Source organism: Xyrauchen texanus, chromosome 20, assembly GCF_025860055.1.
Source record: "Xyrauchen texanus isolate HMW12.3.18 chromosome 20, RBS_HiC_50CHRs, whole genome shotgun sequence".
Lineage (NCBI taxonomy): Eukaryota > Metazoa > Chordata > Actinopteri > Cypriniformes > Catostomidae > Xyrauchen > Xyrauchen texanus.
Genome location: NC_068295.1, coordinates 17,416,338 through 17,560,516, shown reverse-complemented (window position 1 = coordinate 17,560,516; position 144,179 = coordinate 17,416,338). Strand labels below are relative to the sequence as shown.

The 144,179-nt window shown below is 39.1% G+C and overlaps 1 protein-coding gene, 1 long non-coding RNA gene and 1 pseudogene across 9 annotated transcripts; 1 reads left to right on the top strand and 2 right to left on the bottom strand.

Annotated features, from left to right (window-relative positions):
- Window positions 1-50,197: 50,197 nt before the first annotated feature.
- LOC127660331 (uncharacterized) lies at window positions 50,198-52,991 on the bottom strand (annotated as a pseudogene).
- Window positions 52,992-71,321: 18,330 nt separating this feature from the next.
- On the bottom strand, window positions 71,322-103,193 carry LOC127660515 (uncharacterized). Its single transcript, XR_007972653.1, has 7 exons — window positions 103,074-103,193; window positions 96,503-96,579; window positions 90,150-90,270; window positions 78,419-78,483; window positions 77,981-78,170; window positions 75,330-75,433; window positions 71,322-72,113 (listed from the first exon to the last, which is right to left on the bottom strand). It is a non-coding gene; the product is annotated as an uncharacterized LOC127660515 (long non-coding RNA).
- On the top strand, window positions 101,825-135,584 carry pax2a (paired box 2a). Of its 8 annotated transcripts, XM_052150770.1 has the most exons (13): window positions 101,825-101,864; window positions 103,294-103,451; window positions 109,581-109,746; window positions 110,458-110,655; window positions 114,000-114,082; window positions 114,229-114,348; window positions 115,208-115,252; window positions 121,194-121,369; window positions 124,573-124,693; window positions 129,979-130,188; window positions 132,238-132,339; window positions 134,841-134,927; window positions 135,343-135,584. In XM_052150770.1, exons 2-13 carry the CDS (start codon window positions 103,427-103,429, stop codon window positions 135,417-135,419), a joined length of 1,410 nt encoding a protein of 469 aa, XP_052006730.1. In that variant the 5' UTR covers window positions 101,825-101,864; window positions 103,294-103,426; the 3' UTR covers window positions 135,420-135,584. The 8 variants fall into 8 exon arrangements, with proteins under 8 accessions (XP_052006730.1, XP_052006729.1, XP_052006731.1 ...); XM_052150769.1 differs by lacking the exons at window positions 101,825-101,864; window positions 103,294-103,451 and adding an exon at window positions 106,609-108,051; XM_052150771.1 differs by lacking the exons at window positions 101,825-101,864; window positions 103,294-103,451; window positions 115,208-115,252 and adding an exon at window positions 106,609-108,051.
- The last annotated feature ends 8,595 nt before the right edge of the window (window positions 135,585-144,179 follow it).

Genomic DNA, 144,179 nt, shown 5'->3' with positions numbered 1-144,179 from the left:
ATCCTCCGGCTCTGCCTCTACCATAGAGGGCGTGTTGGGATTTAGGAGTTCTTCAAAGTGTTCCTTCCACCGCCCAATAACCTCCTCAGTTGAGGTCAACAGCGTCCCATCTTTGCTGTATACAGCTTGAATGGTTCCCCGTTTCCCCCTCCTAAGGTGGCAGACGGTTTTCTAGAAGCACATTGGTGCGGACCGAAAGTCCTTCTCCATGGCTTCTCCGAACTTTTCCCACACCCACTGCTTTGCCTCCCTCACGGCCGAGGCCGCAGCCCTTCGGGCCTGTCGGTACCTTGCAACTGCCTCCGGAGACCTCCGGGACAACAAATCCCGGAAGGCCTCTTTCTTCAGTCGGACGGCTTCCCTGACCACCAGTGTCCACCATGGTGTTCGAGGGTTACCACCCCTTGCGGCACCTAAAACCTTGAGGCCGCAGCTCTCCACCGCGGCTTCGGCAATGGAAGCTTTGAACACTGCCCACTCCGGTTCAATGTCCCCAACCTCCGCAGGGATGCCTGAAAAGCTCCGCCGGAGGTGTGAGTTGAAGATCTCGTGGACAGGGACCTCCTCCAAACGTTCCCAGTTCACCCGCACTACTCGCTTGGGCTTCCCAGGTCTGTCCAGAGTCTTTCCCCACCCCTGACCCAACTCACCACCAGATGGTGATCGGTTGACAGCTCTGCCCCTCTCTTTACCCGAGTGTCCAAAACATATGGCCTCAGATCCGACGACACGATTACAAAATCGATCATCGACCTTCGGCCTAGGGTGCTCTGGTACCACGTACACTTATGAGCATCCTTATGTTCGAACATGGTGTTTGTTATAGATAATTCATGACTAGCACAGAAATCCAATAACAAAAATCCACTTGAGTTCAGATCAGGGAGGCCGTTCCTCCCAATCACGCCTTTCCAGGTGTCCCTGTCATTTCCCACGTGTGCGTTGAAGTCACCCAGCATCACTATGGAGTCTCCTACTGGGGCCCTATTCAGGACTCCATTCAGGGTCTCCAAGAAGGCCGAATACTCTGAACTGCTGTTCGGTGCATATGCACAGACAACAGTCAGAGTTTTCCCCCCACAACCTGTAGGCGTAGGGAGACGACCCTCTCGTCCACCGGGGTAAACTCCAACGTAGTGGTGCTCAGCCGGGTACTCGTGAGTATCCCCACACCCGCCCGTCGCCTCACACCCTGGGAAACTTCAGAGAAGAATAGAGTCCATCCCCTATCCAGGAGTACGGATCCAGAGCCAAAACTGTGCGTCGATGTAAGCCCCACCAGATCCAACTGGTAACGCTCCACCTCCCTCACTAGTTCCGGCTCCTTCCCCCCCAGTGAGGTGACATTCCACGTCCCCAGAGCAAGCCTTTGCTGCCCGGGTCTGGTCCGTCGAGGCCCACGGCCTTCACTGCCGCCCATATGTCAGCGCACCCGACTCCTGCAGTTCCTCCAATGGGTGGTGGGCCCAAGAGATGTAGAGGGGGGTTCCACGTTGCTTCTTCGGGCTGTGCCCGGCCGGGCTCCGTGACAAGCCCGGCCACCAGGCGCTCGCCGACGAGCCCTCCATCTGGGCCTGGCTCCAGACAGGGGCCCCGGGCTTCCTCCGGGCAGGGTAACTCCTCCTCTTGCCGTTTTATCCATGAGTCATTTTGAACCATTCTTAGTCTGGCCCCTCACCTGAGACCACTTTGCCTTGGGAGACCCTACCAGGAGCACATGGCTCCAGACAACACAACCCTCAGGATCATAAGGGCACACAAACCTCTCCACCACGATAAGGTGCTGGTTCCCGGAGAGGCATTAAATTCTATTCCATTCTATTTTATTATATGTGAAGTGTTTCTCTTAATATCCCCAATCCTACTTTAAGGGAATATTTAACCCAAAAATAAAGCTTGTTCACAGTGACTCGCAAGTTCAAGTAAGAATTTGAGTCTCGAATGAAGATGCGTGCCACTGTAAACAAGTTTCTCTCTAAAGATCTTGAACACGCAACGGATATAAAGATGTTCACAGAACAATGATTTTGGGATGTTTCTCACCAAAACCTATCCTAAGTCTTCAGAAGATTAGAATATGACATACGAGTTGTATCGACAAATTGTTTTTTTAATACTTTTTGGACATTTTTTAAGCTTTAGTGAGGCACTATACATTTTATCATAAAGACGGCCAGCAATAATCATTAAAACATCTGATATGTTCCACATAAGGAGATTGAACGACATAAGGGTTAGTATGACAGAATTTTCATTTTTAGGTAAAAATTATTTCCCTTCAAATCCATCATTTTTACTTTTCAGTAAGCAAACATGTACAGACTCTTCTACATCTTAGTTCCCATTAGAGAAATGGCTATTTAAATTAACTGAGCATTGACAAGTCTTCTGGGGAAAGAGGATGGATCGTGTTGAGCAAACAGGCCCCAGAGCTCAAACCTTGTCCCTGGAGTCTGCGTTACACCCTGAGGCAAGGCAATGCAATTGTTTCAGCACGGCTTTATTCCTCAAAACATATTGTCTTTGTTATGCCAGAGAAAAACATTTTAATTTGAGGGACAGTGAATGTATTGGCATGTGTGAATATACTCTATGTGTGCAATAGAGTACAGGGTGGTTGGGGAGCATTTGATTTTTCATATCTTCATGGGCTCTGGATGGTGAAAATACTTTTCCACTTCTGCTTTTTCACTGTGACTGATAATCTTTACTAATCCTTTCCTCCACTTCAAGGGTCCTTTTGGCAAAATCTGCACCACCAAAGCAAACACTGGAATGACCCTCTACCGAAAGACATTCACAATAGACAAGTGAAAGAGCTGCAAATCCAGGGAAATGAGCCAACATTCTAATACAATGTATTCATCTGTTTTAACCATATGCATTTTTCTCCCTCTGTTACATTAAAAATTTCCGCTTCAAGGATGGTATTAATGTTCAGCCATGCCCACAGGGACCAGGCAGCATGTTGCACTGGGACATATTCAAGATTTGAGCATCCCCAGCATGTCGTTTGATGGTGTCACAAGGTTAGATAGGCAACGCTGTGGGCACAGATTTAAGCTGTATTCCAGTGACTGCTTAAATGCCGACCCCCAGTTCTTTTTGACTTAACCTTTTTTGGAAAGCACTGGACAAAAGCCATCGTTTCCTCTGAGATTTCCTGTTAAAGCTATTCTGAAGCCGGCCGACCGTGGGTCTCCCTCAAAGAGAGAGCTAACATTATTCAGCTTCGTCCTTCTGATCCTCAGCCTACAACAAACCATGTAATCCACAGCTCAGTGGCCAAAGAGAAAGAGTGGGCACAGAATGTCCCTGCTGCAGATGGGACAGGCTAAGGCACAGGGACAAGGAGAAACAGGGAAAGTTGCAGAGTGAACAAATTCTCCTCCACAGGTTTAAGTTTAGGTGTGTGGCTGATTTTTCAAATGTTTAAAATCAGTTGCTTTTATTCGGCTGTATATAATCAGGGTTCAAAATGAACTTTTTGCCACAGTTGCCAAAGGCTAGTGAATTGAGAAAGTTTACCGGCCATAAATATGTCTTACAAGCCATAAAACTGCCTTTTTGCATAGTTTTTGTTAAAAATTTTGTTTAATCCCTATAACAATTAAATTATTTAGCAGTCACGACAGGCGTTTTCTTTAGTAGGGCTTTTTTGTATGTCTTTGAATTACTTGCATCACTTAGAAGAGATTCAGTGAGATTCATACTATCATTTATGCAATTTGATTTAAACCATGTATTATGCTAATTGGCATTTTATTTACTTGCCAAAGCCAAATCTTACTGGGTTTGGCACTAGACGAGTGTTTACTTTAGACAATGTTTATTTGTTAAAGGAATATTACGGGTTCAATACAAGTTAAGCTCACTCTACAGAATTTGTGGCATAATGTTGATTCATCTTGAATCATCTTGACTCAAATCGAGATTAGTTTGGCACTTACAATGGAAGTGAATGGGGCCATTTTTTGGATGGTTTAAAGGCAGAAATGTGAAGTTTATAATTTTATTAAAGCACTTAAATGAATTATTCTTTTCAAACCCATGTATTATTTTGAGCTGAAAAGTTGCTTAAATTGTAATTTTTACATCAATTCTTACATCATAATGGCAATATTGGATGTAAATTTACACAGGTTAGTAAGGGACTTTATCACACTAAAATCATGAATAAACACATATTGTGGTAAAACTTTACAATAAAGTTCAATTTGTTACCATTAGCTAATGCATTAGGTATCATGAACAAACAATAAACTAAATATTTTTTACATCATTTATTAATCTTTGTTAATGTTGTTTAATAAAAATGCTGTTGTTCAATGTTAATTAATGTTAGTTGAAAGTGCATTAACCCTTTCACACGTACCATCACACTGGAATTTTAAATTTGCTACATTGTAAAATAACTGCCGAAACAAAATTCACGCTGGGGGGATCAGTTAAATCATTTAGAATTTAAGTGCGAACGGGTTAACCAATGTTAACAAATACAACTTTTGATTTTAAAAAATTTATTACTTTTTGGTGAAATTAGCATTAACCAAGATTAATAAAACAATTAAGTATTGTTGATTATTAGTTCATGCTAACTAATAAATTGAACCTTATTGTGACCCATATTGTTTATGTCTTGTTGCTATAATTTGAATTAGTTAGTATTTTACTGATTGGTCCCATTCATTTCCATTGTAAGTGCCACACTGGAACCTAGATTTTTGCATATTTTAAAGAAAAGGAAGGGCAAGTAAAAATAAATGTTTGTGGTAATTACTATTATGCCACACATGCAGTCGAATGAACTTAACTTGTATTGAACCCAGAATATTCCTTACATTTCATGTTAAAGTTCTGTAATGCTTTCTAGCAAAAAAAATTATCAATCTAAATAAAAATAAAATTGTTCCCTATCTGTCACTCATGTAAACGCATGTGTCGATGAGTTGACACTAGGGGTCAACCTTGGGAACCTAGACATCTCTGATATTTGAGAAAAGGCCAATGGAAATTGGAATGTTGGATTTGCATGCCACTCCCCTGGACATACACATAAAAGGAGTGCCGCTGCAAACACACATTTAGATTTCTTCTTCGGAGCTGAGCAGACACATTCACTGAGCTGAATTCTTCCTGCCGTTCCATTCATCTCTCCTCTGCTGGAAGCTGCTGGTTCTACGGCACATTTCAGCGGTTCTCCCTCTCACACACTACGGTTATGTAGAGTAACACCCCTGGGCACTTCGGCAGTACAGCAGGGCCCTTCCTTATATTTATATACACGTATATATACATATAAAAAAAATCACTAAAAGAGTTTATATTTCTCTAAGAGAGTGGAACAAATGAAAGCGTCTTTTTCAAGATGCCCTTTCGTTTGTGTGTAATTCCTGGTTGCGGTAGATATCTCCGCTTCTGACGGCCACGATCGCTGAGTCAGCATTCGTGGATGTTCATGCCCTCATTGTGAGGACATGACCATGGCTACGTTGCGGTCATGGCTCACCTTCGTAGGAGGGCAAGCTACTCCCCAACTCGGTCCTTCTACCTACGGGTATGAGGTGGGGTCGGTCAGCACTGGGGAGATATGGAGACATCAATGGGACCCTCTCCGCCGGGTATTCCCCCTCGGACCTCCCATTCCCCATCACGCTCATATGCTCTGACCGAAATCTGCAGCGAGTTTGCTGGAGATTGCCACCCTTCTACGGAATGATGCGATAGACACTCATGTCCAGGGCCACCTCAACAGCACACCGCACGTGGTGTCGTGACAGGTTATGCTCAGGGGAGAGTGGAGACTCCACTTTCAGGTGGTCCAGATGATCTAGAGTCGAATCAGTCAAGCACAGGTAGACCTGTTTGCTTCCCAAGAATCCTCCCACTGCCCGCTTTGGTACTCTCTGACCGCGGCTCCCCTCGACACATATCCCCTGGCACACAGCTGGCCCCTGGGGCTACGCAAGTATGCGTTCCCCCCAGTGAGCCTACTTGCACAGAAGGCCGCTATATCGGCGCATCACGACGCAGTGGACAGTAAGTATTTGGGGAAGCACAATTTGATCATCAGGTTCCTGAGAGGTGCGATGAGGTTAAATCCCCCCAGGCCGCACCTCGTTCCCTCATGGAACCTCTCTGTGGTCCTTCAGGGCCTTTGGGGAGCTCCCTTCGAGCCCCTTGAGTCAACTGAGCTAAAGGCGCTCTCTTTGAAGACCGCCCTCCTGATGGCGCTCACCTCCATCAAGAGGGAATGGGACCATCAGGCGTTCTCTATCAGAGAACTGTGCCTAGATTTTGGTCCGGACTACTCTCACGTTATCCTGAGACCCCGACCGCTACGTGGGCTACGTGCCAAGGTTCACACAACCCCTTTCAGGGATCCGGTATTGAACCTGCAAGCCCTGCCCCTGGAGGATGCAGACCCAACCTTGGCGTTGCTGTGTCCGGTGCGTGCTCTTCACATCTACTTGGATCGCACACAGAGCTTTAGAAGCTCCAAGCAGCTCTTTGTCTGCTTCGGTGGACAGCAGAAAAGAAGCGCTATCTCCAAACAGAGGATCGCTCACTGGGTTATCGATGCCATCACCATGGCATACCATGCCCAGCATGTGCCGCCCCCTGCTGGCCTGTGAGCCCACTCTATCAGGGGTGTTGCAGCTTCTTGGGCGTTGTCCCACGGCACATTTCAAGCGGACATCTGTAGAGCTGCAGGATGGGCAACACCTAATACCTTTGCAAGGTTTTTTTTACCTCAGGGTTGAGCCAGTTTAGTCCCTTGTGTTATCAGGTGACACAAACAGGTAAGTTCAACCAGCTGGCTGGGTGTACTGCTTGCGCATAGCACTTTTCCCCTCCCTTGAGAATTTTTGAACCCTGTTCTTCATCCTTTGCTCAGTGGCCGACACGTATTCGGAGAGGCTTGCCGCCGCCCCAGTACGTGCATCACTTAGGCCCCCATACAGTGGTAAGTACTCAACATGTGCTGGTTGTCTCCTTAGGTAACACTGTGTGATGTATATTTTGCAAAATAGTTTCCCCTCCTTGGGTAGGACCTACCCCGGTGCTGCTCTGCACGAAGTGCTTCCGCTCTGACCCGGTAAGACCATGTGTTCAAGCCCCCAGCTGAACAATTTGTTCCTTTTTCTTGGGGAGAATAATAGAGAGAAGACTATGGCTGGGCCAGCCAGTCCTTAAACTTCTGAGCAGTTAGCCACTCCCCGGGGTGTAGGGGACCACTTCATGCATGCCAGTGTGTTGGGGGTAGTTACGCGATGGCTTGCTGCGCGGCTACGAGGCACACAGTGTTCTGCCCGTCTCGCACTGCCAGTCTGCGTAACCCGGTTCAGCTCTTGTGGCGTTTTCCATTGGAACCCCTTGTGTCAACTCATCGACACAAAGTAGAGTGAGTGACATATAGGGATCGTCTTGGTTACTGATGTAACCTCCGTTCCCTGATGGAGGGAACGAGACGTTGTGTCCCTCTTGCCACAACACTGAACCAACCGCTGAAATGCCCGAGTCTTTGGCTCGGCTCCTCAGTGTGAAACCTGAATGTGTGTTTGCAGCGGCACTAGTTTTATACCCGTATGTCTGGGGGAGTGGTATGCAAATCCCACACGTCAATTTCCATTGGCTTTTTCTCAAAGATCAGAGATGTCACCCAAGGGTGACCCCTATTGTCAACTCATCGACACAACGTCTCGGTCCCTCCATCAGGTAACAGAGGTTATTTAGGACGTTTTTTATTAAGACTTTCCCATGTATCCTTTTCCACAAGATATGGAAATTCATCAAACATCTCATTGGAACCACACAACCATCCCACCTACTGACAGTCTTTAGCTCTGTTTTGCACCTAAAAATGAGAAAGGTCTTTGTTTGCTGTGATCCATTGGGATGGAGCCCCACAGACACAACATAGGGCCTGCATTAGCAGCAGCCTGAAACAGGCTGGTCTGAGCCCTCAGCATAATTAATGCCCTAAATGTTTTATTAAATGGAATTGCCATCAATGTAGATAGTGACTAACCTAAAGAAAGAGGGAGAAGAAAATTCAAAATGCATATCTCAGGGGCAAACATGATAGGATTACAAAATGAGCAGCTTGCAAACTGTCTTGGCTTTGATGAAGAAAACATTTAATTATCCCCCAGTGAAAGAGATCCCCTATTGTTTAAAGCTAATTTGTCCCTTATGGCTACTTCCTTGGCCCAAAGGCCTGTCAGTCTCATATTTCTATTCTGCTCCTGCTCTCTCGCTCTTACTGCGATCCTGCCATTATACTGTTTTAACTGCTAAAAGAGCCTTATTCAACAAATCCATTTTAGAAGAAAATAATTTGACCTAAACACTATTAATGACAAAGAATGCCTCTGTTTCATTCTAAATGAAGAAGCACAGCAGGATAAAAATTAAACTCAGGGCTAATTTCTGTGATTACACTCATGACAGGGGCATCATTTCATTTGTTTAAGTGCTACTCCAAGATCATGGACCTCAAGAGGAGATGAAAGAGACAGCGCCAATCCCCCAAAAGGGATCAAGCATGTCAATTTCCCTTCACTTTGTCCTAGCCAAGGGTTTGGATTCCCTCCTCTACAAAGGCCACCATTGGGCTGGACTATATGGGCTAAGCCACTGAGAGTTAGCCCATTTCTTGACCACTTGATATCTTTGAATAATAGAAGGTAATAAGTGTCCTCAATGCATGCCTCCCTTTTCAGAGAGAAACAAGAGCAAACACTCCCTTAACTGACAAAAGAGAATCCAAACAGAAATGGATAGAGACCCCTCCATCTATCAACAGAAATCAACACCAAACACACTTACCAGAGGAAGAATTTTCTGCCTGTGTATTAAAACAAGATTAGGAGTTAGGGAGAGCTGTTGAGATTGCCCAGGACTAAGATCCGAAAAAGCCACTCTTCCTAGAATTTAAATCACTTAAGTTTCTAGACTTTCCCAACACCTATAGTACAGAGACTGGTCCATCCTTAACAGATTAAATAGCCCATATATTTGGTCTATGAGCACATCCTGCTCTTTGCTCCTCATAAATACGCTCCTTCTTTTTCTATCATTTCTCATCACGATTTAACAATATATTCACATTATTCTTGACAGTGAGCTCAGTTCACATTTAAATGCAGTTTAAAAGAGGCACATATTTGCATAGTGAATTAAAATTAAGAGCTAATTATGCAAATAAATTATGGAGAGGAGCAAGGGGTTGGTTTGCACTTCAGTTTTTATCCCAATTTGGCAAACAATAGTCACTTGATAGTCCGGACGACATCATACACATTTTGCTAGAGACCCAAACAATGGTGTTAAATATTCAAGTGGTATTTAATTACAAAAAATTAGAAGCTTACAATTTACAAGGGAGCTTCTTAAATACAACAAGACAAACTCCCTCCCAGAGAACTAAGGTTTTGTTCATACATTTACCCCCTGATTCATTTTGCATGAACTTATAAAGGGAGTCCTATTGCAAAAGGATAACTGTGGAATACACACAGAAAATAGGGTTTCTCTGATCCAATAAAGCCAGGGAAAGACAATGAATAACCAAAAGGCAATTATTTGTCCATGTTAGAGTGAATTTCAAAAGGACTACACTGTAAATACTAATAGTTATCTTCAAAAAAGTAAACTCAACTCAACTTAAACTTAATTATTTACTATTCTAACTAGTTTTAATTAAGTTACCATTACTCTTTAAACTTGTCATTAATAAAAACATTTAAGTGGTCCTAATTAAACAGAACTTCAAATGTCACATTTTAGAATAACAACTCAAATATATACGTTCTTTAAATGTTGGATTCAAGGACTACTAACACAAAAATATCAAGTACAATATTGTGGCTGTGTGGAAATACCCATAAGTCCTTGCGCTTGAAAAAAATATGTATGTTTGTTCAAAACAAGGGAACTTATGTAGAAAAATAGCAATTATTATTTAAAAATGTATATAGTTTTAATTCTTATAACTATTGTTGTTGTTTTGTTGTAGCTCATTGATAGTTGTGATTTGTGTGAAATCACTAATAGTGGAGATTAGTGTTACCTCTGGTGAACTTGTGGCCTGTTAAATTTAAGCCATTCTTCTTTACACAGTTGTCACTTACAAAAGTGCAGATTTATGCACAATAAGAAGCACTGAGGAGGATACAATGTGCCATATAGCAAACTGAAATTCCAGTCATACTTTCCCTTACACTGTACAAGATGTGCAATAACTCAATTAAAATAATAAAATAAAAATAATTATATTTCAACCACAGATGAGTTAAGTTTACTTGTAAGTAGTTAAGGTTACTTAAAAAAATAAGTTCAGTTTACCTGAGCCAAATAAGTACGTTTATTTAGAAAAAGCATGCAAACTCATTGCTTTAAAACATCTAAGGTCAACTAATTCGATTTTACAGTGTAATATGAGAAGTTATCGATTTGAACTTTATTTAAAAAACATTTTTAAAAAGTATTTCGATTTTTTTATCCATCATAAAGGTTTTAAAAAAAGTGTTACACTGTTAGCTGGTTCTACAGTACCAGTGAAACAAGACTCCACAGACTCAACAAAAGGAAGCTCTGTGAACGCTTTGAAACTTTGCATCACTACACCTGACCATACTGATAAAATAACATTTTAAGCTTAAAAAATAAATACAATGACTTAAACCAACATGGTAAAATGTCAAAATGAGTGGCTTTTTTTGTCATTATACAACATGCATAACAAGAGGTTATGTATATTGACTAATCTGCATGTACTCCAGTGCTGGGTGATTTAAATCAAGACTACATTGATCATCCTAGCTATGACTGTGGCCTTACAAATATGATTATGTATTGGTTTGTTTGATGTATTTGTATTGTAATTTACTGTCTTACTGCTCACCTCATCAATTTACAGATGACAGCAATTATTCAGATAACCATCAGCCCAAACCAGGAGCAAATGCCATCATGTCTGTAAATTAACACTCATGAATTAGAGGACGATGTTCAAATATCTGCTGCTCTAAAAACCTATCACATTCTTGAGATATCAAGACATATAAATTATGTTCTTTTTTAGATTTCACAAGCCTTTAAAATACTGTGCAAAAAGGAGAATACACTTGCTGTCCAAACGCAATACAATTCAAGAGACCAAATGAGATAAAAGAAATGTTCTGCCTCCAGTAGGGGTCCTCCCTCCAACAGCGAGCAGAAGAAGTGCCTGCTTTCCAACAGAGCTAAGAGCAGTAAAGTCTCCATGTTTGTGCCATGTATGACTTCATATTGTACATTTCCTCTAAATAATTAGTAGAAATTTAACACCATGCCATTAGGAGGCAGGAACCATGGATTCTGAGCTGGTAGATGACTTTTATGTCTGAAAGGTCTGTAGGCACAAGGGTATAATTGAAAATCATATATTTAAGGATATGTGCCGCCAAAGAGAGGGAGACAGAGATGAGTTAAATTTAAATTAGGCGATTTGTGCTGATCTGAAAGCAGCTAAAGAATAACTACATTTCAGAGAACTCATGATATATAACGATAAGAAACAAAATACAAATAAGGCATATATTTGGTGCTATATATACTCTATGTTCAGATTTACATCTTTGCAGGAATTGTGTGTTTACTAGCCAGCTGGCTAAAATGAATTTGATTTATTTTTTGTTTCCTGCAATACACTTGCTGCAAAAAGCCAATGAAACAGTTGAATTTCGAATCACAAACATCTTTACTATTCATATGGTAATTGACTATGGTCTGATGGAAAAGCTCCACAAACTTGATAAATGAATACTATTGTATGGTTTTGTGGGGCGGTGATTCTTCGGTATCTTGCTTTATTTCCACCTTTAGTGTGATCTATGTGCTGTCAAAAAGCTCTTATTATAAACATCTTTGCTCTGCATCATTGTTAACATGGCTCGTTCCTTGGCTAATTTCATAGGTTTACTTTCAGAAATGAATCCTCTTAATCAAACTCCCTCGTCCTAACTCTATCAAAGAGAAATGTTTCCGTTTATGAAACAAATTGCCTGATAATGAGGATAATCTTGCAAATAAAAAAAGGGAAAGTGGGGGAAAAGAAAGCTCGGGCTGTTCTGCCACAATGGTTGAGTTAATTTAAAACATTTATAGAAGGAAATGAGCGTCTCCATCAGACAGCCTTCCCCATTTACATCTCTTGCATATAAGTCAATTTGTGAGTGCCCTGTATCATAAATCAATGCCAACAAATTGTTGTGTTTATACCAACAGACACTGATGCTTTGCTACCTGGGAAACGCTGATCAAATGCATAATTTAGAAATGAATCATTACAAATGTTGCATGTATGTATGTGCCAGAGAGTAATTATACAGGACCCATGCCATGACCCTGGAAGTATTTGAACTGAGCAGTATCATTTTGAAAAGAAGGTGTAAGTAGAGTTACAGTAAACAAGTGTTCCCTTTGTTGAAGTACACCCTGTAGACACAGCAGGTGCAATGTGGTCATGAGAGAGCGAACACAAACACAGCACCTCACACTGGGAAGAGGAACATAATTTGCGGCCTTAGTCATAGGATAGAAAAGTGCTGCAGGCTTTCTCTGTCAATTCAAATCCTTTGGGTCAAACAAACAGCCCTCCAAGAGCCTGTTCAAAGGCTAGTGTCTGGTCAGCCAAGCTGAAAATGTCTGTTGTCCTGTGCTGCAATGTAGTATTTCATCTACCAGCTGTTTGCTCTTTGTCAGTGATAAAGAGTAGTAGTATGAGGAAGCATCATATTTATTGAGCAGATAACCCTAGTGTTCTCACAGGCCTTTCATCTTGCCACAACAGAGTGGCTTTGTTACTTTTTCATCAATTCAGATTCAGAGGGGGGACGAAAAATGTATGTCTTGTGAGCAGTGAACCAAAGCTTCGTTTTCTAAGTATTTAAGTGGGAAAAAGAAAACTCTTGAGGCTCTTCTGTGACCTCAAGGCCAATTAAAGTTTTCTGTTTGGGAGCTTTGTCAGTTGCTTTTAGTACAATATAACTCTCCTAGTCGGATGTTCTTGAATGTGACTAGTTAAGCCACAGCAGAGCTTTACCTAAAAAGCCTTGCTTTCACACATTCAAATGCACACGCTGGGATTAAGAGGGTGAACTTCAGTTTGATGAAGGGACAAATGGTGTTACTCCAATAAACGAAAAAGGTAAAAGGGACACAAATGGATCTTAAAAATGTCCAAAAAAGGACATTGTGCCAACAGACTATTTTTTTTCCTGTTTGTGCAAAGCTAACATTTCCTCCATGGAATGGATATTTGGGTCAAAATTTAGGTATATAATTACATGTATGTTCTTTGTAACATTACATGTTTTGCCATAAATTAGATTGTGTTTGTACGAAACATCAGGTTGCTCAATGAGGACTGTCACTGAAAAAACAAAAACACTTGGTTGATTCAATTTTGATCTGAACTAGGAGTAATAATATAAATACAATATATAAATAATGTATTTATTCATTTTATTTCATTTTTAAATAACAATAAAGAAATGCAAAGAAAATTTTACTTATATAACATGATCAAAGAGACCTAATTTAAGGCATTCCTGCACTGTAAAAAAGCTGTGGTTGCCAAAAATGTACAGTTAAAAATACAGTAACCATGTTTGAGGTATTGCGGGAGGTCATTTTGATGCCCATATATTTTACGGTTCAATTCTGTTTACATTATTAAATTATATTTAATAATAAGGAGCAATAATTAATATAGATTTACAGACATAAAAACACAGTGTTACCCACACAAACAAAAAACATAATTGGTGTACACATGTGAAACTAAAAGAATGCAATAAACATTAACTACATATGATATAACACTCAATAGACTTAACTGATATAAAAATATCCATAATTATTAAAAACAACCAAATTTTAAGCTAATTTAATGTAATATGTAACGCAGGGACTTCTGGGAAGGCCCAATTACAGTTTTTCACTGAGTACTGTAAAAGTACATGTTTTCTCTTGTTAAACATAATATACATTTTTACTGTTAATTGCATGGTAAAATCATACTTTTTACATTTAAAAAATGTATCGTATATGTTAAGGTAACTAACTACCCGTTAACCAATATACTTTTTATTTATTTATTCATTTTTAGCATTTTTACTTTTGCTATTAAAATTATGGATTTTTTACAGTGTGGAATGTCAGATGACAACTTCATGTGTAAAATATAGTAAAAATAAAATAAAAAAATAAATAAATAATGTAAAAACATTTCCGATGCATATGTGGGTAAAAAAAAATAAAATTCTAAACATTTTACAGATAGAAATTTCTAAGAACTAAATTCATGAAATGCATATCTGTATATTTCTAATGATCTGTAAACATAACAACTAACTTATAATATTGAAATATTACCAAGACTCATCAATTAAACATAATTACAAAATGAATGTCAGATTATTTTACAATTAAAATAAAATCCAATGTCTTGTGTAGCACAGGCAATGCAAAAATAATAAGTGTATAAAGATAAAAAATGTGTTTGGTACATTAAGTTCAGCACATCTCCAATGTCGCAATAAATTAGTCTCAAATGACAGCATAGCTTAATAAGTAAACACAAAAAAAGTTTTTTTTTAATTATTATTTGACCTTCCAATTTCCAATTTATCAGGTTTGCATCTTAAAGCACATCATAACTTAATGTCTTAGGTTAGCTTAAATGTTTTTAATTACATCTGATATTTTTGATGTGCGCGAAAACATGAAGGGTGGGCTTATTGTGTGATCCTGCTACTTAGTTAACATTATCAAACTGACACTCTTGATGTTACCTGGCAATACATTTTTCCATTAACAGTAAATTATATGGCAGCCATGCAAATAGTGGCGGACAATACAAGAACTTCAACAAAGAGAAAATTAGAGTGATCGTCTGCTAATGACAGATTATAAATCATATTATCTTTCAGGCAGGACAACGTGGTTAATTAAAACAGCCATGATGAAATCATATGCATATTTGCAAATGCAGCACATTTTTTATGATTATACATTTACATAATATAATGGACATCTTAAAAATATGTTTAGTTCCATTAGTCAATAGGGCTGATGTAAGTTCTTGATTGAGATGATGCCTCAAGGGTGACCCCCCTGATATTCAAAGTTTTAACTTTTTTTTAAGGACCAGCATTAAAAAGGTATCGTTAATAAGACCCACGTCCCCAAATTGCACTAGCACCTATAATACTCCAGCCACATAGAGAGCTCGGCAGTACAACACTGTAGATGTTGTTGTACTTTGTATGACAAATTGCTTGCTCTGTTCCTCATTTGTAAGTCGCCTTGGATAAAAGCATCTGCTAAATGACTAAATGTAAATGTAAATGGGAAAAATGTCCCATTGAAAACAGGGCATTTTGTGAATTAGAAGTTATAAGAAAAATGATGCATAATGCACTATTAGTTGGATTTAACATCACTGAAAATACCAGTGTTGGGTGTAATGCATTACTGTAATTAAATTACTTTGAAAAAAGTTAAGGATTACTATACATTTTTCAGTAATTTAATTACAATTACTTCTGATGTAATTGCATTAAATACATTATAGACTATAGAACAATTCTATATAAAACAATACTGAATTTAAAATCTAATTTAAGGTCCAAAGTTAAAATATAACGCTGCCCCCCTTAAATTCTTTGGCCAATTCATTAATAATTTATTTGATTAAATATTATTTATTTGAAAGACTTAAAAGAACAGTTTCATGTCTTACCTTGTATTTTTCATATGGTCGAGGTTGATAAAGGTTTTAGAAAGTAATTAGTCATAAGTAATGCAATTACATTCCAGACAGAGTAATTAGTACAGTAATCTAATTACACTAGATGTAATTAATAGTTAGTAATTCATTACTTTGTAGAGTAATCTACTCAACACTAAAAACTACTCACTGAAAAAAAAGAAAACTAAGCAAGAAAGGTAGAATACATAGTGAGAAATACATGTACAGTTTTTAAGAGTGAGTATGCTGTATTCCTACCTTATAGCACAAAATGAGGTTGGCTTTCCCTTTCAATGGGGTATGGGGGGGTGCCACGTGCTGAAAGCCCCCCAGCTCAGAGAGCAGCATGTCCCCCAGGCCATAGGCTTGCCTCCAGGGGCTATGAGAGAAAAAGTGAAACCAATAGTTTATCCTCTAGCAGCAGGGCCTGCAGCACGCTCCAAGGGGGGGCATTGTAGCACATTACCAAGACAATGCTGCCATATGGGGAACAGAAGGAACTCCAACTTGCACCCCACCAAAAGCAAGGCAAACAACCCAGCCAGATATGCAGAGAGTGGTCATTTTGGGTTAGCTGTTTTTAGCATAACAACAGAATGAAACAGAGGAGTCATTTTGTTGCCATTAAGACTTATTATCTGGGGGGGTCACAAATTCATAGGCTTCAACCATATGACTGAGGAAAAGGTTAGGGGCCCAGACTGTGTAAATGACAATAGAGCTTTGGTTACATTGGGCTTTAAATCCTATCTTAAATCCTATTTAGAGAAGACACTTCTCTCCTTTTCATCCTCTGTGAAAATGGGCTTAAAAGGGTACAATGAGGAGGAAATGAATACATGTGATATTGTCTGATTTAATGGGACACATTTCTTCAATTTAAATCTTAGAATCACCAGCATTGTACAGTGCTGTGATGAAACGGATGGAGAGGAGAAAGGACACAGTAAATTAAGATTGTTGTGCAAATGCAAAAATTATTTTATTTAAACAAAAAAGAGGATTTGTAATATAATAATAAAAACAATTTAATAGCATTAACAAAAACATGGGGAAAATATTCAGAATGAATATGCTCAGAAAAACAGTGAAGTAATAGCTCACCTATTAAAAAGGAGCAGCTGTAAATGATTGTTATGTTCAATAAAAACAAACAAAATGAAAGGTGAATTTATTAGATAATAATTTTGTTAATTATTTGCTATTTTCAAGGAAACCGTGTTTATTCATTACAGTTGTGCAGCAGGTTAAAAGGGGGTTAAATCATTTGTTTCCAAGCTGTCAATATTAATTGGTCCATCTGTAAACCAAAAAATGTCTCTCCTAATAATCCCCCTCATGATGGTTTAAAAATGCTACAGAGTTCAGTAAAGAACAGCAGAACTTATTGATCCTTAAGACAAATGCTCCTTAGAATGTTTACAGTCTAATTTGCTTTAATGATTTCCTTCCCTCCAAAAGGATCATCCAGGGTCTAGTATGTCAGACTGAGAACAAGTAAATAATAGCAATCATTGAGCAGTCTAGATGACTCCAAGCTACAAAAGCCAAAAAAAGAAAAATGTGAATGTATTTTCAATATGAACAATTGCCTTTTAAATTAACATTAATGGCTTTCTTTTCTATCTCAAAAAGAAAAGAATGTTCTAAAGATTTATGTTCACTTTTAGAGTATGTGTGAATGCCCAAAAGTAGCCCTCTTGATCTATCTAAAAATCGATGCACCTGTTTAACATCTCTCCCTGTTATGTGCCAACATCTTCTGTTGACAAACAGCTGAGGTGCAGCCTGAATCCATGTTCTTTTTACTCGCAATTCTTACTTTTTATCATTGAAAGCAATGAGCCAATCTGCAATTTATGACAGCCCGAGCAGTATGAGTGTATTCAGAACCTGGTCACACAGCCAATCTCCTGCTAAGGAGCAGCGATAATGTAATAATGCCTCACTGATGTGCGGCCAGTAATGGAGCTGAACACCTCGCATTCATCTAACACTACCTGATCATTACTTGAACAGAATAACACATTACCCCGGCAAATAACTCAGAGAATGCAACTCCATCTCCTAAAAGCACACTTTTTTATTGTGAGGTGAAGGAATGTCTCTCTCTCTCTCTCTCTCTCTCTCTCTCTCTCGTGTGTGTGTGTGTGTGTGTGTGTGTGTGTGTGTGTGTGTGTGTGTGTGTGTGTGTGTGTGTGTGTGTGTCTGCACTCAGTATGTAAGAGATAAATTGAAAGAGATGTTAAGCATTTAGTATTTACTGTCTGCTGTAAGATTTATTCCAATCTATGTTTAAATTTGCACTACACAATGCGCCTATTCCCATTATTTAAAATCTACTATATTAAGAAAGTACTTCAAAAGTACTTAATTGTTAAGAAGTGAAGTCAAGAAACTAACTAAACCATGCAAACATCCCAACCACTTCTAAAGTAAAAAACAAAACAAAATAAAAATCAATTAAAAATGCAACACAAACAATCTACATGACACTCACTTGTACTGTGGCTTTCTAAAGGACTGTCTAAATGATATAATATATGGAAAAACTTTAACATCTGGAGGTTTAAGTGGGCATTAAAATACTGATGTTGTTTACATTTTTGTGAAAGTAAGTGACAATGAAAATTGTATTTTACGGTAAGGTTTTCAAATCATAAACAATAAGACATAATTAGAAAACACTATAATAATGATAATAATAATAACAACAATAATAAAGTAATAAGCTATAAAGCACTGGTAAAATCACTGTAATGCACAGGCTTACTGTGCTTTTATCAAACTGCTGCAACATTAATATGAGAAGACATCAATATTAAAAAAATATTTAAAGTTTTATTATTTTTCATAATTATCAGTATAATTAATTATTCAACAAATACAGTTCATTAGCCAAAATGTAGGCGGTTTACAGTTGCCAAGCAATCTAGCATGTTGATGTGCATTTATAGTAATTTTACAATGGCTTTGAATATAACTCTTCCAATCATAATTTAGAGTTCTAACTATCTGTTGTATAAGCAGGTTTTTTATTAATCTTACATTTTATACATTTTCCCAGTACACGTATTTTACATTTGATAAATAAATAAAAAAATCAAGCATAACACTGAAAACTTTTATCTGTTGGATTTACTTAAAATATATACAGCATTTTTGCACCATGCTTTTTAAGTAAACTCAACTTATAGTCATTTTATGTCAGCATAACTAGAAAACCTTTATTAGATATACAAAAATGTATCAGGTCTTTCAACTTTATTTACTTAAAAAGGCATGGCACACAAATAAGATTTAACAACTAAGAGTGAATTGTTTCAAATTAACTTTAAAATTATTGTTCCTACCTAATTTAACTGCCTCAAAATAATAACAAAGTTCAGTCATTAAACAATTGATTCCTCAAAGGAGTGCACTTAAAGCTGCACTAAGGCTACACACTTTCATATGCACAAGGAAAAATTGAAAAGGATCTACCTTCAATAATACTAAAAAGAGCTACAATCTCTATGAATTCTTAATAACAACAAATTAAATGCCCCAATAAGTTCCTTTTGACCAACAAATTAAATTAAATTAAAGTCCAAGGGCATAAGGGTATTCCCCACAACCTCAGTTCTGTACTTGATCATTTGAGTTTGCAATATTTAAGCCAAAGACGTTCAAGGAACTATATAACAATTATTCTCTTACTTTATGTATCACTCTAAGTTCACCTTATAATTAATATTTTGTGCTGTACACATTCATGCTAATTAAATAAAGCTAAAAATGTTATAAATATGTACAATTCGGAGTAGAAGTGATTTTTCTTTCCTTACGTTATGGTTGTTGAGCAAACTAATAATTATTTTTTTCAGTAAAGGCCAGAGGGTCACAACACCTGAAATATAAGATGGATTAGCCATTAACCGTATTTCCTAGTGACAGCCAACCAAACCTCAAAGCAGACACAAGCTACCAGCACAAGACATCAGCTCATGAAACAAAAAACGAGAGGGTTTATTTAGTCTCTCTATTGCTCTGCATTTAACCCACATCATACAATATCGCAAAGTGCAAACAGTTTTTAATAACCAGAGGGTGTCAGCCTGCATCAGGAGGGCAGTCGAGTGCTGCAGCATAACCAAATGTTACTGAGGAAAACAGCATTTCACAGTGCCGTTTGACATGGTGAAATGAGATTAGATGGAATTCATTTCTAAGTGGAGAAAATTACAGGCCTACTCGTGCTGCCTGCACTCTGGCCCACCCCCCTCGCCCCACAACGGAGCCAGTCAGGCATGAAAGCTGACATGCTCGCAGAATGACCTGACCGCTACTGCCACTACCGTGACTATGGGTGTAAACTGTATTGTTTTAAGCTTTGTAAGATGTAATTCTGGTCTGGCAGATACTGTGAATGCTTGCATTAAGGTATTGTTCCTTCAAAACTAGGATAAATACTATTATAAAAAGCATTTTTAAAATATGTCATAATGGGTCTGACTGGCTGAAGCATCATGCAAGTGTATTAAAGGGATAGTTTATCCAAAAATGAAAATTCTGACATAATTTACCTCACTATGTTGTTCCAAACCCATATGACTTTTTTCTTCCTTGGAACATAAAAGGAGATGTTGACAGTCTTCGTTACACTTTAATTGCGGCATCAACATTCTTCACAATTTACTCTCATGTTCCAGTCCACACAAGACAGAAAGTCATACAAGTTCGTAATGACATGAGGGTGAGTAAATTGCAACTCTTTTAATTTCAACTCTTTAATTATATAAAATAATAATAATAATAATAATAATATGCATTTAAATTTTATTTTATTAATATTTTGGGGCTGTGCCTCTAAATTTAGATTCTCCTGAGGAGACCTTCACCTCCTTGGAATTTAAACTCATGTCTCAATAATGCTGAAGCATTAGAATGACACCTTATGAAAGGACCCCAAGTCTTGTCCGAACCAAGAAAAAAAGTAGTGTCAGTCTCCCATGGGAAGGGGTCTGCTTGAAGGTGACAAGGTTAGCAAGTCTTCTTGGCCACACAGATCTTGGCCTTGGTGAGGCTGCCATAATGAATGCTAATTATACAGCCATCTGCTAGGTGGGCTTTGTTTTGTAGACACCTGTTCATTAAGATGAGGAATCTTTCTTCTGCTTTCTTCTTTACTTTGCACAGAAGCTTAAAAGAGAACTATGAATGTCAAGAGCTATTGTGTACTTAAATCCATCTTCTGACCACATAAAAATACAAAATCCTCACTGGACATAATTTCCCCTTTTCTTTTATTTATTTATTTATTTATTTATTTATTTATTTATTTTTAATACAGAACTGTGACATCACTATAGCTTGCATTATCTGGCAGTACCACAACTAGAATAAACACAACACAACAAGTCTGACTGATGTCCTCATTTAAACGATTCATCCTAAAACAGAACTTGCCCGGACAGCAGGTGATTGATTTTATTTCTGTAATACCTTTAAAACTTGTGGGCCTCATTGGGCTAACCATATTAGGTGGAGGAGTTGAGGAGGAAGCCAATAAAATCCTCATGGATGTTTGCGCACCAGGATTGGAGTCTGTCAATTGACTGCCCCTAAGAGGTGATTTGCCATTACTGAGCCATAGGAAACAAATGAGGCCATTTCCTCTGCCAGTTTCCCATCTGAGCTGTCAATACACACTCACACATGGCAAGATGCTGGGAGAAAACCTTTCCATCGCAGTCAAAGGTGGACTACATTGGCTTTTCTACAAGATCAATGAGAAAAATGAGAGTTAAAAATAAAAGTTTCACTAAACAACCGTATTTCAAATGCATGATGTTTACTAGAAAAAAGAAAAGAAAAAAAAAAACCACTGGCTTTCAAATGATTAGGTTATTTTTTAAATCTAAATCCTCACTATATACACACATTTAATCAAACCAAAATAAAGCCATAATATTAAATATAATAATTACAAACTTAAATAATGTGTCAGTAAACTACAAAAGCATTTATATTTGTAATTGTATTATTTATTACTATCATTAATATTATTAGGTACGCTTTAGATTACAGACCGCAATTTATAGTATAAATACACCGAATTTACAGCGGATATTTTTGTAATAATAGTGTACCTATAAATGACTTACGTGTAGATATAAGGGAACAATATGCAAAGTTCCCTTCTATCTATCTATCTATCTATCTATCTATCTATCTATCTATCTATCTATCTATCTATCTATCTATCTATCTATCTATCTATCTATCTATCTATCCATCCATCCATCCATCCATCCATCCATCCATCCATCCATCCATCCATCCATCCATCCAGGTCTAGTTATTTTTATTTTATAACCATGGGGTACATATTCTACGATTACAGGCTACATTATGGAGATTACTGAACAACAAAACTTAAAATACAGGAAAATTAGTTAATGAGTTTCTGCTATGATTTTATTTAGAATTTTCAATGTAGGCTACTACCTTATGAAACTGTATTGAATACAGTCCATCTCAGCTGTGAGTCATGCCAGCAAACTAGGCAAGGCAACTAGGGAAAACAGGGCAATCAAAATTAGAACTATTACAAAAAAAAAACATTCTGTGTAAATATACCATTGTTCCGTGTTGTTACAGTGTAAGTCTAACTTATTACCCCCTTTTTACATGTAGTTATAGGGTAAGTGCAACATTTGCAGGCTATAAATTGAAATGGTGCTTGTTACTCCCTTGTTCCATGTAGTTACAGGTAACTCATGTATCCTGTAATAATAGATTATGTACCCAGTATGTACTACAGTAGCCTATGGTATATGTGTAGGTACACTATTATTACAAAAAGGTATGGTGTATGTTCTTGCTTAATTGTGCTCAAAGTAAGATTGTTGTTTAGCCTAGTATAAGGTCATAAACCACATAATATTAGAATAGTTACCCCTTATTTATAAAATACTTTAAAATAAATTATTTGTAATTTTCCAGGTTGTTACCCCTTTATTCATCAAACTTTGCATATTGTTCTCTTATACCTACACACTATTAATACAAAAAAGGTACGCTGTAAATTCGGTGTACATACACTGTAAATTGTGGGCTGTAATCTAAAGCGTTACCATATATTAGTATTTGTAAGTCCTTATTATGCACTCTGCATCAGAAAAAGGTACTGTAAGCAGTATTAAGTGGTTAAATCTCTAAATCAGTAGGATATGCACAGCTAAAGGGATAATCTTTTCAACTAAAGTGGTACAACTTTTCTATGCATCAGTGTTAAAAACATCTCCAGTATACAGTCAGCTCCAACTGGATAGAATAAACTAAATTAACTGAAGGCATGAAAAATAAGCATTTAGCTTTAAATCCAGTTGATTTTCAGATGCATTTATCTGTCTTAATGCTTTCATCTTAGATTTAAGAGGCTGAAGATGCCTAAATGTCACATAATTCAAGATGTTGTCTTATGACTGCTCAGTTTCAAATTACCCCAGCATGTGATTCAAAATAGAAAACATGTTAAAGCAGCCCAATTACAGCACTGATTTATTGATTTTACAGAGTGAGATGAGGTTAAGTTGATGCCAGGCTCTTTGACATATCTGTGCTGCACTTCGAATTAAATACTAATGGTCTATATTTCAAAACGACCACGTGTACTGATTACTAATATTGATTCCACCAATTTTAAAAGGGCTTTGAAAATAGCACCTCAGCTTAAAATGACAAGAGATAAAGTAACACCTGACTGATAAAACTGTATAAATAATTTGACCTTAATAATAATCATGTAATGCAAAGTGAAAAGTGTAAATCAAAGAAAGAATAAAATCATCCTATCACACAATTCCAGAGCATATTTCAAAAATAGGCCAAAGATACTACAATGTCTGCAACAACATGCAGAAAATCCTCTGATTTAAACATATGCTCAGGTGAATTGCATCCTCAGGCTCCAATCTGCCTTTTCCAGATCTCAAAGACAAATTGAAGAGGCCATCTCTCTCATTATAAAGTCTGAATAACCACCATATGCATTGCTATTATTAGAGGGGTAACAGAACACTTCCCATTTTCAAAGTTAAATTACCAAGTATAACCTTAATTGGTGAGAAGCGTTGTTTAGTGGATACCATCAAGAGGAGACTGGGAAGATAATTCAACAGATGGCTTAGTCTTATGACTTGTGTTAACACCTTCGATGTTTAATGAAGTGATAATTGCTTTTCTAATATATAATGGGACTACCAGAATACCAGCAGTAATGCAAATAGATTAACGCACTAAAGACAGATAAACACACATGGAATTCAATGTCACTGTTAAGTAGCATGAAAAACAAAACAAGGTGGGGGACACAAAGAGCGGTCACACTAAGCAGCACATAAACAATAAGGCTGAAGTTTCTATTCACTTTCAGCCACATTCTGGCCTGAAACGCTTGGGAGATTAGACTGAGCACAAGATGACACGAGAGAAAAAAAAGGGGCGAGAGGAGACTCATTTATCCTTGTCTGCTAACAACTCAAAGGAGTAGTCATGTTGGACCTCCCCGAGATCATTCAACTCTTGAAGGAAGAAGATATGTTAAGGTTTGTGGGATACAAAGAAAATTCAGAATTTAGTATGTTAAAGGCCGCTACCAGAGGACCTGTTTCAATAGCCAAAAAAGTATTTTGTACATAAAAATAAATAATAAGGCACATGTGTGTTTTTCATGTTCTTTAAACTTATGTGGATTCCCAAAATATATCTACCTGATAAATACAAAAACAAACATTATGTGGGGTATACCTAATGGTGAATTCAGCAGTGTAAGCAATTAATTCAACTTGGTACTGTAAAACATTTCCTTACTCAAATAAATACATTGTGGACACACCTAAATAGCTTGCAGCAGTCTGGACATGAAATAACTAATAATTTCAGACCACTGGCAATTCTGTTATTATAATGATATCAAGCTACAATAGAGCTGCCAGAAATATTTGAAAAAGCAGTTAATTTCAATATGTTTGCATTATTATCTTACGTCTTGCAAAAGGTAAACAACTCAGCACCACCAGCATTTGCATTTGAACAGCCGTTTCTGGGATAGGAAGAACAGTCCATTGTTAGCAGTCCAGCTAATTCCTGTTCATTCCAATAGACACTGAAAATGCAGATAACATCCAGGTTAACATAGGAACCACACTCACCAACCTACATTTTCTGGTTACACAAGCACAAATGTAACATTTTGAAAGTGGCTCTGTTTCCTCAAATAAAAATGTGACACCTGAAAGACAACAAGTGCAGACAATAACTGGTAGATCAACACAATTGAATAAATAGGTTGCAATACATTCAAAGCATAAAATCTATTTTAAGCAATGAATGAATGAACTGAAACCATGTTATTATTCTTAAATGTGACTTTTTAAAAATAGCTGTGAACTGCTGCTTTAACCTCTAAATTTAGCTTTTTAATTTTTCTTTAAAACATATCAACATAAAACATTAAGTGGAATTATTGTAAACATTGATAAACCTCTAACAGCATTACATTATTAAGTAATTACAAAATTAAGTATTTATAGACATATATTGGATATCAAAAACATGAAATGTACTGCAAAAATTATACATATAGGAAAATTATTTAGAGTGGCATTTCCCAAGCACCCATTTTAACTTCATTGGAGTATTGTGTGATCTGTGTATTACTATCGTTCTGTGTATTGTACTGTGTACAATTTTAATAATAGGGTGACTGGAATTGTACTTGTTCAGGTACTTACATTTTTGTAGGCTTGTACAGTAATTTCATTATTAACATTACATTTATGTATCAGTTCAGAATAAAGTGTGCAAATTATTTATACACAGCAGAGAGAGAGATCCTTTTGTAACAGTACCTCTGTGAAAAGCTGGTAGAGTGATATTTCTATCATTGTCTGTTCTTATGCCAGTCTTATAGAAATGCCACCTGTGCAAACTGTGGTTTATTAAATTAAGTGTTTTTTAAGGTCAATATACTTCCCTAATAGCTTGTCACTTTTTATCACCATGGGTTTAGCTGCACCTTGATCCCCTCCCCATTCTGTAATTGTGCTCAACTCTGTCAGAGCTAATAGGCTCACCCTGTAATGTTTTTTAAATTTCAGCGTAGACAGAGCAAGTAATGCTTTGCATGCTAAAAATCCATTTCCATAAGTAAGTGCAATTTCCATACAGTTTGTTGCTGTTTAATGAAGTGAAATCTTGTTTGTATTCATCCCCATTTCACAAGAAAAGCCACTGGAGCATAAGTGTCAGAATTAAAACAAATTAAAATTAAAGCTCCCGCTATCTTCAATGGAACAACAGCACTATTCAATTGAAACAAAGAGCCTTTGCATTAAATGCATTTAGAAAATTTAAAGACCTGTTTTTCATATTTTAAATGCAATCAGTACTTTTATTATTATGCTATTATCAGAACTATTTAACCAGCTTTAATGATGGAACATGCAAATGGTGTGGAGTCGAGAAAATGGCTAACATTTATTTATCCTGGCTGTTCCCATGTCTTGTTGGTGCCATTAGAACAGCTCGCTGCATCCCATTCGCTCCCATTATCTCAGCTATCAGCGAAGCCCAACCAGATTCAAGCAGGGCCATAAATACTTCCCCTGGACCACATACGGCTTCAACATCATCTCCCAGGCACAGCTTAATGACAGGGAAAAAACACAATGGGTTTTTGCTCTCTTTTCTACCCTTCCTTCTTGTGCATTTCATAGCGATGGCACAAAATATGTACAGAGGCAGCAACAAAGTTACATGTAGTTAAAAAGGTACATTAAACCATCATTTCCAAAATCTCTGACATGATGGATGGATGTAATCACGGTGCCCTAATGCACAATTCAGGCATCTATGTTTTACAGCACCAGGGTAACAGACCAGAAGGTACGTATAGGGAATGAAACAGCACTGGAGAAAAGGACAGAGAGGGGGGAACTGCTGCCATTAACAAAGCAGAGGTAGGCATTCATGATATTTTAAAATGGCAACTCTTAGCAAATCTAGGAGTGTGGATTTCTTCATTATAGTTAATGAATCAAAGCAAACGATATTTGATGTGTTTATCTGCTAAATCAATTAGACATTACAACGAGCCACATTAGAACTCATTGGAAGAAGGAATCACAAAAGCACTCAGGTACGGCTCTCAACAAAATGTGTGGCTTGGAGGTCAAGCAAGCGGTCAATGGAAGGGCACTGTTTAACACATCAATATGTGCACAGAAAATACAAAACCAAAAAGTTGTTGCTTTTGGTTTACAAAGAAAAAATATAAATATAATTACAACACATTTGGTCAGGTAGGGATTCAGCAGCGCTGTGTTTGTATCAGTTAGTGTTAAAGAAATATCATCATGGCAATGAAGTTATAAAATTGGCTTTAACTTTTCACAGAAAAGGTTGGTAAGTGATTTTGTCACACTAAAATCATGTTTACACACATATTGTTTATGTCTTGTGGCTATATTTTTGCAGGGAAAACTACACAGTAAACACACTGGGTTCGTAGCTAAGAACTAGTCCCATATGGCATTAATCTGGCTTTTTACCAGATACATTTAAACACAGTTAGCCCTATAGCTTATGTTTCATAAATGTATTTAAAACTGAAGTGTGTAATTTATGCACCACTAGCTTCAAAACTGAACTGCAAAAAGAATTATTGTTTTCAATCTGGTTTCCGAAACCTGGAATGTCTCTGATTGGTTGGACAAACAGATAGTCCTGTATCAAACTCACTCCATTGGTCAAGTCAATGTTGCTGTGTTGGGCTGGGCAATATTCTTTTATAAAATAATAATAATAATAAAGAACAAATAAATAAAGTTTTGAAAGCACCACCGTTTTTAAACTTTTAGAAAAAAAGAATCAGCTTACTCATTGGCTTATCTATAGTTGTCTCTGAATAACAAGCTGAGTCTGGATTTGTTTACGTCGAAAAATGGTGCAGTTCAGCTTTAAAATCATCTCATTCAATCAAAGCCTTCCATCAATCCAGATTTGTTGTGCTGGCTGATGCAGAGCACATCATTAACATAGAGTAAATTCATGCACTATGACTCCTATGTTTGTGTGTCACAGGCCTGAAAGATACTCAATGACAAGTCTGAGCTTGTCACTCAAGCAGCACCGTGGCACAGTGTCATGTGTTTGTTTGGGTAATGCTTGAGAGGCGTATCTAACGCCACCCTCTAAAATGCATTCAGGTGTTGAGGACTGTACACATTAACGTGAGTCTTCCTCTTCCTCATCCCAAAGACACTGACACAGAGGACAAAGTGTGTGCCTCATTTGCTGCCCCTAATCAATGTTTACACCCATCGGCGTGGCAACAACCATGTAGTGGTGCATATAAATCACCAGCTGACGGTGTGTGCAAGGCATCAAGAGATCTGGCTCTTTTCTTTTCCTCTCTCTTTTCCCTTTTTACTGCTTATTTGTTTCACTGGTGACTCTCTCTCTTTCTCTCTCTCTAATGGGTGCAGTGGAATTACAGCTAATTATGGATGTAAATGGACCCGAAGAGTGACAAAGAGCCTGCTTGTAATTCCACTCTAAATTATCTTACCTCAGCAGAAAATTTATCACAGGAGACAATGTCAACTTTTACAGGCAAGGGCTATTTGCATTTGCACATTCATTAGTGGGGCATAATCACAGGACTGGCATTAATGGCAGGAGAAATGCTGCCCACCCTGCCACTCCCCCCACAATGGCACCTGATAGGGGATAATCTGATAAATTCCCCCTCAACAGTCTGCCCCTGATTCAAAGTGAGGAGAAGGATATTATGGGATGCGCGGAGAGGGATCTGACACAAATGCCTGATATTCTGACAGCCTCTAAAAGCCAAAGCGAAGCACAGTGTAATCACATTCCATTTTACATGGCAAAAGACCAGTGAGCACAGCACCACACAGACACACACTGAAGGGGTAAGCAGTCATACTCAGAAGGCAATCCGAGATCCACACACACAAAAAAAAGAGATGCTCCCTACTGTGTTTCCAGACAGAGTGCACAGTGACTGGTGAGACAGGGAACCTTGTTGTGATTTATGTTACTTTAGATATGACTGCTACTTACACAGTAGCAAGACATCGATCTGACAAAGCAAAGCAAACAATAAAGAGGCAAGGAAGATGATGTGCTTAGTGAAGTGAAGAACTGGAAAATGTACCTATGAGAGCTAATTATCTGCACACATAATTCTTCAGGTTAAGACAGGGGGCTTGAATGCAGGCCAGCTGGCTTGGGTCTGGGAGATGACTGTGTCAAAGGGCAGGAATGAAGGGGCGGAGTGACAGCAGAGACACCAGCCAACCAGACAAAAATGCATTATGGCAGAAAGACACATTTATACCACCCCACTGACTGTCATCTAAATCAGAGTGGTCTGAAAATACATACATGACTCTCAAATTTGAGACATGCTTTTTTTCTCCAAGACCCCAAGAGGAGACTTGCACCAGCCTTTTTTGTTTTTTTCTTTAGGTTAATTCTAGCATTACCTCATCCACACTAATACATTTTAGTTTGAAAACACATTCATTTTGTTATGTTTAAGCCTCTCTTCCACCATGGAATGACGTTTTCCTCCACAGAAAACAACAACGTTAGAAAACTGAAAACAAATAAGTGTGGACACTAATCTAGTATGGCTCTGGTCAGTGTTGGTATTACAATAAGGTACTGTAGGTGAGTCTCAGTTACAAAGTTTAGTTGTTGGAAATATATTTATATATTTATGCATTTGGCAGACGCTTTTATCCAAAGCGACTTACAGTGCACTTATTACAGGGACAATCCCCCCGGAACAACCTGGAGTTAAGTGCCTTGCTCAAGGGCCCAACAGTGGCATCTTGGTGGTGCTGGGGCCTGAACCCCCGACCTTCTGGTCAGTAACCCTGAGCCTCAACCACTGAGCCACCACTGCCATTGAAATAGATGGTATATAGGAACAGAATAGAATAGAAACTTGTATTGCCACAGGCTTAAGTTGTAGGAGATGGATGATATTTGGGAACATAGAATAGAATAGAATAGAATAGAATAGAATAGAATAGAATAGAATAGAATCATTAATATTTTGATTGCCACACTGCAGGGCCAGTGCAAACCTTTGTAGGTACTGTACATGGGATAGTGCTTAAAAGTGCACATGAACAAATAAAAAGTTAATTGCTGAGAAGATCAGGAGGATTTTAATAAATTAACTTTAATCCCAAATAACAAATCCAATGAATCTATAGTTAATTAATAGAGGCTTTGAAACAAGAGAGCTGGCAGAGATAAAAGCTGCGGCAGGAACTCACAACTCACATTAACAGTGGTCTATAACAATCATTGAGTGGCTTCACAACCCACAGTAGGAATACAGATAGCCCATTACAACCCAGCCTCCAAAGGCACAGTAAAAAAATATATATATATTTTATTTTTTGCTATGAGTATATCCAATAATTTTGATTAATTCCTTGCTGTAACTGTTTGGAGGTTTAATTAGACATACACTTAGCATTACATCATTAATAACTGCATATAAAAGCAACAGAAGACAACTGCTGACACTTTTATTTGTTGAAGAAACAAGACGTAATATGCCAGTGGTGCCAGGAACAGCGCAGCTATGAGAACAAGATTACGTCAAAAGCACTGACATAAAGGAGGTATTTTACAAGGTCAATGCAAGATTACTAGTTTCGGTCATACATGGAGTAATACTCCATAACAGGTGCTACATTTAAGATTACATCACCTTAGAACAATGGAAATGATTTCTCTTAAGTTCTTAAATATGTTTTTCAGTATGGGTCTGAGTCATACGTGCAGCTTTGTAATTCCTATTACATGGAATGTTTGGTATTTGTTCATTCATTTATTTGTTTTTGCACTTGTGTGATTTATGTAAATTGTGACTTCATAAATTCTGAGAACTCAGTATGCCCATTTTAACAAGCGCTTCCATTCTGGGAAGAGATCCAGCAGAACATTGGCAGCAAGTTTATTGGGACACGTCCTGGCAGTACAGAAGAGTGCTAAACAGTGTATATTTTTCCATTTCAAAATTGCTCCACGTGAAGCTATCTATTTTTATACATAATCTATATTTATTAGGGCTGTCAATCGATTACATTTTTTAATCAAATTAATTACATGGAGTCCCGATTAATTAATCGCAATTAATCACATATACAAATATTTGCTGAGAAAGCCCCTCATATAACTAAACTCATTATATAATATATAATATATAATGATTATACATATTTATATCAATATATAATTATACATAGTTATCTTTAAATATTTAAAAATTATATATATATATATATATATATATATATATATATATATATATATATATATATATATATATTCAGATAATTAAAATACATTACATTCCTGTAGCAGAAGAGTTAATCATTGATAAGAATATACAAAAAGCGGCTTTAGAATACAATGTGTTGTTTACTACCATATTATTGATCATAAGACAATCACTGGCATACAGTTCACAACAATCCATTTCACAAGTGAATTTGTCAATCAGTTACAGATTTATTACGGGCTTGTTTTAAGGGCCCATCAATTTACACCTGCGTCAGATGTCTCGGGTGTGTTGCATCATAAACATAAAATGTTTAGGTCACTGTGTCAAGTTAAATATAGTTTAATACTCAATCTTTAAACACATCTTGATATCCCTTAGATCGCATTTGCGCTCCTTCGAGTGTTTTGAACACAAGAACATGATGCATGTTTGTGTTGTTCTGCCTACTGAAGTGTTTTCTTCACTGCATAAACTGTGCGTTGCTCATACAGCTGAAATTTCACTTACTGCCCTCTGGAGTAAACAGGTGGTACTACAAGCTTGCATTTCTCAGGAATCTTCCTTATTATGGTACGTGGGCATGCAATTAATTGCGTAATATTTTGAACGCGTTATTTTTTGTAAAATTAATCGCACTGAATTAACGCATTAAATCGACAGCCCTAATATTTATACATTGTATACAATGTACGTTTTACTTATTTACATTTGTCATCACATGACTTCAAAATATAAGTCTTTGCAAAAATAAAAAAAAATTTAGTTCTAAAGAATTATGGAAATCAAATTTAATTTATTGGTATAGTTCAGCCAAAAATTATTTAGTTTCATCATTTACTCACCCTCATGCTGTTCAACAAACTTGTATGACTTTCTTTCTTCCATGGAAAACATAGGGAAATGTTAAGAAGGATGTTATTGGGATTGATTGCCTCATTCACCTTTCACATTCATTGCATCTTTTTTTTTTTTCTATAAAATTACATTGAATGGTAACTGAGACAGAACATCTTCATCCCTAACATCGAATTTTATGTTCCAAGAAAAGTCAAACAGTCATAAATGACAGAAATTATATTTTTGGGTGAATTATCCCTAATAGTACTATTTCGATTGGTTGTGGTTTACGCTTTACCTGGTCAAGTTGCAATGTAATCCCAATAAATTGATTTAAAATTATTCTTTAGATTCTAGATTCTTAAAAATTCTTAAAAGAATATTAGAGGTAAAACACCCTGAGTAGCTGAAGACTAAATAATTTTGTATAATATAACTGCATAAGGGATGCTGTACTTGGGCTGGTCTGTTCTAGTTAGTCATTAGACAGAAGCATTCAACTTCCTCAGCCGTTTGGCAGACATGCAACTGTGCACTTGCTGGCGTTTTGTGTCTGTCGCATCTGAAGCTCGGGCTCACACAGCTGTATAAACAGTGCACAGCTCTGAGCGGCCATCTTGACTAAAGTGTTTATGGGATGCCAGCAGTCGTAATTATGCTTTGATTTGTAGATGCTCATTCTGGGCCGTTATCTACCCGTGTCAAGAGTCACTGATAGAGGGGAAGTAGTTTGCCCGACCCACTCTGTTGAAATTCAAAGTGCTCACTAATTTCAAATGCGATTCATCTCCCTCCTCTTTGCATTAATTCACAGATACTGCTCGCTGCTTTGCCACGGGGTGTGCTGGTTTAGGGTAAGGGGCTAGAGGTTCAAGGTGAGTGCAGTTCAAGAGGTCTTCGCCAGATACAGATCTACAACAGTCCTGGATGATTTTAAACTAAGGTGGGTGGCCGGGACCTCACCTCCCCAGCCTGCTCATAGCAGGAGTAGTAATCTTTGGTCTCTGCTGCCTTTTCGTGACCCTGGATGCCCAGGTAAGAGTCTTGGGCCACTCTCCCCTCAAACTTTCATCATCTAATTTCCTCTCTAGCTCTCATACTACTGATTTCCAATGCCCAAAATGGATGAGTCCCAATCCAACTCCCTCAGCTTATCTATAAGACTCCTGCGATTAAAACGTACAAATGGCCGATACCCCCTCATCCCCCCAACCCCAGTCACACATCTCCCTGCACCCCTCCTTCCCCTGTCACCTCTACTGCCCCTTCATCCCTTCCTGCATCACACTCTCTCTCCTCTCTAGCTCTAAAGCCCCAAACACCACCATTCATCTTGCTGAAAAAAACATAATTTATTTTGTACTTCCCTGATAATTTACTTTTTTCTTTCTTTTCCTTTCTACAGGAATTCTCCATTTCCCTATAAAATGAAAATTCATCTAGAATTACATCTTATGTCATCATTATGTTTATTAAGCGTGGATGATGTATATGAACAGTGCTGGCTTGCCGCTGAGTGCTTAATGATGCATAAGATTAAGCCGAGGCTCTCAGCTGTGCTGTGACTCCCCTCTGGTTCCCATGCTGCAGTAGCATGCTGGGAGAACAAGCTCCAAACGGCCATCAGGTGAATGGAAAAAGCACTTTGTGTGTGCATGTGTGTGTGTGTGTGTGCATGCGTGCCCATCTATCCTGTATTTTTTGTGTGTGAGTGTGCATGACAGAGGGAATGAAAGAACAAAAGAGAAAATAGATTGTGTTTCTAAATCTGAAACTCCAAACACCTTTGAATTTGTCCACTTGTATCACATAAAACAATGTTGTCTTGGATCCACTTGTCTCTTGTCTCTATATACCACCCACATAACGGAGTAGCTTGCAGCTCTGTTTTCTGTCTCCCTACATCTAACTCTCACTCTGTCTTTTTTCCTGTCTCTCTGCCTCCCCCTTTTCTTTCCTCCATAGCCAGACTACTGCACTCCAGCACGGCAGCAGCAGTCTATGACAAAAACATTATGCTTCTGCTGCTAAACAATCCAATAAAGCTCTCTACGGGGAAGAACTTAACCTCGTCTCGACGGCTGATGCTTTTCCGATCACGTGACGCCTGCTACAGTAAATTCAAATCATTAGTCTTCTCACCCCCATCAAAAAAAGAGAAAAACTTATATTAGTAATGGAGACCTCGTAAGAGACCTTCCTCGGAGAGGACTGCTTTCCCAATTCCCAGTGGAAAAATCCACAGCAAAAAACTAATTCTACTTTTAATAATCTGTCATGAGGACCAGAGGCAGTCATAAATTATGTTGGGAGCATGTGCGCGAGCGAGCCACAAGAGGAAAATCGGAGGAGGGAGAAAAAAAAATCAAAGCCCAAGTTTGACAAAGTTTGCTGAAGATAAATAATAACTTACAAACAGGATTAGTTGTAAAGTCACAGGCGAGCGCGCAGCCGAGCGCTTCCCATCAGCCCATGCAGAATGAAGAATTTACAGCTACACCTGTCATTAGCTCCCCCCCACCTCATTTCTCTTCCAATGCCAACCCCCCCTTTCATATTCATTATCCCTATGCCTTCTTTTTCTCACGTGCTGTCTTTTATCATTAACCCTTTGTGATCCAATAAGCGATGGCTGTGATAAAGGTCCCAAGGACTCATTCTCAAGTTGTGTGTAAGGACAAGGAGAATATGTTACATTAACTAAGGAGAAAATGGTAGTCCCGTTTCACTAGAGTAAATAAAGATGAGAAACGCGGCAGACATTTGTTGTGTTAATCGCTATCTGAATGAGTTTGCAGAGGTCTTAATGACTGCCTCCAGCCACCTGGGCATTTGGGCTGATTCATCAATGGGATATCAATGGGAATCAACCACAGGGAATAGTTCTGCAGTGACTGTGTGTGTGTTGGGAATACACGGGCGACCAGCTGCAGGCTGTGCTCTTTGTCTCGATGTCAATATCTCAGCAAACTATCGACATGCATCATAATCCTGCCTCTCGATCAAGCAGAGACTAAAGAACAATCTCCATTAGTTGACGGCACCTGGGTTGGGTGATAAATGCCCCCTGACGGAGGGGAAGGAACTGCGTAAAATAAAGAGGCATGTTCCTACATGTCTTGTCAAAATTGTATTGATTTAATCATCTACAGAGCCACACATTCTTGGCTACCGTAGCGTGGAGTAACCTGGTGCAGTTTACAGTCGCCAGTTACGCGTCACTCTCCCTCATTGGCTCTGCAGGTGATGAAATACACAGGGAGCAGATCTCTAAATTTTTTTCCTCTGATGTTGTCCCAACAAAAACTCTGGCAATCCCATTTCATTCCTATTTAGAAGCTGAGGATGTCTATATATAACACTCAAGCCTAAGCACCTAGCTGGTGACACATCCAGTGGATAAGGGGGGGCTGGATAAATAGCTTGTGTCCTTCATCATAGAGACAAAGATGGTATATTCCCATGGCCGGAGAGCAGTGGCCAGAGGTCTGCCCCGCTTATTTAACAGCAGGTGTTTGGAAAAATGCTCACCTTGGGAAACAACTAGACAGTCTTCTCCCTCAGCTCCCAAGTAAACAATCAATCTGAGGGGTCTGGAAGTCATGTCCCTCCGTGGGACAAAATCATTGAAGCAGTAACTTCTTAGTCATTTGAATTATCGCACTGTGATCATCCCCAAACAGCCTGACTCAGAAGGCATTTGCTGACTGCTAGAGCTCACTCTGTTATTTAAGAACACAAACAAAACATACACAGTACCTATGATCAATACCAAAAGTAAGCCTCAGAATACTACAGAGAGCAGCATTCAACACCCATTACTAAATTTAAATATCCTATAACCATAAAACATCTTAAATTACAACAACAAAAACAATAATGAAGTTATTGAAATAAAATGACATCCTAATGGTTTTGCGCTCACACTAGATGAGAGTACATAAGGACATTCTAGCAAAGCCAGCCACAAGCTTTGTCTGTGATACAAACTAATCATATTCATAACATCGTCTTAAAATCATCCACAAAAGTTTTTATGCAATACTTCACTACACATAATATAAAAAGCGAGTTAAATGACCTAGATGGAAATGAGATAACCGATTCCTATTGAAACACATGGCACTCAATTTTCATCCTTTCTTCAATTCCAGCAAAGGGACTCAATCATATTGGGACAGTAATACAAGCCAAGGACAGCTCACTCATTCTCAATCCTGTCCTGGTTAGAGGAACGCTTGCAGAGCACTAAAACAGTGTGTGTTCAATTCAAATGGGAGAAGGCAGAGGCCAGCTAGATTCACCATGATGTCTGTGGTCTGATAGATCACCTTCCTCAGTAAGGACAAAGAGAATGAAGATGACTGTGCTGCCAGCCACAATACAGATGAGACCAACACCTCTGAGTAAGTGCAACACTAGCTGTCTGACTGTCCATTTGTTAAACTACCGACAACAAAGACAGAGAAGGTAGAAACATTACTTACATGGGGGCAAAACCACCGGAGACAAAAAAAAAAAAACTGCACTCAGATTGGTAACCAATTTAAAGCTGGAAATATTTGTAGGAACCTCCGAGAACATTTTTATTCTTAAGAGGTTGCTCTTTCACAGCCCACGAGACTTAATTGAGTTTTTAATTACTGTTTCAATTAAGTATCAACAAAATTCCTTAGGAGGAATAAAATAGACACAACTGAGGCAATTGCTGACATGCAATAAGATTATGGAGCTATAAAATGAATATGGATAGCATAGCTAAAATTAAGAAGGAATATTTTGGGTTCAATACTAGTTAAGCTCAATCGACAGCATTTGTGACTACCACAAAAAATTGATTACCACAAAAAATTATTTTGACTCATCCCTCCTTTTCTTTAAAAGAAGCAAAAATCGAGGCTACAGTGATGCACTTACAATGGAAATGAATGGGCCCAATTTTTTAGTCTGGTTATAAGGCAGATACATGAAGCTTACAATTTTATAAAAGCACTTACATTAATTCTTATGTTAAAACTCATGTATTGTTTGAGCTGTAAAGTCAATTTAGGGTTTTTTGACATTGCATCATCATGACAACGAAGTAGAAAAATGTACTTTAACTTTATCCAGAAAAGGTTAGTAAGCATTTGTATCACAATAAAATAATGTTAACACACGTCGTTTATGTCTTGTGGCTATCAATTTGAAATAGTGAGTATTTTAACATTTACGGATTGGCCCCATTCACTTCCATTGTTAAGTACCTCATTGTAACCCAGATGTTTGCTCTTTTTTTTAAAAGGGAGGTCAAAATACATTTTTGTGGTGCACAATATTATGCCTCAAATGCTGTCGATTGAGCTTAACTTGTACTGAATCCGGAATATTTCTTTAAATGTTCTTGGAAGAACTTGATGATAAATATTTGACTTTTGAGTGCAGACTTTGGTGTCTAAGCAAAACTGAGCACAGTTTGAGAGATTGCTGAGATCTCTTCTGAAATACTAGTCTGTATCTCAGGGGGGAATACATCTGTAAAACAGGAGACTATAGAAGCAAATGTCTCCATTTGCTCTCCATTAAGTCTTATTCATGTCTAGGACAAACAATTCAATTATTGACAAGTGATTTGGTGATTTTTCTTTACCATAGGAAGATATTTACCTTTTAATTTTTCCTTTCTTTTAATTTAATTGAATATTTTTTTAATCCATTTTTATTAATTAATAAAATTAATTTACTCAATTACTTTTTATTCTCATTTCTTGTTCTTAAATTATTAAACAAAAATGATGTATCTTGTATTTGCTTTTATGTAATAACTGTTATGTTATTACCACTGTGTATGAAATGTTCTATATTTATTTGCCATGACTACATTTGTTTTTGTATAAAATTATTAGATAAAATGCAAATCAATGAACTACAACATAATTTAAGAACCACAAAAATAACATATACACAGGGTTGGGGAGTAACAGAATAAATGTAATGGGATTACATATTAAAAATACAAAATATAAGTAACTGTATTCCACTGCATGTTACAATTTAGATAATTCGTAATTAGAATACAGTTACATTCAAAAAGCATTTTGATTACTGAAAACATTACTTGTCATTTGTTTCATTTAATATTTAGTCCTTTCAGATGGAAAACATTTATACATAATTTATGCGATCCAAAGTGCATTTGAACAGCGGTGAAACACTTTCTTATGATGTGTTATATTCATACGAGCAGAGAGAAGTAATTTTGAAGTAAGTTTGGAGCAGAAAAAATAGAACTAAGCCTTGTGTAAATTGTCAGCTTTACTTTAAGCTCAAATGCTTATTCTAGCCATTTTACATCTTACCTGGCACGATCTTATTTTTTTATTAAGAAAATTCACGTTAGATCATAATTCTTTTTTTTCTAGTAAGACATTTGATATTAGGGCAAAAATCTTATTCTTGACAATATTTTTTTATTATTTTCCTGTAAAAATGAAAGAAATGCTTAAAACAAGATAATTTGATTTATCTTGTTTTAGAAACAACACTGCATAAGATATTCTGAATATAAGATATTCAGATTTTTCAGAGAATGTATTTTTAACATGTGTATTTTGTCTGGCAGAGATTTTATAGTCAAAACAAGTGAAAAAATCTACCAGTGCTGAAGAATAAATCCAAAGTATTTAGAATTCATTACTGACCTTGAGTAATCTAACGGAATATGTTACAAATAAAATTTTACAGCATGTATTCTGTAATCTGTAGTGGAATACATTTAAAAAATAACCATCCCAACCCTGCATATACAACAATCTGTTAACCAACAAAAGAGACTTTAAGCAAATTTTGAAGACTACAACCTTCAAGTTCAGGCAAGTTTCTTTAGCCAGACACAGCAAAACGAGATGTAGCAGAGTGTAGTGGGGGGGTTGGGGAGCTTTCAATCTGTGTGTGAACAGTAGTCATATATTACAGTGCTGCTGGATCAGCCAGGGCAGTAACTCATTCTGTTCCTTCTGCCTGTTCCATCCTACCTTACTGCCAAGGAGTCACTTCAGAAGGTCATCCCTTTCATCAAGTATTCTATTTGCATCCAAAATTGTATGTACATGAAAAATGTGCCGGAGTGTTTGCCGAGGCCCAGAGAGGCAGATGAAATTTCTGTAGCCTGATGCACGCTAACCTTTGCAGATGGCACCGCTATTGCTGAAAAATGGATTGCTTAATAAAGCATATCATCCAACATATTTGCTGCTTGGCTGACCAAATAGAGGTTGTTTTTTGCACAAATTTCTTTGTCAAATTTGTCAATGTTCATGTCATTTTTGTTTTAGGTCATGGAATTCAGCGGAAATTCCAAGCGTGTCACGCAGGACCAATTTGTAGCTGCTTCTGGGGACGAACTGATATTTTCCACAAGGTTTATTCTATAATAAGACAAAGCTTGTGGCTGGCTCTGCTAGAATGTCCTTATGTATTTCTGATTATTGCCTGGCCAGTGGTGGGCAGGGAGTTCTGTGATAAAAACCAGCCAAGCTGATTAGTAGGAACATCATAAGAATATTACTGATAGCACCTCATCTTATATCTGTGTAATTTAGGCTGCCTTTTCAGACATGCCCATGTAATTATGAGCACAGGCTCAAGCAGAGTGGAACGCGCTAAGGCACTGAAACAGACTTAAGGAAGCATAATTTCTGCAGCATTGCAAAGACCTAATGAAAGTTAAAGTGTGTAATTTCTGTGCCACTAGCGTCACCAAACGGAATCGCAAAAATATTCACCTTTTCCAAACAGATTCCAGAAAACTCTCCTCAGCTTTCATTGTTTTTTCAAATAGATCGTCCCGCTCCAAACTCATGCGACTGGCTGAGCAAACGTTGCTGAGTTGGGCTTGGAGTAATGCTCAACCAAACAGAAAAGTTTTAATAGCTCCACAAAGTTGCACTCTTAGGTAAAATCAAACAAGAAACGGCAACATTTAGCTGACTCTGTATATTAAACTGGGATATGAGACCAAATTTTAATATTGAAAAAAATTACACAGATTAGCTTAAAGGCCACCACTGAACTCATATACAAAATACTCCAGATACAAAAAGGTAAGAATTAGGGCTGCACAAGTAATGAGAATAAAATTAAAATTGTGATATGACCTTGTGACCTTGTGACAGCATGCATTTTCCTACTTCCTAGTTTTTGTAATTATTTATCATATAGCAGTTGAAATTTTTGTGTCCAAATCATGCAGCCCTAGTGAGAACCAAGTGATGAATTGCCTATGCCGCTTTCATACTTTTGCCTCATCTAAAGTGTATGGCACTTTGAGACATCTGATACAGAAGAAGCTCCCCAGACTCTGTTTGTGAATGTCTTTCATCAAACTTGCATATAAGAGCAGCCACGTGCTACATGGGCTCTTAGCCACACGCTTTTCCTCCTCTGATGGCCCGGCCAACCAATCCATCTTCCTGAGTGCTCACACAGATGAGAAGTGGGCACTAGGAGCCCTCGTCGGTGAGCTACAGCAGGAGATGAATTGGAGTGCCATAGCCCACCTCCAGACTGTCTCAGTATAGCAATCTGGACCCCAGTGCTGTGCAGTGAGGGACGGTCTCATTCTCCCATCCACGCAGAGAGGAGGCAGACTCACCCAGCCCCAGGAGGCCTAGGAAGCATGGAGACGGCCAGAACACTGCCTGCTGGGGCCTTCCACCCATTCACACAGGCCTGTGTGGAGACAGACCATGGCAGATGAAGCAGACACATGGATCTCGAGGCTACTGCAATATGGTTTAATTGTTGTTCTGCTGACGATACCTGACTATACTTAAGTAAAAAGAAGTTGAGTCAGCAATATGGATCTTAAAGTTAAAGCAAGTCCTAGTGTTGTTCTGTTTTCCCATAGTGAACATCCAAAAAATATTTGAAAAAAATGTGTGGCACAGACTGCAGAGACTGTCAACCATATACACAGTCAATTTCATAATGGTGTATCCTTCAAATGTAGCTAACAAGCCATAATAGCATTTCTTCTGACTTGAACTCAACTCAACACTTACAAAAAGTGGGGGGTTAATTTTACTAGCCAAAAACCCCCTCTGAAGTCAAGGGTACGCACGCATCAAATTTAGCAAAGTAATAATTCATGCTGTGCTAAACATTTCTTGTAAAATGTCACTTTGCATTTGCAATTAATTTCTAAATGAATAAGCTATATATCTGGGCTAAGGAATCAGACTAATGAAAATCTTGATATCTAAACAATGAACTACCTGGAACGATGAGGAGGTAATTGAAATAACACACTGCCGAGAAGCTTGCACTTTGACCACGTAATGCTTCATTTATGTGAAGAGAGATAACTTGGGTAACAGATAGACACGTTCAGGAAAGTAAACAAACAAACATGATCAGCCAGACACATGGAAATGGACACACACATGTTTGAAAGATCAAAGACACATAATCATCCACTACTGCATGCATACAAAGGCTATAAAATATATAGTTCCCAGTCTCTGGGAAATTCTCTGGGGATGTGCAGCAACTAAATACCTGACCCCTGTCAAGCTTTGTAAAAAGCCTATGTCCTATCCTTTGGCAATGGGCTACTGTCAGTCTTTCTCTCCTGCTGATAGCATCAGGGAGCAGGGTGGCCAGACACGCAAGACAGAGAGCAAAAGTTCTGGAGGAGGACGTTGTGTTATATTACCTCCTCTGTCTGGTATCGAGTGTCGTCCATCTGATGTTAGGCATGGCCCTCTGATCAAAAGGCCTTCTGAAGCAAAGGATCACTGTCTAAAGAGAGCTACTAGAAGTAAGAATCCAGACACAAAACACTGCCATGCCTCTTTGACACTGCTGGTCCAAAATGCAGCTAAGACCTTGGGGAAATACATTTTCAGCACTGTCTAAATGTTACAGAGCCCTTGAAAAATAGTTTCTAGTCTCCTTGAGTCAGTGAGGATGTGTTTTTTAATACTCTTTTTTTGAGACTATGACACTACAATTAGTTCATATACACTATAGGAGAGACTGGGGTTAGTTGTGACTTTTTAATACAGTGAGTATTTCTCAAGGTAGATTTATTGTTTAAAGTTAATTTCTGCACAGCCACAAACTTTAAAGCCTTGGCTGCAAAAAAGCAATTGAACATTTTCACTGTTATTGCCTAGGAAAATGCATGCTGTCACAATATATGAGGTAAGTTGTCAATAGCTGGGTTTCATTCACATATTTTTATTCGCATTATGGGATATCGCATAAAAATTGCTGGATAGATAGATCAAGATGCAAATAAAATCTTCAAAATGCACATAAAAATCGTTTGAAGTGATAAGAAGAAATGTGCATAAATTATGTTGGAAACACATTTACTGAATAAACTCCTATGGACGCTTTTTGCAGATCAGTTATGACACGTTTCTACCTTCTTTAACAATTTAAATGTAGCAAACTTTTTTTTATTTCCAATTTTAAAAATATTTAATGTAAATTTAGAACATTGTACTTTGTATTATATTAACCTGGAATAAGTTTTTAAAACTTTTTGGAGCCAGGTGCTCCTGGTAGGGTCTCCCAAGGCAATGTGGTCTCAGGTGAGGGGCTGAAATAAGAATGGTTAACAAAGACTCCATGGAAATAATGGCAAGAGGAGGAGTTACCCTGCCTGGAGGATGCCTGGGGCCCCTGTCTGTAGCCAGTTCCAGATGGAGGGCTCATCGGCGAGTGCCTGGTGGCTAGGTTTGCCAAGGATAACTCTGGGGATGTGGAACGTCACCACACTGGGGGGAAGGAGCCGGAACTGGTGATGTTAGACTTCTGTGATAGTTATGGATTATCTATAACAAACACCATGTTCGAACATAAGGATGCTCATAAGTGTACGTGGTACCAGAGCACAATAGGCCGAAGGTTGATGATCGATTTTGTAATCATGTCGTCGGATCTGAAGCCATATGTTTTGGACACTCAGGTGAAGAGAGGGGCGGAGCAGTCAACCAATCACCATCTGGTGGTGAGTTGGGTCAGGGGGTGGGGAATGACCCTGGACAGACCTGGGAAGCCCAAGCGAGTAGTGCAGGTGAACTGGGAACATTTGGAGGAGGCCCCTGTCCGCGAGATCTTCAACTCACACCTCCGGCAGAGCTTTTCAGACATCCCTGTGGAGGTTGGGGACACTGAATCAGAGTGGGCAATGTTCAAAGCTTCCATTGCCGAAGCCACGGTGGAGAGCTGCAACCTCAAGGTCTTAGGTGCCTCAAGGGGCTGTAACCCTTGAACACCATGGTGGACACTGGTGGTCAGGGAAGCCGTCTGACTGAAGAAAGAGGCCTTCTGGGATATGTTGTCCTGGAGGTCTCCGGAGGCAGTTGCAAGGTACTGACAGGCCGAAGGTCTGCAGCCTGGGAAACGTTCGGAGAAGCAATGGAGAAGAACTTTCGGTCTGCCCCAAAGTGCTTCTGGACAACTGTCCACCACCTTAGGAGGGGGAAACGGGGGAACCATCCAAGCTGTATACAGCAAAGATTGGACGCTGCTGACTCAAGCGAGGAGGTTATTGTGCGGTGGAAGGAACACTTAGAACTCCTAAATCCCAACATGCCCTCTATGCTAGAGGCAGAGCCGGAGGCTAATGGGGGATCAGAAAAAATTTCCCTGGGGGAGGCCACTGAGGTAGTCAAACAACTCTACAGTGGCAAAGCCCCGGGGATTGATGAGATCCGACCAGAAATGCTCAAAGATTTAGATGTGGAGGGGGTGTCATGGATGACAAGCCTCTTCAACATTGCGTGGAAGTCTGGGACAGTGCCCAAGGAGTGGCAGAATGGGGTAGTGGTTCCCTCTTCAAAAAGGGGGACCAGAGAGTGTGTGCCAACTACAGGGGTATCACACTTCTCAGCCTCCCTGTTAATGCTTACTCCAATGTGCTGGAGAGGAGGGTTTGGCCGATTGTCAAACCTCGGATTGAAGAGGAACAATGCGGCTTCCGTCCTGGCAGTGGAACGATGGACCAGATCTTTACTCTCGCAAGGATCCTGGAGGGGGCCTGGGAGTATGCCCATCCAGTCTACATGTGTTTTGCGGATCTGGAGAAGGTGCATGACCGGGTTCCCCTGGAGATACTGTGGGAGGTTTTGCGGGAGTACGGGGTTCGGGGGTCCCTTCTTAGGGCGATCCAATCCCTGTGTGTCCAAAGCGAGAGCTGTGTCCAGGTCCACGGCACGAAGTCTAGTTCATTCCATGATGGGGTTGGTCTCCGCCAGGGCTGCGCTTTGTCACCAATCCTGATTGTGATATTCATGAAAGGATATCGAGGCGTAGTCCGGAGGGGTGCGGTTCGGTTTGGTGGGCTGGGGATCTCATTGCTGCTTTTTGCAGATGATGTGGTCTTCATGTCATCGTTGGTCCATGACCTTCAGCTCTCACTGGACCACTTGTCAGTCGAGTGTGAAGCAGCTGGGATGAGGATTAGCACCTCTAAATCTGAGGCCATGTTTCTCAGTAGGAAACCGATGGAGTGCGTACTCCGGTTAGGGAAGGAGGTATTGCTCCAAGTGAAGGAGTTCAAGTAACTCGGGTCTTGTTCACGAGTGAGGGGACAATGGATCGGGAGGTTGGCCGGATAATCGGGGTAGCGGGGGTGGTATTGCACTCGCTCTTTTGCACCATTGTCACGAAAAGAGAGCTGATCCGGAAGGCAAAGCTCTCGATCTACCGGTAAATTTTTGTTCCTACCCTCACCTATGGTCATGAAGGCTGGGTCATGACCGAAAGAACTAGGTCGTGAGTACAAGTGGCCTAAATGGGTTTCCTCAGAAGGGTGGCATGCTTCTCCCTTATAGATAGGGTGAGGAGCTCAGTCATCAGTGAGGAGCACAGAGTAGAGCCGCTGCTCCCTTGCATCAAAAGGAACCAGATGAGGTGGTTTGGGCATCTGGTAAGGATGCCCCCCGGGCGCCTCCCTAGGGAGGAGTTTCAGGCACGTCCAGCTGGGAGGAGGCCTCAGAGAAGACCCAGGACTAGTGGAGAGATTACATCTCCGCACTGGCCTGGGAACACCTCGGGGTCCCCCAGTCAGAGCTGGTTAAAGTGGCTCGGGGTAGGGAAGTTTGGGGCCACCTGCTGGAGCTGCTGATCCCACGACCCGACTTCGAAAAAGCGGTTGAAGATGGATGAATGTATGGAAGTTTTTAAAAATTGAGACTTCAAACACAGCTGCTGAGGGAGTGACAGAAAATTTGACCAATTTCTCTCTTATTTCTGCTGTTATCAAGCGCTGTATATTTTTATCTTCTTTTGCAAAGCTGTTAAAGCATAAGAGTTTATTTTTTCTTTTGCTGTTGGAGCAAACTGAAAAGCAGAAATAAAATTTTCGTGGTCCCCCATTCACATGTTCCCTGTTTTGTGTTTTTTTTTGTGTAATTTATTTGGATTACACAATCCGCATCAAAAATAATGTGACTGAATAAAACTGGACTAACCAGCGGACCAATCATTGCATCTGAAATGTTGCACTGGTCATCCTGAAATAACGGTGTCTATAAAATACAAAGCCTGCATAGAGTTTGCAGAGCAAATAAGTGCAATACAAACTTGAACTGTGCCTAAGACCAGGTTTATTGACAGACAAAAATATATTATATGGATCACATGGCAAAGACATAAGGAAGGAAGAACGCACACACATAGTGCTCCCAGACATGAGACAAGCTTTTCTGGAGTGTTTTGTCTGTGTGCTCTAAACCACAATTATTTTATAATAAAAGAGTCAGAGTGACTACAATTTCTCCGGAAGTGATGATTTTGTTCTTTTGAAGACTTTATTTGCACATTATTTTTGCGATATTATGTTTTTTGGCATAAATTTAATTCACAACTGTCGTTAAATCAGTGGTGTGGGTCCCCGTCAACCACAAGCACCAATACAAAATCTACACCTCTCTTTTAATCTACAGTACACCTGCGTTAATGCTAAGTGTGTAACTTTTTTCAGTGTTAAAATACTTTCTTCTAACCCAGCTTAGAAGGCAGAGACAACAATAAGTAAGCCATTCATAGGTTAATTTCCTTGAAAACTGTAAAAACTGTGTCTCTGTTGGGCTATAAAAATTCCTCTGTTTGTTTTAAAACAACTTATCCAGCCTGAAACAACAACACTGACACAACCAATGGCATGAGTTTGGGGTGGGACTAGTTTGCTTGATCAACAGTAGATGTGGGATGGATTCAGAAGCCTGTTTGAATACAATTGTTTATTTTTTTCAATTCCGTTCGTAGGAATGGTGCATAAATTCCACACTTCAGCCTAGTATAGGCTTTTAAATAAAATGTAAAAAAGTAAAACAGATACATTCAAAACACATGTGATAACTTGCCCCTGACTTTTAATGAACAATACCTTTGTTCTAATAACACATTTAAACTAAAATTTCAGTAGAAATCTGCCTTCATATTATAATTAACTCTTGTCTAAATGAATGCTAGTGTGGTTTGATTGTTTGCTTGTTTACCCAAGTGCTGTAACAAAATATGATGATAGTGAACATTTTCAGTTGAGGGTAAAATTTACAAATCTTGTTCTAATTTAAGAGACTTTTGAACTAGGTGTTTAAACTAACATTTCTGCTAAAGAAAACACACATTTGTGCGATCGGATTTTTGACTCTTAAGTGTGATAACTTCCCCTTGTGACAATTAGTCCCGGTCTTCCCTAAAGTATATGTACCCACTGAACACTTGGACCACCTGTACACCTATATATTCATGCAATTATCTAACCAGCCAATTGTGTGGCAGCAGTGCAATGCAGATACGGGTCAGGGGCCAGTTGCACCAGCTACTGTAAATGCAAGTTACAACTTAGCCTAGTTGTGGCAAAAATGGGCACTAAGTAACAATTTATGCACTACTAAATATTTGAGCATTGCACCCTTAAAAGTAGGTAGAACATAACCCTACGTATAAACTAAGTATTTACGGAAGACTTTGACCAGGAGTAACGGTTGATATAAAAAAGCAGTATTATATTTAATGACATCAATGAGCTAATTTTTGCATGACAGGCTTCGATCCTTTTGACATATAGTATGATGTTGACATTTACACTCGTTTACATTTACGAGAGAGAGAAACAAAATTACTTTTAAGCGGCTCTTCAGCCTGAAACAGTTCAAAGAGTGCCGTTTTCAGGATGTGTTGCCCAGTGTCAGTTGTCAGTCAGCTGACAGTTAAGAGCAAACAACGTTTGGACATCAAATGTAACAAGATCAAACTGAAATGCAGGACTGTTTAACACTTCTGTGTACAAATAGGTAAACGTCATATTATGTGACTACACATTACTTTACGGAGAGCTTACGACCTACTAGTTAAGACTTGCCTACATGTTACGGTTCAACTCGACTCGACTCTGCTCACTTTACTTTTCTGAGATTGCTTTTCCACTGTAGTTTAGTGCCGCCTCAACGTGGGTGGGATAATAGGCTGATCGTCATAGTTGCGCCACCTCTACTGCTGTGACATCATCTGAAATGTGACACAAACACACAACAAAGGAGCAATGAATGAATGGTGTTCTTGATTCTCGGCATGTGGCTGTTTTTCACAGCAAGACAACAAACTTTGTTTCAAAAGAGGCTGACGGCAGCAAGACAAAATACGCAAAAAAAAACAGGGGAGTTTGGGAAATCATACACCAAAGGGAAGACGAGGACATGTGTCTGTGTTAGCTCAAAGACGACGCAGGATCGTGAGCTAACCTACCATCTAGCTAATAGCAATGATGCTGGTAGTGACGATTCTCTCTGACCACTCAATGATCTGCAGGGTTTTGACGTCACATTTATTATCACCTCGACTTGCTTGGCACCTCGACTGAGGTGGTACTAAAAAAAGTACCAGGTACTATCCACAGAGTGGAAAAGCCTCTTAGTGTGAAATTTACATCCCAACTTACATGAGACCTTACATACAGCTGGTGCAACCCTACCCAGGAGCTTCAGTTAATGTTCACATCAACCCTCAGAATGGGGAAAAAAAATTATCTCACATTGTTGTTGTTGCCAGACGGGCTGGTTTGAGTTCTTCTGTAACTGATGATCTCTACAGTTTCCTCAGAATGGTGCCAAAAACAAAAATCATCCAGTGAGCGGCAGTTCTGTGGACAGAAACATCTTGTTCATAAGAGAGGTCAATGGAGAATGGCCGGACTGGTTTGAGCTTACAGAAAATGTATCTCAGATAACCAATCTGTACAACTGTAGTGAGCAGATCATCTCAGAATACACAACACGTCGAACTTTGAGGCAGATGGGCTACAACAACAGAAGACCAGGTTGTGCACTTTATTAAGGCCATAGTGTTCCTAATAAAGTGCTCAGTGACTGTAGTTTATGTGGGATAGTTCACCCAAAAATGAAATTCTGTCATCATTCAATTACCTTCATGTTGTTTCAAACCCATATGACTTTTTTTTTCTCACAGAAAACAAAATATCCATTGTCAGAGTCAGTCACCATTCTTTTTCATTGTATGAGACAAAATGCAATGAAAGTTGATGGTGACTGAGATTAACAATGCCTAACACCTGCTTTTTGTGCTCCACTTTTTCCAAGAGTTCCAAGTGAGTATATTATGACAGAAATTTCATTTTCACATGATTCAAAGGTAAACATTCTGACTAGTGCTTCTCTTCATGGAGCCATGTCATCACGAAAAGCATCTCTCCTAAATATGTCCATACATTTGTCCCGGCAAACATTTATCACCCATCTCCAATCATCTGTGGCTCACGGCTCCACCATGAACCCAGCATGTAATCGATAGACAGATACACACTCTTCATATGTTATGGTGTGGGGACAATATCTGTGCACTTCCCGTGCCATTTCACAGTTCAGCCTTCCAATTAACCTGCCCATGTTACCACGCCAATCATGGGGGGTGGCTTTATCGACAAACAGCATACAAAGAATAATGCTGTTAGGATGATGTAGCTCACTGCAGGGGGGCTCCTCTCCGGCTGGCGACAGGGAAGTTTGCTCCAGTCATTTATCAAGTCCTGGCTGGCCACTGAAGGGCCGCCCTGTCCCCTCGGTCTGCTTGCCACTCCTGGGGAGGGGGCAGCACACAATATGTGCACTTCAGCGTTGAAGAGAAAGTGCTGATATGCCCAGCGCAGCTAAGTTTGATGGATCTGTTGTTGTCATTTGCCCGTGCGCCGCTCACCCCCCCTCCACAAAACAAAAGGAATCATTAACTCTTTTGTGCAGCTCAGGAGTTTTATAGGTTCCAGATAATGCAGAAGGAGATGGGCTACAGATGGGGTCGGCCGAGGGGGAGGTGGCAATGGGGTTGGGGGGTGGTTGCGTTCATAGGCAGGCAACACTAAGACTCTACTCTCAACATGCATGGATGGATCTGCACAGAGAGCTGATTACAGGATGATTTAGTGACTGCTGATTTTGCCTCTCATCTTCACACACACGAGAAAAACACACATGTATTTCTCTCAACACTTTAGATATATATAGTTCTCTTAAACCTTCAAAAGGGGCTTATTTGATAATTAATACTAGTATTCTCCACTATTTTGAGTTATATAATTGTATTTACCAGAGGTGAAGAGAGAAAATTTATTTTTCAAAATATAAAAAAAGTCTGCCACACAATTCTGCATAACTATTCTTACGTAGGGCTTCATGATTATGACAAAATTATAATTTCTGAAAATTATCCTTGACATTGTTATCATAATTATTCATTTTGATTAATACAATTCACGTGAAAAAAAAAATTGTTTAGGGCAAATATGGGCAACCATATTCTTTACTTAGGCTACACATTCAAAACAAGCTGAGAATTGTTCTAATAAGAGACATAAAACATTAATTAGACTGCACTAAACTCACTAAACTCTTTAGGACTGATACTGATAGCCAAAAGAAATCTTTGTAAAACTTTGCAGATTCTGCAGAATTGGAACAAGTATTGTTCACAAATTCCCACACATTGTCTGCCTCTTGTGTTTTTGTTTATGAAATATTTTAGCAAATCTGATTCGACAACCAGTAAAAGGATAGTTCACAAAGGGATTGCAATTTTATTTTTTTAACATACACCTTGCAGGTGCAACCTAGATACATCATCAGTGATGTAATCTGGAGTCATCGGGTATTTCGGGTCTTTCAACATCAGACACCCTCGCCCAGGCGACCCAGCCAGGGGTGATCAGTCCCCGACTTTTGACTTGGTAGCATGTGTGATCCACGATCACCCCTTTTGATCCACAGCCATCTAGATGCCTTCTCAGCGGCATCCGTGATGTTCCTGATGGCTTTCTTGTTGTGCAGTCCCCTTATTCCCAGGAGCTTGATGGCCCTGTAGAGCGACTGGACGGTAAACCCTCGGCAGCCAAACTCGATGGGGAGGCAGCGGGTCTTCCATCCTCTGCTACAGCATTCACCAGCCAATTCCTCATACGTGGCCCTCTTCCGTTCAAATGCCTCTTCCATTCGGTCTTCCCATTGCACAGTCAATTCCATTAGGACCACCTGCCTTGATGATTCTGAAAGGAGGACCATGTCAGGGGGACCTAAGTGTAGTTGTGGTGATGGTTTCTGTGAATTTGAGCTGCCTTCCCAGGTCAGCCTTTAGCTGCCAGTCCCGGGCTGTTGCCAGAAGTCCCCCTGCTGGGTTCCTGCTCTGTGGTGGTTTCTCTCCAGCCTTGAAAAATGTAATTGAGCGCTGTGCTGGCTGCTGGTGCCTGCTGAGGGAGATCCCTGTGCTGATGGCTTCTGCAATGACCCTTAGCACCTGATCGTGGCGCCACTGATAACGTCCCTCTCCCAGGGCTTTAGGGGAGCAGCTTAATATGTGCTACAGGGGCCCTCTTTTTTGGCACAGAGGGCATGTGGGGGTGTTTATCAGGCCCCAGGAGAAGAGGTTGGTTTTGCTGGGGAGGACATCTTAGACTGATCGGATAAGGAACAGGATCCGGTGTGGCTCTGCTTTCTACAACTCTGAACACGAGATCTTTCGGTCCATTATCTCTTCCCATCGAGTCCACACCCCCTGTTGTTGCATCCCCGCAATCCTACTGATGCGTTTTCCTCCACCCCTGATCGGATTTCTTCAAGGGCCAGTCGACACCTGTCCTTTCCCTGGGCCTTGTCGTATCGAGGTCTTTGGATACAACCAAGCCCTGCACGTCCTTACGCCACTCTCCCCACCAGCACACTGTGCCGCAACCTGTATAGCAGCAACTCTCTTGCCCGGGAAATCATGAACTCCTCCGACAGGCTGCTGAAGGGGAGTTGTAGCTTATTCTTACTCCCATACAAGGCTATGCCGCTGAGGCTGCAAGGGAGGCCCAACAACCTACGCAGGGTGTGGCTGATCTTCCTCTCAAAGCCCTCGATGTTGGTTAGGGGGACATCAAAAACAGCAGTGGCCAGAGGAGTCGCAGCAGGATGCCTTGCTGGTAAATCCAGGCTTTAAACTTGCCTGGCAGCCCTGACTTGTTCACTGCAGCAACCAGGAGTGAAACTCCTTCCCGGTTTCATGAAGTGTGGCTGTGTCCCTAAATGTGCTGTTGAAGACTTTCCCCAGGCTCTTAACTGGCTTCTCTGTGATTGATGGAATTTGGACTCCTCCCAGGGAGAAACTGAACTTGTCGGTTACGTTTCCCTTCCTCACCACAAGGGATCGGGACTTGGCTGGTTTAAAGTCCATTCAAGGCCTTGGAGGATCCATCTGCAGCCCGGTACAGATGTTGTGGTCACCGTCAGATCATCCATGAACGCTCTGATGGGACTGTTGCACACCTACTGGGTAAGTGGGCCTCTGCATTCCACCTCTGCTGACTTAACTAGCATATTCATGGCTAAGGCAAGCAAGATCACTGAGATAGTACATCCAGTGATTATTCCTTTTTCCAGCCAATGAATGTCAGATATTGTTGATCCAGAGGTGACTCTCAGACTGAAACCGTTATAATAGTTTAGAATGAGGTCCCTGGTCTTGTCTGGAACATGGTGTCAAATCAGCGAGGTATCCACCAGCTTGTGCGGGATTGATCCATAGGCATTGGCAAGGTCAAGCCACAGCACTGCCAGATCACCGTTGCCTTCTTGTGCCTCCCGGATTAGCTGGGCGATAACGCCTGTGTGCTCAATTCAGCCTGGTACTTTTGGGATCCCACCTTTCTGTACAGTGGTGTCAATGTACTCGTTCTTCAGGAGGAACTCATGCGACGGGCAACGATACTGAAAAATATCTTTCCCTCCACACTGAGGAGTGAGATGACTCTGAACTGCTTGTTGTTGCTTGAGTTCTCCTCCTTAGGAATCCAGACACCATCTGCATGTCTCCACTGATGCACCACTTTTCCAATTTACCATAGTCACTGGAGGAGACTGGGGCACCTCTTGTATACCGCGTAGGGCACTCCACTTGGACCTGGTGCTGAGTTAGTCCTAGCTGCTTTGACAACCTCCTGAACCTCCCTCAGGGTTGATTCCTTGAGGTTGAATACCACGTTGGGTTCTGGTGGGGTTATCAAAGTGCTGGATGGTCCAAGGTCCTGCTCTCTTGCGCTATCGCTGTAGCTGGTGCTGAGGAATTATCAACCTCTTCTTGAGTGCAATTGAGTCGACCGCTATGTTTCTGCACGAGGAGTCTCCTGGTGAATCCAAAGGGGCTTGCGATGAAGGATGCACGTTTGTGAGCTCTCTCCGTGCCCCTCTTTCTGTGCCACTCAGCTCGACATGTGGTAGTGAGCTTGGTCCTAACAATGTTCCGGAGCTCTGCCAGGGCAGCCTTATCCTCCTCCCTTGCCTGCTTGAACTGCTTTCTGAGTACACGGAGCCCCTGCCGCAGCTGCCGGATCTTCTCCTCCCGACAATTTGGTCCTGCCGTGCCGCTGGTCAAAAGCTGCTCCATCAGGCCAAATCTCTCAGCGGCTATTTTGATAATCATTGAGCACATTGTCTGCAGCCTCCGGTGAGCATCCCCTCTGGCTGTTACTTGGAGGATCTGGTTCACATCCTCATCAAACGGTTACCACTTCTTTTCCTTATTAGCGGCGGGCCACTTAACCTGACGATGTTCTGAATGCCTGACTTGGGGATGGCCTTGTGGTGCGTGGAGGGTCTGGGCATTGTGGGGTGATTCCGGGCTGGGCTCCTCCTGCATCTTTCCAGGTACTTGACCTGCAAAAGAAGAGGATGTGGAAGTGAAAGTGGAGATTTATAGTAAAAAAAAGACTTAAATATTGATATGTTTCTCACCCACATCAATCATGTCACTTCTGAAGATATGGATTTAACCACTGGAGTCTTAAGGGTTACTTTTAAGCTGACTTTATGGGATTTTTGGAGATTAAATGCATTTCACAACACATATCTTTTCAAAGCAGCTTTACTGAAGATCATGCATTACCAGACGATAAAACTGTAATGTCTATAATGTCGATGAATCATCATTGTGTAATTAGATAAAATACGATTGTTAATCATGTTTAAAAATAAGTAATTAAATAATAATTGTATTAATAACCCCAGTGAGCAAGCTGAAAGCGACTGTGGCAAGGAAAACAAAACTCCATAAGATGTTGATTAATGGAGAAAAATAACCTTGGGAGAAACCAGACTCACTGTGGGGGCCAGTTCCCCTCTGGCTAACATCATGAATATTATGTAAATATTACTTATGTATAGTTAAAGTCATGGTTTAAAATTATTAAACTAAGTAAGTGTTCAGGGTCAGTGTTTAAACATCGATTTTGTTTGAACTGTAAGATTAATGACAATATCTTTGAATCCATCCTGGATTAACTGGAGAAATTCACATAGATGCAATTGTCCTTGTTAATTGGCTGATGAAGGCTTTTGTTGGCAATGCAGGCAGAGATCACGTAGTGAAACGTAGTTCAACCTGGCCGGTTATTTCTGTGAGGTTCGGTGTGGTCCATCCTAAATCCAAGGTTCAGACAATGGCATATGGAGTATCCCATGTCTTATGGTTGGAGTTGGCATCAGTTCATCCTCTGAAGTCCATTATAATAGACTGAAGTGATGTTTGGCTGGCATCGGCTGCATTTAGGATAGGAGTCCCGAGGTTGAGACAGGGAAACAAATAAAATAATATAAGCATAGCTGCCATTCAATTTATTGCAGAGTTATAAATCATGATCAATGTTTCTAGTTCCAGCAGACCCAACTAAAGCAGCCTAATTGTGGTTTGGAGGATAAATTAGGTGTATGCCTGGCTAAATAGACAAGTCTTTAGTCTAGACTTAAACTGAGGGAGTGTGTCTGCATCTCGAACAGTGTTAGGGAGAATATTCCATAGTTTAAATTTCCATTTAAATATGAAAAGGATCTACCTCCTTTTGTGGATTTTGATATTCTAGGAACTATTAACAGGCCAGAATTTTGTTATCATAATGAACGTGATGGAATATAGCGTGGTAGAAGGTCACTTAAGTACTGCGGAGCTAGACCATTCAAAGCTTTGTACGTAGTTAACAGAATTTTTAAATGAATACGGAATTTAACAGGTAGCCAATGTAACAATGATAAAATGGGGCTAATATGATCATATTTCTTGGTTCTCGTTAGCACTCTGGCTGCTGCATTTTGAACTAATTGAAGTTTATTTATTGATCTTGCTGGACATCCTCCCAGTAATGCATTACAATAATCTAGTCTTGAGGTCATGAACGCATTAATTCGTTTTTTGGCATCAGTAAAAGAGAGCATGTGCCTTAATTTAGCAATATTTCTTAGGTGGAAGAATGCTGTTCTACAAACATTGGTCATTTGATTTTCAAAGGACAGATTGGTATCAAATATAACACCTAAGTTCTTCGCTGTTGAAGATGATGTAACAGTACATCCATTGAGAGTCAAATTATATTGTAGTGGCTTATTTTTTGAGTTTTTGGTCCAATAATTAGTACCTCTGTTTTGTCAGAATTGAGTAGAAGGAAATTTCTGGCCATCCAATCTTTTATTTCATTGATGCACTCTGCTAATTTCGAGAATTTTGAAATCTCATCAGGTTTTGAAGAAATATAAAGTTGTGTATCGTCGGCATAGCAGTGGAAACTTATTCCACGATTCCTGATAATATCTCCAAGGAGAAGCATATACATGGAGAAAAGCAGAGGCCCTAAAACTGATCCCTGTGGCACTCCATATTTTACTTTTGTTTGGTTTGACAATTCCTCATTTACATAGACAAAGTGGTCTTCTAAATATGACCTAAACCATGCTAATGCAACTCCACAAATGCCAACATAATTCTCTAGCCTATTCAAGAGAATGTTGTGATCTATCATGTCAAATGCAGCACTAAGATCTAAAAGCACTAGAAGAGAAATGCAGCCGCGATCAGTTGATAAGAACAAGTCATTTGTAACTCTGATAAGTGCAGTCTCTGTATTGTGATGAGGCCTAAATCCTGACTGAAATTCTTTGTATATACTATTTATCTGTAGAAATGAACATATTTGGGAGGATACTACCTTTTCTAGTATTTTTGACATAAACGGGAGATTTGAAATCGGTCTATAATTAGCCAGTTCTCCAGGATTAAGTTGTGGCTTCTTCATAAGCGGTTTGATAACTACCATTTTAAAGTTTCTTGGGACATGTCCTAAGCATAGCAAGGAGTTAATAATATTAAGAAGAGGTTCTGAAATTACAGGAGATACCTCTTTTAAGAGCTTAGTTGGTATAGGATCTAACAAACATGTTGTGGCTTTTGATGTTTCGATTAGCTCTTCATGACCTATGACAGAGAAGGATTGAAGTTGCACATGAGGAAAATTATTAGACACTGTTTTCTGAAGTGCTATGAAAGATGATTGCATAATTCCAATTTTATTTCTGACTACTTACATTTTATCTGTAAATAAATTCTTGAACTCATTACTCTTGTGCTGCGACGTAATATCTGGTTCTGTTGAGGCTTTATTCCTAACCAATTTAGCCACAGTACTGAATAAACATCTAGGATTGTTGTGGTTATTTTCTATGAGTTTACTAAAATATGCTGACCTGGCAGCTTTTAGTACCTGTCTGTATCTACAGACACTATCGTTCCATGCGCCACGAAATACTTCTAATTTTGTATTTTTCCTCATGCGCTCCATTTTCCGAGCTGCTCTCTTGAGCGCATGAGTGTGATCATTGTACCATGGTGCAGGGCTTATTTCTTTAATTTTCTTTAATCGAAGTGGGGCGACAATATCAAGAGTGCTAGAGAAGACTGCATTTATATTTTTTGTTATTTCATCAAGTTCTTCTGGGCTTTGGGGTTTTATTGAGTGTATGAGATAGATCTGGAAGATTATTAGTGAAGCTATCTTTAGTGTTCAATAGTTCTACCTGAACCATAGCATGGTGTAGATTGAGTAACATTAGCTGATTGCAGCATACAAGAGACGAGGTAATGATCCAAGATGTCATCGCTCTGCTGCAGAATTTCTATATTATCAACATCAACTCGATATGACAGAATTAAATCTAGTGTATGATTATGGCGATGAGTTGGTCTGGTTACATTTTGTCTGACTCCAAGAAATTTGAGAATATCGATAAATGCTTATACCAATGTATCATTTTCATTATCTATGTGAACGTTGAAGTCACCAACAATTAAAGCTCTATCTACATTAACTACAAGATCTGATAAATCATTTGGAAATTCACCAAGGAAATCAGAATAAGGCCTGGGTGATCTATATATTGTAGCAAGGACAAAAGACAACACAGATTTTTTATTTATATCTGACTGTCACATTAAGCATTATTAGTTCAAAAGACTTACATTTATTTCCTGTCCTCTGAGTAACACCAAAAATTCACTGTAAATTGTAGCAACACCTCCTCCTCGACCCTTCAGATGAGGCTCATGTTTATGTTGGGTCTCATGTATTCAGATACAAGACAAAGGCAGGCCTAACACAGTCGTAAAGCCTGACTGAGGCCCACAAAAACAAAGTCATAAATCTTGCTGAAAAAAACTGCGCCAAAATCAAACAAAGGGAGAACAAAACCGACTACAAATCCCAAGAAGCCTTGCTCAACTGTGTGAAATTCCACTATTAACTCCTATTGGATGAGGCACTCAACAGAACGCACCTCAACTATGATGTTATCAGGAGTAGAAATAGCTCGAAAATTGTCTGTACCCCGCTTTCAGTGACTTTGCATGTCATACGTAGACTTAGCTCATCGCTGTACTCAGGTGTTGCCTCGTTGCACAAGGAAGTAATATGCAACTTGAAACTGCGGCCATACAATCTCCATCTTGCTGGACAGGTTTGAGATTACACTGTGTTCCACCGAACACTTTAACGGATCCGAAGCAATCTGCATCTTCATCTGTTTGCCTGCAGAAGTGAAAAAAGAAGGATCCCCTTCCCTCTTCAATCAAGTTGACGTCGCTGATTTCTCCGCCAGCCCGCCGAGATTTAGCAGCCGTACCGCCCGCCGACAGAGCGAGGAAACGGCCTCCCGTCATCACCCGAGCCTCGAGGAACCAGTCGGAGTCAAACGATGGCTGAACACCCGTTCTACATGCGTCCTCACGCGATCCAGAGGTTAACGTCTGGGCAGAGATAGAATATTTAGGTGTGTTATTCTTGTGGATCAAGTTTATTGTTTGTACAGTTTACGGACCGCCGAGTCCGCTCATTGTTGCTAATAATACTCAAGCTATTGATGTAACAAACTGTTATCACAAAAGAGAGTTTGCTGTGTTGTAATCAAACCATGTTGGACTGTTGTGTATTTACGCCATCGCGGATGAGACCGGCACACTGTGTTTATCCATTAAAGGACCAGAGGCCGCTGGATGTGTTATAGGCTTATTTTGGTTACCATATCTAAGCATGTCACTGTTAGTTTGTAGTTGAATGTCAGAAGTTTATTGACTGCATTGTATTGATTATTAATTGATATTCTATTTTTCATTAAACTTTGTTATAATTAAAAGAGAAGTGTTTTGGTTAAAATACATGTGTCAAAGACTGGCAGGGGATGCCAGTGCTCGAATTCAACCCTTCGTTGTTCCCTTTTTAATCTTGATGATCTACGGACATCAATTTTCCTAAGAGAACAATCTAATATTGAGACTGTTATACTGTATGGTTATTAGTCCATGATTCTAGAGTGGTGCCCCGTCGATGTTAATCCTAATTAATATTCTATTGATTTTGATAATTGACAATTATCTTTGATGATTGTTGATTTAAAGGATTAAAAAAGCTAACATTGATTCTAATCAATGTTCTATTGATTTTAATAATTGATAGCTATCTATGATAATTATTAATTATTGCTAATAACCAAACCTGCTCCTACACTGTGAGCCCTACATTTATAACAATAACCTGGGGGAGTATATTCATTTAAATGAATATATTCATCCAGTTTAAGCCAGGTTTCAGTCAAACAGAGCGCATCCAATCTATGATCTGTAGTCATTTAATTAACAATTAGAGCTTTGGTAGAAAGAGATCTAATGTTTAGTAGCCCTATTTTTATATGATATGTATTAGTATTGTTCAAGTTTGACCTTAATCAAGCTGATTCTCACTACTGTTCCACTCCCCTCTATAGCAGAGCATTGCTGTTGGATCTACGGCGTGTTACCAGCGGCTTTCTCCCTCTCTGCACGCTGTGCAGTCCACGCCCCTGGGCGCTTCGACAGCGCATCTGTTGAAAGAGACTACTTCTAAAAAGGGAGTATTTTCCCCTCTAAAAGAGTATATTTTCACTCGCAAAAGAGCAATACACAGCAGGCATTGAACGTCCTCCTGGATAGGGCCCCGGCTGCATTGACACATCAACTACCTGGAGTTGCTGGCTGTATTCCTTGCCCTGCGGAGGTTTCTCCCGCTGATCTGGGGAAAGCACATCTTGATCTGTTCAGACAGCACCGCTACGGTAGCGTACATAAATCGCCAAGGCGGCATGTGCTCTCATCACATGTCACAACTCGCCCGCCATCTCCTCCTTTGGAGTCAGTAGCGACAGTCGCTGCACGCCACTCATATCCCGGGCAACCTCAACAGGTCTCACTCAGCGGAGATTGGAGGCTCCACCCCAGGTGGTCCTGCTGATTTGGGGCAGATTCGGCATGGTACAGGTAGATCTCTTTGCCTCCCAAGACAATTCCCACTGCCCGCTCTGGTACTTCCTAACAGAGGCCCCTCTTGGGACAGACGCGCTGGCACACAGCTGGGCCTGGGGGCTACGCAAGTACACATTTCCCCCAGTGAGCCTTCTTGCACTGGTGCTGTGCAAGATCGGGAGTATGAGGAACAAGTCACCTTAGTGGCTCCTTACTGGCCCACTCGGAATTGGTTCTCGGATCTCACGCTCGTCGCGACAGCACCTCCTGGGCAAATTCCCCTGAGGAAGGACCTTCTTTCCCAAGGATGGGTTCACCCTCTGGCATCCGTGCCCAGACCTCTGGAACTTCCACGTCTGGCCCCTGGACGGGACGTGGAAGATCTAAGTGACCTACCACTTATGGTCGTAGACACGATCAACCAAGCCAGAGCTCCCTCTACCAGGCAGCTTTACGCCATAAAGTGGTGCTTGTTCGCAAATTGGTGTTCTTCCCGGTCTGAAGACCCACAGTGTTGCACAGTTCGGTCAGTGCTTTCATTCCTACAAGAGAGGTTGTAGGAGAGGCTGTCCCCCTCCACGTTGAAGGAGTATGTAGCCGCTACTGCAGCCCACCAAGACGCAGTGGATGGCAAGTCCTTGGGTAAGCACGACTTGATTATCAGGTTCCTTAGAGGCGCCCGGAGGCTGAATCCTCCCCGTCCAAGCTTGTTTCCCTCTTAGGATCTCTCAGTGGTCCTCTCAGCCCTTCAGAGACCCCCATTTGAGCCGCTTGACTCAGCTGAGCTCAAGGCCCTCTCCTTGAAGACAGCCCTCCTGATAGTGCTAGCTTCCATTAAGAGGGTTGTGGACCTGCAAGCATTCTCTGTCAGTGACACTTAGCTGGAGTTTCGGTCCGGCAGATACTCACGTCATCCTAAGAGCGCGACCGGGCTATGTGCCCAAGGTTCCTACGACCCCCTTCAGGGATCAGGTTGTGATCCTGCAAGAGCTTCCCCGGGAGGAGGCAGACCCAGCTTTTTCGTTGCTGTGTCCGGTACATGCAATGCGTATCTATTTGTAATGCACGCAGAGCATGTTCTGAGCAGCTCTTTGACTGCTTCGGAGGAAAGGGAACGCCATCTCCAAACAGAGTTTAGCTCACTGGGTTTTTGACCCTATCTCCCTGGCCTACCAGACCCAGGCCTTGCCTGCCCCCTTGCAGGTTCGAGCACACTCAACGAGAAGTGTGGCATCCTCGTGGCACTGGCAAATGGCACCTCCCTAGCAGACATCTGTAGAGCAGTGGGCTGGACAACACCCATTACCTTTGCAAGATTCTACAATCTCAGGGATGAGATGGTCTTGTCCGGTGTTTTATCAGGTCTGAACCAGTAGAACTCGGTAATACGGAACAGCCGACTGGGTGTTCCGCTTGCACTTAGCACCCTTCACCAAAGTGATCCAGTGCACTCTCTCTCCCAGGTTAGTCACTAAGTTCTCGCTTCCTTGATTTCAGTGGAGGAATTTGCCTCAAGTGCTCTGTACTGGGGTAGGGCTCCACAGGTCTAATTCCCTCTTCAGGCAACTCCCTGTGATGTATTTTCCATGGTACAGTCCCCCTGTCGGTGGACCTGCGTCTCCCTTTGGCAGCCTGCCTCATCATGTAGGACCTACCACCGCGGCACTTCCACATGTGGCTTGACAACCCATTTGACGTATTGGCCACATGTCAACTCCCCCCAGTCTGGGCAGGATGTGGTCTCCACAGGGTCTTTTCCCCCTGAAAGAATAGGAACGGAAATGATCGCCTTCCCCGAAGCATTTCATATCGTTAAGACAGCCCCAGCCACTTTATGCTCTATGACGAGAAACATAGAGAGAGAAAAGCTGGCCGGCTTGCTCCCATGATAGTCATGTCACCTGTTTCCACCTTATGGGTGCTGGGAACCTAAGGTCTGTATATGACACCTTTATCTGGGGGCGTTGGGGAGGGTTACATGCGACCAATACAGTTGCTTCTAGCACGCAGTAGCTTGCTTGCACCTGTGTCAGCAGTTCACGTAACATGGTCTAGTGCATGGCATTTTTAAATGGGACACCTAGTGTCACTACATTCGGCACAACGTCGAGTGAGTGATAGAAGGTATCGTCATGGTTACTGTTGTAACCTCCATTCCCTAATGGAGGGAACGAAACGTTGTGTACCCCTTGCCACGACACTAGACCTACCACTCTAAATGGCCGTACCTTATTCTCAGCTCCTCAGTGCAAAAACCTGACTGACAGACGCACGCCCGCTTCCCTTTATACCTTTATTTCCGGGGACATGCAAATTCTGTCTGCCAATGTCTCATTGGCCTTTTCTCAAGTTCAGAGGTACACGAGGTTCTCAAGAAAGACCCCTTGTGTCACTACATTCAACACAAAGCCTTGTTCCCTCCTTCAGGGAACGGAGGTTACAACAGTAATCATGACGTTTTCCTCCACTGAAAATTTTGCGTTTTAAAATCGCAACCCATTATCCATTATAGGAAAGAAATAATCTGACTGACAGACACACGCCCGCTTCCCTGTATACCCGTATGTCCGGGGGCGGGACATGCAAACAATTATAGGAAATATGTTAGATTGACCACCACTCAGAGCAGTTAGGTCAATGAACACTGAAATATTACTATTCAACCAAAATGCAAACTCAGAATGAGCTAAAAATAATAAATTTACACCTAGTTTCAGTTGTACGGATGTTCATACCCATCATCCGTTAGGCTATACTGCAAGGGTTTTGTGTTATGATAAAACCACTGGGACCATGGTGCGCTATTGCTTCATGTCATGCCTTTGCTCTATGTTTCTTCAATGGCTGTATGACAAAGTTAGCAGGAACTTTAGCACTTGCTGTGCAATATGTGACAATTTTTAATTGCAATAAGCTAAATAGTAAAGAATTGCAACACTATCATATCACAAACTAGATGTCGATATAATATCATATCACCAGATCCCTGCTGATTACCACTGCTGGTATTCACAGCTTTCCAATGTTGACCCATCACGCTGAGCTAAAAACGAATCCTCACAATAAAACCTTTTTTGACTTTGTGTGATGGCTGAATGTACTCATTCTGTAAATCCTGGCATGAAGTCTAGTGAACTGCTGGGTCCTCAATTGCAATCTAATTATGAGCATGCCTCCTTTTCTGCTGTAAACATAAGTGTAATTCTCCACTCCCTCTGTGAGACTGCAAGTAGATGAGAAGCACACAGCACCCACTCTGTGCTGGGCATTCTAAAAACATGCAAAGAAAATCACAGCGGCACTGAGAATATGCGAGCTCATCAACAGATGCAATGCAGTCAAGAGTTAAGAAAGTGTTTCTGCAGAGAGTAAACGGTTTGTTGTGCTGCAGTGGAAAAAACACAAAATTACACAAAATGAACTGTGCCAAGCAATGTGAAAAACATACAAAATACATCAATGTAAATTCAATTTATGCAAATAGAGTAAACAGAGCAAAACTGCATAATAATCAACTGTATTGAGCATAATTTTAACTAAATTATTCAAACACTAGAAAATAATTAGGCTGTTAGGATAAGAGGATTAAAAAATGCAATATCTAATGAGACAGACCAATAATAAAAGCATCATCATACTTGTTCAAGCTGCTCTTTAGATGATTCTTGGTAATTAGTTTAACCCACTGCAATATCAGACTTGAGGACATTCAGTAATCTTTTTTGTTTTGTTTCATTCCAATTATTTATTCTTCACACAAGCCTCGAAAACAAGTTATCCCGCCTCCAGGAAGGAGATATACTCAAACGATAGATCAATCCATTCATTTTACAATGTCAAGTCGTAACAGCCCGAGACAACATACAAATTGAGATCATAGTGAAGGGCTACTACTGCAGCCAAGTGTGGACTGCTAGGTTCCAGGGGTGATTGAGAGCATGTTTGAATGCTCAGGGCCAAACTCAAACAGTACTGTTACTCTGACAAGGTCAATTCAGTGGAAGAATTCCCTCACCTCCCCCTGCTTCATACAGTGATGTTCTTCTGGTCGCTTTGGCCAATGGCGACTTCAATATTGATTATTGTTAAGAAAACTGCTACTCAAGGAATACAATCATAAAGATAAATGATATTGCGCTCAATGTCGAACACAAAGACTTTAGAAAAAACTGTGTCCAAATACCATGAAAAAGAAACAAACCAGCACACTGGGAAAAAAAAAACACTTTCTTAATCTGTATTTTTGTATTTTTACAAAAATACAAAAATACTACAGTATACTACAGTATACTAAAGTATAAAATATACTACAGTATATTTTAACATTCTTTAAACAAGATGTTTTTCTGGACCCAAAATGACAAGAAGATGCCAAGTCTTTTTTAAGCAAGGTTTATGCTTAAAACAAGAAAGAATTTAAAACAAACGATTTGCCAATGGAGTACAAAAAGTAAACTTAATTTATCGTACCTGGCAAATTATGTCTTGTTTTGTGTATAAAAAATCTATGAAACTTAATATGTCATATTGCCTCTCATGTAGATGTGTCTCGTTTTAAGGATGTTTAGATTTTTTACTGTAAAACAAGACAAAAATACGAAGTAAGAAAATTATTGTTTTGCAGTGCAAGCCTACATGAATGGCAAGATTATTGGAAAAAAATATGCACATCCCCATATTCCAAACTGTGGGAAAGTAGGCTAAAATTGCAGGTGCTTATCACATCCCATTAGCTAAACAAACACAACTCTGCCCTTGTTTGTGAATTTCCATTTCAAACCAAACCTATACAATAAAAATCCTCACTCATCCATAAACCTAATCTTTCCTTTCCTTATTGCATTTTAATGAAACAGTGGTGCTTCTAAGCCTTTAATTCTTTTCATTTGTTATGTTTGGACAACTCATTAGCTGTCATTTATTATCATTAGCCACATGTTTTAAGCCCTTCTCACCCCAGAAAAGTAATGCAGACTTTCGATATTTTCACTGAGAAGCATTGATTCTCTATTCAAGTTGTTTGCTTCAAAACCTGACAAATCAAGAGTTGTATAATAGGTGACACACAGAGTAAACAGAAGCTATCTTGAGGTTCTTTCATAGCAACAATGTAAAAAAAATTCAAATAAAGGTGAAGGGTGTGATTTTCTAGATATTTTCATACTTTAGGTTAATTCCTTTGAAATGTGTAAACACTGGCTCTGTGGCACTATCAAAGCTGTTTGTTTGAGCATCCGACTAGCCTGACATTAACTGATAGATTAAGTTTGGGACATGACTATCTGTTTTGCTAATCAATGGAAGACGCAAGGAATGTCCAGGAACAAATTTGCAATTCTGCTCGGTGACGCTGATGATGCAGAAATTACACAGTTCACCTTTATATAAGTTACCATTGACTTTATCATGTATTTGAGGTCAATCTTTGTCTTTTTAAATTACACATTCTTAATAACTTCTAAAAGCCACCAAAGTTTACCCAAAAGCGTCACTTGCAAGACATTAGCTGGACCACGATGAGCATCATCATTCTCTGAATAGACAGCTCTGTGTCCACATCTCCAGTTTTAAGGTAAGCTGTGTGCCTGATTCATTGTGTCCGACAAGAGATGTGATTGATAGTTTCCTTAATCTATTCATGACGGTAATCGAGCCCCTGTGTGTAACCTTGCATAAAAATGCAAATTAACATAAAGGAAACTGAATAAAATACAGTGGGCTGGCCGTGCAATGCAAAGATCCTTGGATGGAGGGTGTGCATTTTATATTTTTTATTTATTTATTTTTTGGTCTGAGGTACATGCATAACAACTTGAGGCCTTTTGGGGTCTAATAAATTTAAGTGACAGTCACTTTATAAAATATTTTTAAAAAACTCACGCTAGGCCAATGAATGGTTTCCCTTTGCAAATCTGAACACTATCTGAGAAGTCAAACCTCAATAGTGATCACTCTTACTGTAGCTTAAAGCACAAGACTACAGTAGCCTATCTACCAACTGTGCTATGTAAACAAATTTAAGTTTGAAGTTCTCCTACAAATAAAAAGAGGCAAGTTTCAGTGGACAATCACATGTTTGGAGACAAGCTGCCCTGTCAACTAGTGCATGCACTGTTTCATTCAACACTCTTGCTAAACAATAGCTTTTGAAAAAGACTGATTAAAAATGGTTAATTATTCTATGTAAAAGTATGTACATATTTAGCATATTTCTAAAAGTTTATATGATTGAGCATGTCTGGATTGCTGAGGCATTTTGCTCATTAGGACTCTTTTTTTTCCTTACTGCATAAATAAAGTTGATTAATTAGCGAGTCAAAATTACAGAGGATGATCAATGTAGAATATATCACTGTCATGGGAGTCACTGAATTTTTCATTTACAATGCAAGCACTCTAATTACTGTGCTAGTAACTTTAGAAAATTTCCAGCAAGACCAGAAACGCATAGTTTAGCATGCAACTCAGATTTGGCTTGTCATTTCAGTCCTTCAGGAGTTTTCCTGTCTGCTATTTGTGCTATATGTTTAGAACAAAAGTAATTAATTAAAAGTTCCTTGGCCTTTAAATCTACAGTTAGAAGGTCACAGATTCAATAATCAGGGGGTGCAAGACACCTGCCCACACTCTTGCCTCACCTTAACCAAACATCCAACTCTATTGGAAAGTAAAGTCAGACACTCAAATGACAATATGTTCACCAAGGTGATGACAGGGTACTCTATAGTTATGTGCAGACCACTTAAACAGGTTTAAAACGTCCATCAGTCGTAATGAAAATGTAATTATTCTAAAGATTTTCATTGTAATCTACAGAAGAATCATTTTAAAGGGATAGTTCACCCAAAAATGAAAATTCTCTCATTTACTCACCCTCATATTCTCCCAGATTGCTGAACACAAACAAAGATTATAAGAAGAATATCTCAGCTCTGTAGGTCCATACAATGCAAGTGAATGGTGGCTAGAACTTTGAAGCTCCAAAAAGCACATAAAGGCAGCATAAAAGTAATCCATATGACTCCAGTGGTTAAATCTATGTCTTTAGAAATTATGTGATAAGTGTGGGTGGGAAAGTCCTGTTTTATTATAAATTCTCCTCTCTGCACAGTTGGTGGCGATATGCACAAAGAATGCAAATGTGGATGTGAAAGAGTGGATGTGTTAACTGTATTTGTGTAACAAGTTATATTTAGTATAAAAATAAGGCTCTTCGAGTTGCACACGTGCCTTGGCTTCCACAGGTCAATTATCCACCTGTGTGTAAACATTTTTAAAGCATGAGTTCATACCCACTATTTAAATAATATCGAAACAAAAGTCAAATTTAAATAAAAAGACTGAGTTTATCATGATTAAAAGATTTAAAAATACTGGAGGAAAACTGGTATTTTGAATTACTCAGTACTGTCATAAAAACAAAAACATACAACCACACAAATTGTTACTACAGTAAACCGTTAGTATTTTGGTATTCACTGCTGTTAAAAAAAAAAAAAAAAAAAAAAAAAAAAAGGAAATACGAGAAATATTTTTGTAGGAGATTTTTTAATTTTTGGGGGGTTTTAGAATAGCCTATACTAATAATAACTATAGTAATAGTATTTGGCAGACGCTATGGTCACCACGGTGAACCTTAATGATTTCTAATATAAGATGTATGGTTGGTAAACCTGTTGCTCAGACAGGGGCTCTGTCTATTTTCACACATTATTACTACTCCAACATAATTATGAACCATACAGTGACATTAATAGCTACAGCTTGAGACTCCATGAAATGGGCAAAGTTTGCACTGACCCTTCAAAAACTTTAAGAAAGATTTAGATTGATTTTTCATAAATATTATCTCATTAAATTTTAACTTATAAAGGTGTGTGTGTGTCTGTGTGTGTGTGTCTCATTGGGTTTAGGTGGAGGTAAAGTGGTCTGTGGTAGCTCACTGTGACCAGTTCCTAGTGGTCAGTGGTCCAAATCCAAGAGACTAGATTGAATTTATTGCTACTGGGCTAAAGGTAACAAATACATGCAATATAAAGAGGGAGATTGTGCTATTATTCCAAGATGGATTTTGAGCCCATCTCGAAAAGGCAATCAAATGGAATAGATTGATGCTGTGAGCAATATCATTATATCATCATATTTTAAGTGGACATCAGTGCCATAGTAGAATACGAATGGGTGCACTTTAATTCTGCAGAATAAAAGTAATCTGATATAAGTCTTAAGGGCAATTTATTTTACCCATGGATTACAAGTAAACTGGGCCAGTGCATTGTACCTTCAGCTGTCTTTATTATGCTATAGGTTTTTGCATGATTAGAACACACACTTTGGTTCCTCTCCATGCATAAATCTACTTCACCTATTTGATGTTCTGTGTGTTCATGTGAAAATATCTTCATCAACCAAGGCAGTCGATAGGGATGTTGGGATGCCACAGAGGGCAGAAGAGAGGTTACAGGAGGTCATGTAGAACGACTTTCTATGACAGCGGCCTCAGATCTCCCTCCTCTCCAGACACGGCCAAGTTAAACAATAGCCAACTAGGAAATTAAACACAAACAATGTCCCCGTGGCAACTCCGGTGTCACCACAGCACATTCTCTCATCGCCACGGATACAGAAACATCAAATGGGCTGCAGTGTGGTTGAAGAAGATGACCTCACACTAGACATCAACAAAGGCTTGTTATACAGTTACAATGGACCACAGGAGCACAATGAATTTTAACATGTTGAATGTGTTGTGAAGATGGTTTGAAAAGGCATATAATTAATTAAGTAAATAAATGAATTGGTTTAAGGCAACAAGCAAGAATTAGACAAATTTAACTGATTAATCATTACACAAAGTATATATATTATAATATACAGTATAGATAGATAGATAGATAGATAGATAGATAGATAGATAGATAGATAGATAGATAGATAGATAGATAGATAGATAGATAGATAGATAGATAGATAGATATAGATATATAATATGCAAATATTTAAATATTTAACTTGTAATTTAAGTAGTGTTTGTTTATCATGTTAATTTGTTTTAAGGCAACATTTTGCCATAAAAAATGTATTTTTAAGTTCTGAGAATAGACAGACCTGCAGAATTAGATTTCACACAAATATTGCTGATTAAACATTAAAGTTTTTTTTATAATTATAGGTGTTAATAGATTTATAATGTGCATTTGTCTATGGCTTAAAGGCATAAATCAGTAACATTTCAAATTGTCGGTACACAAGAAATCTCCAAGGGTGCAAATGGTGCAAAAGCAGAGAGAAGATATAAGTAAATGACTGTGTCAGCCTCTATTTATTTGTGATATGACTGCCAGAGGCAGAGCCCATGGGTAACCATTAGGACTTGGACCATAAAGGAGTCAAATGCAGAGCTATTGCTGAAAAGTTTTAATGTAATGCATCAACTTATCAGCAAAGTGCTCCCTGTGGAGAAATAGAAAGAGAGAGGGAGAGTGAGGGAGGCATTATGGGAAATGAATGCCATGCACTAGCACCTTAGGCCAAATGCATCCACTCTATTAGAGTTATTATCCAAAGCCAAGAGGATCAGATAGAAATGGTTGGTCAGTGTCTGTGTATAACAAATAATCTTAATCTTAATAGGTTATAGATTATAAATGATTTGAAGTGTTAAACATCTCCAATACATAACGATGCCACCAGAGTTCATGGTGGCCCAAGATGACACATAATACAATTTATAGCTGCAATTTAATTAAAAACAACATTACACTTATGATAATTACATGTATTTTACAAATAAGTGCAGACCACACAATTCCCTTCTGAAAATAATTTTAATTCCATATATTACTATATATTACAATTTTGTGTGTTTTACCGAGACACCATGGGGAGATGTTAGTGAAGATGAAATGCGAGGCTGAATTAATTAAATGACACTAATGCGGCACGGAATAGAGGACATGGGGTCGAAACAGTTTGTAAGGTCTGCTAGACAACTGGCGCAAGTCCCCGCGGGGAGGAGATTATGATGGGTTCCATGTCACTCAAACAGGGGGAACACAATAACTTGTCTAAACAGAGAAGAAAGCAGCCTGAGGCAGCACAGCCTCTGCCACAGCCTTATCCACAGAGGGCACCGCAGCAACCCAGGCCCTCACAAAGAATGCCTGTAATCTGCAGGTTGGCTGGGGGTGATGCCGGGCCCGGGCTCTGCTCTGCAGCAGGCCTGCCACTATTGTCGGCGAGCCTCAAAGATGCAGGGAGGAGGCTGGGGGATTTAGGGGGGTCCAGGGGAAAAGGGGAAGATGAGGAGGACCTTGTGAAAGCCTTGTGGCATTGTCTGGGCATTACAATTGCACTTTTTCTAATCCTTTGTGCTCTCCCATTGACAGTGGATATTAAGCAAGCAGTCGGACATGGAAAGGATATGACTTCCTCTTCTGTCTTTACCCCTCTGAGGCTGAGAGAGGAAGAGGACCGCAGGTTTTCTCACTGCGCAAAAAGCCGTTTGAAGAGATTATACTAAAAGATGACCGGCTGAAAGGGGTGGAGCAGAGACCCCAACAAAGATTGAAGGATCTATAGATGGCATGTAAATGAGAAAGTGTGTGTGTGAGAGAGAGAGAGAGAGAGAGAGAGAGGAGAGAGAGAGAGAGAGAGATTACATGCACAACAAGAGAAAGAAAGAGCTGAGACTTTTTCCATCACTTTTTCTGGCTCTTCAAACAGATGCTGAGGCAGATGGTAGCGAATTAACAGAAAATGAGAGAAGAAGAAATGAGAAAGCTCATAACTGGTCCATGGAGGGAAAACATTAAAAAATAAGATTACATTTTTTGTGTGTATGTGTGTGTACTTCAGAGATAAAAAGAGGGAGTCAGTGAATACAGTAGGTGATCATTTGTGTGCGTGAGAGCAGAGCAGGAGGTGGGCTTGTCATGTTAAAACAGTAGCTCAGTTGGGGAAGAGAAGAGAATGGGTGAAGGAGCAATGCTGAGTGCTACAGTGTGCAATAATAATCAGAGGCATGAAATTACAAGGGTGCTATTTGTGGGACCCCAGGATGTGGTGTGCCGACTCTCCTGGAGCTCAACTTGGTCTCATCACATAACCCCATACTGGCCCACCATCATTAATAGAGGAGCAATACACCCACACCACAGAAACTCTTCCCATAATAACATAAGAGACCAGATTTGTTTTTCTTTTTTAGTCTAGATCTAATAAGTACATAGCATACTCTGTGAAATGTTGCGGCAGTTCAGGAGTGAGAGAGCCACACACAGCTGCCATGTGTGTTTATGTTTGTGCCTTTGTGTTCATTAAACATTATTTTTATGGTTTGTCCAGTTCCCGCCTCCTCATTTCCCATTTGAACCGTGTTACAGTTTGCAAGCACAACGCTGACATTACCGTTTTGATGCGAATCATGAACACAGCTTCACGATTGCTGTAACCAAGTGGATAGCCACAGTTTAATAGCAGGTTAATATTCTGGAGGATGAGAGTTTAAGAGATTTAATGCCTATTGCAATGAAAATGCAACCTATGTGAGGACTAGTTCTTTCAATTATTCAACTCCACTTAGACTTTGGGAAACATTTAATGTTACTTGAATTGGTGATATTTTAGTGCATTGTCTTTACATTGCAGAAGGTTTTGTTTGGAAAATGTTAATAAAGCATTATATTGCTACATATTGTTTTGTTTTCTTTCCTAAAATGAAAAAAGAAAAAATGTATACCAGAAATGTATATATAGTGTCAAATTTCAACACTTTTAAAATCTGAAAAAAAAAGTATAAATATTTTGTTTTGTATTTTAATGTATAGAACCAACATGAATACAAAAATGGCATAGCTACTTGCAAAATGGCAAAGTGATCTTGGCACATGTGGTTTAAACTAGATTTATAAAAGATTTCTCCTTTTTACCATCTCAGTCATTCTTATTTGACATTGACCCAATATCAATATCAGGCAATGGGCTTTAAATTTTTCTCTAATTGGGTCAAGACAGAACCATACATGCTTTCAGTTGATCAGTACTGACAAACCCTTTAAAACGAGTCAGGAGTTCATTTGACAGGGGGAGGTATGTGATATTTATTTTTTAATCAACATTTATATGGTACGGACAAATAGAACCAGCAGTGAAGCATGAAAATCAATCAACTAACTCAATTAAAGTGTTTATGGCAGAGGATAGCTCCCAACACCTGTTCAAGTATGTTTTAAAAGCCGAAAAGATATTTGAAAACTGTAATTGTAATACTGGTGTTTTAATTAAACTGTTCCTTAATTCTATACATAATATACCCATATGATAATGACTTAAAATATTTGCTAGATTAAAATAATATGAACTACTTAATACAGAAGCACTTAGGACTTAGCAATTGTTCACACAGATGCATTATGACATCCATCTTTATTGTTTTTCTAAGTAAACATGAGCCAAACAGATGTCTTTGGTGTATAAAGTTCAAAACAGTTCAACTTTTAAAAAGCGCTGCCTTGAGACACCTTCATTTTGTTCCATTTCGCAGCACAATGTCTACCTGTTTTTGAACGCAAGAGGTGTCCAGTGTGAAAGGGCCCTTATATTTCAATAGTGAGGACAGTGACCTTCAGTCAATAGTTCTTTTCTCAACAGGGACCTCTGAAAAGGCTAAATTTTTCCATCTTTCTGGTGAAAGTTAGAGACCAGGGTGTTGTCAGGGTAAAACTGATAATAACAGGTAACGAGTGCTCTCCTCCCACTCAGAACAACCCATATTTTCACCCCTAAAAGGCTTAATGACAGAGTGGAAGGGTCACTGTCGGCTCTGCTCTGACAATGTGCTGAGTGGACATAATCAGCCATTGGCCACAGACCTTCCCTTTTGGAACAGAGTCGGCCATAGTTTATTGCTGGGGCACTGCCTCTCGAGTCGATGCTGTTCCACATTTATCGGGCTTAGGGATACTGTGAGGGGGGAAAAGAGAGATATATTAAATTTAACATTCATATTTTTGTATTATTCATTTGTTTAATAAACATTTTGTATATAACATGTACAGTAGCCACAAAGAGTATTTGGACATCTAAAATGTCCCACATTCAAGTGTCCCACTGTTACTTATTTCATTTGACTTTAACAACTGGCCTTAAGGTGATTTTTAGTGGATGACTGAAGTAAGTTCACAAAGGTTTCCTGGTAGAGTAACCACATGTGTAGTTCATTACATTAACTGTGGACATGTTCCACTAAAGCTGACATACAGACAGTCTCCAAAACATTATGTATACTGTGTCATCATTTAAAACCCAGAAGAAATATTGTGTTTACAAAGTGTGTTTGTGCTATATGTCTTTACAATAAATGCCACTTCATTTGATATTTTGTTTTATAATGCAAAGATATTAACACATTTTGAAGTTCAGCTTAATTTACCAAATCCTTTTTGGGGGCACTTTAGTTATATATGTCTGCATGAGTGTCTGCTACTGGGCTACTTTTGATGAGTTTCTATAGGCAAGTTAATGTCTCTATACAAGCCTGAGATTTTATAGCTTTGCATAGATGAGGTGTTCTTCGATATAGCCACGTTTTGCATTAAAATATAATAATACCTCACCATTTTGCCCCTGATGTTCCAGGCCTTACAACAATGGCTCCCCCTCCAGTTTGGAAATACAAGCAGGCTCATTGGAGACCTGCAGATTAAGTGCATATTATAGCGACCATCTTATCAGGGCCACAATGCATTCCTGGTGGCTGGCGATTTTCCCAGGATTAATGCCAGTCGGGCACTTTTCCTCTGAATGTGCTGTCATCTTGGGGGTCTGAATGACTGCTACCTGTTCTCGTAATCACTTCATGAGCTCATTCCCCTCTGACTGTCACCACCATTCTGCTGATGGAGGCATCTTTCACAGAGTCACAGCATGGAACACCAAGGGGAGAGATGCTAAATGAAGGGCAACAGGCTACAGGCACTGACCTTGCTAGGCTTCAGGTTAATATCAATGTTAACAAGTGAGGTTGAGGGACACATAACATTGACATTCACAAAACAGTCAATGTACAAAAGGGCATAAAAAAAAACTAAACAGAAAGGCTGAAATTTAGGAAGCTGAAGGGGATGATATCTGTTAAAGGATAGCTATGGACCCATTAAAATACGTAATAACGGGCTGCTGAATAGAGTTATAGCACAAACAGCACAAGCTAGCAGAGCTGGAAGAATGCACTTTGTCTTTAGACATAAAAACAGCAGCGGCAGTGTTACAATTCCGTCAGGGGCCAGTGCGAAATTGCTGTTTTTACATTTCTGTATCATTTTTGCCCATAAGGAATATGGATAACAAATAAAATATCCAAACCCATTGTCTGATTTATTTCTTTTATTATCCACAAATATCAGGCAGGCAGTTTAAAGGATAGCTTGCCTCATTCTGGGCCCTCTCACCGGGGGCCTGACAACCTATCAACTCTGCTTGCATAAACAAGCCAGGATTGTCTGAACATTCCAATATGTTCTACTTTAAGCTTTCAGCATGTAGAATCTCTAAGTAGAGTCTGAGGGGGGAAAAACGAGATAAAATATCCTTGGGGGAACAATGGAGGCTGCTATCTTTCAGATGACAAATGTACACTGAATGTCCTGAAATTGAGGGGAGAAAATGGTATTAATTTTCAAATAACAAGAGACCAGGGACTTCCAGGTTTTCTGGCGTTGTCTAGTTAAGAGGCTGTGATTCTAGCTGTGATCTGAAAGGTTTTCTATTATTTGTTTAGGAGGCAGCAGGGATTGGTTAGGCTTGAAAGAGGGTTGTCTGGTGTCGCTGTTGATGACACAGTGGGGCCCATGAGCACTTAAGTAATTGTTCATTAATGAACTACAAAAGAGGCCCACAGAGGAATATCCACAAGAGCTCATGGGATTTCATAATAGAGGCAATAAAGAGGTGTGGCTTCAACCCATTAACATTGCTCCCAGGACTACAATGGGATTTTAAATAGCCAATCAATAAAAGACATCATGACGTTATGCTAATTGCATGACCTTTTTATAACGGAAATCTGTGGACTTCTGGAAGCATACAGGAATGAAAAAATAAATAAAATAAAAAATAAGTTGATAATATTGTTAAGCCACTCTAGCAATTGGGAAACTCCTTTAATTTACAGCAAACACATCATAAATAAATCCATTAGGGTGATGGTGTTACATCACAAATGCTCTTTTGAAAAAGAGAGACAGGGATATAAATGCATTTTTCATTTTGTTTTAAATATTGATTGTTCATATATATATATTTTTTTTCAATCACATTTGCATTTGCTCTTAAAATTTAAATATTTAAAGGAATATTCCAGGTTAAATAAAAGTTAAGCTCAATCGACAGCATTTGTGGCATGATGTTGATTACAACAAAAATTATTTCTAAAAATAAATCAAAGTTGCAGTGAGACACTTTAGTAGTGTTTAAATGTGGAAATGTGAAGCTAATCATTTTATAAAAGCCTTTGCATTAATTCTTCTGTTAAAACTTGTGTATTATTTGAGCTAAGTTTGTACAGCTGTCGTTATCTTTACAGTCATTTTAGGGATTTAGAGTTTGTTGACATTAGGTCTTCATGGCAAAATTCATGGCAAAATTGGCAATAAATTCACACAGAAAAGGTTAGAAAGCGATTTTATCACACTTAAATAATTTTACCACATATATTGTTTATTTCTTGTGGCTATAGTTTTGAGAAAGTGAGTATTTTAAGGTTTACGGTTTGGCTCCATTCACTTCCATTGTAAGTGCCTCACTGGAACTTGTATTGAACCCAGAATATCCCTTTAAGAAAAAAATAGAATTTTAGATGCAATTTTTAAATATGGACAAGGACATCACAAATTGTGTCTGACATGTATTATATATTAGCTTCAGTTGCATATGAATACCACCCCAGTCAGTTTTTAATTTTTCCACTGGGTTATATGACACTGTGAAATGGATATCATTACATATAACGCTGTTTCCATACAAATACCAAGTAATGTCCTTGAAGAAAAAATGGTTCATCATTGGTGAACAAATTACAAGAGAAATTTATGGCCGCTGATCTCCCTCATCATTATTGCAAAGTACTCAGTAAAATTTCATCATAACTTTCAGGGAAATAAATACATTTGGCCCCCTGACCTTGAGGAAAAATGCCAGAGCAGCAATGATGGCCCCTCTACACACGACCCCCAGAGAGTGCCGGTCCCTGTACTGAGGCGCCCTGTGCGGCCCAATCTCAGGCTCTGGCAGAGGAAAGGAAATGACAGCACAGGAATATGCAGTGAGCCTCACTTTAAATCAAGATAAAAGACAGAAATGGAAAATAATGGGACAAACAAACCCCCGGATGGCTCAGTCCCCTAATGGAAACACATGGCTGAAGGCTGAGGTGTTGTCAGCAGCCCGCGCCATGACATTCCTTTTTGATAATCTGGCCTGCCATAAAATTAGAATAGCAAATACCTCCTGACAAAGATGCATGTTCCCCCTCCATTGTGCCATCATAAAAAACTCCGCTGGTGACTCAGAACGGCACAAACTTCAATTTAAATTTACAGCGCCGCGAAAGAAGAAGTGATATGCACTCAAAAATTTTAATAACCTATTAAGTTACGACTTCAATTTCATTTTATGAATATTTTCCTTGGGGAGCACAGCTATCACCAGAGAAAGATAGAAATTTAAAAAAGATAAATAGTGCCATTAATCTACAACATTTCTCTTCCATTATCCTTGAGATGAGGAGATATTTTTGCTCAGATCCTCACGTAATTAGCTCCTTAGACTTGATTCACAAGCCAGAAAATGACCATGTTCAAAAAATTACAAATATGTCATTAAGAGGAATTTAACATAATACCATTTATCTTTATATATTTCCCAGCTGACAAGTGTCTGCAATGGAAGTCAGGCTGCAGTGGCAAAGGATTCTATGAAACAAAAATCTCAAAACAAAAGGAGGAAGAGCAGCTCTCTCATTCAAATGTCAAAAGGATATAATGAGCCCATACAAAATGTGCACATATATAAGAAGAATATGAAAATATACTAGCTGTTTAATGGTGCAGCATAGCATTAAATTTATATAATTTTTAAGAAGCACAATTTCTAATTATGCACTATATTAAGAAAAAAATCTCAACATGTCACATAAAGTTTTGGGGTTTGAATTCTCAGATATTTAGGTGTTTATTTTCTCTTTTTTTTTTTTTTGTTTCATTGTTTTTTATTTATATATTTATTTATTTTTAAGTAGCTTCTCAGAAAAACCATATCGATAATATCTAAAAATTAAGTCAAGTCACTCACCACAAATCTTGATAGACTTTCAGATGAGAGATAATGTTGGGAAGTTTTTAAAATCCAGTTATTGTTTGTCTCTTGGGCATTAAACACAAATTTGGTAAGATCATGACTATGGAGCTCACAGCAGGCTACCCCATAATATCTAATGGGTCATCAAAGAGAATTGTTGGTGGAGAGCGACCATTTACTCAAATAGTTATGGAAAGCCCCATGAGGTGTCACATGACTCATTACCACCAAGCTCTTTGCTTAGTTATCAGACTCATATGGCTATTAGAAAGGCAGGTTAAAACAGACAGGCATTTGGCACTCTTCTTATTCTATTAAAAAGCTCAAGCTAATGCTGATTGTAATGAACTGCTGTAATGCAGATGATCATAACCATAAAATATACTGCCAGCGTAGCTATAAATACAAAGACCTTATTATCCACGAGTAAATCGGCACCTCTATATTCTTTGCAATTATGATTTATGACTGCCAAGAAAAATCATGGCAATGGAGATTACAACAAAATGTATACACACACACACATATATATATATATATATATATATATATATATATATATATATATATATATATATATATATATATATATATATATCAACGGAAGATTCTGGAATTGGTTTGGTGGTCTACGATTGACCTGCCTGTTTATCTGAGAGAACAACAAGCCTTGAATGCTGTTCATTGAGAGTCCCAAGTGTTCATTCTAAATACAATTAAATTAATTCTTCTGTAGTTCAAGCCAGTTTTATTACCATGGTCACGAGAGCCCTTGCCAGATTAAACAGGTGATAGTTCCAAAATAAGGCTTTCGTGCCTTTTACACAAAGCCATCATAAAGCCAGGCTCTCGTGATCCACACTTGCCTCCCTGAAAATTGCATGAAAGGTCTAAAACAGTGGCGCATAACCAGTAGATTTAAAGATAATAAACTAATTTCATAATAATATGTGTGACTATGCTGGCAATCAATCATGATGAGGAGTTTGCACTCTCTTGATGTTGAATTGAGCCGTTGACACCAATCAGTCCGCGTGGCAAATATTTGGATTTACAGTGGGGAGTTGATTAATTTTACATAAACTTTGTTTCAAAGGAGGGAAATGTATTGTGGCTACACAAAAGGTCTGACTTCAAAACAGATAATTGCTCAGCCAGATTTAGTGTGGGTGAGCTTTCTGAAGACTGGAAAAGGTAGGCTCTTGTCATATTCCAGGAGCAATTTCATGTTTTGTATTCTGTGATGCAAGAGCAGATGGACCTCTAACCAGCCCTTTTTCTCTAACAATCACATAGATTGATGGGGTGACATAAACAAAGGCATAAATAAATAAATAAATATATAATAACAATGATTAGTGTATTTATTAGAAGTTAAATCTCTTTCTGAAAAAAACACACAACACAAGTAGGAATGGCATGCCTGTAGATTGAGCATTATGGTTCATAAGACGTTGTCCCCCAAGCTTTCACACCTGCCTTCACAAGCCTTGCTGCCTGTGGCCTAAGAGTGCTCAGACAGGCTGGAGAGATGAATGGAACATCCACCATTTGGTCCTCATTACATTTGGCCACAGAAAATGGATTTTGATTTTTGTCACAGCTGCGAACCTCCTTGGGCCCATTTCAGGAAGACTTGAGAAAACATGCTTCATGACAGGAGACCTTTGAAAACATACTGTATATCAAATTCATGAAAATTCCCAAAAGAAGATATTCAAATATGAAATATTCAACATCAAAAATAGGTATTTTGGGAAAATAATTAATATTCAATCATAGATTAATTTTTGTTCAATATGTTGTATTAAAAAACAAATATGTCAAAGCCCACTCTCTCTCTCTCTATCACACCTACACACGCTAAAATACACCCGCACAAAACAACAGTGCACTGCTTACATGCTACTCACATCGATTCAGCTCCCGGGGGCCCAAACCAATTTCTCTTGTTTTCAGCCCGTCTCCCTGCCTGAACCTGCAACAGCCATCAGACCCATTAATCCTTCCACCCAAGATGACTATGACTGATTTGACCGCCAAACAATCCATTTGTATCTCTCTCACTCCTTCACTCATTCCTTCTCTTTTGTGGATATAAAGAATATCATGAAAAAGTGTCAGCGGTAACAGTTTCACAACAGTGGAGTAATAGAGTAATAAGGCAATCAGCATTTGACCTTGGAAGACAACAATTCATCTGCCCATCTGTCTTAATTACACTTTTCAAACCACAGTGAAAGAGAAACTGTATAAATCTGAGGCAGACAAATATCTTGTCACATGATGATTTTGCTCTCTATTGTTTAATGTTTTGCAGGCCAGACCCAAGAGAGATGTTTAATTGTACCTTTTAAGTGTAGGAGTTCCAGATAGAAGTACATAAATGAATATCATGCAATTTGAAAAAGGCTGACATAGTGTCAACCAATCTGGGGTGTTTATAGAAAATTCTTATCTTCTTGTCTTAAGTTAAAGTGATTGTTCACACAAAAATGAAAATTCTGTTTATTTACTAACAATCATGTAATTCCAAACCTGTAGGACTTTCTTATTTCTGTGGAACACACGCACAAAAAAATATTAATTTCCCTTTAGCTGAATTCAATACAATGGCAGTACATAGAGAACATCAAGTCCATAAACAGCAATCAAAGCATAACATCAAACCTCAGTGATTCTTGCAGATGTGGCGATGCTGTGGTAGTGAACAGAGAACTGAAATGCTTTACCACACTCTTAACAGAAATGGCAATATATGATCGACTATGCCACCCCAGACAACCGGAGAAATAATAGCCCTAAGGGCACACAGGTTCGGTTTGAATGAGTGGGTGAGAGGACAGGAGTGGTATAGAAAAGTTTATTTTGTTTGTCAATATTGACTAATAAATAGCTAAAACTTCAAAGGTGAAAAACTCCTACATTGGCCATAAAATAATGACGAACACCAGCAATCTACATCTACTCATACACACAGAAAATAAACTCAATTTAAGGAAAACAAATTAGCCAAAAGGAGAGGTATCTGGAGGTCTGGGCCAGCTGCCAAATTGGAAAACGAACCCGCCCCACGATAGACCACTAATAGGGTTTTTAACAAGATGGCTGCGCGGTAGCACGCAGCGGCCACTCCGGATCCACAATGGTGCTATTTTTGTTAAAAAAGCCCGACTTTTGCAACACATGGACATAGGAGCAACCAGTGTTCGTGTCTACCATCGCCAGACACTACTCAAATATAAGACTCATGCAAAAACCAAGCTGCATGATGACCTGCAGGAGGCGCTACGCGTACTCGGCTTGCTGCGGAGACCAGGCCTCCAGCCCTCGGCGTCGCCTGATGCCGGTGGCCGGGGGAGAGGACGTCGTAAGCGGTGTGCGAAAGCGGAAGCGCGGAAAGAGGGCGGGGGTCCATGCTAGGCTAAAACAAACCCTAGCCGGCCGGCTCTCCCGTCTATCCTGCTCTCAAATGTTTGCTCCTGGACAATAAACTGGACTATATCCGACTCCAGCAGGCTACGCAGCGTGAGTTTAGAGACTGCTGCGTCTTTGTTTTCACGGAGACGTGGCTCAGCGACAGAGTTCGGATGCCGCCATTCAGCTAGACGGGCTCGCCTCGTTTCGTGCCGACAGAAATACAGCTCTCTGCGGTAAGACTCGCGGTGGTGGCTTGTGTGTTTACATCAACACGGAATGGTGCAAGAACTCTATGCTAGTCTCTAGTTACTGTTCATCGCTGTTGGAGCTTGTGACTGTTAGATGCAGACCTTTTTATCTACCACGGGAATTCACCACTGTTTGCGTAACCGGAGTTTACATTCCCCTAAGCGCTAACGCTAAGGAAGCGCTCTGTGAACTGTATGGGGCTATGAGCGAACTGCAGAACGCTCACCCCGACGGACTGTTTATTGTCGCCGGAGATTTCAACCATGCAAATCTCAAGACAGTGCTCCCTAAATTCCATCAGTATGTGGACTTTGCAACGAGAGGGGCTAACGGCTTGATCTTGTTTACGCAAACATCCCAGGCGTGTACCGGCGGAGCCCCGCCCCCACCTCGGCTACTCAGACCACATCTCTGTTATGTTAATTCCAGCATACAGACCGCTCAGTCAGACGCACAAAACCGCTTCAGAACCAGGTGAAAACCTGGCCAGCAGGAGCCATCTCTGCTCTTCAGGACTGTTTTGAGTGTACTGACTGGCACATGTTCAGGAGGCTGCAACATATGGCGATTCTACCAACTTGGAGGAATACACAGCATCAGTGACCAGCTACATCAGCAAGTGCATTGATGATGTCACTTTCTCCAAGACCATCACCACACGCTCCAACCAGAAGCCGTGGATGACTGCGGAGGTGCGCACGCTGCTGAGGTCCCGAGACTCCGCCTTCAGAGCAGGCGATAAGGCAACCCTAAGAACAGCTAGGGCCAAACTGTCACGGGCAATCAGAGAGGCAAAGCGCGCACATGCCCAGAGAATCCACAGTCACTTCCAGGACAGCGGTGACACGTGGCGCATGTGGCAGGGCATCCAGGCCATCACCAACTACAGGACAACATCAGTTGCCTGTGACAAAGATGCCTCCCTTCCAGATGCGCTGAACGACTTCTACGCTCGGTTTGAAGTGCAGAACGACGTGATGGCGAGGAAGTCCACCCCTCCTCCCAACGACCAGGTGCTCTGTCTTACCACGGCAGATGTGAGGAAAACTCTACGTAGAGTCAACCCACGGAAGGCTGCTGGACCAGACAACATTCCTGGCAGAGTGCTCAGAGGATGTGCAGACCAGCTAGCAGATGTTCTTACCGACATCTTCAACATCTCTCTGAGCAGCGCCGTTGTTCCAACGTGCTTCAAGGCCACCACCATCATCCCCATGCCAAAGAAGTCTTCAGTGTCCTGCCTCAACGACTACCGTCCCGTCGCGACTTACACCCATCATCATGAAGCGCTCGAGAGGCTCGTCATGAGGCAGATTAAGACCCAGCTGCCCCCTCACTAGACCCACTGCAGTTTGCGTATCTTTCAAACCGTTCAACGGACGATGCCATCACCACAACCCTCCATCTGGCCCTCACCCACCTAGACAATAAGGACTCATACGTTTGAATGCTGTTCATAGATTTCAGCTCAGCATTCAACACAATCATTCCCCAGCACCTGATTGGAAAGCTGAACCTGCTGGGCCTGGACACCTCCCTCTGCAACTGGATCCTGGACTTCCTGACTGGGAGACCTCAGTCAGTCCGGATCGGGAACAGCATCTCCACCACCACCACACTGAGCACTGGGGCCCCCAGGGCTGTGTGCTCAGTCCACTGCTGTTCACTCTGCTGACTCACGACTGTGCAGCAATGCACAGCTCGAATCACATCATCAAGTTCGCCGATGACATGACCGTGGTGGGTCTCATCAGCAAGAACAACGAGTCAGCATACAGAGAGGAGGTGCTGCGGCTGACGAACTGGTGTAGAGCCAACAACCTGTCCCTGAATGTCGACAAAACAAAAGAGATGGTTGTTGACTTTAGGAGAGCACAAGGTGAACACACTCCGCTGAACATCGACGTCTCCTCTGTGGAGATCGTCAAGAGCACCAAATTCCTTGGTGTTCACCTGGCGGAGAACCTCACCTGGTCCCTCAACACCAGCTCTATCACCAAGAAAGCCCAGCAGCGTCTCTACTTTCTTCGAAGGCTGAGGAAAGCACATCTCCCAACCCCCATCCTCACTACATTCTATAGAGGGACTATTGAGAGCATCCTGAGCAGCTGCATCACTGCCTGGTTTGGGACTTGCACTGTTTCGGACCGCAAAGCCCTGCAGAGGATAGTGAGGACAGCTGAGAAGATCATTGGGGTCTCTCTTCCCTCCATCAAAGACATTTACAAAAAACACTGTATCCACAAAGCAACCAGCATTGTGGACGACCCCACACACCCCTCACACAAACTCTTTACCCTCCTCCCGTCTGGCAAGAGGTACCGAAGCATTTGGGCCCTCACGGCCAGACTGTGTAACAGCTTCTTCCCCAAGCCATCAGACTTCTCAATACTCAGAGACTGGTTTGACACACACGTGTCCTGAGTTGCACTTTAATAACTGTCACTTTATAACTGTCTGCTACCTCAATAACTGCTATGTGCATAGAACATTATCTCATAGTATGTTATGTTTACATTTTTAGAAACTGTCATCTTTTTGCACTACTGAGTACTGGTCGGCGCTGCACTGTCTACTGTCCTGTTCATTGTCAGTAATTTGTTGTACTGTCCTGTACTTTTTGCACATGTTTGCACATGCACTTTATATAGGTATATATAGGTAGTTTATATAGGTATTATATTTCGTTGTGTAGTCTCATGTGGTCCTTTGTTGTTTTTATGTAGCACCATGGTCCTGGAGGAACGTTGTCTCGTTTTGCTGTGTACTGTACTAACTGTATATGGTTGAAACGACAATAAAAACCACTTGACTTGACTTGACTACAAATACCCAAACGCACACGTGAAGGTTTAACTGTCGGACAACACACAGCACTAGAGGTGAACACACCACGCAAATGGCAGCTTCGCCTCCACCCTCCAGAAAACCCCAGCTCCTGCAACAGAGACAAAAAAATGAGGAAAAAAGTAAATACAATAAAAAAAGACAAAACAACCTCAAAGAAAATAAACTACCAAATAATTCAAAACTTTAAACCATTTAACACGAAAGTAAAACTCACATAACCAAAACAAACAAGTTAACAGTTTGAAATAAACCACGTTCACCAGTGCTCGGAGATGAGACACGGAATGAACAAGAAGAGAAAACAAATAATCAAACATAAGACCTTACGGTTCTCAAACGATACACACAATATGCTGATTACAAGTTTAATCTGATGGAATTCAATTGGCGGCGGCCAGAGGAGACGGTCAGCCAACCCGCAAAGCCATGCACAATCCGCAAATAGCAACGTAAATCAAAAATCACAGTAGCTTAATGTTTGCTATCGTGATGACGGTCAAGGCAAAACAGCGACGCAGTCGCAATTATACGCAATCATGATTCAGTGTTAATGCTCAATTCCCACAAATAGCCCAAGAGACCCTCAGTTATGCAGGGGAGACCTGCAGAGCATAAAGAAACTACATTAAAACGAGAGAAAACACATTACTAATACACAACTATAATCCTACATACCACGGGATGATCCTGCACACGAACTGCTTCGTAGTCGCACACTATATTACAGTATAGTAACTCAGTCAGGACCATGTAAGTGACGTGCTATCAATGCCACAGAGGACAAAACAAATCATAAGTAGCCAACCGCGGTCAATTGCTTCTTGTTATAAACAAAGGGCTATACATACCTGTGAGGAGTGGGCAGCCAGCACACAGCAGATGGAGAAAGCCAGCTTACAATCTAAGCCTAACAACGTAGAGAAATTCACATCAAACGCCTGCACAGTACGAGAAAGAACTAGTTCACCCCAAACAACTCACATACCTGCGGTGACCATGGATGACGTCACAACGACAATACAAAAACGCATACCAAGTGGCCACAACACATCCCTTATATATCTGACAAAAGAATAATGGAGGAGGGATTAATAAACCAAGCACAGGTGTATGACATTCCCATAGGTGGATTCAACCACCCTGCTACACATATATTGTGACCAAACATCATGATATCATGTCACTATTGAATGATTTGATTTGAGAGTAAATACAGTCTGTTCATGAAACAAAGTGATCGTATGTCTTCAGAAGACTTTATATATATGACGCTTGAGTTGCATGGACTAGTTTAATAACACTTTTGGGATAGTCAAAAACTTCATAGTAGAGGGAAGGAGGACACAGGGAACTGGATTTCTTAAGTCACATGTAAGGCAACTTTTCTGGCTTCACAATAATAAATCGGCTTTACAATAACTCAACAGCTTTACAATAATAACTAATTAACTTCACAACAGATTTCTGGACCTAGACTCTCTCCCATCTGCTGGTGGCATGGCCACTTCTATGCTGCTCTCCCCATGCTCACTGGAATTAGCAATAAGACCTTATTTAGACATATTTAGCGCCCTTACCGCTTTCTCTCCTGACGTACATGCATTTGACGCTGTCTTGTCAATTTGGGATGTACCTGCCCATGGCCCAAGTGGAACCCCAGATACCGTACCTCCACCTGGCCAATTACGCACTTCTTAGGATTTGCTGTGAGCCCGCCCATCGCAGCGACCTCAGATCCAGCCCCAGATGCTGCATATGCCGCTGTCAATCATTGCTATAAATGATGACGCATTAGGCATCAGCGTAAGCCGAATGAGGGCTCGGCCCATGAGGCGCTGAAATGTGGCCGGAGCCCCAAACAAACCGAATGGAAGTGTCACAAATTTGTGTAATCCAAACGGTGTGGAGAAGGCCATGTTTTTACGAGAAATTGTGCCTAAACAATCGAGCAACTCATCAATACGAGGTATTGGGTAGGCATCAAATTTAGACACCGCGTTGACTTTTCTATAATCCACACAGAACCATACAGTCACGTCGCTCTTAGGAACCAGAACAACCGGGCTGGACCAGTCACTGTGGGATTCCTTTATTACTCCCATATCGAGCATTGCATCCAATTCTTCCCGGACTATTTTTCTTTTATGTTCGGGCAATCGGTACGGACGTCTACGTACCACCACCCCCGGCTCGGTCTCAATGTGGTGCTGGATGAGGTTTGTGCAACCTGGTAGAGGGGAAAACACATCTGAGAATACTTGTTGTATTTTGGTAACCTCTGTGAGTTGGTATAGTGAGAGGTGGTCTCCGCATGTGAAAACATGGCCTTCTCCACACCGTTCGGATTACATCAATTTGTAACACTTCCATTATGTTTGTTTGGGGCTTCGGCCACATTTCAACGCCTCATGGACCGAGACCTCAGACCGCATTCGGCTTACGCTGGTGACGTAATTGTGTTTTGTATTTACCTCAGGTCAGAGCTTCACGTTCTCTGAAACTACAGGAGCCAGCATCACAGGGCCTGCCTCACTCCACAATTTCAGGAGGTTGAGGTGATCAATTTGACATGCGCCCATTGTATCGGTTGGCTTTACCTCATAATCGAGTTCCCCCAATTGTCGTGTGACCTCAAAGGGTCCTTGCCACTTGGCGAGTAATTTGGAGCTCGATGTGGGAAGTACCTTATCTCCCGCAGCCGGGTTCCCCTGATATACAGTCGGCTGTGTCGTTCTTGAGCATGGAGCAAATTCTCCTGTGTTAGTTGCCCCAAAGTGTGGAGTTTTGCTCTAAGATCAAGAACGAATTGAATTTCGTTCATACTGGCTGTAGGTCCCTCCTCCCAAGCTTTGCATATGACATAAAGCACACCGCGCGGGCGACTTCCATACAGCAACTCGAACAGGAAAAACCCTGTGGAGGCTTGCAGGACCTCTTGTACTGCGAATAATAGGGGATCGAGCCATTTGTCCCAATTTCTAGCATCCTTGTGCACAAACTTACGAATCATATTTTTAAAGGTTTTAATAAATTGCTCCTCCGTCTGTTTGTGGATGGTAAACGCTGGTGCGAATTGACTTAATGGCCAATTTTTCATAAAACGTGTGTAGATTCCGTGACATAAAGGTTGTGCCCTGATCGATGAGGATTTCTTTTGGAATCCCCACCCGGGAGATTATTTTGAAGAGTGCCTCCGCAACACTGCCTGCTAGGATGTTGCAGAGGGAAACTGCTCCCGGATACCGCGTTGCATAATTCACTAGGACCAAACAAAGCGATGTCCGCACATTGAATACTCTAATGACCCACCGAGGTCCAAGCCAATTCTCTCGAAGGGGACCTCAATCAGCGAAAGGGGCTGCAATGGCGTTTTGGGGTGGCTGGTGAGCTCACCAGCTGACATTCATGGCAAGCCACACACCACCTGCGAAAATCGCTGCCAATGCCTGGCCAATAAAAATGGGCTGCCGCCTCTACAACTGAGCGTGTGGCCAGCTGCATATTTCAGCAGTGCACTCAAATAAGTTGAGGAAGGCTTCAGGGTCATCTTTTGCCCCCATATTCATCAGCGTGGGTGGGGGACTGCTGTTGTCCGGGGTCGCCGCCGGCGCTTTCTCCTGGTTGAGGAGGCGCTGAATGGCCTGCCGGTCCTCTGCCTTAGCTCTAAGGACCTCATGGAAGTGCCGTTCCTGATCATGACAGAGCTCAAGCAGAACCTCTTGGTGGTTCTGATGTAGGTCAGTGAGGGACTTGATTATGTCAGACAGCAGGAAGGACTACATGGTGGGTTTCGGCACCACTGTAAAACTTCACCGTAGAGGGAAGGAGGACACAGGGAACTGGATATCTTCAGTCACAAGAAAGGCTCTTTTAACTGGCAAATTTTCTGGTTTATGGCTTCACAATAATTCATCGACTTTACAATAACTCAAAAGCTTTACAATAATAACTCATTAGACTTACAACAGACTTCTGGACCCAGACTCTCTCCCCGTCTGCTGGTGGCGTGGCCGCTTCTATGCTGCTCTTCCCATGCTCAATAGAATTAGAGACAGGTGTTCGACATAATTTAGCTCAGGTGTACGCGCCCTTACCACTTTCTCTCTCTCCGGACGGATGCTCGACCACGCCCCCGCTGCCACAGTGAGTTACTGTGTACTGTCATTGTATTAAACTCAGACAACAGGACATTTATAAAATCATTTCCTTTTGTGTTCTGAAAGCAAGTCAAACGGGTATGGAATGAGATTATGGTGAGTAAATGATCACAGAATTTTCATTTTTGGGTGAACTTTCTTTAAGATCTGATAAATTCAGCAATGGTTAATAAGAAAGTATTAAAGAGTTACAGTAGGATGTTTCTGTAATAAGGCCCCAGACACCTATGTTGAATACAACACTTTGTGCACTTCTGATGTTCTCTCTCAATGGCATTCTAAGAGTCTGCTTTGACGCACTAGACAAACATTACGCTGTCAACTTACAACATCTCTCCACAATGGTAATGATTCAATCCTTTCACAACCCTGTGTATTTAAGTAGCATTCTCAATGGCTACCATTGCAAATTAGCATGCTCATCTTGAGAAAGGAACATGAGGCCAGAACCCCCTCTGAATGGCGAGGAGCAGAAGGTAGGGTCGGCCATGTCTGGGAAAAGCTACAGAGGAACATTTGTCAGGAGACAGTGACAAAAAGGGGGTGGGAGGGTGGGGAGGCAGAGCTCCACACTATTCAGAGACAATTTGTAAGCACGGCTGTTGAAGTCAGTCCAAAGACGGGCGAACAGCTGGAGCGCCACCATGATTGATAAATGTGGGCCCCAAGAACTTCATTTCGATGTGAATGAAGACAAAAGCCCGACAATGTTCAGCGAGTCTGTAATGTTAGCGTCATTAAGTGTCAGCTCTGGACATGCCCTGGCTCTCAGATGGGGGACTAAGAGATGCCATGAGGGAGGTCAGGACCCATGTTAATTACCATTTTTAGGACAAAACACTCTTTTGTAGCTCTGCAATTATTGATTTACCTCTTAGGGGAGATCATCAAAGAGTCATTTTTGCTGTGCATGACAAAGGTTATAACATGCACACATGCAGAGATTACATTCTGGGAAATCCTCATGTTGTGAAGTAGGGGAGACTGGGGCTAGTTGTCACAAGGGCCAACTATAAGGTCACAAGTCAAATCACACAAGTTCTTTATTTTCTACAGCAGTGATTTTGTATGTTGGTGTCAAACACATAACAGAATAACTGTTGTGTATTCTACCCTTCTAACTACAATTACAACATTATCATATTTTTGGATCAACCATGTAAGGGTACATCTAAACTGAAAGTTTGAACTATAATCTAAGAACAAGGGGACATTTATGTTTCATAAATGTCCATTCGGAGCAGGTTGTCAAATATTTGTTGAAATTTTATAACTTTATGTAATTCATTTACAGTACTGGAAGTTCTGTTGGCCAAAATAATGGTGTGGTATTTTCATACAGTATATTAACTATTCCATTTGTGCTTTTTCATTATTTGTTTTGTGTTTTGAAATTGCTTGACTGTTTAAACTTTCAGCAGAAAAGCCTATAATAAGTTATTTAATTGCAGGTTCACATTGTGACCTCATATAGTGTGAGCTACAGTATAGGGGCATGTTGTCACCACAGGTCACTGTGTGTGTGAATTAATTTTAGCTTTATTTTCCTGGGTAATAACTGCCATGTTGATTTATTAATAAATATCAAACTGAAAGCAAAGTAAAATTCACTGAACTTACACTCACCTAAAGGATTATTAGGAACACCATACTAATACTGTGTTTGACCCCCTTTCGCCTTCAGAACTGCCTTAATTCTACGTGGCATTGATTCAACAAGGTGCTGAAAGCATTCTTTAGAAATGTTGGCCCATATTGATAGGATAGCATCTTGCAGTTGATGGAGATTTGTGGGATGCACATCCAGGGCACGAATCTCCCGTTCCACCACATCCCAAAGATGCTCTATTGGGTTGAGATCTGGTGACTGTGGGGGCCATTTTAGTACAGTGAACTCATTGTCATGTTCAAGAAACCAATTTGAAATGATTCGAGCTTTGTGACATGGTTCATTATCCTGCTGGAAGTAGCCATCAGAGGATGGGTACATGGTGGCCATAAAGGGATGGACATGGTCAGAAACAATGCTCAGGTAGGCTGTGGCATTTAAACGATGCCCAATTGGCACTAAGGGGCCTAAAGTGTGCCAAGAAAACATCCCCCACACCATTACACCACCAACACCAGCCTGCACAGTGGTAACAAGGCATGATGGATCCATGTTCTCATTCTGTTTACGCCAAATACTGACTCTACCATCTGAATGTCTCAACAGAAATCGAGACTCATCAGACCAGGCAACATATTTCCAGTCTTCAACTGTCCAATTTTGGTGAGCTCTTGCAAATTGTAGCTTCTTTTTCCTATTTGTAGTGGAGATGAGTGGTACCCGGCGGGGTCTTCTGCTGTTGTAGCCCATCCGCCTCAAGGTTGTGCGTGTTGTGGCTTCACAAATGCTTTGCTGCATACCTCGGTTGTAACGAGTGGTTATTTCAGGCAAAGTTGCTCTTCTATCAGCTTGAATCAGTCGGCCCATTCTCCTCTGACCTCTAGCATCAACAAGGCATTTTTGCCCACAGGACTGCCACATACTGGATGTTTTTCCCTTTTCACACCATACTTTGTAAACCCTAGAAATGATTGTGCGTGAAAATCCCAGTAACTGAGCAGATTGTGAAATACTCAGACCGGCCCGTCTGGCACCAACAACCATGCCACGCTCAAAATTTCTTAAATCACCTTTCTTTCCCATTCTGACATTCAGTTTGGAGTTCAGCAGATTGTCTTGACCAGGACCACACCCCTAAATGCATTGAAGCAACTGCCATGTGATTGGTTGATTAGATAATTGCATTAATGAGAAATTGAACAGGTGTTCCTAATAATCCTTTAGGTGAGTGTATATTTTCATTTTCATTTGCATACGGCCCAGCAATACAATTATTTTCACATGAATTACAATCTCTTGTGTAAAAGAAACAAATGGAGCTGTAAAAAATTCTAAATGTATACCTCAAGAGTTTCTCACCTTGAGTAGGTATTCCACTAATGGTTCAACAATGTACGTCATAACCATCATCATCATTGTTGTTTGGCTCTTCGTTTGGTTAGAAGTGTTGTCAGAGAAATGTATTGATTAAGATCCACATCTGCTTGAGATATAAACAAAGAAGCAATAGTTGATTCATTTTTCTTATGGAAAGAAAATTGTAGTTCTACTTTCATTATTGTATTTTTTTAATTCTGTGGCAAAACAAAAGTTTAGGTCATGTAAAAAATAGTCCTTATTTTAAAGTTACATTCTTAACATGCACATTGCAACTACTAAAAGGTTTCACAAACTTCAGTTTAACAACAATAATTTAAGACTCTCTACTGCAAACAAAAGTTTTATTGTGTGTTTATTGGTGTGAGAGACCTGAGATATATTCCACATTTGTTTTTTATTATTATTATTATTAATGCCTAAATTCTTCAGCAGTAGTTTCCTTCCCTATTTTATTTGAAAAACATTTCCAAGTGTAAAAAAAGCAATAAATATTTTGGCAAACTCACAAGTGCATTTTCTCTCTAAATCAGAAAGCAGAACAAATCAGATACATCTATTCTTGACCTATTAAATGGCTGGGTACTCTTATGGACTTGCAGAGCAAATTGAAAAGTTTTCTGTCACTGCGTAAAATATATAGATGAGCCTGAAGGCTATAAAAATTGTGTGTTGTTTTGTTTTAATCCTAAAACACAATTGCAGACATCTTTATGGCAACAAAGTGGATCTCTGGGTCATCCATTCAGCAATACTAGGCAAAATTTCAGCTGCCATGGCTCACGATGAATGAGTGAATATTGATGAACATGGAAGATGTACAGCGGCAATCTTTTTTTTCCTTTTTGGTGGAGCGAGGAGGAGAAAAACAGAGAGGAGCCTTGGTGGTCCCAAGGGAGGAGGGCACCTCTCTCAATATTCAGAATATTCTGGTTGAAGATCAGAGAGAGATATCAATCTCACTTTGAAGAGCCAGGCCTTCATTTGTTTGTGAGAGATGTGAGGTGTTCGCTAGATGACTGTGCCAATTCTTCAAACGCCACTTACAGTAGAGACACTGTAGTGTTTGCTTTTGTTGCCTGGGCTTAGATGACTCTCAAACCCACTAGTGAAGCCGTGATTGAACCAGTGCACCCAATAAAGGAGAATGCACAACTTTTGGTATGACAGTGTGATGCTGAATGCAAAGGAATGGTCGTTTCTGTCAAGTAATAATGCAAAAAACATTAGTTTGTGAGGGGTGTAACGTGAATTATTATTTACTCTGAAAATATTGTTTTTAATTCATTAAAAGAAAACAGGTGACAATTATCCACTCAAATGCTTTAAGCGCTTTAATTGTTTGTTACTTTAAATATTTAGACTTCCTTTTTTATTAGACTTACAGGAATGCTTATAAAGAATTGAGCAAATATTTTAGGTGTCATCAAAATAGCAAGAAATAGAAAACTATAAGCCATTTTAAGGAGGATATGTAGATGAATCACACTATTCAGGTATTCCAATGTGAGATATGTTATTCATCTAGCTGTAAACATATTCCATTGCTGTCCATGTCCAAACCACCAGCTTCTTACTGCTCCATAGTAATACCACCCACCAGCATTTATAAACCCATTCACATGGCTGTCAATTTGCCTCTATTTTTGTCACTTAAGAGAAGATTTCATCACCTGAAGGCTCTCAACTTACCATAAAGGTCCTGTTATTTTTCTTTTTCATCAACACTTGTTTTCAGAGTGGTGGCATTTGTGTGTGTGTGTGTGTGTGTGTGTGTGTGTGTGTATGTGTGTGTGTGTGTGTGGTTTTAGCAAAGCAATGGGCCATGCCGGCCTCTCTGTGAGTGTGTTTATAAGGGGAGTCCTCATGGCCACTCAGTTGAGCCTGGTTTACCAACACTATTGATTGCAGGTGATGTTCTGGACAGAGGCCATCTGACCTCTTAGGGGACTTAAAATACATCATTGTCCAAGAGCGGGACCTCAAGAGAACTCGTGACCATAGCCGAACACACACATGCAACCACAGTGACATTGTTGGGGAAATAAAGTAATTTTCACAGAGAGAATATACAGATTTTCATGATATCGATTCAAATATGCTCTTCGGGACCAATGATGGTACTCAAAAAATTTGTAAATTAAGATTTAGTTTTTTAAACAGACATTAAAGGATCTTTCCTCTTAGATATGCATTATAATGCCATCCTGCTCTTTTCTTTTCATTCCCTTGAATACTAAATAGATTTCTTAATATGCAATCATGTTAACATTCAGGCTAATTTGCGTATCATGCATCTTTGTTTTCAAAACACACCTTTGAGCAATTGATGGAAATCCAATGAGACATAGGCTTACCTGCCATGAAACAACCACGTCTGCTGCCGACACGAAGCAGGGACTGGGGGAAGTACGTTTTAAATTAATTACCATCAGGCCCCTTGTAACTGTTCACTTACATAAACAAACATTCTAATATGCGGTAATTAATTAAATCTGCCAGTCTTTCCCTCTCCTCTCACTAATCTTTCTTAGTTTTAGTTTGTAAACCGAGTCAAGGTGTTTTTTATTTGTTCTCAAGTGCCAGGTGGGAGTCTCATTTAAAAATATTGTCTTCCTTTTCCTTTAGGTGGCACTCACCAAACGTTAATGTCCAAATGCTTTCCAAGGACCTTCTAGCATTTCACAGTGGTATGTTGGATATATGTCTTGCACCCAGCATCTTCATTAAAAAAAACTTCCTTTGCCATGGTGTAGAACTGGTCTTTAAGGCTTTGGAGAATACAGCCTGTTGGTTTAGAGCTTAGGGTCCTCCACTGCTTTTGGCCAAATATCCAGGAGCCCTGGGCAGGCATGACTGCTTCTCATCATGAAGAATAATGTTTGGCCTGGCAGACCATTAGGGATGCTAATTTTTGTTGGCTTTGTGATGTCACTTCTGATATCCTGGCAATCTGGCTGGGATTACCCGACGCGGACGTTCAAATCGGTTTGCCAGGATCTATTCCTTGTCCCGGCCCTAGCCTAAGCACTAACACCACCTGCCTGCTAATGAGCACTGGCATTGGGGATACCCATGTGGACTCTGTGGCAGGAATAAATACACCACCATTACCTAAAGCTCTATGTGAGCACTTTTTGCACATGGCGTGACAGATGTTGTGGAGTGAAGGGACTATCATAGGGAGATCAAAGGCACAGATTCAAACAAACCCCTGTATGATTCACCTCTGGCTCAGAATCATCCATTCAGAACATAAAGTCCTCTCACTCCTTCCTAAAATAGCTTGTACAAATAGAAATAGTTTTACAGAACATCCTAATTGAGACTTTCTTTATTTCATAGAGAATTAATTTAAGACATTCTCCAATATACTCATATAGGAAAGGACTTTCTTGCTTAAGTTTAACAGCTCAAGAATGCTATTCAACAACTATTGACATTTTTTTATTGGAAAAGCATGGATTTAAGAGAGCTCTAAATCTAATTTACCCCAAATATGCATCTGCTAGCAGTTTTGGTGATTGCTTACTTGACTAAGTGAACATGTCTAAGTGTTTTACAAAGTATCCAGTATTCATACTTGAGCAAAAGTGAAGGTACCTTTATGGCATGTGACTCAAGTAAAAGTAACCCAAGAGAAAAATACTCATGTAAATGTACTTAAGATTTTTATTTGAGTTACATTGACACGTCTAATTTTGTTGAATTCACCCAAGTCAACTAGGTTCTTTCTACACAAAGTGTTTGCATTGGGATTACATAGTAATGTTAAGTAAAGAAAACTCATTTCAAACACATGGAACCACTGTCCACGATTTAATCAATTTCTTGTTTTTGAGTGTAGTAAACCTTTAGATATTACTGAAACTAAAACAAAAAGGTCCCACAAACTTTTTTCTCAGCCTCAGATTCGCTTGAAGGTCAGAAATTGCATGCTTTTAACAGCACGTAATTTAAAACATGATTTAATATTGTCTCTTTTGACTTTCCATAATTCAACTATGCTTTGAGTTAGTTTAGGTTTTTAGAATATAGATTTTTAGAATGGCTGTAAATGGGCTAAATGCAAGGTTTATTGCATTGTGTAAAACATTTAACATGTCCTGGCTCTTGACACATCTGTATATATTACTCTGTTTTCAGTTTTAGATATCTAAATATTTGGTACTTACTGCATCTGAATGGACCAACTCAACACAGTTTCCAATATCTCACCAAGAAAGAAATATTGACCAGACACACAGCCGCAATTGTAACGAGCCCTCTTCTTGCATGTTCATACATACATGAGTGCTGAAAAGCAACCGCAATCAAGACAGCACGTGTACTGAATTTAGTCTTATTCGGTTTTGTCTTTACTTTTAAAAGACAGGTATCATTAATTTATACATATTATATGATATTAAAATATATTGTTAAAATTAACTTGAAGCACTGTTACTTCTGGCATCACTGCAAGATGCAAAAAAAAACAGTTGGTACTTTTTGAAAAACATTTGTGGTTTAAGACCCGGTAGCCCTCCCCTAGCGCCACCCATAGTCGAAAGTACAAGTGAGTGGCATTAATAATGGCACATCTGATTAAAGCCATGGCAAGTTGAGTGGCATGAATGCTAGATCGTATACCTATGTTTGGAATAAAATATGAGTGTACTGCTTATGATGCATAACATTGCATGTTGTCTATTATTTCTAAAAATGTATATGTGAAATATGTAATAAGTACAGTAGTCATAGAGGTATTCTAAGCAAACAGAATATTTGCATACAGTATGCATTCAGCAGTATGCATAAAAAAAAAGTTGAAAACACAATGGAATTAAGCCACAACACAGCGGATCTACCAGAAGAAGAAAAATATTTGGGAGAAAACCTGCAAATGAAGTCACTCACCCCAGAAGTGATTCAGTTTTGATGATGTCCTATACACTGCAGAAAATGGGCTGTTATAATAAAATATTAAATAAAATAATACATATATATAATATTGAAGTAATCCAATGTACTCTAAATACTTTGAATTACTTCTTCAGCACTGGTAGATTTTTTTCAATTGTTTTGACTATAAAAACTCTGCCAGTACAGTAAGACAAAATACACATTAAAAATACATTCTCTGAAAAACCAAAATATCTTACGCAGTGTTGTTTCTAAACAAGATAAATCAAACTGATCTTGTTTTAAGGATTTTTTGATATTTTTACAGGAAAATAATACAAAGATTATTAACAAGAATATGATTTTTGCCATAATATTAAATGGTCTTACTAGAAAAAAAGAAATGATGATCCAAAGTGGATTTTCTTGATGTAAAAATATGATCGTGTCTGGTAACATATGCATGTAAAATGGCTAGAAATAGCATTTTAGCTTAGCATAAAGCTGACAATTTACACAAGGTTTATTTCTATTTCTAAAACTCCAAACTTACTTCAAACTTAATTCTCTGTCTGCTCGTATGAATATAACACATCATAAGAAAGTATTTCTACGCTATTCGAATGCACTTTGGATCACATCATTTATATGGATAAATGGTTTCCATCCATTCCATAAATGACAATAAAATGCAAAGTAATCTCTTCAGTAATCAAAATACTTTTTGAACCAATTAATTACCAATTATTTAAATTGTAACTGTAGTGGAATACAGTTACTTATATTTTGTATTGTAAATGTGTAATCCCATTACATGTATTCCATTACTCCCCAACCCTGCATATAATACATACATACACCACTTTTAAAAGTGAAAAACTATCTGCCAATAAAACAAGACAATGTACACTTTATATCCAAGATTATCTTGACATAAATCTTAATATCTTATGCTTTTTAGATAAATCGATCTTGTTTTAAGGATCTTTAGATACCTTAATCAAAACATTCTTATAGACCGTCTTTCCTTTTCCGATTTCCAAGTTGAAACCTGTTACATGTTGCCATAAACAGAATGTGCAATATGTAATATATTTACTGTACTAAAGCATAACATTATCATAATATGTTATCAGAGAATTAGGAAACATGCTAAGTTGAAATACTGGCTTCTCTGAAAAAAATACTACAGCCAGTATATTCTCCGAATATCCGATTGGGGCTGGAATTTCTGTTTGTGTTTAGGCCTGTGTGATCCCGCCCACTGCCATTTCCCAATAGTATTTAGACACCCTGTGTTGCCAGATTAGAAACAAGTTAGCGGGCAACACAGCACACTGTAGCCATGGAAGCCAGTCATACATCTAGTTAACATTGACAGAGTTATAAAAAATCCACATGAGCTGGTTTATAATTTGCAAACAATAAAACTTAATAAAACTTGATCAACTTACAGTGTAAGACTCGTCGCTTGCCATTGTCAGTTTCCCCGTTCCTGTTGCGTGCCCTCAACCTGGCAACCTGCATGAGTCTGGGAGACAAATTTCACCAATTTTGTGAATTTGGACTGCAGTACCTATTTTAAACGCTTGATGTCAATGTTACATATTGCTCCTGAAGTTAAAATTCTCAACAAAATCTACTATCTCTATATCTAAGAGCCTGAGCTGATTTAGAATTTAGACCGTATATGAGAAGCTCTGGTTAGTGGATAATGCTTATTAATTGTGATATAAAACACCACTACTCTAATTTTGGGGCAGAGCAATGCTTGCCAGGTGAAAGAATTGTGGAGGGTCCATGCAAATAAAAAAAGTCAATTACACTAGCAGCTCAAGCATGCACCATTGAAAACTGGTGATGTCTTATTGAAGAGGTCCTTTTGAACAGCGTTGCTGGTGCTCACATACAATCCAGTGGTGTGCACCCTTTCCAGAGCACTGGTGTCAGGTGACCTTCCAGAGTCCAGAAAGCAACTCTCAGGTGGTCTCCCAAGCTCCAATAGGCTGCCCATTACCCCCATACAACCAAATACATAAAATTAACCTCTGATCTTAACAAAAAAGTGTAGTCTTGGGACATCTTCACAGTGAAAGCATATCTAGCATAATAACCTTTATTATGTGTTATTAATTGTTTCAGGTATTGTCTCTCATTCTCCACTGGGCACTGTAAACTAATTAAGCACAGCAAGACAAACAAAACACTAATTCATTACAATTACAAAAAGATCAGGTGTAATTGGTCTCTTCAATCACCCACGGAGGGAGAGCTGAGATCCAAAAATCTGTGTTGAGTATGTCCATATTAGGAGGTGTAGAAAATACTAATAGTTCATATTTTATAGACACGGGTCAACCAAAGCCACAGTGTATTTGAGCAATACCTATTATAGGTAGTTTTATTGATGGCAGCATTTAGGGCATGGCATCTTACAGGCATTAGCTAAAAGAGTATCTCTGTACTTGTACCAAACTATATACCAAGCTGTTACAGAGGGCAACATGCTGTCACCACAAATCGATCTGAAAATAGGAGCATCTGCATCTGGAGATGGGGCTAATGGAGGCATTGCCTTGGGTGTGTGATGGAGACAGCTTATTTTTTTCCATGTGATTATCCTAACAGTGCTGCTTATATACAAATGTAAATGGGCTGCTTAGAAGCTCCCCCTCCATGTTTCTCTCTCTCTCTCTCTCTCTCTTCCATCTGCTAGACAATAGTTTTTAATCTTTAATCCATGAGCAACCACTGAACACCAGTGAATTGCAAATTACAGATGTTTTACTGTCTCAGCTATTTTTTTCTCCCCCGTTTTGCTTTCCAGCTTCCCACTGTCAGTCAGTGTCTCACACATATCCTGTGCCATCATGGCACCATATGACACTGTCATCATTTGGTAATTAAACCCGTACTGGCTTTAAATATGAAAAGCTGGCAAGGGGAGATGGGGAGTTGATGGGCTCGCTGTTGTAGGGACCAGATTTCACAAAAGTGTCCAGATTTCCGCAGGGAAAATGTTATACTTTTCCTCCATTATTTATAGTCTCTTACTACTGCTTATGGTGGTATTCACCAGTGTTAATTCCACTATAAGTTACTATTTACTGATCTATCCATTTTGCAGTTACCATATCTGATTTGGAGTCATTTAGTTTGTTTGTGAAAAAGTGTTCATGGTGTAGTGGTCTAAAGCACATATCTGGTAATCAGAAGGTCGCTGGTTTGATCCCCACAGCCACCACCATTGGGTCCTTGAGCAAGGCACTTAACTCCAGTTTGCTCTGGGGGGATTGTCCCTGAAATAAGGGCTCTGTAAGTCGCTTTGGATAAAAGCATCTGCCAAATGCATAAATGTAAATGTAAATGTAAAAAAGTAATAAATAAATTCCACATATGGTATAGCTACAGATGCACATATAGTTTCCAGAACTTTCCAGGCATCATAGAGGAGTCAGTGACACAATATTTTACATCATTTCCAAAAAGAGTAGGATGATAAATGATGAGTGCTGAACTCATTGGGAGTTTGAACTCGCTGCACCCTTCTTTGAAGAAGAAGGGAGTGTGAAACTTATTTAAAGCTAAATGTGGCAAGAACTGGGACATATTCAGAAAGCCATGCTGAGAGAAAGGAAAGGTGGGTATGTCCGAGGGGGCTGGAGAGTACAGAAGAGCTGCCCCATTAATCCACCACAGCTTTTGCTTTGAGAAACAGTGTACAGTGTTGACCGGTGTAATGGACTATGCAATAAAACCATAATCAGCCACTCCCTGAGTTTTCAATCTGGAATCGCATAGTCTTCAGTCGATGCTCTATCCAAATGGATAATAACAGGAGAGATCTCACATCCATTACAGACACTCCAACAACGTTTATTGCCAATCAAATGGCCCTGTTCAAACCCCTCCTTTGGCATCTCCTGTATTCTGTGTTTCCCTGTTATATCTGAATGCCGAGTGTGGGAGAGGCTCTCTCTTCTGTGTTATGACTTGCCATAGATCAAGGTCACCATTTCTGTGATCATTACACCACTGAAGGTGACAGGATGCATTTACAGGGAGATGATCAGAGGCCAGTGTGGAAGAAGAGCAGCTATGTGTTTCTCAGAAGGATAATAGATATGCACTCGCACAGATGAGCACACATTAACAGTTATCCAAACATCTCTATAGAGCATATCACACTTCAGGCATACTGCTCAGGAGCTACTGCAAAACAGGTCAAGGTTCTATGAATGATCTCCAAAATATGAGAGCTAAAAAAAAGTAGCCTGTTATGTCTTCTACAAATATGGGGGAAAAAATTTAGAAAATACTTATTTAATTGAACAAAAGTGTGTGTGTGTGTGTGTGTGTGTGTGTGTGTGTGTGTGTGTGTGTGTGTGTGTGTGTGTGTGTGTGTGTGTGTGTGTGTGTGTGTGTGTGAGGGTTTGGGTGGTTTGCAAGGAAATTTTTTTAGGTTGCAAACTGGTAATTACAAGGATATGAGGTTTATGAGGACATTTCTAGTGTCCCCATAATTCAAATCGCTTTAAAAACAGACTAAACTATGTTTTTTTTGAAAATGTAAAATTGCAGAGAGTTTTCTGTGAGGGTTAGGTTTAGGGGCAGGGGCAGGGGATAGAATATATAGATTGTACAGTATAAAAATTGTTATGTCTTATGAGTCATCATAATGATAGCCACACCAACATTGTGTGTGTGTGTGTGTGTGTGTGTGTGTGTGTGTGTGTGTGTGTGTGTGTGTGTGTGTGTGCGTGTATTTATCACTTTGTGGGGACCAAATGTCCCCATAAGGATAGTAAAACCTGAAATTTTTGACCTTGTTGGGACATTTTGTCAGTCCCCATGAGGAAAACAGCTTATAAATCATACTAAATTATGTTTTTTGAAAAGGTAAAAATGCAGAAAGTTTTCTGTGAGGGTTAGGTTTAGGGGTAGGGTTAGGTTTAGGGGATAGAATATAAAGTTTGTACAGTATAAAAACCATTATGTCTATGGAAAGTCCCCATAAAACATGGAAACACAACATGTGTGTGTGTGTGTGTGTGTGTGTGTGTGTGTGTGTGTGTGTGTGTGTGTGTGTGTGTAGAATCATGCCATGGGGTACATTGAGGAGGTCGCTACTTTCCATATTGCAGTCGTGTTAGTGGAAGCTGTTTCCTGTCTGTTTTAAACAGTGGCAGCTGGCTTGAGAGCACCCTGGGCTGCCTCAGGGTCCAACATACACACACACACACACACACACACACACACACACACACACAAATGGCAATTGGAAATTCATTATACTTAATATTAGAAATATTAAACTACATTGACCTACACAATGTGATTTTGACTTAATAAAATTTAAAATATATGTAAATGTTGCACAAATGGGCTCTAAACCTTAGTAATGAATTATAGTTCATGTAAATATTTGTCTCCATTGGGTCACTTAATATTTGCTTTAATATATGTTAAGAATTAATTAATGAAACATAAACATTTTACCATTAATTTACTGATTCGTTTTCTTAGTTTTATAAACTTCTAACATCATTTAGATTTTTTTCTCTATAAAATGAAAATCTATATATATATAATCCATAATTAACAGGAGAATCAACCCTTTTGAAATATATTTATAGCCTACACATAAAAATAAATAATAATAAAAAATGCAAAGCTTTTGTATCTATGGGGAAACATTAGTCTAAAAGCTACTAAAGCACTTTTTGAATATATGTATTTTATTTGTGCTTTAAAACATTGCTTCTCACTCTTACAACGAATAAAACGCGTGTTCATTTGATTCGACATAAAAACCCATAGCTGTGGTTTATTACAAAACGCCAACTAGGAGAACAGTCACGCGTTCACTCAAGTCTTCGGTACATTAAAGTCGCAAAATGGCATGGAATTATGTTGTGAGCAATATGGTTCAAATGTGCAATGCGGATGCATGTATAGCCCTTTCACAAATGCACATACATAAGTAGAGCGGATGAATGAAAACGTCAGCCAGAATTTAACAGCGCGAACGATCGCGGGGAAAAAAAGAGGAAAGGGATGATAAAGTCTGCTAACTGGAACATTAACAGAAGAGTAACTTGCAAAAATGCCGTATTACACTATCCAAAAGAACGACAGAGCGTGGCAAAGACATAACAATGTACATTAAATTATTATTGCCTCTATTTCGCCTAGTTAACAAACATTTTCTGTGAATACACTTTTGTCAGAATTGTGGTTACTGAGGCCAGAGAGGGTTAAGGAAATCGATTGCATTAAAACATTGGTGGACGCTTTGTTACATGTGCAAAGCTCTAACTTAGGCTAATTTGTTTGGCCTGAATAATTATTAGGTGACAGAGAGGTGCAACTGTAATCATATTTTCATGGAAAAAAAGGCCAGTGATAAAAGCCGGCCTAATTGCGGCTTCATGGAACTTTCATTCCACTAGTGCAGAATGACTTAATATTCTCAATATTTTTAGGTCTATGTAATCCCTGTGACAAACTTTACAGTTATCCCAAGCTGTTGTTATTTTAAGATATATTTTTTTTTACTTAAATAGTTGCCCTTGATCAGCATTTTTGAATCCAAAACTATATTTTATGCATATTCACAACTCATATATTTATATACACGGAATATAATGAAATTATTTCTCAAAACAAGAAACGTTACATTGGTTTAATATAAAACCAACTATGTTCCCCCCACAAAATGCAGCATATGCTTGTTTCTCCGTGACAGGGGGAGAACATCTTTGACTGCTCAACTGAAAAGTTTAGCTTTTTTTTTCTTCCTCAGCCTGCAGTCTGGTGAGTCGGGTGGGGTGGGGATTACGGTCTTCAGAAAAGTGGCCATAGTCTTTTAGCACGCTTAAAAGCTTTAATAAATATGTACTGATGTGGCGTATTTATGAATTCTGGGCAATTGCATGAACAGTACTAATTGTTTATGTCAACAGCTGTTAATTGCAATGACCTGGAAATTTATTAAGCTTCTATAGGCAACGAAAAGGTAACAATTCAACAGCATAGTATGATCATAAAATGTTATAAAATTAGGAACATATTTAACACATTTTAATATTATTCACGTGTATGTTTATACATTATAATAATTTCCATGGTAGAACTTGTAAGGGAACGTGTAAACTCAGCTAAGTTGCCGTTTCTTTAAATTAATAAGATATGTGCATAAAATAATTTAACCTTTTATGGGTGTTTATACTGTATACCTTGTTTCACAGTTGTTTCATCAGCGAAGTGACGGTGTGTCTATGTGTTAAAGTACTTGTAAAATGTCAATACATTATGCCCAAAGGCCTTATCTTTAGGAACTCTAGGAAAAACCTTTTGCATTACTGCTTAATTAAATACGAATTTGAAAAAAAAATAATAATAATAATAAGGAGCATCCAGTTTCATTACTTCATGGACCTTTAGTCAGAGTTAAAGTGATTTAAAGTATCGAGATGACAACTTGTCTTAGTCCTATTCTTTATTATTATATTATAACAATTATGAGAATCATTATTACTATTTATATAGGCTATATGAACTATAAACTTGGAAATATAATTTTATATAGTAAGAATAGTTATAGACAATATATATATATATATATATATATATATATATATATATATATATATATATATATATATATATATATATATATATATATATATATATTCAGTAACAAATAAGTCAAAAACTACTTAATAGGCTTACAATCAATTAATCTGACATTGCAATTCAATAACATGGATTCAAATTCCATGTTAGCTCGTTTATTTTGTTAGACCCTCCTACCGAGAACAGGTTCACCTAAAAGTTCAGCCAATGAGCAGTAGGTACGAATCGGTTCTCATCACAACCATTCACGCAGCCTAAAAGCGAACTTTCTGACCCAAGCTTCATTGAAGTCAACGATCAGAACATTTGAACACACGCCGAAAGGTGCACACATAAGCATATAGATATGTTTTCAAATCATCATGAATATTCATCGGTATGTCCTACCTTTGAGTGTCCTATAAACGCAAAAGCCTGCGTGCGGATCTTAGCATATCTCCATACTCTTAGTCCCCTCTTTACTTCGAGCAGACAAGTTTTATTCTTTCTTTTTATATAACACCTGCAACGCTTTATTTGCTTTGATTGCTATTTCTTCTCCTTTGTCAATCTAATTCACTGGAGCAGAGGTTGCTCTCCTTTTTTTGTTGTCGTCTAAACCGTTTAGTTTTGGATGATCGGTCAAAGGTTGTGAAAAGCAGCGGGGAGAGGCAGGACGCCCAGCCGAGGAGGGAACGCAGGAGGCCGGACAGATCTAGTGGGCTGCATCGACGAAACGGACCATTAGACAGGGAAAAGCCATGGCTCACAGCTCTGGTCGATCAGGTAAGCGCAGGGCTCTCTTTTCGTCTCGCCAAACAGTGCCAGTGTTTATTTTCTAGCGGTAGGGGTGAGTCGCCGTCAGCTCATGTAAGAACATACTGTAGATGTAGGCTTTACAAATGCAAACGAGTAGGCTACATGACCACCGACTAACCTTTATAGTCCGCCCTATAATGTTGCGATCTAAGTCTATTTACGGCAGTAATTTACGTGATGGAAAGTCTGACATTTGCCTTGCCAATCTGTAAATTGAAAGTGCCAACTGATTCAGCATGCGATTATGTCATTAGGCGATGATGTTATTAGCTTGGCCCATGTGCTACAGCGGAATCTCCCAGTGCACCAGCCTTGATGTAATCACATATAGTAAGTAAATAAATACATATTATTAATATTTTTATTATTATTATTATAAATGTCTTTCGGTTAATTGAAAACATTGATTGTATGCTAATTCCCCTTCTATTTTGGTTGCAAATGAGAAGATCAATAAAAACTGTTGTAATAATCTAATTAATTATGGTAAAATTAAAAGTACAAAATCAATGTCTGATGGTGTGGACAGAAATGAATTGATGGTCCATCTGTTCATTCTGTAGACAACATGAATGGGAAATATAAAAGAGAGCTGATATCATGACTGCGATGTTGTGAATAAAGTTTTGTTGTTTTGATTAGAATGGTCAAATATTTATGGTCACATATTTGTGTGGATTGACATGCTGACTCTTACGTGAGAAAACATCTCAATATTTTTTTTGTCATTCATATGGATAGATAATTTATTCTGGGATAAATCTATTTTTACAGCTACTATTTTAGATACGGTTGGCAAACATAATTAATTTGTTTAAATGTTAAACAGAAAACAACAATAATAATTAATAACAATAGTCTAATAATAACAATATAGCCACTAATATTAATAACAATCAAATAAAAATTATAACTATTATTTTAAAATTCGGCCAAATATTTAAATATGTTATAATTCCTTTGTAACAGCCATGAAACGTTCTAACATTTTCAATGAACCACTGTAAGATACATTAGGCAAAATTCGTTTTCCCCGTGATTTTTCCAGGGCTTGTGCAGTTAGCTATTGGAAAACACGACTAAACACGCTATTTTAAACCAACCAGACTACTGAAATTCGCAGTAAGACTTTCTTAAAATATAATGTTACTCTTTCTGTAAGAGCTAAGGCTGCTTGCATTCATGTATAGCACACTAAAATGACGTGGACAGTAAGGTCTGTTGGAGTGGAAAGTATCGATTGGATGTTGACAATAATACAGTGAATCAGAAGAAACCCATAGGCTCTTGAAAATGGAATGGAAATTATTTTCTGCGTTTTCATTGGAAGTTCATTGCTGTTCACGTTGCTCGAAAAACGTATGTGGAAATATTGTTAAAAAAAAAAAAAAAAAAAAAAAAAAAGCTTTAGAACGACTGCACTTTCTTTTGCAATTATAGTCTCTCTCTCTCACTCTCTCTCTCTCTCTCTCTCTCTCTCTCTCTCTCTCTCACACACACACACACACACACACACACACACACACACACACACACACACACACACACACACACAAACACACGTTCGATCTCTTTTTCTCAATCTTTCTCTAAAGACCCAAGCCCCATGTCTGTTCATTAAGGGTTGATCAGAATAAAAATTATAATAATAATTGACTGATTTTACCAGTCAACCTGTACCTGTACTCGAAAAGGTACGCTGAACTTTATAACACATTCTTCTTTGACCAGCTGTGACAGGATTCTAATATCATCCAGAAATAAAACAAAATATTTATACCATAACGTTGACATGTCACATAAAACATAATGCTACTTTGTAGCAATAGCCAGCCTTTAGTATTCAAAGGCCACTATGATCAGTTGCAATTAGTTTTCCTATCATCTAACAGAGGAAGTAACTAATATACTAAAGGGGTGTGGAGGCAAAAAGCTGGGGTCTTGCGGGGAAATAAAAGCAGCTTTAGGGGAAATGTGTAGTCAAGTGTGAAATTACAGCCCATGGTGTTACATATTGTACCAGAAGCTCCCTCCAAAAATACTAACAAAAAGAAGAATCGTCTCCAAATTTGCCCCGGAGACATAACATAACATGGCCTCCTGTTCTTTTAGTCGAACCTACAACGGTCACGGTGCGGACACTTTATAAATGTAAGTGCATTCTTCAATGAAGTCAGAGAATACAGTTTTTGCCGATTAGTAGACATTTTTGTTTTAAACAGAATTTTGGGTGCTTACGTTTAAATCTAGTTTAATAGATTTACCAAAGCAATACTATATTGCAAAACAACAATATATGTATTAATAATAAGAATGATAATATTAGCAAGAAATATTCAAAATTGACGAATTGCAAATAATACATGGAAGTTTTGTCGGTTTATATATATATATATATATTAAAAAAGAAATGTAAGACACTTTCGTTGGACTATGCTTCCACTGTAGTGATGAAGTGTAACATTTCCTATAATATAACTAACATTGTACACAGATGTATTATTACAGCCTTCCAAGCTGTGGGATGGATGGATGGATGGATGGATGGATGGATAGATAGATACATAGATAGATGGATGGATGGATGGATGGATAGATAGATACATAGATAGATGGATGGATGGATGGATGGATAGATAGATACATAGATAGATGGATGGATGGATGGATGGATGGATGGATGAATGGATAGATAGATGAGATAGATAGATAGATAGATAGATAGATAGATAGATAGATAGATAGATAGATAGATAGATAGATAGATAGATAGATGTTTTATCAAGTGGTAAATTGTTAAAGCGCTTAGTAAAGCAACTATAAACTCTCTGATCAACTATAGACAAACCAAACAAACCACGAATCAACGAAAAACAACTGACGTTCTCACTTTAACAAAATATGTATCTTATAAGCTACAGGATACTATATATATGTGTAAAAAAAAATACAACTTATAAATCATTGATTAAAATTAGGCTAAGTCACATTTCCATGAATGGCTATTCATTTAGCAGACGCTTTAATCAAAAGTCACTTACAAATTAGAAAAATACAAGAAAAAGCAATTAGAGAGAACACAATACTAGTAAGTTTATCACTTTTCATCAACAATAAAAAAATTTTTTGGGGATATCTTAAAAAAACAACAACAACAACTTCAAAAGCCTCCCTCAGTCAAATAAAGCAAACTAAGCAGCGCCATCTACAGTGCTACCTGGAAAAACAGTTCAAACTGCGTGGTCAAGACACAACTCCTTTCTTCAATATACTGCATATGACAGGCCAGAACTGGCAGAAGCACTAGAAATGAGCTGAAAGAAATTGTGATTAAATCGTTAGTATTATCTTTCCACTGTTTAAATGCGTTATGGTCTTGATTCCGTATTTGGTATTACCTATAACAGCCCATTCTTTAAAGTGCCAAACAGGATTTGGCTATATAACGACTAAACATAACTGGTTTAAAAATTCGAATAAAATGAGAAAACATTCGACAAGAACTAATTGAGAAAACTGCAACACAGAGAGGATGTAAACCATTAATAAGCAAATGTTGACTTCCTCCACGCAAATAACTTTTAAACTGCAATGAACTTGGCAACATTGTGCCCATCCATCTACACTACACAAGATTTGACATTCAGCCTCTACGTTTAGGTCACCAAGTATGATTCACACATGATTCACGTACTTTGACAATACAGTTTTAAAATACCACAATGCTTGGCCGCTGGTGTTACCGCTTCCTTTCCACTCGTCTTTTAATTTCCTCGATTTTTTAACCCATCTCTTCTCATTTCCCTGTTTGCATCCCTCCCCTTCCGAGTGTCAGATGAAGAGACCTCCTCATTTGATGCTCCAGCTTTTTGCGTTGGCGAATCACAAAGTGTTGGAATCTATTGCCTTTGTCTGACATGCCATCCATCTCTATGCGAGGGGGGTATGGGGAGGAGGGGGGCGGTGGACTGCAGCTTTTAGAAACAGACACACTGAGAAGAGGGGTTTCAGTCTCAGCCCAAAGCTTCTAACAGGCACATCCCATTCTTGAAGAGAGGGGGACCGAGAGACACTCGCCGTGTCCATGTTTGTTCCTGTCATCCCCGCACGAGTCTGACTGTACCCCTCAGACTTGACCAGAAACGCATCTCCATATCGAGGAATTTACACCACAGTTTCACCAGAGGACACTGGAGGAGACCCAACCGCTAATGCTTGAGTTCCCTTAAATATGTAGCTAACAAATATTAACTGAACGACTGATTACGCTAACGTTCCTGCGTAAAAGATTTTTTGAGACTATAGTGCAGGACATGATCTGCACCTGACCAGACTCGTGTCTTCATTTAATGGACTGAACAGCACGAGATAAAGTTCGTCGCGCGCTGAAGAACTTCTTCTGTACACTGGCATCGGAAGCACTCTGCTTTGAACGGATAGCAATCTTATTAATTCCTATTAAAGCTACATAATCAAGGCGAGACGGCGACCTCAGTCGATTATCTTTCCTTTCTTTGCTATCCAATGGATATCCACTGCAAAGCAGACCCCTTCTCGGCGATGCACCGTGAGTAAAATATCAGTTTTTAATGTAAAAATCTTTACCTGGTTTGGAATAAATAAAGTGAGGGTGTAGAGCGTTTCGATTAAGTTGTTCTTGTAGTAAGGCTACAGCCTGTCCGCTGTAAGCGACCCAGCAAAAGGATTTCAAATACATTTATGAATATGTTATACTTCTCGACCAGTAAAGCGAATATAGGTAGTTGTCATTGTAAAGGAATATAAGTGATGGCTTGTGTTATATTTAGCGGCCTTTTGGTGGTTAAGTCGTTCTATAAGTTGATTAGCCTACTGTATTTTGCGTATAACTGCTAATTTAATATTAATTCATCAAAGTTGTACATAAAACTTTAGTGAATCAGGTATATTTTTTAATCATAGTCTTGGGTAAAATACTGGTACATGTGGAGTGGAAAAAAGATTGTACTGCACCAAAAATAAATAACAAATCTCTAGAAATATCTAACATGTAGCCTACTTACCGCCATAATCGCACATTACTTGCACAATATTATATTAACCACTGCTTGAATAACTGTAAGCAAGGAATATCCAATGAAACAAGCATTCTCAACATTTAAAAATCGGAGGGAATGAATTGCTGTTAATGATAAAAAATTATAATTTAAAAAAGGTGCTATTGTAATAAGATGACGGAAGGCCTGGGTCTATTTTAAATAATTAATTCTTAATTATTTTGCAGTAGGCTGCTCCATGGTTGTAATATGAGTTATCAAAGCTCTTTTTAATTATTTACAATAAATGTGCAAGGAAAATTAAACAGGTTGAAACCTAATCTATGCGACATGTGTTTGGCTGCAATGGAATAGTAGAGGAAAATACTAAGCGAGTTAGGCAGTATAGTAGCACATGACTTAATCAGTATTGTCAGTTTCTTTTTTTTTTTTTTTTTTGTTACAATCAGACGTATAAAGAAAATAAAAGTTATGGACGCATTAATAGTAATATTAAATATAATGAATATTGCATTATATAATTAAATATAAAACTATTAGCCTACTGTCAAATAATGACAATATGTAATTATTATTTCTTGTTCTATAATAGGACTATTGTGCTGAAAAAATAACACATCTTCTTATATGCATTTGAAATCTATTAATTAAAAAGTACTGGCCAAAGTACAACAACTTTCTCTTTTTTACTGTATGTGAAAACATTATTAACTGCTGCCACCCGTGACCCTTCGATCGGATTAATATTCTTGCAGAATGGTAGTACAGATCAAATAAGAGAGTCAACATCTTCTCATGGATACATTTTTCTTAACTTTTCTCAGTTAGAATGTACATTACAACTATCTTCTTGTTCGTCGTTAAGCACGTAGTATACTTTTGCACACACACAGGTAGTGTGTATATGTGCGTGCGAGCGCGTTCCCGTGCAAGAGAGAGAGAGAGGGGAGAAAGAGAATACTATATGCTTCTATGTGGTGGCTATGTTAATTAACAATGCATGTCTTCTATATGTATGTAATGTTATGTTTTTGGGTCTGTGTTGTTGTATCCCATATAGGGCACGGCGGTGTGAACCAGCTAGGAGGGGTGTTTGTGAATGGCAGACCCCTACCTGACGTGGTCAGGCAAAGAATCGTTGAGCTCGCGCACCAAGGAGTCAGACCTTGTGACATCTCAAGACAACTACGGGTCAGCCATGGCTGTGTCAGCAAAATTCTCGGAAGGTACGGAAAAAGCGCAAAACACATATGAACCAAATTTGTGCAGTTATAGGCTACCCCTTTAAAAATAATATTAAATGTCAATGGCGAATGCTTTATGTAAATTAAATATGTTTGTACTGTTATGTCTCATGTAAGAAAGTATTTATATTTTAGTGAAAAGGTCTAATATGAAATTTAATTGACCTTAAATTCATTGTAAAGAGGGAAGAAGATGTTTTCTAGGAACTGTTATAGATTTTTGAATTTTTTTAAATATTTTTCAGCTATCAAAAGGATCTTATAAGGTATTCTGCACTTTAACTGTTCCTTAGAAAATATGAGATATGTGTTGGTGGCATGTATTAATCGTGGGGTGCATGGAACATCAGTCGCTGAGAAAACCTTTTGATAAATGGATAGGACTTTTTTTGAGCGCAGCCTACGAATGTTAATGATTAAAGACACAAAACCAATCAAATCTACGTGTTAAAATAGAAATTAGCACATGTTTTCCCTAAAGTCTCCTTAGACTTGGGGGGAAAAATCACAGTTAATAATATGAAAGTAAAAATTTAATTAGATCACACATTTTTAGTTAAAATAGACTATTTATAGCCCGCTTTCACAATCCATTGTTTATATTTACATAGGCTATATAATGCCATACGCTAGCAAAAAACGCTGCATGCCAGAAACATGTATAATAACGAATTATCGTTCATCTTTTTCCAGATATTATGAAACCGGCAGTATTAAACCCGGAGTTATTGGCGGGTCCAAACCAAAAGTGGCGACGCCCAAAGTTGTGGATAAAATCGCAGAATACAAGCGGCAGAATCCCACAATGTTTGCCTGGGAGATCAGAGACCGACTTCTCGCCGAGGGCGTATGTGACAACGACACTGTACCAAGTGTTTCATCTATAAACAGGTAAAGGCGATTTGGAATTCGGAATCCTATTTGAAATTACAAATGTATATGAAAAGCGTGTGCCACAGAGACAGAACAAGATATCTGCCCATATGAGTCATAGGTGCTTAGCCCATAAAACCCTATTTTGTAATGAAAATTAGTTTTGTTCATAATTATATATAACGCCGATTCCTAACTATTAACGGTCAAATTATCCACAGCTAATGTGAAATCATTTAGACCTGTACTATATATATATATATATATATATATATATATATATATATATAGTATATATAAAACATGTCTTACGCATTGCATCGATTCCATTTTACGGTGTTTATTTCATGGGTGATTTTTTTTTATTTTATTAATTCTCTCGGGGTGGCCTCAAATGTGCAATTCAATCCCAAATCTGTCCACAGCCTGCAGAGGATCTATAGTTGAGGCCGCGAAAATCACATCTGTCTCGATGAAAACCAATCAATACTCTGTAACCAGATCCAGTGGCACTGGGAAATACTCGACCAGACCTCACCCGGAATCTCATCGCAGTAGTTCTAAAAAATAGCACACGCAATAAAAAAAGTTCGTGTATTTTTTAAACAAATGTCTTGTTGATAAAAAGAGATATATTATTATTATACATTATTTAACTTACAAATTAATATTATTTCAAAATGTTCCTGTAATTATTGTGATTATTATTACAGATTTTTTTTATATATATAAAATTATGTAGCCTATTGTTTGAAATGCAGTTGGCATTAGATCTCTGTAATAATTTTTGTGAGCGCTGAAACTAACGGGTCCTTAGGCTATCCTAAGTAATCGTATTCGTATAAACATCATATGAAGTCCTACATTACATATATACATCCATACATACTTTAATAAATAGTATTATAACTATTGTTACAATTAGTTAGCATTCTCTAATTATTACCTTAATTCTTATTAAATACAAAGGCTAGCAAGACTATCACAAGTGAGATGGAGTGGTGGTGGTAGTGGTGGAGGGATATTGAGAAGAGTGGAAGAACAAGGTGAAAAAGGTCTACCTGCAAGCAGGAGTAATGAACTTTGGTTAGGAGGCACTGTTCCATAGAGCTGGCCAGCAGCATTACATTTTAATGAGCTGAAGAGAGATTATGGGCCAACCCACACAAGACATTTCCTAGAAAAGCTGGGGGAGAGAGGGGCTGAAAAAAATTCATTTCATGCACTATGGCTGCTTAAAAAGGGCAATTTGAACAGGTCCCAACACATGTATGCGGTAAATTTAAAATTTGCATTAATGACACGTAGAGAGCCAATAAACCTTAATTTCCAATGATGTTCAAGTCATCACCTTGGAAGAAGGCATTGTAAGGACCTTTGTTTATGTGTAAATATTATAGGGATGAGGTTGAAATATATTTTATTGTCTATTATTCAGAATCATTGAAAATTGGATCTTTGCTCAAGCAAACACATATATTTGGAATAACTTATCTGAGCTATATTATAAAAAACAAACAAACATGCCTATATTTGCGAGTCAAGGCTGTGTTTTAAGTGAGCTTGATTGTGCCTGCACCAGATATTAATTGATATGAACTTTAAGGCTGTTAATAGCAGGCACTTAAAATATATATATATATATATACACACACATTTTATTTTGTATTAATTAATTAATTAATAGTGCAATAACATAACTATATACTTCTATAATTATAACAGAATATAATGTGTCATGCATAACCAACACAGGCTATAGTTGTCTGGTTAAACTCTAACTGTTTTAAATGGGTGTTCTTATACCCTGTCTAGAAGTATTGCCTCTCAACTGAGTAGACGTCAGAGGCAGGACCCTCGTGCACTGAGCGGTTAAGAGGTTGACCTCTGCTCTGTTGACATTAGATGTCCGGGCTTTAAGCACATTTTCTCTGCATGAATTATTAAAGATTACACACTGTCTGGGGTGTTCTCTGTGTCCTCCTCACAGCATGAAGTCACTGACACACAACCAGTTTTAAGCCCTTCTATTGCCTGGACCCTAAGTGTCCTTTCAATAGCACAGAATCATATTTTTATATTTCTACAGGGAATTCTCAGCACCCTGGAAAGTAATTAATTCACACCTACCAAATATTCAATAGTGAGAACATGGATACAAGCTTTTTAATCAGCACAAGCACAGGGTCAAAACATTGTTGTGGTTAGATGTTAAAAATTCAGATAAAATTCTACTGATATGTTTTTGTCAGGGAGGGCCCTTTTGTATTTTTCCATTTTGGTTGCAGGACAAACCAAATAAGCATATAAAACAAAGAAATAAAAAAGTGTCAGTGTACTTTGGCCAATAAAAGGAATAACTAGCCTGCAGTGATAGCCATAGCACAATATATATTTCATAATAGTTGCTGTTTTTAATTCCACATTTAGTCAGTTTATTTAAATCAAATCTTATCTGTGAGGATTGACTTCTTGCAAACATGACTAAATCAACACATACCACATGAGGATTTCTTTACTAATGCAAGTTACAGCAATATTATAGTTTATACAAATGTGAAAAATGTGTAGCCAACGAATATAAATGTGTTCCTAGAATAAGGTGACAGCTTCTTCTCTCAAAAGCGTCTCCCAGATTAAAAACATCAGATGCTGTAGTGGGCTTTTGTGAAGCAATGAGACACTATTGCTTTCCTGTCACATATAATTTATAGCCCTCCATTTGCATCTGTTCTTCTCTGCCTCTAATTCCCAACTTTTTTATCCCCAACTCTCGATCAATAGGGCCTCATCCGCACTGGCACCCCGGAATGTTTGTGCTAGAAAAAAATGTCGGATCTGGAAAGTCAGTATCCACACTCCATACAAGCAATCTTCACTTGCTTCAGTGAGGAGGAGGTTAGAGAGAGAGATTGAGATAGATAAAGTAGGAGAGAGGGAGAGAGAAAGATTATTAAAGCTGAGGCCAGTTCGAGGCAGTGAAGCTCATCATTGAGGTGAATTGATGTGATTTCATGCTTTGTTTGCAAGATCATTCAGACCAAAGTGCAATGAAGACTTTTCCCCATTTCACATCTTCGAGGTAGTGGGACTTTATCATATTTCTAAAGATGGGATCCCATTTGATTGAATCCACACTCTCTGCAGTAGCTCCCACTCTACTCCATGATTGGCCATAATAGCCTAAGATTGGTTATTTGTGACAGAATCAGTGCATCTAAATAGGAAGACCCCAAAAACAAGACTAGAGTTTTGCACACACATTGGATACATAAACTTAAAGCTCACCATCAAATGATCCTGCATGTCCTGGCAATCCAATTGCATGTTCAGAGCAACTATTCATATTCAATTTTTTTTAGGATCATTCGAACCAAAGTTCAGCAGCCTTTCCATCCATCATCCGATGGCACAGGAACGCCTCTCACCACAGGACACACTATAGGTGAGACAATAGCTTTGCATATACACATACAAATAATCATATTAATGACATCAATTTGGCCCACAACCTAAAGTTAATTCATTTTCTTTTAAAGTGATCCTGAGAGCAATATATGTATGTTAACCTACTCCTTTGCTCTTTTTCAGTGCCCAGCACAGCTTCCCCACCTGTGTCAAGTGCTTCCAATGACCCTGTGGGGTCCTACTCTATTAATGGCATCCTCGGAATCCCTCGCTCCAATGGCGAAAAGAGAAAACGCGATGATGGTAAGAGACTGGATTTCTCTCCATTGCTTTTATTCCCCTCTCACTCCTTTTCTAGGCCTCTCTATAGCCCCCTGTAATTTCCCATTTGTGTGGGGAGATGAAGATGGCATTTTGATAGCATTGGACAAAGCATTTTGTAAAAAAGTGCTCTCAAGTGACTTGTTATGTAGTAAAGCAGATTGCACTATTTCAACTGGTTGATACTGTGCTGTTTGCTAGGCTGTAGCACATTTTATTTGATGATACAGTACCCACACAAACAAGAATATGCCTACATAGCATGAGGTACTATCATTCGGTCAGAATCATAACAGTATTGTGCTTAGGTAGTGTGTCAGGGTTACAGCTTTATGCGTTTGTAAATAATACAGACTTGAAGACAACTAAATCAGCAATGTGATGCATTTGGTAATGGCAAAAAATGTGCTAGTATATATAGCGAAAATTACCTGATGAAGGACTATAAAAAATGTATGGATTATAAGTGACTTTAAAAACAATTAAAGCTAAAGCATTTTCTATAACAGGCATTTCCTCACAAGATTTTCTGGCTGTGTATTTTTGCATTTGAAGAACAGAAATAGTGGCAAAAATGGAGCTGCCAACTTGTTCATGCCAACATTCTCTCTTTCTTTGTAAATAAGAGGACGCATACTGCCTGAGGCCTAATGGCTGATCAGCGCTTCATACAATCGCATTTTGAATGCAAGTGAATAAACATCCATGTGGCACAGGGCCAAAAAGGAACACAGAAAGTGCTGTAGTCAAAAGGGAGGGAGGTCAAAGTGGTTGGAAATGATCTCTTAAAACATTTATCAAAGCAGGGTTACTTGCTTCTTTTATGTTTCCATCTCTTTAGTTCTCTGGAGTGGCAACCACTTGGATGGGAGGAAAATAGGATATTGTAAGTTCTGTTAGCCCACCTTCTCTTTGCTTGCTCAATCACGAGCCACTCGAGTCTGATCAAGTGCTCTGTGAGGATGTGTATGTGTGTGTGTGTGTTTGTCAAGGGGAGGGGGATGAGACCAAGCACATTGATGCTTAATGATATCTTTATGGAGAGAGCTCTAGATCATATAGTATAAAGACTGCGAGAAAGTTACTATGGCACATCACATTTGCAACAGCATGGCATGCTCTTATTGAGAATGTAGTGGTGATTTTCTGCTGTCACTGTCATAGACCGTTTGCTTCTAAAAACAGAGAATGAGCATAAAGTGAGTGAGAGGGGATTTATCCAGCCAAATGCTAGTGTTAGTAGTTAATCCTAGTTTGATTATAACTGACAGGATGTGAAGAGTGGATGACAGGGTTTGAGTGTAATTGCATCATGAAACACATGGCGGGAAAACACGATTTTATTGTGTGTGCAATATCAAATTTAATACTGCTTCAGTTAGGATTATTTTCTGTTTGACTCTCATTATAATGACTGGAGTAAATATTCCTGTTGTCGTCAGCATGTTGCCTACTTATTCTGCTTGGCATCATCTCCAGGTGTAGCAACACATTTGTAGGGCAGTAATCCTGGGTGCACATGTCATGCCGTGTCGTGTCCCTAATGAAGACTTCATGGCTGGTTATTTGATACAGTGCCAAATGTCCAAAAGCTTTGTGTTATTTAAACTTAGCCCTTATTTCACACTGAGACATCAGGGAGGCAGAGCAGCAGCCAGTGTAGGGTTTCAATTTCATAGCAGACCAGCAGCCTTGGGCTACATGAGTCTTATTTTGCTGGGTGAAACAAATCTTCCCTTTATTAGATGATGACATAACAGAAAATATGCTAATTCGACTTTAGGTGAAGGAAGAGCTGTGCAGATTCACTTTGGAACACACACACACATGTAACACATGTAATATGTAAATTAGATTAAAACCAGCCAATTCATGGGAAAAACGTCACAGGATCATTTTTAACCGTAATGAGCAGTTGTTAATTCTTGAAGCCATCAGTGCTTGATTTAAAGGACATAGGTAAGGTTTCTGCAGCCTTTATATTTGATGATAGTAGTGTCTTTAAAAAAAGTTCCCAATTACTAAGTGATATAGAGATAAAGTAGTGCGACATGTGTTATGTACACCAGGGCTTTGTGAGAGGAGCTTCAGGGATATAGGAGTCATTAATCTGTCATTTTCATGTGTTAAATTAAAAGTAGTGTGTTGCTCACCTGCTCCGGGTGACGTTTGGTGTGGCGTAGACCATTGGAGGGGGGATTAAAAGCTCAAAGATTAGTTCTTTGGTGGCAATATCTTCCCGCAAGTTGAACATAGTGACATTTAAGAGAATTTGCAATTCTGCAGAGAAAAGCTATTAATTCACAAATTAGCACCCCCCATTCTCTATCATGTATGTGCAAGCTTTTGAAGAGACAAAAGAAATAGCCTAAAGGGGAAGAGAGAGACACAGCCCTATCTGTGTAAAGATTGGTTTATATGTCTGCAAGCAGTGATACCAATTATGCCAGCACACTGGGAATGCGCCTCAACCTTATTGCTGCCTTCACAGACCCTTCAATCCATTGCCAGATTTATTTGTTTATCTCATTATGGAAAATAGAATGCCTCTCTTGCCAAATGCATTAATGGCAAAAGAGGGAAATTAAGCCTGTTTGGGATTTCTCATTTGTCAAAGTTAATACTTTGTTACAAAATGACACAAATGAATGAACTGAGTTAATTACTATAACAGGCATGCTTTGTGTATAGAGAATGCATTTCTGCATGGTTTTGTTCTTACCTGTGCTTGTGCTGGCTGCTTAGCAGGTTGTTGTGACCCAGCTCCCTTCTCTGTCTCTTCTATTAGTATAAATCCAGACTGACAAACACAAGCTAGAAGGGAGTTTTAGGTTTGAAGGCCGGTTGCAATAAATTATATACAGAAAAACACAACTTGACACTTGAATCAGCTGTGGGAGTGGACAAGTGTGTGTTGATATGAGAACGAAATTAAAGTTGGATGATTTAACAGGCCTAGCAGTGTATTTATTTGACGTTACTGCAATAAAGAGATTACATCTGTGCACTCCGTGCCATCATGGTACAAGAATGCAAAAAAAATTCACTTTGTAGCTTCTGAAAGTATTGCTTTGAGCCCAGCACACATCAAATCCCCATGCTAAAATAGTTTGTCCCACAACAAGAATGGTTTAACCTGTGCTTGCATTTCATGGCTAGTGAGATTCTATTGTGTCAATATGGATTCTACATTAAAAAGAATAGAAATGAAATACATCCAAACCAAGAAATGGATTGGCCTCAGTCTAAATCGAATAAGAACATCCCACCAATCTCATCATGATCATGGCCTCTGTATGAAAGAGAAAGCCCAGATTTGAGCGAGGCTGCAGAGCGGAACCGGCAGAGAAGAAGGTGCCGGGCTCCTTATCAAAGGACACAAAAGGTCTGTGCCCTCGCTCTGCTGATACATCTGCATTCAAGCAGACCCGCCACCCAGCCAGCCGACTGGTGCCTCGAAAATCTACAGCATGAAAACATCTAAGGACAGGGTGGTTCGCTCGAAGAGGAATCGTGTCAGAGAAAAGTCAATTATGAACACTGATGCTGAGAATTAATGGTGCGCTGCATTACGCGGATTTTAAAATGAAAGAGAGCGAGAGTGAGGGAGAGATGCGTTCATTAATTGCGTTCCAGAACGCTGCGTCACATGAGGCTGATGTACTAAATGACGGACTGGGTGTGAGTACAGTAAAGGATGTCTGTAATGGGTGAGAGGAAAAACCCACGTTGACAGCGGTAGCTTTAGAAAGAAAAAAGGAAAAGGGGAGAACGCACAGCTCCTACTGCCTTCCTGCAGACTGTTCAGCACAGCTAAATTGAATTAATAAAGCCTTTAAACAAGCTGTAACATAACAGGAAATTAACAGCCCCGGTTGTGCTGCTGCTGCCACCTCAATCTCATTTTCTCTCTTTCTTTCTCTGTCTCCTTCTCTTGCTCTTTCTGCAATTTTCTTGTCTTCTTCTGATTTAGTTACATGTTGCGCAACCTTGCAGCGCCATAGATTTTATATATGGGAGATTTTCACTTAGAAAACAAAATGTAGCATATTCAAAAGGTGCACCACACAAATTCCTAGTGTTTATGCAAGCATACAAAATCTAATTTGTCAACAGCTTGTAATCAGATCCATAAGATTAAAAGATGACATAAAATAGAGATGGGTGGTATAAGGTCATGGTTTATAGGGATCATGAAACTTTCATTTGCTTTGAAAAAGCTCTCTCTTCCAAGCAGTCTTATCTGTAGAGATCAAGACAGGAAACTCAGTGTTGTGCTCTTAAAAGAATGTCACACCTGACCAGGCAACCCTAAAAACATACACATCCTAAAACCCCTTCAATTTAAATGTAATTAATTTAATGCATGAGTTAATCTCGAAATAATCGAGATGAATGAATATATACAGGGAATATGTACAGTGAATCTATTAAAATTACAAGTTCACCATGAGAAGCCCTTGACTGTCTCTTGTTCTTAGTTTTATTTGAACTGGGCTCTCCAGAGGGGGAAGCCCAGGGGAGACCTGTTTTATGGACTCTGGTTATCTGATCTGACAGAGCTCTAGTCCCATAGCACCAGAGTGCTAATGCAATGGGATGTCAAAACAAACACACTCAAGTGTTCCAATGAAATCAATATAGCACAAGCATAAGGAAAGCTCTGATGTAAACAGGAGCTCAGCCATATACATAGTCCAGATGTAATAAATGCATCAACAGTGGATCCCTCTGAAAGGAAGCATTGAATTGAAGGTATTTAATAGACAAAACCACTGTATAACATTTTATTTAGACCACAGTAAAATGTGTGCGTGAAAAGCTGAAATAACCCTGGTCTAACCTAAATCTCCTCTAACTGTAATGTAACGTGGAGTAGCTCAACCTAGCCCAGCCCCCCCCTCAAAGCTCAAACTGCATCTTTGTCCCTTGTGTCAACTTGCAGCCCTGTGCGCTTTGGGCTTTTGAGTATGGGAAACATGCTGCACCGAAGCAAATGACAAACGCCGGCTTATTGATCGCAGTTTGCACTTAGACCAGCTGATAGAACGTAATTAATGACTCTATTTTCTTCTGTACCAAAGAGAACAATTGAGGTTTATACGGCAACAACATGCAGCCTTATAGAAGGCCCCCAAGGGAACTGTCTGTAAAAAATGCCTGCGCTCAAATATGGAATGCATGGAATGACTCAGATAATGCTAGAAGAAAAAAACAAAACAACCACAACAGGAATAGGAAGAGAAAAAAATGCCCCTCTTTAGCTTAAACACACACACACACACACACACACACACACACACACGCGCGCGCGCGCGCGTTGGTACTCCTATCATTATGAGGACTCTCCATAGACATGTTGTTTTTTATTCTGTATATTCTATCCCCTAAACCTAACCCTCACAGAAACCTTTTGGCATTTTTACATTTTCAAAAAACATTGTTTAGTATGTTTTTAAAGCCATTTGAAATACAGGTACACTAGGCATGTGCTCATAAACCACATTTACAGCATAATACCCTCATAATTACTAGTGTGTAACCTAAAAATATGTCCTTGTAAAGCACACAAACCAACTCGCACACACGCGCACACACACACAGACAATATCTCCCAATCTCCTATCACAGCTCTCCGTGGATCTATTTCACCTGAAAGTCAGTTCATCCTGTGGCCTCAGACATTGAAAAAAGGTCAAGCTGGCGGGTAGAATGGCAATAAAGCCCCTGAAATGGTACTATCAGTGGAACATGATTGATCAATTGAATTCCATACCACAGAAAATGTGGGATTAAGTAGAGTATTATACGCACAATGAGTTGAGGCATGATGTTCATTTCAAGTTCATTTCGCCTCTCTCCTGCCACTAGATCAGGCAATCAATAGGGGCCTTGCATATCATATATCACTATGCTCTCGTGGAGGAGAGAACATAATCTGCTGCAAATTTAGAATGACAGATTTGTAAGGAAGCAAAAAGGGCCCTCCACCACTAGAGCCTGGAAGCTGCAGGCATGGCTGCCGAGGTTGCACGCTCGTTTGCTTAAATTTCGGGGTTTCTAGGAGCAAAATGAGGCACTGGGGAAGGAAGTCTACCTGCTTTGGCAGGGTGATGGGGGAAAGGTCACAGTCTGGGGGAAAACTGTTCATTTGTTTATCGAGAGGGAAATGCGTAAACTGGCAGACAAGCTGTGTAATTGTATTCAAGCTGGGACTGGCCTCCCATTTTTCTAGGGAAAAGCAATCTGAACATGAAAGCAGCATTACAATCTAAAGGAAATTGTGCCTTTTAAATAATAGCTCTTCATTTTCCGTCAGCCACTGACAGGGAAAAGAGAACCCCCCCCAAGGTTGATACTGCTCATGCTAAAACACATGGCATTCTCAACAACAAGTATATGTTTGCTCTGAAGGTAATCCATCAATTACTGCAGGCCTATCAGATGATGACGGCACTGATGCTGAGCTGAGATGGGGGAGGTGTGGGTCTTCTCGCTCCCACTTACTCTCTTTGCACTATCCACATCTCTCTCTTTCTCTCTCTCTCTCTCTCTCTCTCTCTCTCTCTCTCTCTCTCTCCCAGCCTCATGTGCTCCGTCTTTCTACAGCTATTAGGATCAGTTTGAGGCTAGCGCTGACTGAATTTGATCTGATATACTCCAATCTTTCATCCCTGCTCTCTCCGCTTGTACTGAGAGGTGCACTATAGCACTACACTGAGCTGTGGTGAGGTGTGGGGGACAGGGTGGGGGTGCCTGCCCCGGGGAGAAAAGGGACCATAAAGACTGGTACTAGTATGTGGCCTTGTCCCTCTCTCCTCTTATAGATGGTTCAGATGGCTCTGGCCCAAACAGTGATTCTCAGGGTAGTGTGGAGAGTTTACGGAAGCACCTGAGGGCTGATGCTTTCACTCAACAGCAGCTGGAGGCTCTGGACCGGGTGTTTGAGCGACCGTCATACCCCGACGTCTTCCCCACGTCAGAGCACATCAAGCCAGAGCAGGTCAGTAATATTAAGGCTAATGGACAAATACTAACAACTAAGTCAAAATAGCCTTCCTGCCAGTGACAAAAACATTTTAACTTAAATCCAGGAGGTTGTTAGACAGTCTGCAGAACTAAATTGAATGTGATCAATATTTTTAAATACATATGAGAGAGAGAGAGCAGAGCTTATTCGAATCAACAACAAAAAATACTTTTTCTGAATAAAATGTCTTATGTTAAACCAGTAAAAACAGTTCACTTTACGATTTATACCCAACCAAATGCATTTTAATTGATGCATCTTGCCCCAAGCATCACTAATATACCTTAATTTATATTATTTATAGATATATTTTATTTTTTGTTTTTTAATATGCATAACATGAATCCACAGATATGATCTAAAAACAACTGACAAATCTTCATGTAAACATAATGGCACACAACAAAATCCAAAATATGTGGCTGTGTTTCTAGCATAAACTTTAATTTTAAAAAAAATTGTTTTTTACTGACATTAAATTTCTACTACACTGGAGTTCTGCTGCAGTCGGAAGTAAGTTCTTGCTAAATTTATGTAACCAAATAAAAGAAAAACTCAAAAAACCTTGTATATACAACATCTTATTTAAAGCTTTTGGCTTATTAAAATAGATAACCTTTATTTACTTTCACTATACTATTAAACAACCAGTAACCATTAATTTTCCCTTGAAACTCCAAGTAGAGGTCCATAAAGTAAAAGCTGTGTCCTAATTGAGTTCATTTTAATTTCTTTCCGATCGGGGAGAATTACACTTGTGATAAATCAGGGGGACAGTCCTCTCCCCTAGTAGAGGGCCTAATTTGTAGCTAATTACAAAACAGATTTCTTCTGGAAGATCAATACCAAAACGAATTGGAAATGACTTACAATCAAAAAGAGAAGACAAGAAGGTATTAAAAAAAGGCAAGGAAAGATGCTAAACACGGGGGGAAAACAGCCCTGGAACAGTCCAGAAAAATCACTTTTAATTTAATGTAATATTAATCAGACTACATTTCCATTTATTGGTCAGTTTCTTGTGCCCTCTTTTTAACTCTTGAAAGAGCAGACCTATTAGCCACGTCTGGTGTGTGAGGAAAGGAATTAAAATAGCATTTTGGAAATGCTAAACTCAATGGGCTCACCCCTCCCACAATTCTGCCAGCCATTTGGTCATCCTTTTCAGATGGCTCTTCAGTTGCCCCACGCCCAACTTGCCCCTATCTGCATGATAAAATAGCTGTTGTGCATCTGAGGCCAGACCAAATAGAGAGGAACATCCGCTACTGGCCAACTGAACATTTGTAGCAGACAATTAGAGTTTATCTGGAATAGAAACAGACAAGTCTGAGGTCACAGCCTTTCCCATTGGGACACTGGCCTATTGTGGGGCACAGATGCACACACACACACACAGACATATACACATAGGAGTGGACATATGTATGCTCACTCTTCAATACATAAGGAACATAGCAACCGGAAATTGTTGCATTTGTTACAAAAAAACTGTTCTCAATCTAAAATTCATACTAGAGCAAAAAACTTGATTTACTAACTTAATTAAATTACCTTAATAATACATTTTATTCTTAAAACATAATCCAACATACAAATTCAGAAAACAACAATGTGTTATTATTTCAAAACAGAAGAGTTTTTTTTTGTCTTAACTTCATTTTAAAGAAAACAATTACAAATGGTTGATTCTGTGTCTCGAAACGAGGCCATGTTGGTAATCTAACAAAGCGGACTAGTCTCCTCCCTTGGCTGGTCAGGGGAATGACTGCAGTCAAGCACAAAGAGACAGCTGACACCCCTTCCTTTCAGTCTGTTCCAAATCCTACTCTCTGTCCCGCTCACAACCTTAATGTATGCACACAGTTCACATTTATTCTCACCAAAACCCACATGCACATTACAGACTATCTCGCTTACTCTCACTATGGGAAATAAAAACAATCTAAAACTTTAGTAAAATGGATTTTAGTTGACCAATAATAACGTCAAAGTAACTGAGCAGCCATTCTGAAAAATTTAAATTCATGTGTCAACATTTACTCTCCCACCTATCCCATTTGAATTTCTTCCTTCAGTGGAACGCACACACACACACACACACACACACACACACACACACACACACACACACACACACACACACACACACACACACACACAGTTGTATTTTCATGTTTTATGGGGACTTTCCATAGACATAATGGTTTTTATACTGTACAAACTTTATATTCTATCCACTAAACCTAAACCTACCCCTAAACCTAACCCTCACAGAAAACTTTCTGCATTTTTACATTTTCAAAAAACATAATTTAGTATGATTTATAAGCTGTTTTCCTAATGGGGACCGACAAAATGTCCCCACAAGGTCAAAAATTTCGGGTTTTACTATCCTTATGGGGACATTTGGTCCCCACAAAGTGATAAATACACGCACACACACACACACACACACACACACACACACTCACTCACTCACTCACACAAACACAAACACACAAACATGTTGGTGCAGCTATCATTATGAGGACTCATAAGACATAATAATTTTTATGCTGTACAATCTATATATTCTATCCCCTAAAAAATAGCTTAGTATGTTTTTTAAGTGATTGGAATATGGGGAATCAAGAAATGTCCTCATAAACCACATTTATAGCATAAAACCATTTATTACCAGTTTGTAACCTTAAAAAAGTCCTCGTAAACCACTTAAATCTGCCCATACACACATACACACACACAAACAGTTAGGCAGAATGTTTGCCTCAATGAGCATTCACTTTCATTTATGGAAAAAGATACACAAAGTACAAACAAAGTGAATGGTGACTGAGGCCAACATTCTGCTAAACATATCCTTTTGTGTTTCACGGAAGAAAGAACGTCATACGTTTTTAGAACAACTATTTTCATTTTTGGGCAAAGTAACCCTTTAACTCATCTATACCTGGTGCCTTGTTTAAACATACTTTTCCTTTCAAAGGTCAAAGCTGTAAGCAGAAAAACACCAAAATCACTCCACTAGAGTACTAGTACAATCTTTTTATGAGAATGACATACTGTACTAGCAGATCAGAGGCAGAAAGCTTTCTAATAGAACACCTCAGTAAAAGTGATGCTTGGATCACAAGGGATATCTACTTAAAGTGTCCCCCTCCCCTCATTGGCAGGCTAATGAATACTCGCTACCAGCACTGAACCCTGGACTCGACGAAGTCAAGCCCAGTCTGTCAACCAGCGCCAGCTCAGATTTGGGCTCCAGCGTGTCACAGAGCTACCCGGTAGTGACAGGTAAGAGCGCTGGATCACGGCTGACCATTTGAAGTCTCACTACCGAGCTGGAAGGAGGTTCATATTCAGCATTGTTCTAGACTTTGTGACTTTTTTATGTGCGTTGAAAGGTTATGTGAGCTTTAGAAGTCGATAGGACAGATGAGATTGAAATGTGAAATGTTGATCTAAAGTGAATGGATTAGTACTGCCTGCTCCAAGGGACATTGTAAGAGAGGGACAATCGAAACAGACAGGTGCTGTTGCTTACAAGGAAGACCCAAAACTTTCAAAGTGATGAGATGGAGAGCTGATGGCCAATACCGGGGAAGTACAATGTGAATAATTTTAACACATTACTGTTCTAAAGCAAGGCAATAATTCTTTTGTAAACATGGGTGTGTAAATATAAGTCTTCAGCTCGTATGTATCATATGGAGAGAAATATTCTAGCATGGTTTGGCCAACAATATTGCAGTGTTTTTTTCTCCCCCCTTGTCTTCTCTTGGTATGCAATGGTTAATGTCAGCCTTGCTAACTGAAATATTGTTTCTTTGTTGCGGCTGTTATTACCTCAGAGAAGGTTAAGTTTACTGATAGCCAAATGTCGGGCTGAGATTAATATGCTGAGCTTTTAATAAAATTCACATAATTATGCAGGAGCCATCAAAGCCAATGAGTTCTGTGTAGGTGGAGGACAAGATGATTTAAAATTGCTGTTCCCCCTTTTCAAATGATAGCTGGATAATGGTATGTGAAAAGAAAGGGCACCCCCCCGTAACATATGGGAGGTAGAGTTCCCTGCAGAAAGTTGGCCCTCTAGAGAAGAAAGGTGTGTTTTTGTCCTTTGTATTAAAGCAGTCTTAGTCTGGGAAGCACCCTCATGGCAGGTGGCCTTTCTTGCACCTGGGACGAGACACACTGGGGGTCTTAGTGCAGACCACCTCTTGCTTCTGATAGCGGATAGGAAACTTCCCTTGCAGAAAGATTTTCAAATGGTTGTTTAAGTTTGTATTGTTGTTGGTAATGATTTTAAAGTTCTTAAGTTATAGTCATAAGATGAAGTTGTAAAATAATTTAGTGTGTTAAAGGTTTATGCATTTGTATATAAATAATCAAATACAGTTGTGATCATTTTTAAATCTGTTTCAGAATGTGCTAGGCCCAAATAGCCTTTCTTGAGATACTTAAATATGAACTGTTCCATGTTGTATTCTAAATGACTTTTGGTGGTAATAACTTCATTTATATATATAAAGCTAAAAAAGCATTGAGGACGTGAGGCAGTTTGACTGTGCAATAACTGAATGTTATGGTGTACTAGCATGTGATAAACTGGAAATAGAAATAAGGACAGAGTTAAAGGAGGTGCTAAATTACCCTACGCATTTACACTGAGAGCCAATTCTAAATAAATTACTCCCTCTCATTGGATAGAGCTGGAGATTATGCTCATTCCTAGCAATGTTATCCTGAGCCAATTAAAGTTCATGCCGCCATTGATCTTGTTGATTTTATGTAGTGAGATTTGCATAATCTATTAAAGATGAATGATTAATGAACTCTTCATTACAAAACAGAAATTGGAATTTTAAGGGCACTATGAGGTATAGGAGATGGGGATTTTTTTTTCATTGTTTTTTTTTTTGTATTCACTGTTTACCCAATTACTTTTAGAGGTTACTGCTCTGTACCTAAATGTATACAAAAACAAAAAAACAAAACAAAAAGGCATTTGAAGAACACCTTATCTAATTCTTTGAAATTTAGAACAGACACTGGATGACATCTATTTTATTAAAAAGTCAGTTACGTTGAGGAAATTCCAAACCTTGTATGAGGTTGCATTAGCATGTGTTAATAACAGAATTTTATGCACACATTTAAAAAATATATATTAGAGATAGTACAGATATTTCTACTTGAGGAACGTATGAAGTTTCTTTAAAATAGAACAATGCCAGAATGGACAAGGCCAGGCAGAGTTGTATGAGTGGCTATTCTGCTGCTCTGTTTTCAGAGGTATCAGAGGCCAAAGTTGCTCTTATGTGTAATAAACATTCCACATTTTCATTTATTAACTGCAGAGGGAAAAACAATGGCATGATTTATTCAAACTGCAGTAAAAAGTCTGGATTCTGTCCAGATATGGGTTGCCTTTTATAAAGGCCGCTTGCACATACCTTCACAATGATTGACTAGTGCAGATTCTTAAGCGCTGTCCCTGCTGAGCAGTATAATGGAAGTCTTCTTGGTGCCAGTAGGATGGTACCGTGTAAATGGGCACCCCTCCGATCCGCTGAAAACCTGAGCAGGTGCTGAAGGGATCCCCCTTGTTCCAAATCTCTTCCGAGTGGTGGGGGGAAGAGAAATAGAGCAACAGAGCTCCATGTCTGGAACCTCTGCAAGAAAAGAAAAAAAAAACACAAGAAGCAAGAAAAGTAAGAAAGAAAAGCAGCATATGCAGGCAGAGTGAAAGAAAAGACTGCTTTGTGTCGGCCTATGCTGCTGATGAACTCCGGCTGAAATATATCCGCCAGAGAGCCATTTTTTAAGTGTGGCCCGCTATTCTCCAGTGAGCAGCAAACAACATGCTGCCGGCTAGGCTGAGGTATCTGATGTGTGGCCTGGTGACAAACTGCCTCTGTCTTGAATCACCAGAAGCCCCGGCAGGCCCTAGTGCCCAAATTAATGTTCATTGCATCCTCACAATAGCACACTAACCTTTGAGCACACATTTGATAATGAATTACTTTTAGAACCTATATTAAGCAGTTTGGCTGTCTAAAAACTACATTGCTGTAATTGAATGGGATGAAGCAGTCAATTACTTGTTTTTTCTTTTTCTGTGGGCTTGTAATAAATTGGCAAAAAAAGTAAAGTCAAAAATTGAGGTCAAAGATTGCAGTGCTTGTATTGTTGCAAACACAGAGCTGTCAGTGAATACAGTATTTTTAATCTCTAAAGACTCAAAAGGCAGGTGACTTTGCTGGAGCCGTTGAGTTAAAAAAAGAAGTCATCCCTCTTTCTCTCTTGCTTCTCTTGTTCTCTTGCTTCTTCTCTCTGCATCCATGTGAAACCATGCATTTGCAAGAGACAGGCATGGAGAACTATATAGCTCTGGTTCATGTTGAGATGTGATGCGCCTCCACATAGACCATTGTTTATCTTCCATCTCGGTAATCAGGAGGTTGACAGACTTCCTTTTGCTGGTCTTGCTTGTCTCCAGGACAATAAGCAACACCACCTCTGATTAGTTTCAGAGTTCAGTGATCTTGAACACTGGCCCTCGGTCAGTGTAGCATATGCCCTTGTCTGCTTTACAACGGCAAAGCAGAGGCTGTGAAAACGGGAGGCCTAATTCCTCCAACAACCTCTCTTCCTTTCTCCTTTATTGGCCTCTAAGGTTTTTATTTCTGAAGTTAGGCTTTATGGCCTTCATCGTCTTCTCTGAAATATAGTTATCCAAGCTATTCCCTTTACAGCTTAGATGTTCAGTTTGCCTCTTAACCCCCTTGTGTGGGCAACCGCAACATAACTTTACCTTCTCCATGTATCTCGCGATTAAAAAGTCATATTTATCTTGCTCCCGCTGTACGAAGATTCAGCTGTTAGTCCCAGACCTACACTGGAAAGGAAATTCTGCCATTGATTTGTGTGGGAAAGAGGCCAGTTAAGTTGCCTGATTTCCTGGCGTTTGGTCAGAAAGGGTTGTCAGGGTTGCGTCTGACAACAAGGAGGCCTTATCTTAATGAGGGACTCTTCGTTCGTAGCTCGGTTGTAAAACAACAATAGTTGGGAAGCAACTAATGAGGCTATCATGAAGCTCTGAGGGCCATCCCCACAGACTACGTTAACAGTACAGGATGTTAAAGAGGATGAGTGGAGACAGAGAGAGAGAGGAGAGAGAGAGAGAGAGAGAGAGAGAGAGAGAGAGAGAGAGATGAAGACAGAGAATACATTGATTGACTGAGCTGCAGTGGCAAACCACAAAGATGAAAAATGCCAAACCTCATCAGCCAAATTATATTACGGTTGGGGTTTCAAAGGGGCGGTGTCGCCATTTGTAGGGTTTTTTGTTTTCAGATGTGATTTTGAGCCTCCAAACCTTAGGGAAATTTCACTATTTAGGCATGATTAATCTGCTAGTATTGCTGCTCTTATTGTATAAGAGATATTGTATAAAAAATGGTTTACCCCTTAATAGAGAAATACGTTCATTCATTTATTTCTGAATAGATTACCTAACAAGTGAGGGTTTATATTTTTTGCTCATTTGATGGATAATTTCAATCAGGTTGGAAAAAATTTACCTTTATTTAGATTAAGACAGAAAGCTGATGATAAGATGACTACTGTTATGGAGAACATTATCTGTGGCTTTGCATTCAGAGTTTTACTTTGAGAAAAACTAGAGGGAAAAGCCCAAAGTAATGAGCAATGGTTCGTCTGATCCATTTACATTAAAGATCATATTTTAACTCTTGGATTTTATAATGTGGCAGGGCGGAGGGCGGGGCCGGGTCATGATCGTACACACCCGGTCCCGGGTTTCGGCACCAGTGTAAAGGGATCAATGAAAAGGATGAGGCGAGAACCGGCTTTTCAATGTAAATAATATTTTAATTAACAACTTAAAACAAGGACACAAACACACACATGATGGACATGTCTGTAAACTATCTCTCTCTCCCACACGATCCTCTGCAGTCGACCTTTATCCCTCTAGGGAGGCTTGATTAGCCTAATACGGGACCGGGTGTGTACGATCACGACCCGGCCCCACCCTCCGCCCTGCCACATTTACGTTTAGATATCTTTACAGCAAGTATAAGTAGATCGTCCATCTGAGCTCTGTGTGATTTCATGGAAAACCCTTCACATGCCCTTTCACCCCTTTCACTTTTCAGTTTATGCGCACAAACCCCACATTAAAAAAGCACTCCAACATTTGCTGGCTTTCACCACGTCTAAATCGCCTTGAGCGTGCAGAAATGTTTTATGTTGTTGTTGCAAACGTATGCCTCTGGAGGTTGTGTTAAAACTCCTGAACACACCTAAGGAACTGGGTCAGAACACTGCGTTAGTCGTAACTTTGTGCAAATCCTTCTTTTCCCCTAAATGCAACGTAGCTTTAAGACAACACCAAACACTGTCAGCCAAATTTCATTTTCCCTTTCTTTTACTGCTTCCATTCACTACTTCCATCTGTCATGATTCATTTTTGTTTTTTGCTGAGTGCGAGCGATTGTGCATTGTCTGATTGTGTGTGTGTGGCTTTTTTGTTGTTTTTCTCCACCTGGCAGAGTCACATTCATCGTCCATGTGTGTTAAGCAGGAGCCACACGAGGCTTCCCTGGCTCCTTTCACCCCTTCCTCACTGGCAGTCTCGGGTCTAGCGGAACTGTTGCCCCTCCAGCCCAGCTTGTCAGTAGATGCCTCCACCCCCTGCTATGGTGCATATGTCCTTCATGCCCCCAGCTACGGCCAGTATGCAAGCCAGTCTATTATAGCAGGTACAGCCCTACTAAAAAGAAGAAGGAAAAAAAAAACAACGTAACCTGCGCTGGTTGGGGGGGGGGACAGCTACAGTCCTATTGTAGGCCAGTGCGACTTTGTGATTAAAAAGATTGTTCACCCAAAAATTAAAAGTCTGTTGTCATTTACTAACACCTTAATTTTGTTCCAAACCGATATGACTTTATTTGCTTTATGGAATACAAAATTAGGTTTTGGCCAGAATGACAGCTTCAGTCACTATTCACATTTCTTCATGCAATGGAAGTGGATGGTGACTGAGGTTAACATTTGACCTAAATCTAATTTAGTGTTTCACAAAAGTCAAACAGGTTTTGAAACATATGAGGTGAGTAAATGATGCCAGAATTATCATTTTTTGAAAGATCTGTCCTTTAATACTTTAGTCTCTAGTCTACTGTGATGTTTTGTAATGGTTTAGTTACACATCAACATAGTCCATATTATTTCGGATCTGCAATGGTATTTCCAGCAAGCTCATTAATATATGAGTGTGTGATTGTATGTCTGTTACATACACTGTAAGTGCATTTTATTTATATATTTTTTTATATATTGTTCGAAAACAATAAAGAAATGGCTTCAAAGGTTTAGCTCCTCGTAATTAATATATATATATATATATATATATATATATATATATATATATATATATATATATATGTTTTGTAGAGTTCATTAGTTAATAATCCATTTTAGACTAAGGTGCACAATAAGGCATAGGTTTTAACATTGCATAGTGTCCTGTTGTGTTATGTGTACTTATAATATATACGGGAAGATCATATACGTTTGGAAAGCATCTATTTTAAATATAATTCTACTATTTCTTTTATAATTATTATGTAGGCAGATTTTTAACTTTAGATAAGGCTGAGAGAACACAAAGTAGTGAAAGCAAAAAGGTAATTAATAATGTAGAAGAACTGGTGACCAGTCATAGCACCCAAAATATATACTTTCCCTTATTAATGTATCTATTTTTTAACCTAAAATCTTAGTGATGGTTAAAAAAAGTCCTTGGACACATTATGTGTCAACCACCAATACACAGTAAGCGAATTTGATGGTGTCTACTTGTTAATCGCTGGACTGGGGGAGCAATGACCCTCACTGGTCCTATTTCAAACAATGACACGGGACCTTGCGAGGGCCCAGTTGGGACTGATGAAGGCCTACGTGCTCTAATGTTTGAGCCAGCAAATCCAGGACTGCAAGCCGTCACCGCCAATTACAGAACTGAATATGGAGCGCTTTTCACTTTCAGTGATATTCAAGGCTTTTGAGTAGCAGCGATGCCACCAGCAGGCTGAGGGCATTCTATACCTCTCTCTGTCGAGCGTTTTAAAACACACAGGCCAGCAGCACCACTCTGTGTAATAAAGGAAGTTTAAAGGCTGAGTGGTAAAGTGGCAAAAGCTGTTGAGGTGTTTTCCGATTTTGCAGGGTCATCAGTTTTTGAAATTGTGAATTTAAGAAAAGGTGATCTTTATCCACTCCTTGTTTGGCAGATGTGAGTTTTTTTAGCTATTTGTCTTTGAAGTCAGCTGTTGCTTTTTGTTTGGTGCTCAGAAGTTCTCAGATTTTCAGGGAAAGTATTGAACAGGGTTACAGGACTGACAAAATAGTGTGTTTCAAAAACTAACATGTTTGAGTATATTTATTATGGATGTGGCTGGTGTAAAAGGTGATTTTATGGTGTCACTTTCAAGTAGTTCAATGCTTAGGGCACTTTTTCCACTTTATTGTATGTATCATAAACTTTCATTTGTCAAAATACATGGTGTTCACTGTATACATTTTTTTTGTTTTTCACAACATATCAAAAAGAAACTGTATTTGAAGAATAAGGTACCATACTGTACGATGGTATTAATGTTAAAATAAAAAATTCTGCCTGCTTTTTTTAACTTTACTGCTGTAGAGATAATAAATAATTATTATTTAACATATATTATAAAATGTATAATATATATAAAATTGTGCTTTCTCTTGATTTGCTCTTACAGTTGCTACTTTCTTTACAGGTCGAGACATGGCAAGCACAACCCTACCAGGGTACCCACCTCACGTTCCCCCGACTGGGCAGGGCAGCTACCCCACCTCTACACTTGCTGGAATGGTCCCTGGTAAGTTTAACTGCTGCTTTTACAAGGACGTTAATTTTAGGAGAGCTTGTAATATTTTCAGTGAACAATCTTCAACAACTGATCATCTTCTGGAAACCTGAGGTCATCCAACCTGAAGCTGATTAATTTTTCTTCTTTTTTTTCAGAATTACTTAATCTGGCAAATAAAATATATAGCAATTTGTTAACAATCTTGGATTAATATTACATTTTATTTTAATCCTGAGTTGGTATCACTGGCTCAAAGCTTCCTTTCTTGTTGTTTTATGAACTAAATATGTTAGTGTAGAAAGTCAGTGAACATTCAAAAAAGTGAGAGTTAAAAAGATAGTTCTAAAATATTTTTAGAAGAAGATCTCAGCTCTGTTGGCCCTCACAATGGAAGTGAATGGTGCCCATAATTTTGAAGCTCCAAAAGGCACATACATGCAGCATAAAAGTAATCCAGTCTCCAGTTGTTAAATCTATATCTTCAGAACTGATATGATAGATGTGGGTGATAAAATGATCAATATTTAAGTCAGTTTTTACCAAAAGCAAAAGAAGAATGATAAAGTGAAAGTGGAGATTTATAGTAAAAAAATTATTTCAATTTTGATCTGTTTCTCACCCACAATTATATCACATATGAAGTTACTGATTTAACCAAAATGGATTACTTTTACACTGCCTTTATGTGCTTTTGGATATGTTTGTACCCATTTGCATTGTATGGCCTTACAGAGCTGAGATATTATTCTAAACTGTTTAGATTGTGTTCATCAGAAGCCAGAAATTCATACACATCTAGAATGTCATGAGGGTGAGTAAATGATGAGAGAATTTCCATTATTTGGGTGAACTATCCCATTAAGGAGAAGTGACACAAAAGCTACAAACATATTGCCCATGACATTTCTTGTGATGCTAAGGTTTATAAAACAGGATAATATTAATGAGAAACACAATATTAATAAGGATAAGATTAATGAGGAGGCTGAATTGCAGGATGGATGCAGTCTAACTAAGGACGGTGATGGTGATGAATCTTTAGCTTGCTCGGACTCATCAATAACCTGAGAAGGAGGCTCAGTTTATTGGCTGTTGAGGAGAAAATTAGCGCCTCTCAATAAGTGATCAGGGACATAAGTGTGGGATATAGGACAGTTCCTCTCAGTTCCACTCAGGTACCAGCACTCATAAAGCCCCTGCTTCCCTCCCCGACCACCATTCGACGCACTCACAGTCCATCGATAAACAAAGCTTTCTCCACCCTTGCCTCCATTTGCTGCAGAGCATATCTCTTTTCCCCTCTACTTAACCTGCAGTTCAGGTTCACAGCTAACAGTTAAGGGTCACAAAACAGCGGGCAGGAAGGCCTGTAAATATTTAAATCACTATCTCTCAGAGGGACTTGACTTGAGTTTCACTGCCAGGACAGGATGCAATTTGGCAGCAGACTGGTGCCCTCTCCCCAAACAGCACAAATACACACACAAACATACATACAAGTGCCCATACACACTGCTTAAGAGCTGTATGCTGTATAGTACAACAAGATGCTATACAGCAGTTATCATTGGTTTGAAAGGGGATAACACTGATCAAGTCAGCCTCGTAGTGCTTGAGCACAAACATACAGTGTGCGAAAATTGGAAAACAAATATTTTACATCAGATACAGAGAGGGATTCTTCTCTCGGTCACTGTTGAGTGCCTCAGATAGATTCAAGTCTGTCTCAGGCTTCTTTGGTCCACAAACATGAATACTTTGCAGTAGCAAATTTAATTCAGTGACAGGATTCATATGCTGGACAAACATATCTTTACAGGTACATCAAATATGTTTTCATCAAAGATTCATTTTCATTGGTCACACAGGCTGAGAAATCCTCTTAAAACCTAGAGCCATGGGTTTTGTGTGCACTTCCATTCATCTGGCCCTCGAATGACTAAGATTTAGTGACAGACCCCAAACACTGTTAAAGCAAAAGCCATTTCTCACCAGCTTCATATAAAACCCTGCCTTTATTGTCTCATAAAAAAAAGAAACGTGGGGGACCAACAGTATTGCTCACTGACATGGACCGGGCTGCTTCCTGAAAGTCGAATTCGGCTGTATAAAAAGGGGCGAGTGTGTATGCAAGAATGAATCCGTCAGGGAGTTTTTTGAAGTCAGGCTTTAGTGCAGGCAGAGAAGAGAAAATCTTAAGGGCACAACAGCAGAATCAAAGGAAGAAACTTCAAAACCCTGCTTGGGATTAATGTAACAAATTCAGCCAAAATGGCCGAGCACCAGGGCATAGGAAAGAGGACAGGGCAAGCCATCTGCTAGCTAGGGCAGCAAAACAATACCATTTTCTAATGCAAGTACACCATGGCTTTAGATTTGATGTGCCACACTAAAAAATAAACACTATACTTGATTATCTAATATGCCATTAATTTATGTTACAGATATTGCAGTGCATTGTCACTCAATGTATTTACTGCTAACCTGTGATTTGTGTTCTTTTATTTTAGGAAGTGACTTTTCAGGAAATCCCTACTCTCACCCACAGTACACAACCTACAATGATGCTTGGCGGTTCAGCAACCCTGCATTATTAAGTGAGTATTAACCCTTTTTATGTATCCCTTATGGGATTAGTCACTTTAAAGTGGGATTAATATAATCATGTTTTACAATGACATTATTTGCATACAGCTTTACTAAACTGGGTACAATTTTTGTTTCTTTTTTGATTACTGAGGTCATAACATACTGCATCTCTAAATTAAGTTGAGACATGCATAAGCCCTTTGCAAGTATGAGGTTAAAGAACATAATCAGATGTTTTGTTTCATATTATTTTGTGTAAGCAAAATTATTTAAGCAAAAAAGGAACATTAAACAATTGTTATTTATTACTCTTGCCTAATGCAATCAAATTAAGACTCTTCCTCTTTTGGAGTTGGTGTAAGTAGTCTCTTGTTGTGGTGCACTCTGTGGTTTCAAACGCTCCGCTCTTCTGTTTACTTCCAGGTTCCCCTTATTATTATAGTGCCGCATCGCGGGGCTCCGCCCCTCCCACTGCTGCCACTGCCTATGACCGCCACTAGTTACCATGGCAACCCAATCAAACTGCAGGACCATGGCCACGGCCTCCATATCGTACCAGTCTGAATTCCGTTAAGGTCAGAGGGATTGAAGATGGCTACACAATCGTCAGTTTCATGGGGCCGAGATTTGATTAGAAGGGTCAAGCAACAGCAACAGCAACCCCCGACATCAACAGTACCCCCACACGCAACATCAACACTAAGTTCCTCATTCTCTAAATCACTGAACAATGACTGAACTATTTCCTGAAAGACTTTGAAAGATTCTACAAAAATATATATATATTATACAAGCTATAAAAAAGACAAACCGTGTGAAGAATACAAAGTAACAATTGATGTGTTGTTGTTTTTTTCTCTCTCTCTTTAAATCAATCAATACATTCCTTTACATACTGTATTTAGAATTGCTAACAGATCACACACAAGGTTGCCTGAGGCCTTTAAAGTAATTTGCCCATGTCCTACCATTTCACTAGTGTCTTACCTCTCACAGACAGAATGGCAATTTGTACGACTCAGTTATAGAGCATAAAGAGAACACTGCAGTATGGAATTTGCTCAAGTTTCTGTCAAACAGACAAGTCTTGGAGAAGCCATCTCTGACTCATGATTTAACGTTTTCTGTGATACACAATCAAAATGGGGGAAAAGCAAAATAGAAAAAAGAAAAATCAGGTCATAGACACTGTAAGAGTTAACTGTACATGACATGAAAAGAAATCAGTTTATTAAATTATTGTTTTGGTTTAGCTGATGGTTTGTGTGCATGTGTGCATTTGTGTGTGTCATACATTTTTGGGATATTCCATTATATCATGTGTAATTTCCAATATCACGATCGGTGACGCTCTTTTCTCGTTTGCACTATTTTGCATTACTGGATTCTAAGTACAATTTAATTACAGTTGTTTTCAAAAATCTGTGAGAGTTATATTTAAGTACCAAGGCCTACTCTAACTCTAGTAGCACTGGACAAAAATACATTTGCTGTTCATTTGTTTTTAAACTCTACATTAGAATCTAGTATTTGTCTTTTTGTCCTTCATTGTGAATCATAGGATTTCTTTGGAATTGTGTAACTGAGACAACTCTGACTGGCTCAGTCCCAAAATAATCATTAGTAGCCATCAACTGTACAACAACAAGTTCAACAAATGCCTTACAGCTTTTTTAATGTATTATTTTTTTAGTTTGGCTATGGTCCTGAGAGGTAGACATACATGTAACACTTCTGTGGTTGAACAAACATTTCTCTAAATGCTAAGTGGGACATTGAGGTTAGACATACACTCCTGGAAATGTGAAGTGAATGTAATTTATACCACGTTTGCCAAAGACTTAGTTTGATATTTAATATTTTATTTGCTGTATCTGTCAATAAAACAGTATTATGTTTTAATAGTAGTCAACACTGAATGTATGTGGTAATGCTGAACAAAAGGAAAAGATCCATCTTAGCCCCACAACAATGTACACAAAAAAAAGTGAATTCTGTTACTTAAAGGTATGTCATTTGCAACAAACTGCTGCTTTGTAGAATGATTTGTGTATAATGTGAAAACAATTCTTCTATGTATATAAGATCACTTTTTCACCATTGCAGTATCGTACTAATTTAATGATTCCATTTGTAGATATGAGAACTGAAAGAAAAAAAAAAGATTTACATTACATTTGTGTCTTCAACGTGTTGTGCTTTGCAGAGACGCACAACAACAAACAAAAAAAAAAGTTTGAAACCTGTCCTGCTTCGTATGGTGGGTTTCAAATGCTATCACCACATGTGCGGCTGTTTGTATGTTTTGTTTTGGTTCAGTTTTCTTAACTTGTTCATACTGTTTCAGTCTCTATGCAAATTGAGTAAAATGGTATTCTGTACTCTCATTTCTTGCTGCGTTCAATTTTACCCATAACTTTAAATTATCCCTAAGTCCTGTATAGAGAATAAGCCTGTAGCAGTTAACAAATACACTTCACATGTCTGGTTTTGTGGATTGTTTTTGTACTTTGAACCTTAATGTACTTTTCAACATACAACTGAACATAAGATTTCAGATTTCTGAAGCTCTTTTGCCAACTCTTAAGTTAAAGTTATATACTAAAACACCAGATCCTTATATAGCTCAAAAGTTTGCATGCAAAGGAATATCAAAACAAATATGTGCACAAACATAAATGTACACACGGGCAACAAGAAATTCTGATTCAAACAGTACACAAAAGAAAATATCTGGGTCTTTTTTTTTTATGTCATTTTATCTCACTGCAATTCAGATTCTTTTTTTTTTTTTTTTTTTTGGCTTTTGAAAACTTGCAAACAGCAGTACAGCACAAAGGGGAGAGAGTGCTCCTCTCCTTTTTTTAAATAAATAAATAATGCAAAATATGTAGCACACACATACTTTGTTACAAACATAAAAACTATTTCTGATTAAACTATGTAACAAAAGCCACATGGCCTCAGCCATCACTTAATTCCACCTCTGTCCAGTTCTTTTTTTCTTTTCTTTTTTTTTTTTTTTTTGTGCATATGAGAAATCAATTTTATCAATACAAAATGTTTATTGTATATCAGTCTGTGACCATGGTGATGATTATTAACCCTTCCATGAGGCAGTCACTGAGTGTACAGGGATAACTCTGGGCTTTAAGACATTCAGTTAGTTTGAATATATCACATCATAAAATGACACATTGTGAGTGTGTGTTTAAGATTGTTTGTGGTATTGATAAAAAAGTTTAATCAAAATAGTTTTATACAAAAAATATTGACACCCTTGGTAAATATGAGCAAAGAAAGTCTGTGAAAAAAAATCTGCATTGTTTATCCTTTTGATCTTTCATTTAAAAAAAAGCACAAAAATCTAACATTTAATTGAAGTAAAACAATTGAAACTGGGGAAATATCTCATTATTAAATACATATTTTTCTACAAAACATTTGGCCAACTGACCATAATTATTAGCACATTTTATTCAATATTTTTTGCAATTTTCCTTTGTCTTCTCAGCCTCACAACATTAAAGATCCAGCCCCACATTTAACCATGAGCATTGGGTACTTCTTCATCTCTGTGTGTGCCAAACCCATCTCTGGTGTTTGCTGCCAAAAATATCTTGTTTTGATGCATCTGACCATAAAACCAGGTCACATTTGAAGTTCCAGTAGTGTCTGGCAAAATGAAGACACTTGAGTTTGTTGTTAGATGAAAGCAAAGGCTTTTTTTCTTGAAATCCTCCCAAACAACTTGTGGTGATGTAGGTGGAGACTTTCCAAGACCCATCTCATTTCTGCAATTTTCCAGCTGTGATCCTTGGAGATTCTTTGGCCACTTGAACCATCCTCCTCACTGTGCATGGAGAAAATATAGACACACATCCTTTTCCAGGCAGATTCTTAAGATCTCCAGTTGATTGGAAATTGTTCATTATTGCCCTGATGGTGGAAATGAGCATTTTCAATGCTTTTACTCTTTTCTTATAGCCACTTCCCATTTCGTGAAGCTCAACCCGATCTCTGGAAAAGTCATACATCATTTACATCGTTGGCTATTTTGTATTGTCTCGCACGATGTTGTTCGCATAAACTCATACGACTTCCTCACGTTCAAATTCCCGGATGTCTAAGAGCGAGTTCCGCGCATTAGACAATAAGGACATACTTATTAATATTATGTACTAACCCAAACCCCTTATCTAAACTTAACCAATCAGTAGAGTGTGTAAACATGATAGGAAGCTGTTGTGTGTGACAGAAGCCAAATTGCTGTGTATTAGATCTAAACGATATCCAGCGACGTCATTGCAGCCAAAGTCATAAAAAGTGAAAGTTGTGGGAATTGAAACGAGTGCAGTTGCACGATATCAGAGGAATTTGCCAAATTTAGAAAAGGTGTACTAATCCTGATGATTTCGCCGTGAGAGTGTGTTGCTGTTACTTCATATTTATATAAGAATTTGACAATAATTGTGGCCAATGTGTTTTGGCGCAACATATTTATTTAATAATGAGATATTCTCCCTCTTTCAATTATTTTACTTAACTTTAAGGTTTGATTTTTGTGAATGTTTTGAATGAAAGATCAAAAGGATAAACAATGCAGATATTGTTTTCACAGACTTCTTTGCTCAAATTTACCATGGGTGCCAATATTTTTGGTCACCACTGTAAGCCTTCATATTGTTTTATTAACTGAGGGACATTGCCATGAGAAATATTTGTCTGTATTGCTTCACATAAAAACAAAATAATTTATTTTATGTAGCTTTTCATTCCAATACATCAGGAAAAAAAGAGAAAGTGGGAGTTTTACACAGAAAGAGAGAGAGAAGTGAAACCTAAAAGTAATAAAGAGCGTAAAGTGTAAGCAAGAAAAAGAAAGAGTGAAAAAGGAAAGGAGAAAATTAGAGAGTCACGGAAAGGGTGTAAAACCGAGTGTGGACTATTTAATGATGCATTGGGTTCCCTCTGCAGCTGACTGGTGCCTGCAGCAGCTCTTCCTGCCCGAGCACACAGTCCTACCCTGCTGTAATTCAATTTTTCTGCCTATTGTTTATTTCATAGCTCCCCTGTGAAGCATCAAAAGCTGCTGTTCTGTCAGCCTCTTACTGTCGTATATGTTTGTCATTCAGCCCTTGTTAAAATAACGAAAAAAGGTCTGCCTCTGTTCTTTCCCCAGCTGAGAATTCCCAGTGGTAAAATTATTCCATTTAGATGGAAACTTTTTTGTCACTCCACTGTCTAAATTGGCATATCTGCTTCTTTTGCTGGAACCAATAAACTGTGAACCCGGATGCATCTGTCAATCAGGCTCATCTTTACTTTAGCATGCCAGATGACAACAGGGGAGATGGAAAAAAAGGCAGAAGAATGGAATCAGCTGATTGGCTCTCATCAGCAATGCATTACAAAAAGCACCTGTCATCCTCAGAGCTCCTCAAACACTGTGAGGGGCCCAAGCACTGTGCTACTGGAGACAACTGTACAAACCATTGCATGATGGTTTAGTCTAATTCTCAACTGAGAGTCAAAATGTTGAATTAAAAGAATGTTCCTTGTTCAATACATGTTAAGGGTAATCAACATAATTTGTAGCATAATGTTGATTTACTTCTATTTAAAAAAAGCAAAAATTGTAGTTACAGTAAGACAATTATAATGGAAGTGAATGGGGCCAGTTCATAAACATTAAAATAGACTCTGTTTAGTATAACCACGAGATGTAAACATTACACTTGTTAACATGATTTTTTGTGTGATAAAATCTCACATGATTCTGTGATGTTGTTGTTTTCATGTTTTCATTGTGATAAAATCTCTCACATGGTTTACTGGTGTTTTGTCATCATGACAACAGAGTAGTACTACTGGATATAACTTTACAATGGTATGGTTAGCAAGACATTTTATTTTTAGGTACCAGAATCCTCAATGATGTATGTGTAAAAATATTTTTTGAAATTAACCTCTTATTTCCCTTCAAATTCTTTTAATATGTTCATCTGACCTAATCAAAACCAAGTAGGTATCCACTTTCATAAATGTAACTGTTCTCTATCCATTCTAGGAAGATCGTCAGAGAGTCTTTGCATGTGGAAATTAATTTACATTTTCTCATGTTTAATATCGGGGTTCTCTGAGACCCCAAACATGTAGCATTTTCAAAGAGAATGGTTGTAGTTTCTTATCAAGTTGTAACAAATTTTGTTTATAATAAGTTCTCAAAATATTAGGATCAGTAATCAATCGTGTTAAGTATTTTACAAGCTATTAAAATTACCATTGGGTCTCTCAGACCCCAAACAGAACATGAGGGTTAAAACATAAAACATAGGGTTAATTTAATTAAAGAAATGATAAGAAAGAGTATTAAAAACATTGATTAGCAATAGCAGTTCTCAGTTCTAAATAACAAACCAATTATTGTAAGCGTACTGTGTGCTTAAAAGAACTCCATTTGCTATGGGATCATTATGTCAGCACTATGTCAATTATCTGAGAATCTAGATCTGCAAATCTATAACTACTGGTTTTACAACCTGAAAACCTGATCACTGACATACATAAATGTATGTTACTAAGAAACAGGCCAGTGTGACACAGCCTAAATCTCATCAAGCATTAGTCACATTGGTAATAGCTCGGAAAATGTGTCCATGTAGATCTATGTACATTTTTTTTCATGCGATAAAGATTTGTAGACACATTATTCATAAGAAATGGTGAAATGTCTGCTTTTGTCAGAGGCTTAAATGGGGAGAAAACTGCATCATCTGACATGGGGTGTCACACTGAAGAAAGAAGGACCTCCAGAGGAGTTGCACTGGACAGCGTTCACTGTTAAGTCCTGTCAGCCGTCTACATGCTTGTCATCATCATAGCTGTCACATTTGATGCTAGGGAGGGGAAAGGCCAACCTGGGGCTGTCAATCAAATCCACCTCATTAGGGGCACAGCTAATTATGAAATTTTCTATGATTTCTGGGAATGGAGTCATGTAGTTTTTCCTGGGAAGGGGAGACCAGGGACAACTGTAATATTTTTGAAAGTTTACATGGGGTGTTCAATATGACAATGTATCATTGTGTGTGTTTTATTTGTATAAGCAGACTGTGTTTGTCTATTGTTGTGACTTACTTTATGATTTTATTAATGTTTATGAGAACAGTCTTTAACAAGATTCTGTTACTATTTAAAATATTTAACTATTATTCAGCCATACAATTTTTAATTGCCCCAACCTCAAAGTAATCAAAAAATCTTGCATTGTAGCTTCCAACGACAAGAGAATATCTGCCGTTCATGCTAACTTTAAACTAACCACCTAAAGATAAAATAGATAAAACAAATTATTTCAAAGGCATCACTTTTTTACTCACAAATTGAAACAATAACCCTTTTTTCTCAGAAAACTAACTTGTTCAACAGGAAAAGAAACATAACTTGTTAAATCTAAATTGTTTGTGGTTGAAGAAATTTAGTACATTACAACTGAACTTTGTTAAAGATGTCCTTGGCCTCAACTAAAAATGAAATTTGTGATACCATATTTTATTTTAACATCATACGGGAAATTAATGATTTTGTAAAAACAATATTATGACTGAATTTCATTATTGGAAGTGGCAATATCAGATTCCAATTCACTATTCCTAGCACTGTCACTGTTAAGAGTACAGTAGCAGTGGAACATAGACATTCTCTTGATGGCTGCACTGTGATTATGAGGTCATTTTTACCCAAGCTGTGTGAGCCCATCCAAGAGACGGTTACATAAGTTGGTGAGCGTCCTAATGAGCAAGCACTGATTGACTTTGCCTTGTGAATAGCACTGTGTGGGTGCTGCCGAGAGCCACCAGGTTCAGCCTTTGGGCCAAACAATGGGGTAGTTTTATTAATTGTATTATTAGCACAGAAATCTTACCAAAGACTGTGCCATCAGAGACCCTGTGCCACCTCCTCACCAAATCTGGCCACTTTCATTGCCAGCCAAAACTAATTTTCTTTCAGCGGCTAAATGATTGCTTCTAATGGTCATTGTGTGACACATGTTGTAATTAAGAGCTAATGCAATCTGCCTCTCCATGTGATCATGTCACCTAGCCCATAAGGAAACTGCTGAAGAAATCAGACTGTCTACAGCAGAGAGCTTTCTTTTGACCTGACTGCCCAATCAATTGGAGATCTTCTGAAAGCCGACAAATGCCCTACCTAAGGGGGTTTGTTTGTTTGCAACCCCAGGGCACCCTTAACATCCAAGAGAAAGTCTAAAACAACACACAATCCCCCATTTGCAGTCCTCAAGACTCCACACAGGGGCTCATCTTGCCCGTTAAGTGTCTGAGCAAAGAAAGAGAAAGTGAAGAAGTGCCAACCCCCATCGTCCCTCCTAACCCCAACCTTCCCCTGGCTTACTGTTCCTCTCTACACCCCACCCCCTCCCCAACACCCAGTCACTGTCAGGCCAAACACATGATGAATTGCCCTGTCAACAGAATTCATTCAGGGACCAATTAATTCAGCAGAAATGAACTAGAGCCATCAGTTGCTGAAAAACTCGGTGCGAAGAGAGCAAAGTAGCTTACTTTGGAAAAAAGAGAGAGAGCGGGAGGAGGACAGAGAGATGCGAGAAAAAGAGCGAGTGGGCAAAAGAGAGAGAGAAAGAACGAGAGAGAGCATGGTGGAAGTTAGTCTGACAGAAATTGGTCATTTAATGCTTTAGCGCACTGGAGACAGCCCCTGTCATAGAGAAAGGCATGGCAGGGCTCCCCTGGTGCTTTATTTATTAATTATCCAAAGCAGCGAGGGGCATTTAACTGTCTCACTCCAAGCCTGTCAACCCAATTTCTTGTCATTTCCTCTCCATAAACAGATCCTTTAACACTGCACTCAGGTTAATAGAATTGAATCCCACCCCATAATTTACAAAAACTATAAAACATGCTCTTTTTACAAGAAAATAGCCTCCGATATATTTACGTCACATCCATTAGGACTGAAAATGTTTCATAATGCTTTGAAGTCTTTCAAAGTCTTTATGGAGGATGAGGAACCTTTTCCTCAACATTCTTATTTCAATAATCTCATGATTAATAACAGGCCTAGTAAAACCTGTACAGTATATAGCAGTATGAAAAGTAGGATTGGAAGCAAATGTATTTGTATATATTATGGCTGAACAAACTGTTAAATAATTACAAACATACTTCAAGACAAGAGACTTGTCAATTACAACATAAACGTAAAGTACATGACAA

What these genes read in the sequence shown, in the direction of transcription:
- pax2a (XM_052150769.1), top strand. Translation starts at nt 108,009, where the DNA reads ATGGATATCCACTGCAAAGCAGACCCCTTCTCGGCGATGCACC. An exon ending in GTCAGCAAAATTCTCGGAAG is followed by an intron (nt 109,747 to 110,457) that starts GTACGGAAAAAG and finishes ATCTTTTTCCAG; the next exon opens with ATATTATGAAACCGGCAGTA. An exon ending in AAGCCAGTCTATTATAGCAG is followed by an intron (nt 130,189 to 132,237) that starts GTACAGCCCTAC and finishes CTTTCTTTACAG; the next exon opens with GTCGAGACATGGCAAGCACA.